We start from the raw sequence: 105,639 nt of genomic DNA, 5'->3' as shown, positions 1-105,639 counted from the left end.
ATTTAAACGTTAGAGACACAAATAGGACTTACCCCAAACGTTGGGGACAAAAACGATACTTTACTCTTAATAAAATATCTTTACTTTTTTACTTTCAATTTTTTTCTTTCTATTAATCTTCCTTGATCTATAAGCCATTCAGTACATGATCAAATCAAAATCGAACTATACTCCTGACGTGTACCCCGCTAAGCTCGGAATCAACATCAACAAACCGACCATAAATCCCGAAAACAAATAACCCAAACTGAAACAACCATTTGACCAAAAACACACATAAGTCAAACACTATCCCCTAGCCGTTACCAATAACAACGAAACTCATCATCTAATCCACTAATATTGGAACAACCAAGCAGCACACAACACTTCATCTCATCTATAAAACCAAACCTAAATAACCTAGAAAAGACAGGTTACACTATTCACTCTAGTTTTTTGCTCTCACTCTCTGATAATTATTATTTTAACTTGAGCGTCAGAGTGCTTTTTGCAGGTGCTCCCGCCGCCGTGTTTCAAGGTGTCGAGGTTCTCTTGTGACGCTATTCCCTTGACGGCTTATAGATCTTCCACAAATCCAGTAGTTGACTAGGCATCGTATACCTCGGCTTAGGGGTGCACAGACCCGGCCCGGCCCGAAGGCCCGGTCCCGGTCCCGAACACTTTAGAGGCTAATTTGGTGTGATTTCATTGGGTTTAGGGCCAGGTAAGGGTCTCAAAAGTAGACCCGGTCATTATTTCGGGTCGGGTCCCGGCCATAGCTCGGGTCACCCGAAGTCGGCCCGGTGGCCCGGTCATCATACACAATTAATATTTTGTGTTATTAGTGATGGATCATGACTATTCTTATGTGGAATTTAAGTATTGTAAACCTTAATATTTTGTGTTATTAGTCATTATAAGACTATAAGTTAATGTTTTATGTTTAGAATGCTTAAAACTTTAGACTAATGCATAATATTGTGTTATTTGTATTGATTCAAATATTTGGTATTATTAGACAATATTAGTATTGATTGTGGTTATGCTTTAATTTTAAAGAATGGTTGGTTCTTGTTATATTTTTCTAAGTGAATTTTACCATGTTAAATAATGGTTGGAGTCTTAGAAATTTGGATATTTTTACATGCTAGCTTACAAGAAGGTATCAACATATAGTAATGTTAACAGCCCAGTTTTCACCCGGTATAATTGTGGCCCGAAAGTGTATTAGTTTCATCGGGTCTAGGGTCGGGTTCGGGTCTAATAAATAGACCCGGTGTATATTTCGGGTCGGTCTGGGTCACATCAAACCCGACTTCACCCAGCCCATGTGTGCCCTCGGCTTATCTGAGACGGAACATTTGGCGCCCACCGTGGGGCCCAAAAATTACACTAACCCCACTCTTTTTATCATATAGTACCTTGTGTCTTCCTTTTACACAGGATTTCTCAAACCTTCAGACATGGCCGATAATGGAGTTCACCAACCCACTCAGGCCGAACTCATGGCCCAGATGGCCGAGCTACAAGCAGAAGTCAAGAGACTCGCTGAATTATCAACCCAGAACAACGCCAGTAAGAAAGAGGATAATTCCAAAGGACCAACCCAAGGAGGCGCAGACCTTTTGGGAGTCAATCCTCCAAAGGAGAGGCATATAAGGGGATTGGTGACCCCCGGGCTCATATTAAGAAATTTCAGTCTATGATGTTTTTTAACGGACCTAATAACGAACCTGTGCTTTGTAGAGCTTTCCCTACTTACCTTGACGGAGCTGTTCTACTTTGGTTTTCAAAATTACCTGCAGGATCAATCTCTTCTTTTGAAGAGCTGGCGAGGTCCTTCGTCGACTACTTTGTGGCAGCACGAATTTACGTACACGGATCGGACTACCTCAGCACCATCCGCCAAGGTCCCCAAGAAAGTCTGAAAGATTATATGACCAGATTTACAGAAGCAACCATGGAAATACAAGACCTGAACCCGGCCGTACACTTACACGCCCTAAAGGCCGGCCTACGACCCGGAAAGTTCAGAGAGACAATCGCAATCACAAAGCCAAAGACACTAGAAGAATTCCGGGAAAGAGCAGCCAGACAAATGGAGATTGAAGAACTCTATGAGGCCAACAGAACAGAAAAGAAACCTAGAAGGGAGGAAGACAAGATACCAAGGTCGGCAAGCAACAAAGAGCTCGGCAAACCATTTAAGCTCACCCCAAAATTCGACAACTACACCAGATTCAACACAAGGAGGGAAAAGATAATCAAAGAAATACTCAACGCTAAAATCATAAAGCCACCAGCAAGAGCTGGGAGCTACCAAGATCAGAGATTCGTTGACAAAAGCAAGCACTGTGCCTTCCACCAAAAGTACGGACACACAACTGACGAATGCGTGATAGCCAAAGATCTATTGGAAAGATTAGCTCGACAAGGCCTCCTAGATAAATACATCGAAGGAAGGAAACACAAAGAAGGCGATAGAGACAAAGAAGAACGCCAACAAACCTCGGCAAGCAAGGAAGCCAATAAATGGTCAAACAACACACCACCTAAAGGGTTCATAAACTGCATATCAGGAGGATTCGCCGGGGGAGACGAAACAAATTCGGCAAGAAAGCGTAGCTACCGCACAATGCTGGCAATAGAAGAAACAACACCACATAGCAACAAAGATGCATCCGACCTAGAAATCACTTTCAACCAGGGAGATATATGCTCGGCCGCACCACACTCAGACGATCCAGTGGTAATTTCTATCCAAACAGGCGAATTATTGGTAAGAAAAGTCCTTTTGGACCCAGATAGTAGTGCCGATGTTCTATTTTATACTACTTTTTTGAAAATGAAAATATCCGAAAAACTCATACAACCCTCCTCCGGAGAATTAGTCGGATTCTCTGGAGAAAGAGTGCCAATCAAGGGTTACATATGGTTGAGGACAATGATGGGAAACCACCCACTGTCACGGGTCATTGACATATAATATCTTATAGTTGACTGTCCTAGTCCTTATAATATTATCCTCGGAAGACCTGCCCTGAACATGTTCAGAAAAGTAGTTTCAACTTTTCATCTATGTGTCAAATTCCAGGCACAGGACGGAAAGATAGCAACACTCCATTCAGATCACCAACAAGCTCGGCAATGCTACAATGCAAGTCTAAAAAGGTCGGCTCCGAGAATAGAGTTCCAACAAGAGGTCAAAGCAATTCACAACACAAGTGAGGTACTGTCTCTAGCAGAGCTCGACCCTCGTGGGGACACCCAAGAAAGGCCTCAACCAGCAGACGAACTACAGGAAGTCCAACTGATGGCGAAACCAGAACAGGTCACATATATCGGTCAAGCACTACAAGGAAGAGAAAGATCCGAGCTCATAAAATTATTACAAGACAACACCGACCTATTTGCCTAGACTCCAGTAGACATGCCAGGAATAGATCCAAACATTATCTGCCATAAGCTCGCCACCGACAAAACAAGCCGACCTATAGCTCAGAAGAAGAGGAATCTCGGAGCAGAAAAATCAAAGGCAGCACTAGAGGAAACCAAAAATCTTCTTAAAGCTAACTTCATCAAAGAAATCAGATTCACCACATGGCTCTCGAACGTGGTAATGGTAAGAAAAAACTCAAGTAAATGGCGCATGTGCGTCGACTTTACAGATTTAAACAAGGCATACCCCAAAGATGCCTATCCTTTACCCTGTATCGATAAACTCGTAGACAGTGCATCAGGTTTCAAAAGCTTGAGCTTCATGGATGCATACTCTGGTTACAACCAGATATTCATGCATCGAGAAGACCAAAGCAAAACAGCATTTATAACTGAGCATGGAAATTTTTGTTATAGAGTAATGCCATTTGGTCTAAAGAATGCAGGCGCAACCTACCAGCGACTGATGGACAAAGTATTCCATCACCAAATAGGTCGGAACATGAAAATCTATGTCGATGATATGGTCGCCAAAACCACCCAGGAAAAGTCACACTACGACGACCTCAAAGAGATATTTGAACAGATACGAGCATACAAAATGAGACTCAACCCAGAAAAATGTGCCTTTGGGGTGCAAGGAGGCAAATTTCTCGGATTCATGCTAACTTCACGAGGAATTGAAGTAAACCCTGAAAAGTGTGAAGCAATACTCAACATGACGAGCTCTAAAACAATAAAAGAAGTACAACAATTGGCAGGAAAGGTAGCAGCACTATCTCGGTTCCTACCATCAGCATCAAGCCGATCATACCACTTTTTTCCAAACAATAACAAAGAATAAAAAGTTTCAATGGATAGAGGAATGCGAGAAAGCGTTCGCCGAGCTCAAAACCATTTTGTCATCACCACCAGTGCTGCAAAGACCAGAAGTCGGTAAACCTTTATACTTATATTTATCTATTTCTAATTATTCTATAAGTTCGGCTTTAGTTATTGAGACAGGAAAAACACAACAACCGGTATACTTCGTCAGTAGAGTCATGCAATCAACAGAAAAAAGGTACCTGAAGATAGAACAGCTAGCTCTAACACTTGTAACAACAACAAGAAGACTCGGACACTACTTCCAGAGCCACACAATAATAGTACGGATAAACCAACCATTAAGACAAATGCTAACAAAGCCAGAGCTGGCCGGACGACTAACCAAATGGTCCATCGAGCTCTCAGAATTTGATATCCAATTTCAACCAAGGTCGACATTAAAGGCACAGATCCTCGCCGATTTTGTATCAGAACTAACCTCGGACGAACACAAGAAATTCTAGGAACTACATGTCGACGGGGCATCCAGCCGAGGAGGAAGCGGAGCTGGGATAATTCTGAAAGAAGGGGACAACGTGGTGGCCAAGCAATCCCTCCAGTTCCACTTCCCAGCAAGCAACAATCAGGCCGAGTATGAGGCCCTCATAGCTGGACTCAAACTCGCCCTCAACTTCCAGGTACAAAGCCTGACAGCACACTGTGATTCTCTCTTGGTGGTTCAACAAGTCCGAGGAGAATATCAGGAAGGATCCCTTGCTAGAGCGATATTGGCTCGTAGCAAAGGACCTCATTTCAAAGTTCATTTCATTCATTATCCAACATGTGCATAGAGAAAAGAATATTAGAGCCGACATATTATCCAAACTTGCCGCCACTAGGGCGGACACACAAACATCGGCATTATCACAGCTCACACTTAAAAAGTCCAGCATTGAATTACTATCTATAACAAGCATTAACCACCTCCATGACTGGAGAACACCTTTTCTTGAGTACATCAATACAGGTACCATACCCAAAGATGAGCTCAACCCGCAACACTTCAGACGAAGAGCAAGTCTCTATACAAACATAGGTGGAGAACTATACAGACACGGCATCTCGCAACCACTACTAAAATGCCTAATCTCTGATGAGGCAAGGGAGGTGATGGACGAAGTTCATGAGGGCGTATGTGGGAACCACATCGGAGGACGAGCTTTCACCGCAAAGATCGTCCGAACAGGATACTATTGGCCGACCATGAAAAGAGATTGCATAACAAAAGTCAAGACATGTGACAAATGTCAAAAGCACGAAGCCATCTTTACAAAGCCAGCCGAGGTATTACACAGCATGGAGGTAAGCTGGCCTTTCCACAGATGGGGACTTGATATCCTCGGCTCATTTCCAATAGCTCCAGGTCAGGTAAAATTTCTTTTGGTTTCAATAGAGTACTTCTCAAAATGGATAGAAGCACAGCCCTTAGCAAAAATAACAGCCAAAAAGGTAAGATCTTTCATATGGAGAAACATAATATGCCGATTTGGAATACCAAAGGAAATAATATCAGACAATGGTAGACAATTTACAGATAATAAGCTCGGCTCATTTCTAAAAAATTTTAATATACAGCATCATTTTAGCTCGGTCGAACACCCACAGACTAATGGGCAGGCCGAGGCTGCTAACCGAGTTATATTGCAGGCAATAAAAAGAAAGCTTGACAATGCGAAGGGTGAATGGGCCGAGCTGATTCCAGAAATATTGTGGAGCTACAACACAACAATACAGACCACCACGGGTGAAACACCCTTCAAACTAGTGTACGGGTCAGAAGCGCTAATTCCAGTAGAGGTCGGGACTCCCACAATCAGAACCGAGCTATACGATGAACAATACAATACATACATAAGGAACGCCGAACTTGACCTCGTCGAAGAAGACAAAGATATCGCGGCGATCAAGCAGAGAGTTATGAAGCAATTGGCGGAAAGAAAACACAATAAAAAAGTCGTTCCAAGAACATTCACTAAGGACGACCTAGTCCTTAGACGAACCGAAGACGCAAGACGACCTCCTTCACACGGCAAGCTCGCCGCAAACTCGGAAGGACCTTTCCGAATAACAAAAGTACTTGGAATGGGGGCTTATCAACTCCAAACATTACAAGGTAACCCAGTGTCAGGGAACTGAAATATTTCATCATTAAAAATGTATAGATCATAAGTTGTACAATCAGCGGATGAAGGTACTCTTCCCCCCCCCCCTTTAGAGCTTTTTCCCAAAAAGGATTTTGCCTAAGGAAGGGTTTTAATGAGGCCGGACGCCCAATATATTCAAATCAACATGAGTGATTTTTTCCAAACAAATCCAACTCTAAACAAACAAAATACGAAAAACAATAAAGCATATGCTACAAAAATGACAACAAAGTGATACCATCAACTTGGCCTAAACCTCGGCCAAAACAAACACTATCCGAGTTCAAAATATCAACAAAACAAGATGACCAAACCTCGGTCAAACAAAAAGTAAAGAGTCATCAATACATATCCAAAATAAATAAAGCAAAACAAACTAAGAAGGAGGAGCGTTCTCATCATGCTCCTCCACAGTGCCATCCACAACCAATTTTCCACCAACCACTATCTTTGTCATGTCAAGCTGATTACTATCAAACTCTGGGGCCAATATTGAAATCTGACTCACGGCATGCTCAAAACCATAAGAAAACATCTCCATCCCGTTTTCCTCCAACTCATGAACACGGGAAGTAAGCCGACCCTTAGCAATATCATTCTCCTTAACCTCAGCCTGCAGCAGCCGAATCTGATCTCTCAAGCGAGTCACCTCCTCCTCTGATTCTTTTGCCTTAGCCACAATATTGACAACAGCATCATCTTTTTCCTTCGCAGCTTTCTCTAATTCAGCAATCCTCACGTTATATGACTTCTCCAAATCAGCAATTTTGTTCACAGCCTCCTGCTGTTCAGCGCCGATAAGCTCGGTGATACGGCCAACACACACCAGGCGAGAGGCAACAATCTACACAAGTTTGGAGCCGAAATAAAGATCAAAAAAGCAAATGAAAACATTTAAAGAGCTCGGACTATGATGAACATTACCTGAACAAACTTTCCAAGCGCTTCCATGCCAACCCGGCGAGTCATAAGCATGTCACCAGGATACTGAGACACTCTATCAGAGAGATCGGCAAAATCAAATTGATCACTCCACAGAGAATGCAGGCCAGTCCCTGGAATAAAACCATGGAGTTTCTTCTACCGATCAAAAGCAAACCTGCCACCTCCAACAACCTCCCTAGTTTCCTCCGAAATCACCTCCACAGATTTCTCGACATCATCCCTCTTCCTTTTGAAAGAAGACGCTGGATGAGCAACAGATTGGGCAGCATCACCACCCCCTTCATTCACGGCCACAGAAGCATCAATAAGCTTTTCTTTTTTCGTCTTAAGAAAAGACTGAAGACGTGAAGGATCAATGAGAGGAACTCACTTTTAAATCTTGATGACTAACTGTTGACTTTTTAGTATTTCTCTAAACTATAAATTATATATCTCATGTAAATGTTATGTAATAAAAAAAATTCTTTTAATTTCAAATTAAGATTTTATTTATTTTTCAATTTAATATCAATGTTTACAAAAATTCTATTTTAATCTATACTTTCTAAACTATAAAACAAAAGAAACACGTGGAACATGCGGATGCAAAAACCAGAAAATTAAGTAAAGAACAAATGGTATATCTAAAATAAACATCCACTTTAAAAAGAAAGGAACAATTCGTATAGACAGTAAAATGAATATCTACATTAGTTGATAAAAAATAAGTAAGCAATTGATCAAAAATACCACTCGTGCATCATGTTTAAATGGCATAACTAAAACTCGGCTTAAATTCAATCAAATTAAACTAAATCTAATTCAACCCATATAATAAAAAAACTTGCAGGCCATATGCAAACAAAACACAGGAAATCAAGTAAAAGACAAATAATATACCCAAAATAACTATCTACTTTAGAATGGAAAGAACCATCTGTAATTATAATAAAATAAATATCCGACTTAGTTTAAATAGCTAAAGAAAAATACAATTTATTATTTGTTTTACAAATCTAAATGTCACATATTGTTATAACTTAATCACTTATATATATCTAACTACAACAACTCCAAGCATACTTGAATTCAGTGAATGGTACACTAAATCCAATTCTACAATATGACCAAGTTCCGTCTCATCAGTTTCTAGCTCATTCACACCCGTCACTTCCACGACCTGCAATCAAACACAAACAAAAAAAACCAACCAAAGGAATTAAGTGACATATGGTACTATGACATAAATATCAGCAATATAAACCACCAAGAAAATGACTAACTTAAACAAGATTAAGCGTGTTAGTAAAATTTTAGTTTATAAGAGGCACTATGCTCACTATTTTTTAACAAATGCTTCTAATCAGGAAAAATTATATTAAATTCACTCCAAATCACGTAAACATCTAAATTAAAATGAAAATAATCCGGCCTATATTAAAACTACTTTACACTGAGAGTACATCAAAATTAAATTCTATAATATATATCTATGCTTCCCTTCATGAAAAAGAACCATTGGAGCTCCAAGCCATAGAAACAAAAACAGATAATGGATATATACAAAACACTTTTCTCTCTAGAATATACATTCTTTGCCGCCTATAACTTACATTTTCTGCATTTTATTTATGTCAATTTAGTTAGACCATAATATAAGATCTTATCTATGAGTTAAGACTTATTTAAAGACTATAACTCAAAGAAACCATCATAAAAATAAAATTCTAAATAGAAGAAACTAGAAAAGAAGCACTTGTACTACTTTTCCAAGAGTGAAAGCAAGGACTGCACAAACAACACCAGCACTTACAATGATGATGTCATCACATCCTTCTGAGATTTCTGATAGAGTTCATGTACCATTTACTGATGTCTTTATACTTTGTGTATGTGTTGTTGCACTTGGAACACTGAATTTTCTCTTGTTTGATGCAGAACCGTACAAACAAGCACAAGCACCAAACCAAAAGCTATGACACTTCCAAAAATGAACATATAATCCATTGCCAAGAATAAGAACAAGGGATTGGTGAAACTGCGAAACATAGTTTGGGAAATAATGAAGAAAGATTAATGAGAACTAAGAATGGTGATACAATTTTTTTGTTCTATTGTTCCTGTGAGTCTTAACGTGTTACACTCCTTTTTTTTAATATTTAAAAAACTTGCTTCAACAATAAATGTATACCAATGCCACATAATTAAACAACAAATAGAAACAACAACAATAAATTAACCACATTAATATAAACACTCACACTATTATGATTTAGTCCATCAACATCACAACTATGACTAGCTACAAAAAAATGTTATATATAATGATGATTGTAAAGTACAACCAGCATCATAGTGGTTGAAAATCAATTTTAATTCCTCAAAAACTTCAAAGAACGAGTCCTAAGCCTAATCTATATGCAGAAACCAAAATTAAAAGCAATAAAATAAATAAAATATAAAGAACCGGGGACAAGGAAAGGGATGGAACCTGCGTTGATGGAGGAGAGAAAGAAGAACGGGGCAGTGATAGTGTCGCAGCGGCACAGAACTTAGCCGCTGCTGGGTTGCACCGGGGTGTTGCTCGTCAGAGCTGGCAGGCGCGAACAGGGGCGTGGGGCAGCGAACACGACAGGGAGAAACGGAGAACGAGGAAAGAAAGAGAAGAGAGAGGGTGGGCACCGATGGTGGACGGTGGACTATGCGATCCGAGAAGACGGTGAAAACAGAACAACGGGACGTAGTGTTTGCCGGTGACCTGTGCTGTGCGGTTGAAACAGATGCAAACGGCAGTTCGTTGTTAATGGAAGTCACACCGTCTTGAAAGAGGGATTCGTAGGTTTGATTCTATAACTGAGGGTAATCCTAATTTAATTCAAATTTCAAATTAGAAAAAATTTAAAATTAAATAATGACCCATAATTTAATTTTAATTACAATTAACTCATTGTATGCATTGTACAATAAGACTATTGTCTCCTCATACTTTTTCATTTTTTATTTGTATTCATTTGAAGGGTAAATTGAGTGTTATGTTATTTTATTTGAAAAATGATTGACAAAAATTAACACCTTAAAAATTAGAATAATTCTCCACATACAAGCGTTTTTTTATACAAGTCTTTACAAGTCATTTATATTAACGCGCTTCGAACCATTTTTCTTCCTCTTCCTCTTCTTCTTCTTCTTCTTTTCTTTCTTTTTTTGCCTTCTTCTTCTTGCTGCACGTTCTTCTTCCTCTTACTCTTCTTCTTCTTCTTCTTTTCTTTCGTTTCTTGCCTTCTCTTTCTCCTTCTTCTTCTTCTTGCTGCACGTTCTTCTTCTTCTTCCTCTTCTTCTTCTTCTTTTCTTTCGTTTTTTGCCTTCTCTTTCTCCTTCTTCTTCTTCTTGCTGCACGTTATTCTTCCTCTTCCTCTTATTCTTCTTCATTTACGTGATTTTCTCTCTATTTTTTTTTTTGTTATTCTCGATTTCCATTGTTTTTTGACATGAAGCTCTGAAATCGTTTTTGAAGAAGAAGAAGCAGCAGAAGATGAGGAAGAGAAAGAGAAAGAGTTCTGAATTATGCATAAGATGTACTTCAACGAATTTTGAGTGTATTTCTTAAATCCTTTGGGTGTAGTTTTGTAATCCTTTGAGTGTATTTCTATAATCCTTTGGGTGTATTTCTATAATCGTTTGGGTGAATTTCTGTAACCGTTTGGGTGTATTTCTGTAATCCTTTGGGTGTATTTCTGTAATTGTTTGGGTGTATTTCTGAAGTTCCATTATCTTCAAATTTGGCAAAAAAATCGTTTTCATGGAGGAAGAAAAAGAAGAGTCGTTCATAATGCATGGTGAGTAGCGCGCTTTGGAAATAGGAAGTGGTTGAATAACGTGCATTTATTTACTCTTGAATGTGGAAGTGTAATGCGTGTGTTTTATTGGACTTGTGCCAACTTGTAAGACTTGTAAATCAAAAAGACTTGTATGTGTAGCAGACCTCTAAAAATTATGTTAATGGAGGGTGGATGATACTGACAGAATCTTTTTGTATATTTGAATTATGGATTAGATACATCACTATGTGTTTAAGTTGTTAACTACCTTAATAGTTTCTCATAACTCTTTTTGCAGCACCTTTAAATTAGTTTTGGACTTTTGCAGGATAAAGTTACTAGACTTTTTTTGTAAATATTTTTATCTATTTTTGAAAATGTGGCAGTGTCTTCCAATGCGCATGCTAATCATATGGAACTAATTGGAACTGAAATATATGTGAACCTAGTTGTTGCAAACAAATAAAATTTGAGAAAAATCAGATCATTGTAGTCATTTATGTAATTTTTGGAAGAAGCATATGTTGCTGGTAAGAGTGTTTTGTAAAATCTGTAATAAATTGTACAGTGATCTAAACTTAGTGGGATCAAAATCATTTGAAATGTTGTTACCTATAGTTCAAAACCACCTACCAAATGCCTCCATCAGGTAACTAATAATCAACAATGGAGGTAATCGCAGTTTATTTGGCCACGGATGAAGCTAGAAGAAGAGAGCAATTCCAAAAAATTCTAAGGACGAAGATGTAAATCGGAGTCTTCAATTGAGGATTTTAATGACTTTATTAATGGGGGAGAGCTTGCTGAATTTGGGGTTTGAGGGAGACAAATTCACATGGTGTGCTTAGGACTTAGGAGAGGATTAGTATTTACAAAAGGGCGTTAGCTAGTGTGCTTTTATAGAGTTAATTTTGATTAAAACTGACTTGATGTCAATGTGTTTTGTATTTGGATTTTTTTTAATTAAATATCATATTGATCGAAAAGAACATAATATGTATTATTGTTTTGATTTTACCTTATTTATTATTTAAACATATTTAGATAAAGTATATGAATATTTTAATTTTTTGAACCTTTCATATATTTATAACACCAAGTGCATGAATTATAGGAGGTTGTGCAATTCCTAGTTGAAGAAGCCAACATTAGACAGTAAGAGTTAACAGTGAATAAATTTATTTATTAAAAAATAATAAAATTAGAATTGTAAGCAGGAAGAAACAATAACAACATAATATTACAAGGAATAAATTTAAGAAGTGTATACAAGACTTTAATCACATACTTTGAAAGTTGAATGGAAAAAATGGACACCAAACCGAAGCAACATTTTCTTGCTTTTTAGGAACGGCCGTTTTAAAGTAACTCAATGTTGATAAGGAAGAGAGGAGAATGGGCCAAACATCTGAACTCGTCGTTGGAGAAAAAATAATCGGAGATTTGGATGATGAAACGTGGAACCAAACATGCACATAATCTTCCAATGCACATTGGCACATTGAAAGATTCATCATAGTTACTATTTCATCAAGTTCCATATGATAGTAACAAAATAGGCCCATAAGATGTTAAGCATAGGTACCACTTAGTATTTTGATATGCAACATAGTTTTGGAAATGGTATATGATGTTTGTGACACCCCAATGCCACAAATAACCAAACATGATACATAATCAGCAAATTGTGCAATTTAACGTCTGCAGACTTTTAATTGACGAGACAGTAGCACAGGAATTCGGTTAAAGAATAAAGACAGAATATTCTTATTCTTTATATATATATTTTTTTCTCTGTACATTCGTTCTACACTGGAAACCTATAGTCATAGGTTAGGTATGGTTGATGGTTGTGCATTATTGTCACTGAGATACTCAGCGGTGAAGGAATATTGCTGCCATGCCACTGGTGACAGAATCAGCAAGACGCCACACCACATTAATACTTTGAAATCGATTCATCACATTCAGAAAAAGAATCTAAGATTGTTCCTTCACAGCTACAAGCTCATGTCCTCTGGCAAGCTGATACTTAGAAAATATAGGCTGCACATTCAACAATGTTTACACTTTACACCATTAAGCAGATACAGAGAGAAAAGGCAGGTAGAAACATTAACCAAAGATTTTGTGATATAAGCTGATGTTAATTTTCACATTTCAATATGTACAGACAGACATGCATTAAACAGACCATAACAATCAAATAAGTTTACACGAAGACATGAAATAGGAAGCTCGAAAGCATCAAATCTTTCATCAGAATAACAGAAAAGAATAGAATGAACAAGGTAATCGGTGTCACCTTGCAGACATAAAAGCCATCCCAAAGAAGACAGCTTTAACAGATTGCTTCTGTCCCGCATAATCGAAAGCCAATGGCAGCATTTCATGAAGGGTCAGAAAGGCCATAACTCCACCAACTGGAATCATTATAAAACAAATATGCATGTAAAACATGGATGCTAAAAATCTAACTGGGGCATCTAGAAGACAAGAAGTTGTGTTAGGCGAACCTGATCCAAGCAAACCCTCCAAAATCTCAGGATCTAAGCTGCTAGGGAATAGATAGGCTACAGTGAAGGAAAAGAAATCATCACAGTAGGTTCACTTTAGTAAATTCACAATATCTAAAATTTCTAAGTGTTAACAAAATAACGAAATCACATTATTATAGCATAAAAGCCAAATTTCTAGTTGATTGAGAGATTCAATGTGCAGGATTGAAATAGGTGTAAACCACTTCATTTTGTTATAAAGTATAAACCGATAATACATATTACTGCTAATTCTTGCTTTCTGTTTGAAAATAAAATAAAGCTGTACTGTGTAAAGCAACATAAAATCATATGTCTTACCTACAATAATAACACCCAAGGGTTCAGCAAATCCAGAAAGTGATGCCAATTTGAATGCCTGCCATTTACTACAAAACATCCAGAATAAAAACCAAAACATTTTTTTTAAAAAAAATTACAGATCTAATTCAAGCTTACAGTAATTATTGACATAACTGCAGTCCACATGGTGACACGAGTTACCGATAACATACAAATTTGCAAATGTAGCATAATCAGATCCTAGAACTAGAATGCCATAAACTTCAATTGCATTTGTATAGATATTAGATACCAACATCAAAATCGAAAATGATGGTCAAGCTTCTTTTCTTCTATTTATTTGTTTGACTTTCTTAATAACTTCTCTACTGAAGCAAAGAAACAACAAAAACAGCCTCCATAGTTAACCAATAGCATTATGATCCTGAAAAGGATGTTCTTCAAGAACAACCATCAAAATCAGAACTATCCCATCATCTGCATTGCCTCCATCCCTGCCTTTAGCACCATTGGTATCATGGAAATCCATCAGATGGTAATTATATACATCAGCAAACTATTCAGATAATGATCCCAATATCAACTTCTCAGAGTCACTAAGAATAAATTTCCCAAATCTGACATCTTTACTCTATATATAGATCATTGATGAATTCACTATTTCAGATAACAGTGGCAAAGATCACTAATAAGCACTTTACAGTTGAATGCATATGTCATCTTCCAGTTGGTTCAAGAAACTAAAGCAACAGAAGCGCTAAAAACTTCTTACCTTTCTGTAGCAAAATAAACAGGAAGTGCAACAGCAACACCCTGGAAAGCAGAAGCTCATTATAGAACAATCACAGCTATGGCCTATGGGAGATTTGAAAACAAAACAGAAAAATACTGTATTTCTTCAGAAAATGTGTATCTAAACATAGTAAAAAAATTATTCAAATGAAACTTAAAATATTGGAAAAAAAGAAATCATCATAATGACCATTGCCCTTCATTCATTTCTAATTGCACCACTGAAATATATCTACCATGTCTACAGTAAACAGGTTCTCTCACAAGATCTATACCTCTGGGATATTGTGCAGAGCAATGGCCAATGCCAAGTTGAGGCCAACACGAAGGCCCTATGGAAAGGAATCATGAAACAAACATCAAATGGAAGCAACATTAACAAGCATATCAGCAATTATATAAGCATTAATTCAACAATTGTTGATAAAAGTTGCAGTCTTGCAGATGAATATGCACATGAATAGTTTGTTGGGTACCTTAATTGAACCAAGGAACACTGCCATTCCCTCTGGAAAATTGTGCAAACTTATACCTGGTAAATGAATTAAGTAAAAATTAAACTTTAAAAGACACTGAAAAATAAATTTATAGAGACAAGATGATCATACCTACTGCGGTAATAATTCCACTGAATAAAACTTGGCGGCGATGCTTTTTCATGATATCTTTGCCTCCTCCATCCCCATTTTTCTAATTTCAAGGACGCAATAATATTCATGAAAATTTGATATCTCTATGAAATATACAAGATGAGTGGTGCAATGGCAGTTTGCAAATTCAACAATAGAGCGGAAACAGTACAATCATTTGATATAAACCTTTCTACTCTTGTCACTGGAAGTGGGAGCAAGTGTCGGCTCAGGGATAAAATTGGCAACAACACCAAAGAATACTACGCCAGCAAAAAACTACAGGAGTGAGAAGATAAAAACAATTTAGTCAACTAAAATGAGAGAACATGATATGAATCACTCAAGTAGTTAAGTGCAGAGAAAGAAAAGGTTACCCACCCAGAGATTCCCTTTGAGGAAGCCAAGTGAGTTGAGAGCATTATGAGCAAGGTCAAAGAAGGAAATACTAAGCATCAAACCAGCTGCAAAACCCTTCATTGCAAGGAATGAAATGAAAGGCATTTTCAGTTAAGCAAATCAACAAACACCATACATGCATTCCAATTCCAAAATTTGAAGCGAAGAAAGGGGCACCTGTAATAACCCAAGCATCTTCAAATTAGGAGCTGGATTGATCACTACAACAAGGGCACCTGTAAAAGAAAAAGGAGCACGTGGGTGTGAAGCTGAAGCTGAAGACGAAGAACACTAGAGTTGTAAAAGTGATTAGAGAGAGAGAGAGAGAGTACCGAAGGAAGTACTGAGGCCACCAAGAAGGGAAAGAGCAAGAGCTACTGCAACCTGAGACTGAGAATCCATTGCCCTCTCTCTCTCTCTCTCTCTCTCTCTCTCTCTCTCTCTCTCTCTCCCTGAACGGAGGTTCACCGTGTCACCCCCAAACTTCGCAGCCGACGCTGAATCGCATTTGCTGGTCGCCGGTTTATTTATCTAATTGGATTTATTCCCAAAAATAATACTTTTTAATTATTTTTTTACTTTCTATTTTATTATGATGATGATGCTGGTGATGACTCTTGCATCCATTCCCATTTTTTTTTTATGTTAGATAATAGTAGTAGCACACTTTCACCTACCGAATACATTGGATATTTTATATTATCTATTTTATCCTTTATGATTATTAAATTATGATCTAATTTATAACCATATTTAATTGTTGGAGTACTGAATTAAAAAAAAAAAAAGAAGTTTATTGGAAAAGGTTTACTCCTTCTATAAGATTTATGTGGAGTTTTAGTCACAATGAATTTGTCATATACTCATATTTGATAATATTGGTAGTTTGATTAAAATAATAATAAATAAATAAAATTTTATTTACTGTTAATATAAAAAAAATTATACTAATAATTATTGAAAAAATCTAAGGGACTAGTAGTTTTATTAAAATATGATCAACACTTAATTAATAAAAAGAAAGTGAATAATTTTATACCATTAAAAGTAATCTCACATTATTAAAAATATTAATAATGATTAATTAATGGTTACAAATTATAAAATTTGTTGGTCTTCTAATACTCTTTATAATTATTTATATATTAATATATAAACAAAAAATTAATTCTTAAATTTATCTTTTAAAAAGTTATCTAAATGTTAAACTAATAAATAGTGCTTGTACTTGATATATTTTAATGGGCTTATAGCACTACTTATACTATGAGGCCTTTATACAGTTTCATTACATTGTTTAGACCCAATAATACAATGGCCCATAATACAATGTCATGATGAACATATTTTTGGAAGTATACTTTGGAGCAAACTCCTTGTCTTTTGTAATTAGTAGGTGGAAGTATATTTATTAGAATTTAGATGGTCTAAATTTTGAATTTTTATTTTAAAGAATAAAATGTGATATCTTATTTTTAAATGGTGTTTTTTATATTTTTTTTGTTCCATCTAAGGGTGTGTATGGCCCGGCCCGATCCGAAGATCCGGTCCGGTCCCAAACACTTTAGGGACTAATTTGATGTGATTTCATCGGGTCTAGGGTCGGGTATGGGTCTCAAAAGTAGACTCGATCATTATTTCGGGTCGGGACCGGGCCAAAGCTCGGGTCACCCGAAATCAGCCCGGTGGCCCGGTCATCATACACAATTAATATTTTGTGTTATTAGTGATGGATGATGGCTATTATTATGTGAAATTTAAGTATTGTAAACCTTAATATTTTGTGTTATTAGTCATTATATATAAGACTATAAGTTAATATTTTATGTTTAAAATGCATAAGACTTTAGACTAATGCATAATCTTGTGTTATTTGTATTGATTTAAATATTTGGTGTTATTAGGCAATAGTAGTATTGATTATGGTTATACTTTAATTTTAGAGAAGAGTTAGTTCTTATTATATTTTTCTAAGTGAATTTTACCATGTCAAATAATGGTTGGAGTTTTGGAAATTTGGATATTTTTACATGCTAACTTACAAGAAGGTATCAAGGTAATATAATGTTAACGGCCCGGTTTTCACCCGGTTTTTACCCGGTATAATCGTGGCCCGAAAGTGTATAGGTTTCATCGGGTCTAGGGGTCGGGTTCGGGTCTAACAAATAGGCCCGGTATATATTTCGGGCCGGGTATGGGTCACATCAAACTCGGTTTCACCCGGTCCATGCACATCCCTAGTTCCATCTATGAAATAAATGGTAAAAAATTACACTTTATTCTTTAAAATAAAATTCAAAATTTAGAGAATCCAAATCCGATTGATTAAATTTCTTCTAGGCAAAGTTAGTTAGAATGTTGCAAGTTTTTGAGAAAAAGATAAAGTGAAGGTGCTTGACTCAGGCTACTCCTCTTAATACTCACAAAGGAATATGATCCAAATATTAGCTTGGAGAAGTGTTTTTTTTTTTTTTTTTGAAAGTTAGGAGTGAAATTCGAATTTGAGATCTTTAGGTGAAGATGAGAGATTATGTCATTTGAGTTAGGGGTATGTATGGTCTGGTCTGATTAGATCCGATCTCGAATATTTTAGGGGTTAATTTGGTATGATTTTATTGGGTCTATGGTCGGATAAGGGTCTCAAAAATAGATCCGGTCATTATTTCGGGTTGGGTCCGGCACATATCTCGGGTCACCCGAATCCGGTCCAGTGGCCCGGTCATCATGCACAATTAATATTTTGTGTTATTAGTGATGGATGATGGCTATTCTTATGTGAAATTTAAGTATTATAAACCTTAATATTTTGTGTTATTAGTCATTATAAGACTATAAATTAATATTTTATATTTAAAATGCATAACACTTTAGACTAATGCATAATATTGTGTTATTACTTATTTGTATTGATTTAAATATTTGGTGTTATTAGACAATATTAGTATTAATTGTGGTTATGCATTAATTTTAGAGAATGGTTGGTTCTTGTTATATTTTTCTAAGTAAATTTTACCATGTCAAATAATGGTTGGAGTCTTGGAAATTTGGATATTTTTACATGCTATTTTACAAGAAGATATCAAAGTAATGTAATGTTAACGGCTTGGTTTTTACCCGGTATAATCGTGACCTGAAAGTATTTAGGTTTTATCGGGTCTAAGGCCTAATTCAAGTCTAACAAATAGGCTCGGTATATATTTTAGGTCGGATTTGAGTCACATTAAACATGGTTTCATCCGACTCATGTACACCCCTAATTTGAGTTATAGCTTAAAAAAGTGCATGTACAATGAAAATAAAAAAAGTTATTCTAATATGATTATATTATAGTGATTATCATTACTATAGTGTTTTTAAAAATGTGATTAAATTAAAGCAACACTTTTTATTATTAAACAATATTTTTTAAAAAGTGTTATTTAAAAAAAAGTTATTACTAAAATATAAAAAAAATACAATTTTAATTTTAACGACATTTGCATAATTACTATAATATGATACTAAAATTCATCAATATAAAATACGTGAGATTTGGCTTTCATGTAAATGTGTCTAAACCCAAAGTGTTGTGGTAGATTTAGGTGATTAAGTTGTTAAAATTTGGTTTCACATAGAAAGCAAAATAATGAAAATATGATTACATCTTAAGAATATAAAAACTAGAAAAACAAATACAGGTGTTATGGCCATGATTAACCTTCCACCTCACCAAATCTTTCAATTAACGTAATGCGCACTTCACAAAATAATAACTGGACAGTGCTGCCCTTGCGCATCAGAAACAGAAATTGTGCTGAAGGGGTAATATTCCAAAGCTGGTAAAACCGTCATTAGGAACATGGGAAAGGACAAATTGGGAAATATACGAGGAACACGCGCACCCAATAATAAGCTTCCACGTCACCTCCAATCATCGTTGGCAAAGCCCTTTTAAATGCCAAAACACAGAGAAAGAGAGAGACTCACTCTCTCGCTCTTCTCCGTCCATCGGGCTTTGCTGTCTCTCTCTCCTCGTCGATCCCAAATCTGCTAGGGTTAGGGTTCTGTTACCTTGTCTTTTGATTTCGGTTTTTTTTTCCTGTTATTCTGTTCTATTGTTCGAGTATTAAGTATTAATTTGTGCGTCTGTGTGTTTGTGTTTTTTTTTTTTTTTGTTATTCTTTTAATTTGCTTCTATTTCATTTACCCAGGATATTTATTCGTTGCAATTCTGAGGCTTATAGATCGGCCTGAAGCTTTTGTTTCCGGAATTTTTTAAAAAATTGTTTGTTTTTCCTGGCAATCAGGTTAGATTATTCACCTTCTGGATGTTTCTTCTTTTTTTTTTTTCGTTTCTGTTTTATATTATATCACCTTTTTTAAGGAATCTAAGTTTTTGCTGGGTGAATTTTGGAAACACTAATCTGTACATGCAAATTTGTAGAAAGGGTAGAGATTTAGGGCCGTGTTCTGACATGTTGGCAAATTTTGCAATTAATTTTATTAAATTTTCGGTGTTTTTTGAATTGCGAGCTATGTCCCCTGATTGCTGCTACTATAATTAATACTTTAATGCTTTTTGGGCCTGCTTATTGTTTTATGCTGTGTCTTTAAGGAATTTTGTCAAACCGAACTTTTTTTCCTTTTGATTCTTCCATCCTCTTCTTTCTTTTTATCTTTTCGTCAACCTTCCTTCCTTTCTTATTGAATAAGAGGAGATAGATTGATGTAGTTTTTGCATTTAGCAGAGATGAATACTTTTCAAATGGTTTTGAATATCTTAAGTGATGGTTAAGTTCGAATCAGCTATAGATACTGTCATTTTAAATTTGCTTGATCTGGTAAATTTTGTGATCGAATGTATATTAAAGAGAGATTTGAGCTGATGATTCATATATCACATCACAGAAAAACGTATTCATTTTTATTAACTCATGATTAATTATTAAATGGGTCAACATCCTTAAGCTTGCTTTGTTATATGCTTATTAAAATGGAGTTCTGTAAAACTATTTTCCTGCTGTTTGCTGACTGCTATGCTTTTGTGCTACCGATGATGTTGTTTGATTGAACCAACTACCCATTGTGCATGATGCTACGAGTTTGGTCTATTGTTTGTCCTGATGTAGAGTTATGTCTTTTGTGCAACCCGAGTGTTCAAATTTATAAATTCATTAGCATTTTCACTTGTCTAGGGGTCAGGATGGTGCAATTGTTGCAAACTTTCCTTTTGAGGTTTTAAGGAAGACCATCTGTATAATAGCTTGTCTAAGTCACATTAGTTTACGAACCGCTTTTAATACATTTCTTATTTGAAGTATACTGGTTGATCCCTTTTTTCTGATGTTAAATTGCTTTCTAGTATGCTTGGCAAGTAAATTCACTTTATTGAATGGGAATGATCATCTTTCCTGTTCCAGAATTGGTTTCAAGTAGAAAATGAATGTATATATGCATGCATTAAGAGATGAACAAAGAACTATCTCTCTGTTCTCTCCTTGTTTAAGTGAATGCTCATTAGCTCAGGAGCTTGTGTTGGAAAATTTACCCGTAATTAATGAGACTGAGCTTATATTTATGCTGTATATTAATTGGCCAATTTGCATGTTTTGAGTAATGTAGATGTTTGGAAGCTAGTCATGATTTGATCTTTAATGATGTAAACTAAAAAAAGGAAAATTTGGTGCAGGAAAGCTGAAAAAAGATGGACCATGACAAGACTGGATGCCAAGCTCCCCCAGAAGGTCCTATATTATGCATTAACAACTGTGGATTTTTCGGGAGTCCGGCTACCATGAACATGTGTTCCAAGTGCCACAAGGACATGATGCTGAAACAGGAGCAGGCCAAGCTTGCAGCATCTTCCATAGGAAATCTTATGAATGGGTCATCAAGTAGCAGTGGAAATGAACCTGTTATTGCTGCCAATGTGGATATTCCAGTCAATTCAACAGAACCAAAAGCTATTTCCACGCAACCTTTATCTGCTTCAGTCTCAGAGGAGAGTGGTGAGGCAAAGCCCAAGGACGGTCCAAAACGTTGCAGCAGCTGCAATAAGAGGGTGGGTTTGACAGGATTTAATTGTCGATGTGGTAACCTTTTCTGTGCCGTACATCGCTACTCAGACAAGCATGACTGCCCGTATGATTACCGTACTGCTGCACGGGATGCTATAGCGAAAGCGAACCCAGTTGTGAAGGCCGAGAAGCTTGATAAGATCTAGGTTTGGTGTGTTGAGGTTTCATGCCCTGCGATGCTGTTATGCTGAATTTCATGATGAGATGTTCCGAGTTTCCTGCATATTTTTAGTGGTGTTCTTATTATATTGTTATGTGAGGGGGGACTTGGAGTTATAGGACATCTCTGCAGTTTGAAGGACTCTATTTCATGTGATTGGCGAAAATATATGCCCGAGTGTTTTTAAGTTCTTTAAATGTCTGCTGGTTTTGGTGGGTGTTGGTGGTGTTAGTACTTAGTAACACTGTAATGCGTCTACTTTGTTCCCTATCTCTGTAGTAGTACATGTCAGAATGGTATGTGCAATTTACAGATGATTTAAGGAGCATCCATGGATGTTCGGCTAGATTGTAAATTATTATTATTATGGTTTCATGCCTATCTATGAATTTCACGGTAACAAATGTATCCAGCTTAGTTGGAACCGTACTTTTCAACACTTGAATTATCAGCGTTAGAAGTTCGATATACAATATCTGTTTTGAGAATCAATGTTAGAATTTCGAATCAGGTGTAGATTTAATTGTAGTGTTGTATACAAGTGCGATAAGAGTTAAGAAACAGAAGTAAACCGTAATGTTGACGAGTTAAGGCAATGATAGGATCGAAATTTAAGCCATAAACCATAACAAAAAGGTCAGAGTCATTTATTTATCATTTCACATTGCTTCTTTGCCATGTCAAAGAAAGAGAGAACAAATCAACGCCATCTCTTGAAGGAGAAGGAAATAATGTAACAAACATGAGCAGCAGAATGATGTCGCAAAGTGCTAAATGGCAAATATAGAATCACAAGGAAAATCCACTAGATTCTGCTTCAAGATATTTACAAATTCTCTCCATAACCTCCTTACTCTTGCCACTATTCTGAAGGAACCTCTCGGCGCATCGCTGCTCCACCTTCTCCGCCATGGATGCGAGTGCCGAAAAAGGCTTGATCCGGATGGAAGTCTCCTGGCGACAGAGCGTCCATCCCGCAGGGTTATCCGGATGCGGATCGTAGCGAGTCATCTCTTGAACCTCTATGAACCTCTGGAGGCTGATGTTCTTGGAAATCAGTTGCATCGAACGAGATCGCGCATCCACAACCGTTGATTCCACGCAATGGCACATATCCTGACCAACAATCTTCCGCACAAACCACGGCCCCGGACAGTGCACCGTTATCGCCCTCGTGGTTCGAAGAATTCCATTGGAAGAGTCCAGGCTATGATTCAGCATGTCAACCTCTAGAATGTGCGACAAAATTCGCTTGTTCTCAGCGTCCGCGAACTTGCGCCACGATGCAGATGTTACCCTTTCCCACGGGTGCTTGTACACATATTCTTGTTTGTAGCCTGTCACCATTCTTCTCCTAAACCCCAAATCCAATCAAATTCACAATTTCCTCTTCCGATTTACCTAATAATTGATTAAAGCTTAAAACCAGAGGGTTCAGAAGCGTACCGTACCGAGCAAGAGAAGCGAATTGGATCTTAACAACACAACAGATTGAATTTTATACAAGTTGACAAGAATGAGTGGAAATTTCAGTTTTCAGAGGCAGATGCAGATGCACTGTTACTCTTTGTTTTCCATCCTACCTTTCTCCGCCCACAGTTTTCTGTTTTCCACAACACAACAGAAGAGATCACCCGGTCTGAATGCTCCACTTGCTTAGTGGGCTCGGCCCAACTACACCTTAGAGAGCCTGGCCCAACTTGTTTCATATGGTGGCTCATTAATGATGTCTAATTTACTAAAATAGATAATTAATTAATATTTAATAAATTTTAAATATTTTTTATTTTAAAAAACAATTTAAACAATTTAGATATCAAAATAAAAAACATCGTAGAATTTACTTTTTGAGTTTTAGGTCCAGTTTGGGTAAACAATTTAAATAAACTCTTTTAAAAAAAGAATTTAGGACTTTTATTAATAGCAGCTCATAAATAAGTTATTTTGTATTTAGATTTTTAGTTATAGAAATACTTATTTTAAAGTTGTGGCGTTTGGATAAATAACTCAAAAAATACACATTTTTTCACAAAAAATGGATATTAAAACAACGATGATAACAAATACTTTTCAATGTTGAATGTTGATTTTCTATAACCTAATCACTAAGATTACAATTGTTTAGGCAATTAATTTTTTATTTGCTCTCTTATTAGTTCCATTTTTTAGGTAAAAACTGATTCTTCTACTTCATCTTCACCCATAATGGTGTTCTTGTATGTGGTAAATAATAATAAAATTTTAATTCACAATAATCTTGATGACAATGCCAAAGAAATTATTGTATAGTTAGTGTTTGCTATTTTATTATGTATAATATGATAGGTAAAAGTAAAATAAATGTGAAATGTGTGTCAATGTATATTTGTTCACTACAACAAAAGCGGTTTCTGGAGTCGTTTAGCGGCGAAACGTTTTCGCGGCGGTTTAATGAAACGCCGGAAGATAGGGCGCAGGTAAATAGATAGCAGCGGTTTTAACTAATCGCTGGAATAACCGCCGCTAAATGTCTATCAATTTTGCGGCGGTTCTAAACCGCCGCCAAATTTTGGAAGAAGGAAAAATTTTAACAATGTCATGTTACCACCAAGCCAAATGTCTCTTCAATGTATATAGCGCTAATAATTATATATATCATATGAACACAATTGATTGCCACACAATTTTTTGTTGTATACTTTATATCTGATCATAGTTATTACAAGCACCTTATATATTGAGTAAAAATGCACAATTAAATCAAATGGAGGACCAAATTACACAATTCTACCAAATTGAAAAACATGATCAGGATCTCCCAAAAGCACATTCTTATGTGATTCGAATCAGTCTCATTCCAATTAGACAAACCAACACTAATTCGAATTAGTCCTATTCGAATTAGTAGTACTGCTTGTAATTCGATTTTTGTCGAACTTGAATTATACTTGCATGTAGTTTTAGGGTAGTTCGAATTAGGGTGATTCGAATTATGCACGCTAGGACGTTCCTAGTAATTCGAATGGGTCTGCTTCGAATTAATTTTGGACCATAGTAGATCGAATTAATTTACATCTATTTATATATGATCCAAGTGTATATAAAGAGTACAATAAATAGTACATTTAATAATATCCATCATAATGAATTCAATAAAGAGTACATTCAATCATAAATAAAAAATAATAATTATAAATATTTTTTATAAATTATTAAAAATCAAATATTTTCTAAAAATATTTTTTAAGATTTAGAATTTATTCTTTAATATTTAAAATTAGTGAAATATTTGCCAAAAATATTATATTTTGTTGGTCAGTTAGCATTATTAAATCTATTAACCACGATAATATGCAGATGATTGATTGATTTTCATATAAAAAATTTTTTATTCTATTTAGTATTTAATTTTGATAAAATATTAATTAAGTTTAAATTTAGTTATTATGAATTTTTATATCTAAGAACACAAGTTAAGATTGTTATTAAACAAATTTAATTTTTTATTTTAATAAATGCTCAACAAATTATTAAAATAAAAAAATTATAATTTAAAATTATAATTTTGGTAAAATTATAAAATTATGAATTTTTAATGACTTGTAGAAAATATATTTAATTATTATTTTTAATATTTTATAAAAAATATTTATAATTATTATTTTTAGAAAATGTTTGATTTTTAATTAGTTTAGAGTATGATTTTATTTTTTTCTTTTACATCCATGTTTGAATGCAAATTTAAATGCCAATAAAGTAAACAAGAAAATCTTATTGGTAAATTTGTTCACATGAGTTAACATATATAGCTTATTTAACTTGTGAATTTTTTTTTACGTAAAACGAATGTAGAAAAAGTGATACGAGTTTAAGTAACAATGATTTAAACATATGTAGCTTAAGATAGTAGTGTTTACTTAACTAGATTATACCCAAATGGTTATTATTAAAGAAAACATTGCAATATGTGATAATACGCATTTTGCGGTGGTTTAAACAAAACCGCCGCAAAATGTAAAACAATAACTCACCCGACGGTACATATAGCGACGGTTTTCGAAAAGACGCCGCTAAATGCAAGCCTGATCGAAATATAGTGGCGGTTCGAGAAAAACCGCCGCTAAATATTGTCCCCAACCAATAATCGCCACTGTATGTGCCGCAGGTTGCTGTTTTGCGGTGATTTTATAAAACCGCCGCAAAATTTCCGCCGCTAGCTGCCGGAATTGTTGTAGTGGTTGCTGTATTTTTTTTCTTCTATTAGAATTTCCTCCTCTTTTATTGGGGTCAAGAACTTGCTATAACTAACTATAAAAATAATAACAGCTATATAAAAATAAAATCACATAGAAAAAATAAAATAAAAAACGGAGATTTTACCACACACAATGTTAAATACAAATTTAATAATAAAAATAGAGTGGTAAAATGATTAAAAAAAACTGGAAGGAATATATGCAATAGGTGGTTCAGATGGAACATTGTTTTAAAATAGTGGTAGATGGTCAATATTTTCAACAGATAAATCATTACGTGAAAATGATGGTGGAAGGCCAATGCTTCTAGCATATGGAACCTTGGGTGAAAATGGTGGTGAGGGCCAGTATTTCCAGTATTTTTGTACAGAGCCAAGAATGAAAGTAGATTTTTTTTGTTTTGAGGTCATTTTGTTTTACAAAAATAATAGAATGACTTATCATTGAGGAGGAGAAGTCATATATTTCTACTTTTTCAAAAAGTTATAAATTAACTTTTCGGAAATTAAAAGTTCTTTTTAAAATAGTACCAAATACGCGTATTGTAACTTTTCATAATTCAAAAGTCATAAAAAGTAACTTCTGCTACTTTCAAACGGGCTCTTAATATTTTAGATTTATATTTATAAAAATACAATAATATTACTATATATACCATTTTAAACAGATCTATTATTTATTCAAATATATAGCATATTTTTTCTAATTTTCAATAAAATAAAATAGGGTAATGTTTTACACTCTTCAAGAATCACGTTATAACATTACACATGTGACATGTCTATCATTTTCAAGATAATTATTATCCATAGTTAAATTAAAGATTTCGTGGCAGAATATTGGATATCACTCGCTCCTTATCATAAGAAAGCTAAGTAATCAAATACAAATATGGCTAACATCAGTTGTTGAAGTAATATATATTTAATTTACTGCAACTTTAACCATCTTAATTTTATCTTGTTCATATATGTTACTTTATATTTATTCTATTAGTTAGAATTTATTAATATAAACTATTATTTTTCTTCGTATAGAAAATTATTTGTAGTAGATTTGATTGCACATATTGGATTGTATAGTTAGTTAGAGCAGCTATAGTATTCTGTTAGAAGTAGTGTTTGTATAAATAGCAAATTATAGCTTTTTATTCTTTGAGTCTCATCATTATACAAGTTCAATTCTCAATTCCTTCTTGACTTCTCTGTTTTTATTCTTCTCCATGCTCACATACAAATTTAACATGGTGCGGTAAGCGTGGATGGAGGAACGTTGAGATCCTGATTGAAGGATGAGAAACTTGCTCTCTAATTCAGAATTCGTTGACGTGATTAGAGAAGGATGATGAGTCCAGCTTCACGGTTGAAGCGCTCGTTCGCTGTTCTTGGCTCGTGAATTTTTTTTCCCCTTTTCCTTCGTTTGATTTGAACTCACGCAATTTCTTCTCCCTTTTCTTCATACCTATTTGAAATCTCATCATCCGCTCTTCTTCTTCATCTATTTCTTTTCTTCTTCTTTCTTGAACTCACACCATAGAGTTTGATGAGAGCTTTGTTATCTAACTGTCTTCCCGTTAAGGAGAGATAACGAATTTCCGATCAACGAGATCAAGAGAGAAAGATTACAACCGCTTCTGGTATCTTCGCAGCAATGGAAGGAAAATCAAATTCAAGTGAAGGATCCACAGGAGGTGGTCCTACGATGGACATGCAGCAATTCACAGCGTTCTTTAGTCAAGTGGCACAGATCCAAAGCCATATCAACAAGACAAATTCGAATCAAGATATCTCAAGCCTCTATTACATACTTCCTTCTGAAAATCCAGGTATACCTATTACCAATGTAATCTTTACTGGTTCAAATTACAGTGCGTGGAGCAAAGCTATGACTAATGCTCTTACATCCAAAAATAAAATTGAATTTATTGATGGCACTATCCTGAAACCTGAGAAAATTGATCCTAATTTCAAGGCATGGCAACGATGCAATACCTATGTAGTTGCTTAGATTAACCTTTTCCTTAGTCCAGAAATTTATCAGAGTGTTCTTTGGAACAACATAGGTTACGAATTACGGAATGACCTTAAGCATCGCTACTATCAGGGTGATAGGTTTCGAGTAGCTGAATTGAATGAGGAGATTTATGAGTAAATACCCATAGTAGTCTCTGAGATTCACGCAATTACTCATAGTAATACCTAAGATCCCGATTTTCCTATTGTAGTCCTCCAGATAGAGCTCCGAGCACTCAAACTAGTCCCTGACCATATTTCAAGTGATGACTCATCATCGGAGCGCTGACGTGGCCTCGGATTGCCACGCTGGAGGGCTCCAAACGGCTAGCTGAGCTGGCTAAGTTCCAATTTTTATCCATATTGGTCCCTCCTAGTATTGGGACTGGATTTGCAAGAAGTATTGGGTACAACCTTAGGGATAGGAGCAACTATGAGTGCATGAGTCTGTGTAAGTGGGAGACTCACATCAGTATCTGTACCTGCATTACACCCCTCTCCACCATGATCATCCAAGTACACAAATGTGTTATCTCCCTTTAACACCTCCGGCATTGACACTGTATGCTCGAAATATATATCAATCAATCCCTCATTTGTCCTAGCACAATTCACCATCTCTCTTATCTCTTTGTCACTGTTTACATTTCTTAATCCATTATCCAAGCCTTTTCCAGGAACATGCCACCAGCACTGTTTTATGTCATTGTACCCAAGCTCCTTATGGTAGTTTCGTATATAGAAGACATCTAGAGTATCAGTGTCTAGATAACCTAAACAGGCCTTGTTGTCCGGAGAATATATCATAATCCCTTCTGTATTTTTTTGGAAGTCACCCCCATGATGAAACATGATATCTAACTTCTCCTCCATCTGCAAGAAATTTAAAATTTTTACAATATACAGGGAGAATTTGAAAGCTTACTCATGCATTAAAAAGGAAAAATAATCACCACAAGAAAACATACTTTTCCAAACATCCATACATCTCCCTGTTTCATCCCTGTTTCATTCGGGTATTACAGCAACCCCACAAATCCAGCCAAGATTCAAACTCTAGACACTACAATGCCACAAAAACTCCAGAACCTCACACTGATCAATGCTATCATCAACCAACACTGTATTCAAAATGCAAAGTAAAAAAAAAGAAGGTTACCTTGAATCCGATCACAACGTCAGAACCTCATGTTTGTGGTGAAGGAAGGGAAGGGAAGAGCGATAACAACTTCTGATCAGATGACTTCTTCTCTCAAATTTTCGTAAACCCAGCAAATATAACCCTACGGCTATGCCATTGATGGGGAGATGAAGAAGAAGTCAGAGGGTGGAAGAAGAAGAGACGAAGTGTTTGTGTTGGGGGAGAAAACTATTTTTCATAATAAGTAATAACTATACGGCGTTGTTTTTGGCTTTCAAGGGCGCCAAACCCAAAACGACGTCGTTTTGGACACGTCCCAAGTGGCAATCCGAGGCCACGTCAGTGCTCCGGTGATGAGTCAACACCTAAAATATGGCTAGGGACTAGTTTGAGTGCTCGGAGCTCTATTTGGAGGACTACAATAAGAAAATCGGGATCTTAGGGATTACTATGAGTAATTGCGTGAATCTCAGGGACTACTATGGGTATTTACTCTGAGATTTATGCATTAAAACAAGGGGATTTGTCTGTTACAGCTTATTTTGCCAAACTAAAAAATCTTTGGGAAGAGATTGATGATTTTAAAAGTATACCTGGTTGCGATTGTGTTAAATGTGAATGTGGCTTAGGCATTGTTAGGCAACACAGGGAAGAGGACAGAGTCACCAAGTTTTTGCGTAGTCTTGGAGAGCAACATTTTACTGTTAAGTCATAGGTTATGTTAATGGATGATTTGCCTAGTGTGAATAGAATTCTGTCAATGATCACTCAGCAAGAAAGGCAGCTGTTCAGCTTTGATAATGCCTTAGATGCTAAGATTCTGGTAGCCTCTTCTCAGCCTGACAACAAAGATAGAAATCCATCTAAAAAGGGGCAAAATCGCATCAAATTGCAGTGCACTCATTGTGGAAAATCAGGACACATTGTGGATAACTGCTATAAGAAGCATGGTTATCCACCTAACTTCAAACCCCAGTTTGAGAAAAAAGTCTCCTGTCCTCAATTGTATAACTGCAGCAGACAATCCTGAAGATGAAAATGACGACTTCAGTGTTCCACAATTGGTTAGAGGTGAACCAACCATTAATGAATTCACTCCAGAGCAACAAGAAGCTCTTTTAGCCCTGCTCAGCAAATAAGATGTGCCTCATTCTAATAGTATCAACCAGATTTCAGCCAAAGCAAATCCTTCTCCTTATACAGGTAGAATGGTAAACATTTTACAATTTGATTCTCATGTCAAAGCTCTAAATATTTCAATCAATAAACATAAGCCATGGGTACTTGACACTGGAGCTACTGACCATGTATCATACACCCTGGCAGATTTTCAAAATTACTTCAAAGTTGATCCAATTATTGTCAAATTACCTAATGGAGCACTCACTACTAGCTGCATCATGGGTACCATTATGTTTTCTGACAATCTTTTTCTCACTAAAGCATTGTTTATTCCCACTTTTAACTTCAAACTCATATTAGTTTCGAAATTTACTGCATCTTTACATTGCAAAATGAGTTTTACTGACAAGGCTTGTGAGATACAGGATCTGTACACTTTGAAGATGATTGGTGCAGTTAGCAATGTTGATGGTTTGTACATTCTGCACAAAGAAGTCAAAGCTCTCCCTCACATCACAGCAACTTCCCGCAGCCAATTTTCTCAGTCTTTATGGCATATTAGGTTAGGGCATCCATCTCATGATAGGCTTGTTTCATTGAAAAGAATTTTGAGTTTATTGATTGTACAAAACATACAGAACCGTGTCATTCTTGCCATCTTGGCAAACAAAAGCGATTACCCTTTTCTGTTAGTTCTAATACTGCAGCTAATGTACTTGACCTCATTCATGTTGATATTTGGGGACCTGTTTTTGTTCCCTCCTTTACTGGGAAGCGTTATTTTCTTACTATAGTGGATGATTGTTCTCGATTTACTTGGATTTTGTTCATGAAAACTAAAGCTGAGGCTTCTTCATTGGTTAAAGATTTTGTCATTTTTGCTAAAACCCAATTTGATGCAGTGGTTAAAACAATTCGCACAGATAATGGACCTGAGTTTTTAATGCCTGCTTTCTATAGCTCTAATGGCATATCTCACCAAAGAACTTGTGTGGAAACTCCACAGCAGAATGGCATTGTTGAGCGCAAGCATCAACACATTCTTGCTATGGCTAGAACTCTCTTGTTTCATGCTCATTTACCAAAATCTTTTTGGAATTACAGTGTTGGATATGCGGTCTATTTAATTAATCGACTGCCAACACCCTTTTTACAAAACAAGTCTCCATATCAAGTTCTTTATAAGACTTTGCCAAATCTTTCCCTTCTCAGAGTCTTTGGTTGTTTAGCATATGCTGGCAGCCTTGCACGATAACGAGGCAAGCTGGATCTAAGAGCAAGAAAGTGTTTACATCTTAGATTCAGGGAGGGCACAAAGGGATACCTGCTCTTTGACTTGCAAACTCGAGAGATTTTCTTATCTCGGGATGTCCAATTTTATGAGAATTGTTTTTATTACTGTCACTCCACTAATGCCAACAATGACAATTTTTCAGCTTCCTCTCATTCATCTCATGTTGCATCTCATCCTTTTGATTATGAATTTTTGGAAGGGAGTCAGATACAAGTTTTAAACACTGATGATGCAGCCACTCAACCAAGCTTGCATCACCCAAATCTCAGCCAGCAGGAAGATAATGCTTCCTCTGAATTAAATGAAACTGATGAAATTCTCCCATATCCTAAAATTCATGATCATTTGGAAACCACATCTGCATTACATAAAGGATTTTCAAATCATAATTATGCTGCTCTGCCTGAATCCTCCATTATGCCTGAAGTTGCTGATGTAAGGAGATCAACTAGGCAAACAAAACCACCTGCATACTTGCAGGACTATGAGTGTCAAACCATCAACACTGTTTCACCCTCATCGCAGCTTACTACTCAAAGGTATCCTCTCTCTAATGTCTTGTCTTATACTAGGATTTTTCCCATGCATTTTGCATTTTCTGTTGCTATTCAAAATTTAGAGCCTAAAACCTATGAGGATGCAATCACTCAAACTTGTTGCTGAAGTGACTGCCTTGGAAGAAAACAAAACATGGAAGCTAACTTCTTTACCAATTGGAAAGAGAGCAATTGGATGTAAATGGGTCTTTCGTACCAAATACCACCCAAATGGTACAGTGGAGAGGCACAAGGCAAGACTTGTTGCCAAAGGATTCACACAAGTGGCTGGTGTTGACTATCGAGATACCTTCAGTCCTGTAGTAAAGCTAGGGACTTTGAGAGTGGTACTTGCTGTTGCAGCAATAAAAGGGTGTCACCTTGAACAAATTGATGTCAACACAGCATTTTTACATGGTAAACTTGATGAGGAGGTCTATATGAAGGTGCCTCCAGGTTTAGAAGCCTCGCCTGGTCAAGTTTGCAAGCTTGAAAAGTCCTTGTATGGATTGAAACAAGCGAGTAGGCAGTGGAATTGCAAGCTCAAATCTGTTTTACTCGAGCTAAAATTCATTCAATGTAAATCAAATTACAGCCTCTTCACCAAGACTACTTCACTTGGATTCACAGCAATTCTCGTGTATGTCGATGATTTAGTATTGGCAGGTGATGATCTAAATGAAATTAACTCAGTTAAAGATGTTCTTCATGAGAGATTTCGGATCAAAGACATGGGAGACTTGAAGTACTTCCTTGGTCTAGAAGTGGCAAGATCCAAGACAGGAATTGCTTTGTACCAGAGAAAATATGTTCTTGATTTACCCAAGGAAACAGGATTTGAAGGGTGCAAACTTGCCACCACTCCCATTGATTATGGAGCAAAGCTCAGTAAAATTGATGGAAAATTGCTCACTGATTCTAGTCAGTATAGAAGAATTGTGGGTAAGCTCTTATATCTAGCAAATACTAGGCCTGATATAAGCTATGCCATTGGGAAGCTAAGCCAGTTTTTGGACTGCGCCACTACTGAGCATTTGAAGGCGGCACATAGAGTGCTGCGTTATGTAAAAGGTTCCCCTGCTGCAGGCCTTTTCTTCTCTGCAGAATATGATTTGTAACTTACTGGTTTCTCTGACTCTGACTGAGCTAGTTGTGTTGACTCTTGAAAATCCATCTCGGCATATTGTTTTTATTTGGGACCATCATTGGTTACTTGGAAGAGTAAGAAACAGCTTACAGTTGCAGCCTCCTCCTCAGAAGCAGAGTATAGAGCTTTAGCTTTGGCCACCAGAGAAGCCCAATGGCTGAGCTATGTTCTTCAAGATCTTGGTGTTCCAATCACAAAGCCTATTAATTTATACTGTGATAGCAATTCAACTATTTACATTGCAACTAATCCTGTGTTTCATGAACGTACCAAGCATATCGAAGTTGATTGCCATATAGTCCGTGACAAATTGTAAGAAAAGTTGATTCATCTTCTTCCCATTTCCACCAATAATCAAGCTGCCGATATTCTCACTAAACCTCTTGCTCATGGACCTTTCAATGCAGGTTATTCTAAGCTTGGATTGTTGGATCTCTTTTCTTCCAATGCTCCAAGCTTACAGGAGGGTGTTACTTGATATTTATTCTATTAGTTAGAATTTGTTAATATAAGCTATTATTTCTCTTTGTATAGAAAGTTGTTAGTAGTAAGTTTAATTGCACATGCTGAGTTGTATAGTTAGTTAGAGCACCTATAACATTCTGTTAGAAGTAGTGTTTGTATAAATAGCAAATTATAGCTTTGTATTCTGAGTCTTATCATTATACAAGTTCAATTCTCAATTCCTTCTTGACTTCTCTGATTTTGTTCTTCTCCATACTCACATGCAAATTTAACAATATATAACACGATTGTGTTGATCAATAAAAAGAAAAAAAAATTTGACGAAAATTATGTTCGAAATATAAAAACCAACTCATGTCAGATGATACTTAATTGAATTATTTATATCAGGAATGATCATAGAATCACTCCATATATGTGAGTATGGACATAACATGAGTAATCCATGCATATCCACAAAATAAACTAACATCCTATTCCTATGTATTAAAACCTCATGTGATCATAATGTTCTAAATGATATATGGAGGAGCTAAGCAGTTCTATTTTTCTTTTTTTTTTAAATAAAAACTAATGTGGGTTTGGCACCAGTCAAGAACTCATATTCAAGCCTAAAGGGATAGAAATAAAAAGCTTATAATAAGATATACATATATCAAGAACAGAAATAAAATATGAAAGAACCTAGAAAAAGGTAATACCTTAGCTTAGCTTAGCTTAATTAATCTCATTCAATCACATGCAAATAACATTGTCAAATAAAATAAAAGGTATTAGAAGTTGTAGATTTTGATAGATAACAAGAAAATTGAGCTGTCTGCATACAAAATTTGGGTTTAAATTACAGACCCATAATAAAGTTAAATATCGGTGAATATATATAAGCATAGAATAGGATAATAGGATATTATATGATCTGAGATATGATATATCATATCAGCATGCATGCATGATCATCGATCATCGATCATCAATCAGTAGCAGACAAAACTCCTCCTATTTGGCCTTTACCTTAATCCACTTGTCACCATAATACCATAATTAAAAAGAAGAAAAAAGACAATGAGAAAGATTACAAGAAAAATTAGAAAATTAATTAAAAGGTTAGGTAGCTAATAATAGGCTAGGGTGTGGTGTTTTGTGTTGTGTTGTGTTGAGTCCCTCTCTTTTTCCCTCAAAGGCTTCCACTCATTCATTCATTCATTCCACATTGTGAAGACACCACCGCCGTTTGAACCGTGCATGGTGTCTGCCGCCGGCGACCAGCCGCCGTATCCCGCGGAAGGCATGTCATAATCAACCTTCACAAGAGCAAGCTCCTCCGCTGATCCCACTGCTGTGGCATTGCTCGATGAGGAGTTATTATTAGAACCCATTCCAATCCCAATCATATTATTAGTGTTATGATGATGATGATGGTAACCTCCTCCGCCATTCCCATTGTTATGGTCCATGAATCCCTGAAGGTAGCTGCTGTAAAATTGAGCATTATTATTATTGTATGAAGACGAAGAAGAAGAAGAAGTAGTTTGATGCTGTTGATGATGGAGCTGAAGCTGCGTTTGGAGATAAGAATTAGTATGATGAAACGAAGAAGAAGCAGGATCAGTGTTGTAATGTTGTGATATGTCATGGTTCTGTAACGTTAACAATGGTTGATGATGATGATGATGATCGAAGTGGTGCTGCGGCATTAAAGGATAAGCTGTTGCTTGCTGCAAAAATCTGGTGGCGGTTGTGTTTGATGAAGAAGATCCGTATGGAAAGGTGGATCCCAATGCTATGATATCATCTCTATTAGTCTTTCTAGAAGATTCTAGAGCCTGAGCTTCCTTTAAGCGTTTTGCAGCACCTCCTCCAATGGGAAGTGTGTTGCTTTCAAGAATGGCTTTCACATCGTAGCGACTCATGTCGAAGTTTGTAACTGCATTTAGACCTCTGAACTTTATGGCTGCAATGTCATAAGCTTCTGCAGCTTCTTCTTCCGTACTGAAAGTTCCCAAGTACAGATCTTTGTTTCCCGCTACTCTTCCTATCCTTGCTTGCCATCTTCCATGTTGATGATGCCTTCATTATTATTAATTAACATTAACTCATTAAACTCATTCGTTATTTATTCATAGTTGAGAGTTGTTAAATGATTTGACAGTGTTCGTACCTTGTGACTCCACGATACATTGATGCTCCCCTTGAGAATCCACTGCTCTTCCTTCTAATGGCTGCTACGAATTCCTGTCTTGTCATGTGCTTCATGTCTTCCAACTCTTTCTCGTAGTTACTCATCTGAATGTAGGGTTATTATTATATATAAACAATAACAACACTATAATTAACCGCTTAATTAATCTTAATTGGAATAATTTCTTCAAATCTTACGGGAAAGTTGGTAGTGGTGGAAGTTCCCCAGTACTTAAGTGCGGCTAAATCATAAGCCCTTGCTGCTTTCTCTTCTTTGTCATATCCACCTACACTTCACTTTATCATTTCTCTATCTCCGGTAATGAAAAATAGATCGAAAGAAAATTGAAAACACAAGCAACGAACACACTTACCCAAATACACTGATGATCCATGATGTAATTAAATTAAGCATGACAACATAAAAAAAAAAAAGGAAAGAGGTGTTAGCAATGCAAGAGACCTAGATATATAGAAGAGAAGCTTTAATTAATTTAATTAATTAATTAATTAATTTAATTACCTTGGCGACCTTTTCTTGATTGACCCTCCCTTCTACAACTATTATCCCATAGATGAGCTTCATACCTTCCAGTCCACCTATGTCTAATATAATATAATAAATAAGTAACTAATTAGAAGTTAGAAATTAAAGTATTGTTTGAAAGTGATTATTGAATATTGATTATTGTGTAGCACCTTGTTACACCACGATAAATAGAAGTTCTCTGACCAAAGGTATCCAAAGCTCTTCTCGGGGCAGCAGCTGAAGCTTCAACGATGGCAGTGGCACAAGTGGTGTCGGAAGTAGTGGAGTCCTTGTTGGCAGTAGCCATGGAGAGTGTGAGTGACTGATGAAGATTACTACTACTGTTATTGTTGTTACTGTCTTCTTGTTGTTGGTAGTCATAGCTGCTATTATTAGAAAGAACTTGCAGAGGCAAAAGGGTTGTGTTTGCGTTGAACAAGTAATCCGAGTCATCATCCAAGCCTGCAAGATCTGACTCATTCTCAGACTTGTTACTCACACCAAGAAAATCTGCTACCTTCGGAACTTGACTACTGCTGCTGCTCTCATTGTTTATCAGATTCCAATCTGTATTTAGTGTATACAATCACATACATAATCATGTTTATATATATCATCACCTCACATAAAACAAAACAAAACAAAACAAAAAAATAGTACCATGATTTTGAAAGGAGTTATCGATGTTGTCATTCACCAATGTTCCCAGAGGTGGTAGTGATGAATGAGTTGGAGAGAGTGGGAATGATAGCCAGTTGTTTGAATTCATTGTTCAAAGATCAGAATAGAAGAATAGTTATAGGGTTATTACCAATAATATATAGTGTAAGAAAATAAATAAAACTGGGTAGGGTTTAAAGGAGTATATATAGTGAAGTGATGAGGATTGAAGTTTCAGGCTTTTAAGAGAGAAGAGGAAGGGGTGGTGAAGAGAAAAGGGAAAACATTAAGTGAGCCACACAATATATATTTAAAGTCACCATGGATACATTGCATTACATACATGATCTCTTCCGTTTTCTCTTATTTACATTAAATTTGAATTATTAGAACTATTAATAAATGAATGAACTTGGATGTGACCGTCTTACCCCTTTTGTAGAGACGCAACTCTTTCCAACACAAGAATACAAACTTATAATCTCCCTATAGCCTATAAATCATTATTAAATTATATTATCTACTCTACACGACACTAGTGAGTGTTATATTAGGAGCCTATATTTTTCATTTTCATTCTTCTAACCCACCATTCCATTTGCAAAAATCCAACCCAAGCCGGTATTTGATTCTATGGATAAGATAAAACAGAATAATAAGAATAAAAATTTTAAAAATAAACACATAAAAATTAATATTTTTATATTTTATTTATGATAAATTAAAATAAATGATAAAAATTTAATTTTTTTATATACAAAATTTTAAAAAATATAATTATAAAAATATAATAAAAATAATAAAAATTTATATTTTTTTGTCAATCTCTTAATTTTTTATTTTTTACTATTTTTATTGAACATAATGTATATATTTATATTTTATTTGTCAAACATAATTTTATATTTTAATGTCATTATTTTAGTGTCTCGTATTTATAAATAAAGAATTTTTTATTTAAACAAATAAAATAAATATTTTAATTAATGAAATAAATAATTATAAAATTTATTATCAAAATTCGTTCTCTAGTATTATTTCGTTTATAGTGTAAACGAAATAAATATATGTGTATTTTGTTTATATTTTAAACGAGATAAGGCACACACGTTTATCTCGTTTACAGTGTAAACAAGACACGTGCATGCTAGTATAAACGAGATAAGGCTAGGCAGACACTTATATATACATTTTGTGTATAGCGAGGTTTTGGGTCCCAATTCGAATCTTTCGACCAATTTCTTTTTTATTTTACCTTTTTCTGACCATATTATTGAGTAATATAAAGATTGCGCACAAATATACGTGATCGGAACATTATCAGGCGCAATGCGACATAGTACTATGCTGGGATAGATGCGGTTAATTATATTATCTTGAATTTTATGTAATTTCATACATGTACATTCATTATTATGGTAGTTGTCAAGAATTCCAATACAATTTGTATGATTAGGAATAGGTCATTCGTAGAAATTAGTAATTCTAGCCTAATGTCTATTTTTTTAAAAATTAAATAATTAATTTGTTTTATATTTATCTTGTAGGATAATAGGTGAGATGAGATTGAGAGTGAAAAATGAAGGTTGTGAAAGTGAAGGATAGACTTAAAATGTGAAATTTTAAATAAGACTCTTTGAGAAAAAAAATTATTAAAGTTTTAATTTCTGTCTCTAAAAAATTCAATATCACATGCCTTCATTTTTTAAAAATATTAAAAAAATTAAAATTTTGGTCCTAAACTATCAAATATAATAATAAATCATAATTTTAATATTCTAAAATAAACACTATCTTAAATTATCTTTTTGTGTGAGTGTTAAATCCTATCATTTTTTCATTTTTATCTAAAAAAATGGCTATAGTTACTCTTTACTATTGGAATACATACATTTAAAAATCTGTCAAAAACTTAACAAGTAATTAATAAAATAAGTATTAATATGTAAGCTAGAAGGCAAAAGTTTAGAGCATGTTTAATCAAAGAAATGTTATTTACTTTTACATAATTTCTAGAAAAAAAATAGAATGAAAATGATAAAATTAATTTTTAAGAATAAATTAAAAAAGAGAAAGCAAATAGTGAGTATGTATTAGATATTTATTTGAAAATGAATGTAGAGTGGGTGTGTGTCTTCCCACTTGGTTTATTGGAACTCACGTCCTCGTTCTACGAAATAAATGACTCCCGAAAGCCCAGCATTCCCACACTCTGCAAATCATCTCTTACTATCAAAATCGACGACTCTACGTAAAGTTAATTAACACTAACAACCGACCTTCTCTCTCTACCAACACTTTTGTTTTTTCTTTTAAATGAATAATAATAAACAACTCAAATAATGTGCAAATATATATAGAGATGAATTGAAGTAATGCATTAGGGTTAGTTGTATGTGAAGATTACGAAATAATATTTACCCAATTTGTGGATCCCCGAGTCCTGCATGTGTTGAAGATGCATGGGTACGGACATGCAATTTTATATTACAAAAATCCGACATATTAAATATTAAAAGTACTCTAACTAAGAGTAAAAATTACTCCTCCTTCAAAATATATAACACAAAGCTAAGCTGTGTTCCATATATCAATTTTTTTAAAAAAAATTAAAATTGTTAATAATAAGAATAATAATAAATTAATAACGATGTAATGTTAATAATTCGAATAATGAAGGATTTCGTTTGTTACGCCCAAGTAAAAATCTGTTGACCACCCACTCGGTTTTCGAACCGGTCAAAACCCCACTAAGCAAGAGATTAATTAATTAATTAATTAAATACTTATTATTAGGGTGCGTGGTCAGGTTTTGATGTCCCACAAGCACACGTTAGAAGAAGGTTGTATTCTATTCTGATTTGATTTGGGTTCATTATTTCAAATAATCTAGGACAGATCTTGTGATGATATGATCAATTAACCATATCTATCGTCTAATGTATGAACAGTAATAACATTAGCATATCTACTTCTGATCCTGATCTAATATATCTGAATGAAAAATGATTGTAGAACATGGCATATATATTACTAAATATTTTATTTTTATGGAATGTCTAATAATAGGTTTGCTTGCTATAGCTAGCTAAATTTTTTTATGTGGAATGTTCAAGTTGTAGACGTCTAGTGTGGGACAAGTTTCAACCTAGGCTTGGATCTCGTAACGCACGCAATTGGAGTACCACATACAAATATCTCACAGATATATCTCTCACCAATTTTTTTTATTTTTATTTTATTTTTATAATAAATTTCTAATAATATGAACTTTATATATAATTTTTTGTTTTTTTTTTCTTGTTTTAAGTTATTCTATAGGCTAAGCATAGTAGACATCTATGAAGCATAGGAAACATAGATACTTTGTTGAGTTATATTACTGTATACTGGACGCATTTTAGATACGATATTTATTGACATATTTTGTATAAATATTCGTCTGATACGCGTGTTTGCTGCTGTATTTTAATAAAAAATAAAAAATTCTTCTTCGGACATATTTGGACACACTTAAATACCATTACATGTCTGGTCTTATTCTTAACATATATTATTTAAATAAATTTAAATACAGTACATATTATTATTTATTAAACAAAAAAATATTTTAAATACTTGATATAATTAAAATAAGACATAAAAAATAATTTAAAAAATTAATTTATATTTTAATATAATAAAATATCAAAATATCATTACAATTTATATAAAAATACTTTATATTTTATATGTATGTATGTTCTCATGTCTTATAAAATTTTAAAATTCGCATGTCAGTACGTTCTATGTCGTGTCATGTCTCGTATCCATGTCAATGTTCGTACATCATAGCATAACATCTATCCCTTGAATAAATTGCAAAATGTTGTTCTTATTGTTATATTTATATCTATATAATTAAGTTATTTTTTATAAATTAAAGATTAATTTTATTAAATATTTTGTCCACTCTTTACTTATCTTTTTTCCAATGTGTTACTAATATTTTCGTTTGATAGGAGCCACAGGCCCAATATGTGTGACTAATATCTCACGCTTAGTGCAGTAGTAAAATTAATTTGGATTGAGTTAGTAATTAGTTTACTAATTTTCTACTCAAAGCAAGTTTCAAATTTGAATTTTACTTCGTATATGCAAAATTTATTGACTAATGACAAATAAAACTTTAATTTATAAATTAATTTTTAGTTTATTGGACCAAAAAATATCATAAAAGAATGCTGAGAGTAGTAAAATATTTAATAGAACTACTATCATCATCCTTCAATAAATGAAACTGCCACTTCTACTATTGTTAGTAGATTCTATAGATAAATTATATTCCCTCACTATGAAGAAAGATATGTATGTATAACTGTGATAAAAAAAAAAGTATTGTTAATAATTTAGGGATTCATAAGAGAAATTTCATTACTCATGAGAGAATCTCACATTTATGTCATGCGTGCATGCACCCTATAATTATAAAATGTATGTTTGACTGAGATCAGAAGACTTAGTGTAAAAATTATTAAGCGCCGCTATATATAGATAGACGAACGATTCCATTAGGTGTATATATGTGTGTGTTTGTCAGATTAACATTCAATCTATATAAATTAATAACTTATTATCATCAATAATTATATATCCTGCGTGCAGAGAAGCCATATGAATCCAAAAATTTAAGAGAGAAAAGATTATAACAAATAATTAATAAGATAAGTGAGAGTCTCAGTGACTGACAGAGAAGTCTATGTTAAACAATTGGGAATACCTGCCATTGTTGATGACACACGTTTCCCGCCAAATATATATATATATATATATATATATATATATATATATATATGCACATAAAGAAATGGCTAATTTGACCAGAGTGCAGCACAATAAGGGAGCATTTTACCACATCTCTCGCTTCAAGGTAACCCTTTTTCTATTTCTGCCATGGTAATAACTAAAATTGAAAAGATTGCAAAGTAGTTTTTTCTTAATTAATAGTTAGTTATCTTTTTTAATCTTAATTTTCTTTTTATATTAATGACTCAGATTTTCATGTGATTCTCTGTTATGTTAAGTGATTTTTTTTAGTAAAAAAAAAATGTTTTTTTTTTCTATCTCTTCTTCTTTCTTTTTTTTCTTTTAATTTATTATTTATTCTGTTTTTATCTTTTTTTTTCCTTCTTCTTCTTCTAATTCCTCTTATTCTTCTCCTTTTATCTGTGTAGTCTTTTTTCTTTTTCTTTTTTTTTTCTTTCTTTCCTCTTATTTATATTGCTTTAACATATTTTTTTCTGTTATTTTTGTAGAATTCTTGTAATTTATATATAATTTAATCTCTATGTCATTTATACATATTTTTGTATTATTATTTTTTGAAACTTTGTATATTTTTTTAAAAAAATTGTATGTTCTGTATTGCTTTAATTTGCTAAGAACAGACGAAAAAGGGAAAAAATAACTTTATTTGAAAAAAAAAACTAATTAAAAACTTAATCTGTTTACGTAATATTTTTATATAAAAAATTAATATTATTTATATATTAAAATTAACTATCAAAATCAGATATTATATATTTATATATATATTTTATTTAACTCATTTTTATTATATATTTTATATTTTAATATATATTTAAGATGATTAATTTTAGTGTATATGTATTATCGTTGACTAATTATAAATTTGACAATAAAAATAAATATGATATTCTATTCTAATTACAATTAAAATTAAAATATAACTATATTAGATTACAAATTTAACAACTAATAGAATTAAATGTGTCGCACAATATTTTTTTAATAAAATATAAATAAAATATTTTTCTCTAAAATTAATAAAGTCTCTTCTTTCATCTTCTTTTCTACCTCTCTTTCCATTTCTATTTCTCTCTACCATTTTCATTCTATATATAACTTATAATTGTATTTTATATTATTACTAAATTGACAAACCAAAATGTATCACGAGATATTAATTATTTTATTACCATTAAAATAAATATTTTTCTCCAAAATTAACAAACTTCCTCGTCTTCTTATTCTTTATCTTTCTCTCTCTTTTCTATCTCATTATCTATTTCTCTCTACTTTTTTATTCTACACAAAAAAAATTAATAAAATAATATCATTCAAATAAATTTATAAAATTATAAGGAATGTATTAAATTTGTAGTGAAATATAATTAAAAAATAATTTCATAACATTATTCATTAAACATATATTATTATTATATGCATACTTTTTTTATTTTTTTATTTAGTTTTTAATTTTTATCGCTTATATTTCTAATCTATATTTTTATTTCTCTTCTTTTTAAAATTAATTACATATAATTTAGAGAGAATACTAATATTGTAATTAATAATTAGAATCAAGATTTAATTATTTTAAGAAAAATAATTTTAAATTAATTTTATAAATATCAATATAAATTTATTTATACTAATATTTAATTATATTTTTATATATATAGAGAAAAAATATTATTTTTAAATAACAAACACAAAAAATAATTATTTTTATTTGTGTAATAGATTTAACAATTAATCAAATATAAAAATATATATATTAATTTTTTAAGTTTTAAATAATAAATTTAAGATTAATCATTATTAAAAAATTAAATTTTTTCACATAAAAATAATAATTATAAATTTATTATTTAATTTTTTAAAAATTTTAATTTTTTTAGTCAATAAAAATTTTTATCCTTTAGACTTATATGATCTTTTTATAAAAATAATTTAATTTTATAATTTTTTTATTATAATTTATAATATCAAGATAAAATTATTGTAATTTAAAAGATTTATATTTTTGTAATATTATTATGTGAAAAAATATTGGTTGTGATGAGACTAATTAAATGTTAGTAGTGCTATATTACTTAGTTAAGTAGATATATAATTGATTATGCACGTGCAAAACCCGTGTTTATAATTTTTATAGATGCTTATTGTTGTACTTATTAAGGATTAATATAAGGGAAAAAGATAGATAGGTTCTGACTTTTAAAATTTTTGACAAATATATTTTTGACAAAATTTAAATACAAAAAAGTTCCTGATTTTAATAAACGGAGGACAATTTAGTTTTTTCGTCTATTTGCCTCTCATACACCAAATGAAACTGGCTAACGTGGCTGAAACGGTGTCCAGGTGTCTGTTACGGTGCCACGCTGGAAGGGGAATAAAGTTCGAAGGACAAATAAGTCCTTGACGTCATTTTAAAAAATTCTCAAGGACCTATTTGTCCTTCGAACTTGTAAAATGACGTCAAGGACTTATTTGTCATTCGAACTTTATTCCCCTTTCAGCGTGACACCGTAACGAACATCTGGACACCGTTTCAGCCACGTCAGCCAGTTCCGTTTGGTGTATGAGAGACAAATAGACGGAAAGACTAAATTGTCCTCCGTTTATTAAAGTCAGGGACTTTTTTATATTTAAATTTTGTCAGGAATATATTTGTCAAAAATTTTAAAAGTCAGAACCTATCTGTCTTTTTTTCTTAATATAATATAATTCTTTTTTGAAAAAAGTTTAGCATATGCTATACACACAGTGATTAATAACGATTTGAGGTGATTATTATGATGTTTAAAAAATAATTTAACTAGTAAAAAATTTAAAAATTAATATTTAATTTAAAATATAAAATAAATCATTTTTAAATATTTAAAATTAAAAAATAAATAAACAAAAATTAAATACTAAATAATAGACACTATAAAATTAACCATGAATAATCAAAGGACTAATTGTAGTTGTAGACTGGTAGCTAGGTAATAATAATAAATTTGTCTTACAAGAGGTCTTAAACGTAAGTTGATCCATCTTAATTTTGAGTTGAAAATTTAGACATTGATATTTATTTTAACTATTCATCTGATCTTTTTCTTTATATGTGATCATTCTATAGATTCTAAAATACCTATGTTTTCCTTTTAAACTTTAAATTTTAGGGTACAAAAAAGAGAATATTTAGAACTCTTCAAAATTATTCGAAATTTCTGTTTGTGTTGAACTTGCACAGTTATTGTATTTGCAAATTACATAACAATTGGAGCAAGTCCTTCTGTCCCATACTTCATGAAATATCTTAGGTAGCGTTTGTTTTGAGGTATTGAGACAGAGATTGAGAGACTGAGACTCAATATCATATTTGTTGGTTCAGAGATTAATACTAAAATTTTTGTCTTTGTTCTTAAAATTTCAATATTTCACTACCTCCAAAAAATAAAGACACAGTGGACTAAAATTTTTAGAAATAAAAACTGAAACTTTAATAACATTTTATACCTAAAATATCCTCATTTCAATTAATTAATTCTAATTTTATTCTTTGTACAAATTAAATTAGAGTTTCATTATTGTTTCAATTTCTGTCTCCTACTTTGCACCAAATAGAATATTAAAATTTATTTCAATTTCTGTCTCTTAATCTCTGTCTCTCAGTCTCAATCTTTCGGTTTTTGTCTTTCCACCAAACGCTAGAATATGTCTCAAAATACATGTGTTATACTTATTCAGGTTAAATATTTTAGATGTTTATGTAGCTATGGTTTATTTTATTTCACTTCATCCTATCATAAAAGATTAAATGTTATGACTTATGAATAAATATTTGAATCAACATGTATGTGACTTGTCGCAGACGACCATGGCAACAGCAATTGAAGATGTTCGTAGAGAGGTGAAGCTATTAAAAGCTCTATCTGGCCATAAACATCTAGTCAAATTTTATGATTCTTACAAGGATGCCAACAATGTGTACATAGTTATCGAGTATATATGTATTATTATATCTTGTACAATCATCCTTCTTATGTTTTTTTTTTTTTTTTGTACTTTATTCTTGATTAATGGCTAAATTGAACTATAGAAAGAAAATTGGTGTTTTTTTTATTATTTGACTGTTAATATTTGCAATTAATTTCTGATTTTTCTGCTGATAACATTAATTAAAATTCTAAATTTTAAAAATGTCACTATTAAAACAGTTGTAATTGTTCTCTGATCTGGGAAATTTTAGACCTCAATATAATTTGTCATGTTGTAAGAGAAGAGACAGCTACTTGTTTAATAGTAATGTGAGAATTCATACATAATAAGTTTAGGTTTATTGTATCAAATAGTATGTATTTTGTAGTCTAATTACTATTGAGTTCCTTAATTTTTATTATTATTGAGTTCCTTAATTTTTATTATTTTATGTAAAATTTTAAAATATAAATAACAAATAAGTTTATAATAATTTAATTATTTTTACTATTTTATACAAAGAGAATATTGTTTATTAAGATCTAAAAATAATATTAAAATTAGTATTATAAAAAAAATTTAAATTTAATATTATGAAAAAAAAATTATATAAGAATTAATTTGATTAATTTTTTAAAATTTTAGGAATGAAAATGACTTACATTTGAATTTTTAAGAACTATAATTGAGTATAAATAACTTTTTTACATGTCAAGTGACACATGATGTGCTAGGTGTCACTGACTTGACACATCAACCAATCATCTTGTGACGCGTAGCATTAACCTAACATGTCATCATGTCACGTGGCACTTAATGTAACACGTCATCATCTAACTAACGAAATGATCAATTTGACTTACGTTTTTATCTTTCAAAAACTAATATGACTAAAAAAATTATTTGATGACTAATTTGAAAAATAGGTGATCTTTTAGGGACGAATTTAACTATTAACTCATTTTTGTATTTTGTTTGGTGATAAACTTAAACAAATTATAAAATTTTAATTTGCTCTTTTTTTTCATACAAAAAATTTGAGAAGAAAAATATAGCGATAAAAATATAATTATGAAAAATTGATGAGAATAATGAAAGAAAAAATAAAAAATAAGTTGTCTCTTATTAGTGTTTCTGTGTCTTTCCTGACAAGAAATACATAAATATTGTAGTTGTTAGAATCGGACCGATCCGTCGGTTGGATCGAAAAACTGGTAAATTGACCATGAGATAAGTCTGAATATATCAAGGGAGCGAATAAGAAAAAAACCTGACAAAAATCGACAGGCTTTTTCGGGTTTCGGCGGGACGGGACAACATTTTTTGTAATTAAAGATGATAATTGAAGATATTTTAAGTTATAATTTAGATTATATTCTATGTTTAATTGATTAGAGACTTAAAGATGTTTAATTATATGTTTTGGATAATGTTTTACTTTTTATAATGTTAGTTTTATTATTTTGTTTCAAAAAATTAGGTTGATGATTATATTTAGGTTTAATTACTCTATTGGTCCCTATAGTTTCGCAAAATTTTCAATTAGGTCCTTATACTTTTTTTCTTTTTAATTGGGTCCCTGTACCAATTTTTTTTCAATTGAGTCCTTGCATTTTTTTTCTTTTATTTGAATTCCTGTATCAATTTTTTTTTAGTTAAGTCCCTATATAATTAAGTCAATTATTATAAAGAGGGACCTAATTGAAAATAAGGAATGCTAGGGGCCAACAATTTTTGTGCTTTGTAGCCATCAAATAGCCATCAAGATGGTTTTAATGGTATGAGATTGGTGTAAGATTTCATCCAATGGCTCACTTTTTTTTGCTGGTTACATGCTGGCCAGAATTTAACAAAGTTGCTGGCCCCTAGACTTTCCCTTCATTTGGTGCAGGGACCCAATTAAAAGGAAAAAAAATATAAGGACCTAATTGAAAATTTTGCGAAACTATAGAGACCAACAAAGTAATTAAACCTTATATTTATTATATATTTAAAATTATAAAGACTTTAATAATTGTGAATTTAAAAATTATAATTTTTTTATATTTTAAAAAATTATAAATTTATTAAAATAATTAAAAAATTATATATTATTTAATATTTAATAATTTATTAATAAAAAATAAAAAATGGACAAACTTAATCCATCAATCTGCTATGAAAAAAAAAAAAAAAAAAATTCAAAATCGCCTCATTAAGCGAGGCGGGACGGATTAAAATTCTCCTCCGACTCGTCGTCCCTAGCGTGCTCATCGCCAGCGGTCTTGCTCCCTCTGCCTCCTATTCTGCTCGTCCGCCATCACTGCACCCAACGCCTGCTGTGCTCCAGTGCTCGCGTCTTGCCTCTCTTCCTGCAGCTGTACTTCCTGCCGCTGAGGCTGAAGCTAGGGTTCTCCCCCTCGAATCGGTGGAGAAAGACCTATTATGGTTGCCGATTAAATCCCTAATTCGGTTCAGGTGTGTCTCTAAACAATGATGCTACTGATGCCACACCCATCAATAGTTGATTCATTGATGTTATTTCTGTTAATTTTATTGTTGTTTGATTTATGAATCTGATTAGAATATGGCAGAGGTTCAACTTGGAATGCTGAAATGGTCAAAAAGTCGTCGTTGTTAATTTTATTGTTGAATTGGTTTATGAATGGGTTTGCTGATTATGAATGATTTTGCTGAGTGTTGAATTAGTTTATGAATTGGTTTTGCTGATTATGAATACGAGGTGGTTTTGTTGATTGTTGATTGTTGCTGCTGTAATGATGTCGAAATTTTTTAGATGCTCAGACTTTGAAATTGATTGCGTGGAACCTAGCCAACTCCTCACCCTTTTGCATCACTCCGAGCCCACTTCCCATGGCGAGCTGATAAATTTTACTCATTCCCCTAGTAGTGATTTCCATGAGGTAAATTTTCGGATTTTTTCTTTTATTAAATTTCTCCTGCCTTCTTTACTTAATTAATTTAGATGCTTAGACTTTGAAAATAATGTTCTGAAAACTGGTTCTGAAAATAATGCTTAGACTTTGCAAGCTTCCTCCCCTTCCATCGCGCAGCCACCACCGTGGGAACGTCGAAGCCTCCGTCGTGCAGCCACGCCGCCGCCGTCCCTAGCTCTGTTGGTCACTCGGTTCGAAGGTGCTCCACCACTGCTCCTTGTCTTGGTCACTCGGTGTCTCTGTCTCCCTCTTGCATGCTCTGTTGAAGGCGTCTTCGAGCTTCCAGGTAATTTTTGAACTGTGAACTGAAGGCGTCTTGGTCACTCTGCTTCTTGTCTCTGTCCCTTGTTACAATGATTGTTTGATTGAATAACTGTTGCGTGTCTCTGTCTCCCTAATGAGTATGATTGAATAATTGTTTGAATCTATGAAGCCAGTCTGAATTCTGATATACTGATAATTAGTGATACTGAACTGTGAAGAGTGAAGTCTGTGAAGCTCTGTGAACTGAACTGTGAACTTTGTTTAATAATTGTTTACTGAGCTGATTTTTCTTTTACAGAACTGAATTTTGTTGTTTGTTGTGAACTTGAGATTATTGGGTTGGAGTGGGTTGTGATATTGTAAATTGTAATTGGAAAAAATCATTTTGGATTGCTGGTAATGTTTAGGTATGGATGAGAGTATCAACCAAGAACCTAGGAATAATAATGCTGAGAATAACTCGGCTTCGAATGAACCTTCTCTTCCTCCCGGATCTAACGAAAGTCAATCACATACTTCTAATGTTCAAGGAAAAACTGATCTTGCTTGGAGATATGTTGCTTTACAAAATATAAATGAAAAACCGCATTACCAATGCTTATTTTGTCTGAGTACTTTTGGGGATGGGGGAATTTGTCTGAGTACTTTTGGGGGTGGGGGAATTAATAGAATGAAAAAGCATTTGGCGAAGATAGGTGGAGATATTAAGAAATGTTCTAATGATTATTTTATTATAAAACGGTTTTTCGGTTCAACTACGGTCGAACCGGTTGAACCTATGAACCAGTGAACCAGTAACTAGAGCAGTTCGATGACCAGTTCGGTTTTCAGAACCTTAAATTACTCATTGGATATAGTTTATGGATTGTTATTCATTCATATTTCATGTACTTCATGCTATCGTATCACTGTTATTTTGTATTTTTGGGCATAATTATCTTCAGATTGGCATTATAGAAATGTGGTTGCTTGGTGGGTTGGTTTGCATTTTATTTTAAACTTTTATTCGAGACTGTTGTTTTTTTTACCCCACTTCACTTGGGTGAATGATTTGCAATACATGTCATGAAATTCCTTGTCCTAATAGGCAGAGATACGTGAGTGGTTGAACTGTTATATCTTATGGTAGGTCTTTGTTGCCTTTGAAGATTATCTGTGTTTACACTTGGCTTTCTATGAATCTAGCTGCTGTGTGATGTCCTGTTATATTTTGCCATTTGGTTCTGTTTCGTGGAATCTCTTTGTTTATGGGTTTTACTTTGTAATTTGGTTTATTGGATGCAGATGAGTGGTGCACCAGACTCTCCGATACATTCATCCAGTAGTGATGACTTCATTGCCTATCTTGATGAAGCATTAGCTGCAAGTTTGCCAGATGCGTCATCCGATAAAGAAGTTGAAAATCAAGATGAGCTGGAAAGTGTCAGGTAATCATTATTATAGCTGTTACAATTTATATGTTAATTTCACAAATTAATTGCTGTGGATTAGGTATATGTTCCGTAAGACATATTCATATATCAGGTCATGATTCATTAGAGGGCTAAATACTCTGATGTTCAAGTAAATATCTTTAATCAATGAATTTTAAAGCAGAATAAAAAGGCGCAAGTTTGAAAGTGACGAGGAAACTGAGGAGTCTACTTCAGAAGGAAGTGTGAAACAGAATTTAGGTAATTTTAAATGTTTAGTCACTATCTTTTCTTGGAAGTGCTGTAGCTTTTGCTTTTTTTTTTTTTTTGTTATTGCAGAAGAATCTGTAGAAGATGTGTGTACACATCCTGGTTCATTTGGAGACATGTGTATACGTTGTGGGAAAAAGTTGGATGGTGAATCTGGTGTGACATTTGGCTACATACACAAGGTATGCACATCTCAGAAGGAATGATGCACAATAGTTTGTAGATTTACAAATTTGGCTAGTGTATTTGAAATAATTGTCCCTAATATAAATAAAACATAATATGCTAGTGTATTCAATAAGTTTACAAACAATGAATCAGGTCCAAGTTAGATTGTTGAGGCTCCATGTTAATTCCTTCTTTATGATTTATAGGTATTTACATTTATTAAGTTAGTGGATTTTGAACTGCACATACATTTCGTAGTCTTAGGATATCTGAAATCCTATATTCCTTTTCATGGTTTTTATCAGCCATGTGGTTGAGTTGGTTCACAAAAACTTAGTGATGGAAATTTTCTGTATTTGCAGGGACTGAGACTTCATGATCAGGAGATATCTAGACTGCGCAGTACAGATGCGAATAATCTGCGTAGTCGTAGAAAGCTCTATTTGATCCTCGATTTAGATCACACTCTGTTAAATTCCACTCATCTTGCTCATTTAAACTCTGAAGAGTTGCATTTAATTCCCCAGGCAGATTCTGTTGGAGGTATCTGTCATTCGATGTGCTTTGCTGTTGATATGTATTTTTTATATCAAAGACCCTGATGTTCAATGTGAATGCTAGATGCATGCTATAGTTCTGCTGTGTTCTGATCAGAATATCTGTTTGTCAAATATTGTTATGCTGGCATGATATACTTTTTGGATTTTGTTTGGTAATTTCTGGACATATGAATGATTTCTTCATGTTTAGTGTGTCACTATGTTGATAAACACAAAGATGTCTTGTTATTTTGCAATTGCAAGGACTATGGTGCATATATAATCATCTTTGGAATAGCGTGTCACTATAAAACTAAAGTCATGTCCTAAAACTGGCATTTCTTAAATTGTTGAATAGTTTGGCATGTTGCTAACTTGATTTCTTGTATTTTGTTAAATTTGGGTCATCTAGACTCACATGCAGTCTTCATTTTATGATGTGTGTATTTTCTAACAACTATTAGTTGATTACTTTATTTGACGCTATGTGCTTGGCCTCGTGGGTTTTCATGGCTCTTCATTTATGTTGCATTTCTGAACTTATATGTAATAACTCAACTAGGTGTTTCCAAGAGTAGCCTTTTCAAATTGGACAAAATGCATATGATGACCAAGTTGAGGCCTTTTGTCCGCACATTTCTAAGAGAAGCAAGTGAAATGTTTGAGATGTACATATACACCATGGGTGATCGACCCTATGCATTAGAGATGGCTAAGCTGCTTGATCCTCAAGGAGAATACTTCAATGCAAAGGTGATTTCTCGAGATGATGGCACTCAAAAGCATCAGAAGGGTCTTGATATTGTGTTGGGGCAAGAAAGTGCTGTTGTGATTCTTGATGATACAGAACACGTAAGTGCATCGACACTTGTCAAGTAATGCTGAATTACTTAATTCAAGTGCTTCTTTGACATATGTGTGCTAAGATCTTTCCATTTTAATGTCGGTGCTAATGATGTAGGCATGGGTGAAGCATAAAGATAATCTGATTCTGATGGAAAGATACCACTTTTTTGGTTCAAGTTGCCGGCAGTTTGGTTTCAATTGCAAATCTTTAGCTGAATTGAAGAGTGACGAAGATGAAGCTGAAGGAGCACTTGCTAAAATCCTTCAAGTTCTTAAACAAATTCATTACAAATTCTTTTATGTATGTCATTTTTCACTTTGTCAATCTGAAAAAAAAAAAAAATAGTTTGATATCTCTAATATAAAGCTAAAATTGTGTGGTGGTGAATCTTTTGCAGGAACTTGAAGATATTGCTGAACGAGATGTAAGGCAGGTAGTTATGATGGTCATATATCCTTTTTCATTGCAAATTTGTAATTCTAATGTAAAACTTTAGTCAATTAGTTTAGTTTTTACAATCAATTCATTTTCCCCAGGTTTTGAAATCCCTTCGAAGGGAAGTCTTGAGCGGATGCGTGATTGTTTTCAGCCGTATCTTCCATGGAGCATTACCATCACTCCGGAAGATGGCTGAGCAGTTGGGAGCCATTTGTTTAACGGAACTTGACCCCTCCGTGACACACGTGGTTGCTACTGATGCCGGAACTGAGAAGGCCCGGTGGGCAGTGAAAGAGAAGAGGTTTTTGGTTCATCCGCGATGGATAGAGGCTGCAAATTATTTTTGGGAAAAGCAACCTGAGGAGAACTTCGTCCTCAAGAAAAAGCAGTAACTTATCTTGTAGCATCACACACTTTGCTGTGTTCATAGTCTGTTTAGATGTTATATTCTTCGACTCATATATATATATATATATACAAGTCCATTGTGTGCATATTACATATTTTATAGTTCTTACTTTTGATGCGATTTACATTTTAATTGTTTAATTCTTTACTATATCTTTAAATTGTAGTGTATTGTCTGTGAATACTGAATACTAAATTTTAGGCGTTAGAAATTTTATTAAAAAGATTTAAAATTTTTATTATTAGTAACTTTAATATATATTCTCAGAATACAAATCAGTTAAATCCATTAACTATTAATTGGAAGTTTCTTTTAAGTCTATATTATACTAATGATAATGATGTAAGTAGACCTAAATATAGAGGTGTTTTAAGTAATTTTACTTTAGATAGATATACCAGGAGAATCTATCTTTTATTCTTTTCATTTAAGAATATCATAATCTTGTTATTTGTCTCACTTCCACCAAATTTTTATACTTATTATTTTAAATTTTATAATTATGTTCTAATACTAAATAAAATTTTTAAAATGATTCTTATTGATAGTTAGTTTTCAGAAAAAAAAATAATAAACCTAAAATGTTCTCTTTTAAAATATTTCAAAATTCATTCTATATAAAATATAAAAATAAATATTCTAAAAATATTTTGTATTTTTTTGAACAAAAGTAATTATTAAGGATCTAATTTAAATTTTTTATTTACTATAAAGAATCTAATATTGCACAAATCTATATATTCTTAATAAATAAAACTAAAAAAGATAAGTTTATCCACATTACTTTTAAGATATTTTTCTCTTCCTATTAATGTCATGTCAGCAGCAATATTGCTTATTTCACAAAACTTTAGAATCGGCCACTCAATTTTTGTCAAATCAACTATTATTTCCAAATCAGCAATATATATATATACAAAAAAATCTACAAGTAATAGAAATATATACAAATTAGAGTGAAAAATTACCAATGACAATGATTAGAAATTAATAGTACTTAACCAAATTTGTAACCTACAAAGATATTGAATCCTATCCTTATATTAATGATGCTCAATGGAACATCATTCTTTGGACAATATCACCAAACAAACAGACAATAGGTTTATCAAAGTTCGCGAATGAAGATGAGCCTCTTTACTTAGAAATGATTATATTAGATGAAAAGGTACAAAACAAACATATTTATCATATTTTTAAATTGAATTTACAAAAAATACTTTAATTATTTTTTCTTTTTATACTTTTTATATTATTTTATAATACTTTATATATAATTGTATTTTAATATGTTAAAATTATACTTCTTTCAATATGCTATTCATTGTTTCTTTTCTTAAAAAAAATAAATGTAATCATTTTTTTAACTAATTATTAATTATGATTTACTAACACTGCGGGGAACACCTCTTCATGTAATTAGGAAAAGAAATATGATGAACAAATTTAAACATTTGTTACAAGAAGGAAAAGTCAAAAGTTTGAAAATAGAAGATGCAAATGATTTGTATAGCCTAATTAAAGGTACAATGAAAGCAAACTTTTTACTCACAACTGTTGTGAAAGAAATTAAAGATCCAATTTTAAACATTTCCTAACATTATTTTGAATTTGTATCACTTGAGACATTGTGATAGAGTAGGTCAAAGAAAAATATTAACAGGTAATTTCACTTTATACTATTTCAATTATTCAAAAAAAAATCTACACATCTTTGTTCTTTTTATTGTAGATGTCATTGGAAAACTGCATGCATATATATCAAAAGATTAAAGAAAAAAATCATACAAATTCAAGACACATTTTCGAAAGAAGAATATACATGTAAAGATGAAACAAATAATACAATAAAAAGTGCATACAACTCAATAATTCATAAAGAACATGCATTCACAAGCACCTACGACAGAAAGAAGAAAACAATAACTCTAACAACAACCAATAAAGAAAAAGGAGGACGAGCGCCATATAAGAAGACTAAGTTCATCAACTAAAATAAATGTAAAAATCAAACTACCAAATAAAAATGTCACTTTATATAACTCTAACATCCAAATTTTTTGTACTACAAATTATTCTAACTAAAACACCTTTCAAATTTAACATTAGTTTACGCATATTTAATTTAATTCTACAAAACATAGCAATTTTTAATATTTATTATATACTATCATTAATTTACCACCATGCGTATCGCGCAGGTCTCATTTTAGTATTTTGTTAAATCAGAAATACTAGACATTCAAGTATTTTTAAACTAAGTTTTTAACTAAGTCCTCCCACGTTCTTCTTTCTTCTCCTCTTTCTCCTTCTTTATTATGTTGATCATCTTTGCTTCCACCGCTCCTCTTCCTCCTCCTTCGTTATTGTTATTATTATCATTATCTTCTTTTTGCGTACTTTTTTTTTTCAATGTCATTATCGTCATCTCGTCACTGTCTCTTCTTCTTGTTTTTGTTGATGTTATTGTTGTTTAATTTTCTTTCAATTTTTTCCTCCACAACCTCCTTTATTATCATCATTATGGTCCTGGTCGTCTTCATCTTTTTCTTTGGAGGACTATATACCTAGAATATTAACTCATCTAACTAATAAAATAGTAACAAAAATTTGTGTGCTAATGCAAAAAATTGTGTGCTATATGCAAATATGTATGTATTATATGCAAAAATTTGCATACTATACTAATGAAATACACATAATACATCAATTTTGGTGTACAATACAAAAATCTTGATGCATAACACAAAAATTTTGATGTGCATTACATAAATTTTTAGACAATTATTACATAATCAGAACATTAACTTATCCAACTAACAAACAATACGACTATATATCCTTTAAAAATGATCCTTTATTCAGCCTTTTTATTATACTAGATTAACTAAAATTAAAATTCAAAATTTTAAATTTAAATATTATAAACCTTAACAAATCCCAAATAAAATCTTAAATATTCCAAATCAGATTTTCACAAGTAAAACCTTCTCTCCGTAAAGATTCAAAGCTGCAGTGCCTCTCCCTCCTCATCTGTGGCTGCTTTCGTCTTCTTTCGCGCCGCGCACTTCCGCGACGATCTCCTCTTTCAGCGACGCGCACACACCTTCGTGCCTCCTCCATCGATGCGCACTTCCCCATCCCTGGTCTCCTCCATCGCGCCACACACAACCGCCCCTCCTCCCGCACCTCTTCCGTCGATGCTCGTCTTCCCCTGTCTTCTTCCTCGCGTCGTACTCTTTTTCTATCTCTGGTTATTCCTTTTTGTTCGTTTAATAAAATGTTCTATTTTTTTATTTATGCATAATATTAAAAGTGTCTATGTTTTTTTTGTTCTTTTAAATGTTTGCGACTATAATTTTTTTTTGCACTCATGTTTAATTTGGAAGTTGTAATGTTAATGTAATTTAGATATGTCAATACTTAATTTTGGATGTGTTTATGTTGTTCATTATGTTTTCATGTCCATGTATACGTTTTTATTACATGAATTTTACATGTGTTGATAAAATATTTAAAATGCATTCTTATAATTTTGGATGTGGATTTAAATCTAATTTTTTTTTGTCTAATATGCAATTTAGAACCACAATGTCAATAATTTAGAGGTGTCAATATATAATTTTAGATATATTTATGTTGTTTATTTACTTTTAGATGTGTTTTTGACATGAGTTGTGAATATTTTGAATAAAAAAAATTGAAGTGAGTTTAATTTATTTTGAAAAATTCACTAATTTAATGCACAAAAAATTGTTACAAATTTTATAATTTAGTTTGTGAAAAATCAATACATTGTAAGTGGTTACAAATTTTACTGGTAACAAGTATAATAATAAATTAAATAAAAAAAGTGGTTCCTTAGAAATCAGAAACATGATTAATTAAAAAATTAAAATAATAAATTTAAAGATTGAATAAAACAACAACAAAGCCTTGTCCCACTAAATGGGATCGGCTACATAAATCAAACGATGCCATTGTGCTCTGTCATGTATCATGTCTACAGAGAGACCGTTTACATGTAGGTCTCGTTTGACCACCTCATAGATGGACTTCTTAGGTCTTCTTCTGTCTTTCGCCCCTTATCCATCTTCCATCTCATCCACCCTCCTGACTGGATGTTCTATCGGTCTTCTTCTCACATGTCTAAACCACCTGAGACGCGATTCAACCATCTTTTCTACAATGGGTGCTACTCCAACTCTCTCCCTTATATCTTCGTTCCTTATTTTATCCAATTGCGTATGTAGGGATGGCAACTCCACCCGAATCCGCGGGTACCCACCCTGCCCCTACCCGCTCAGGGCGGGTAATTACCCGCCTCGCACCGGGGCGGGTTTTTAGCGGGGCAGGTTCTTGGGCGGGGCGGGACGGGGCCGGGTTTAGGTACTACCCGCCCCGGTATATATATAATATATAATTTTAATATATAATATGTGTAATATATGAAAAATAATTAGTAAAATGATTGATAATATTGTATCATATTTAAAAATTTACTTTAATTTATGTTATGAATGTGATGACGGTTAAATAAATTTTGAAATTTAATTTTATTTATTAGATTTTAATAATTATAAGGGCGGGTAGGGGCGGGGCGGGTTAGGGTTCAACCATTTACTACCCGCGGGTAGGAGTGGGGTGGGTTTTATGCGGGTTATTGTAAGGTGGGGCGGGGTCGGGTAGAGCAAAAACCCGCCCCTACCCGCCCCGTTGCCACCCCTATGCGTATGACCACTCATCCATCTCAACATCTTCATCTCTGCTACACTCAACTTATATTCGTGCTCCCCTTTAGCCGCCCAACACTCCGTACCATAAAGCATAGCCGGTCTTATAGCGGTGCGATAGAATTTACTTTTAAGTTTTAAAGACACTTTTTTGTCGCATATAAAACCAGATGCACTCCGCCATTTTGACCAACCTGCTTGGATCCTATAATTTACATCCTGTTCAATCTCTTCATTATCCTGTATGATGCACCCAAGATACTTAAAATTTTTAATTTTTTGTAGGTTATTTTCTCCAATCTTCACCTCTATATTAGAGTTTTCTCTTCTCAGACTGAACTTACATTTCATATATTCCGTCTTGCTACGGCTTATGCGTAGACCATACACTTCTAGAGCTTTTCTCCATAACTCCAACTTCTTATTTAGGTCTTCCCTTGACTCTCCCATAAGGACGATATCATCGGCAAAAAGCATGCACCATGGCACAGGCTCTTGGATGTGCTCTGTGAGTACTTCCAAGACTAATGTGAAAAGGTATGGACTTAAGGATGATCCCTGATGTAATCATATACCAATAGAAAATTCCTCTGTCACACCACCTTGAGTCTTCACACTAGTTGTGGCCCCATCATACATGTCTTTAATTGCGCGAATATATGAGATCCTTACTCTCCTCTTTTCTAAAACCTTTCATAAGACCTCCCTTGGTACTCTATCATACGCTTTTTCCAAATCAATAAACACCATATGTAGATCCTTTTTATTACTACGATACATTTTCATTATCCTTTTTAAAAGGTATATCGCTTCAGTGGTAGATATGCTTGGCATAAATCCAAATTGGTTCTCTGTTACTTGTGTCTCTTTTCTCAACCTCCGTTCTATCACCCGTTCCCATAACTTCATGGTATGACTCATAAGCTTGATTCCTATATAGTTTCCGCAACTTTGTATATCCCCCTTATTCTTGTAGATAGGTACCAAGGTGCTCTTTCTCCACTCATCAGGCATCTTCGTTGACCTTAAAATCTCATTAAAAAGCTTGGTTAACTAGTTGATGCATTTTTCTCCAAGATCCTTCCAAACCTCAATCGGGATATTATCAGGTCCTACTGCCCTGCCATTTTTCATCTGCTTTAGAGCCTCTTTTACCTCGAAGTCTCGGATCCTCCGATAGTAGTCAAAGTTTTGATCTTCTTCTCTTGTGCATAACCGACCAAGACTCAGAAGAGTCTTCTATCCCTCATTAAATAACTCGTAGAAGTAACTCTTCCACCTTTCATTAATCTTCTCCTCTTGAGCCAACACATCTCCATCCTTATCCTTTATGCACTTAACCTGATCCAAATCTCTCGTTCTTCTTTCACGACTCTTTGCGATTATATATATACCTTTTTCTACTTCTTTTGTGCCCAAAGATTGGTAGAAACCCTCGTATGCTCTTATTCTTGCTTCACTTATAGCCACTTTTGTCTCTTTCTTAGCCACCTTATATTTTTCCCAATTATCTGCGTTGCGGCATAGAGACCACTCTTTAAAGCATTCCCTTTTTATCTTTATCTTATCTTGTACACTCGCATTCCACCACCAGGACTCCTTGTCTCTTGGTCCTATTCCTTTAGATTCATCAAAACTTTCTTTTGCTGTTCTTCTAATAACTTCTGCTATCTCCCTCCACATCTCTTCCGCGCTTCCATTCCCATCCCACTTTGCCTCTTCTTCTACCCTTCTTAAGAAGCTCCTTTGTTCCTCACCTTTCATCTGCCACCACCTTATTCTTGGGTTCTTTGTATGATGTCTTTTCCTAAACTTTTGCTCAACGCGAAAATCCATGACGAGCACCCTATGTTGTGTTGTCAAACTCTCTCCCGGAATAATTTTACAATTAATGCAAAATTTTCGGTCGACTCTCCTCAACAAGAAGAAGTCAATTTGAGAGCTTGTCATGCCACTCTTATAGGTTATAAGATGTTCGTCTCTCTTTTTAAAACATGTATTTGCGATTAGAAGATCAAAGGTTGAGGAAAAGTCCAAAATAGTTTTATCCTCGGCATTGATCCCCCCAAGACCATGGCCTCCGTGAATATTCCCATATCCAGTCACTTCTCTCCCAACATGGCCATTTAAATCTCCTCCTAAGAAAATCTTATCTCCCAAAGGTATGTCTTGAACCAAACTCTCTAGGTCCTCCCAAAATCTTATCTTGTGTTGTTCGTCCGAACTCACTTGCGGTGCATAGGCGCTAATCACATGGAAAGCACCTCCCTCCACCACAAGTTTGATAGAGATGATCCGATCTCCCACTCTCTTAACATCCACTACGTCCTTCTTCCACTGCTTATCCACAATTATTCCAACCCCATTCCTATTCTTCACCTTTCCTGTATACCAAAGTTTGAAACCAGAAGTATCTAACTCCCTAGCCTTCGCAGCAACCCATTTTGTTTCTTGTAGGCACATAATGTTAATCTTCCTCCTTGTCATGGTGTCCACCACCTCCATGGACTTTCCTGTTAGAGTGCCTATGTTCCATGTCCCAAATCTCAACCTTCTGTCGCTCTGACCTTTACCTTTTACTTTGTGAACTAACTTATTTACCCTCGTCCGTTCACGAAAACGCGAGAACCCTTGCTCATTTAACACTACATCCGGGCACCGATGCAGCGGCTCTTGCTCATTTGACACCGTACTCGATCCATACAGCGCGTTGCTTCCGAGCAACGACTTAACTTTAGTGCAATAATGTCTTTGATTCATGTCATAGGGGTTCGACTATATTTTTATGTTGGTTGTCGAAGACCTAACACAACCCTCTTCCTTTATCCGAACTTGGGACCGGCTATGTACCGCAAGTGTAATATAGGCGAAGTTAAAAGATTGAATAAAGAACAATATTTAAAAGATGAGTAGCATTTTTTACTAATAAAATACTTATACAGTAAAAATTTTTGTATCATATGCAAAAATTTATATACTATGTATAAAAATTTGTGTACTATATTTATTAAATTTATGTTATGTGTAAAATTTTATATAGGGTAAAATATATTTTTTGTCCTTAAAGTTTGATAAAAATTTTAAAAATATCTTTAAATTTTATTTTGTTTTAATTTTGTCCCAAAAGTTTTTTATTTGCATCAAATATACCCCTGACGGCTAATTTTTCAAAAAATTTAAGATCGATTAAACAACAATTTCATAAGAACAACCTCTCAACACAAGCAAATCAAGCATAATTTTCATGCATTATTGTTATATTGGTCTTAATTTTTTTGAAAATTTAGCATCCGAGGGTATATTTGATACAAATCAAAAATTTTTGGGATAAAATTAAAACAAAATAAAACTTAAGGATATTTTTAAAACTTTTGCCAAACTTTAAGGACAAAAAATATACTTTACCTTTTTATATATTATATTTCGAAAATTTTATAGGAAGCGCAAAAAGGAGAAGCAGTGACGTAGACACCTAGACACGTAGTGCGCATATTTTTTTTGCTAGACTTACATCAGCTTAGTTGGACTTAGCTACAATAATCCTTGTACATATGACATATGTTTTTGCTAAATTATCTACTTAGACAAATTTTAAATATGACACCTTTTTAACTATTTGTCTATCAAGTATCAACTATATCTTAATAAAAAAAAGAAATTATTTTAAAATAGAAATAATTTGAAAATAATATATAATTAATTATTAATAAAAAATATTTAAAATATTTTAATTAAACTCCGCCTATGTTACACGTGTGGTACATAGCCGGTCCCAAGCCCGGATAAAGGAGAAGGGTTGTGTTAGGTTTTCGGCAACCAACATAAAATTATAGCCGAACCCCCATGACATGAATCAAATACATTATTGCGCTAAAACTAGGTCGTTGTCCGGAAGCAACGCGCCGTATGACTCGAGTACGGTGTCAAAGCAAGAGCCGCTGCATCGGTACCCGGATGTAGTGTTAAATGAGCAAGGATTCTCGCGTTTTCGTGAACGGACGAGGGTAAATAAGCTAGTTCACAAAGTAAAAGGTAAAGGTCGAAGTGACAGAAAGTTGAGATTTGGGACATGGAACATAGGCACTCTAACAGGAAAATCATGGAGGTGGTGGACACCATGACAAGGAGGAAGATTAACATTATGTGCCTACAAGAAACGAAATGGGTTGGTGCAAAGGCTAGGGAGTTGGATACTTCTGGTTTCAAACTTTGGTATACAGGAAAGGTGAAGAATAGGAATGGGGTTGGAATAATTGTGGATAAGCAGTGGAAGAATGACGTAGTGGATGTCAAGAGGGTGGGAGATCGGATCATCTCTATCAAACTTGTGGTGGAGGGAGGTTCTTTCCATGTGATTAGCGCCTATGCACCGCAGGTGGGTTCGGACGAACAACACAAGATAATGTTTTGGGAGGATCTAGAGAGTTTGGTTCAAGGCATACCTTTGGGAGATAAGATTTTCTTAGGAGGAGATTTAAATGGCCATGTTGGGAGAGAAGTAACTGGATACGGGAGTATTCACGGAGGCCATGATTTCGGGGTGATCAATGCCGAGGGTAAAACTATTTTGGACTTTTCCTCAACCTTTGATCTTCTCATCGCAAATACATGTTTTAAAAAAAGAGACGAACATCTTATAACCTATAAGAGTGGCATGACAAGCTCTCAAATCGACTTCTTCTTGTTGAGGAGAGTCGACCAGAAATTTTGCATTAACTGTAAAATTATCCCGGGAGAGAGTTTGACAAGACAACATAGGGTGCTCGTCATGGATTTTCGCGTTGAGCAAAAGTTGAGGAAAAGACATCATACGAAGAACCCAAGGACGAGGTGGTGGCGGATGAAAGGTGAGGAACAAAGAAGCTTCCTAAGACGGGTAGGAGAAGAGGAAAAGTGGGATGGGAATGGAAGCGCGGAAGAGATGTGGAGGGAGATGGCAGAAGTTATTAGAAGAACAGCAAAAGAAAGTTTTGGTGAAGTTAAAGGAATAGGACCAAGAGACAAGGAGTCCTGGTGGTAGAATGCGAGTATACAAGAAAAGATAAAGATAAAAAGGGAATGCTTTAAAGAGTGGTCTTTATGCCGCAATGCAAATAATTAGGAAAAATATAAGGCGGCTAAGAAAAAGACAAAAGTGGCTGTAAGTGAAGCAAGAACAAGAGCATATAAGGGTCTCTACCAGTCTTTGGGCACGAAAGAAGGAGAAAAAGATATATATAGAATCGCAAAGAGCCGGGAAAGAAGAACGAGAGATTTGGATCAGGTTAAGTGCATAAAGGATAAGGATGGAGATGTATTGGCTCAAGAGGAGAAGATTAATGAAAGGTGGAAGAGCTACTTTTACGAGTTATTTAATGAGGGACAGAAGACTCTTCCGAGCCTTGGTCGATTATGCACAAGGGAAGAAGATCAAAACTTTGACTATTATCGAAGGATTCGAGACTTCGAAGTAAAAGAGGCTCTAAAGCAGATGAAAAATGGCAGGGCAGTAGGACCTGATAATATCCCGATTGAGGTTTGGAAGGGTCTTAGAGAAAAAGGCATCAACTGGTTAACCAAGCTTTTTAATGAGATTTTAAGGTCAAAGAAGATGCCTGATGAGTGGAGAAAGAGCACCTTGGTACCTATCTACAAGAATAAGGGGAATATACAAAGTTGCGGAAACTATAGAGGGATTAAGCTTATGAGTCATACTATGAAGTTATGGGAAATGGTGATAGAACGGAGGTTGAGAAAAGAGACACAAGTAACAGAGAACCAATTTGGATTTATGCCAGGAAGATCTACCACTGAAGCGATATACCTATTAAGAAGGATGATGGAGACGTATCGTAGTAATAAAAGGGATCTACATATGGTGTTTATTGATTTGGAAAAAGCGTATGATAGGGTACCAAGGGAGGTCTTATGGAAGGTTTTAGAAAAGAGGAGAGTAAGGATCGCATATATTCGGGCAATTAAAGACATGTATGATGGGGGCACAACTAGTGTGAAGACTCAAGGTGGTGTGACAGAAGAATTCCCTATTGGTATAGGATTACACCAGGGATCATCCTTAAGTCCATACCTTTTCACATTAGTCTTGGAAGTACTCACAGAGCACATCCAAGAGCCTGTGCCATGGTGCATGCTTTTTGCTGATGATATCGTCCTTATGGGGGAGTCAAGGGAAGACCTAAATAAGAAGTTGGAGTTATGGAGAGAAGCTCTAGAAGTGTATGGTCTGCGCATAAGCCGTAGCAAGACGGAATATATGGAATGTAAGTTCAGTTTGAGAAGGGAAAACCCCAATATAGAGGTGAAGATCGGAGAAAACACCCTACGAAAAGTTAAAAGTTTTAAGTATCTTGGGTGCATCATACAGGATAATGGAGAGATTGAACAAGATGTAAATCATAGGATCCAAGCAGGTTGGTCAAAATGGCGGAGTGCATCTGGTTTTATATGCGACAAAAAAGTACCTTTAAAACTTAAAGGTAAATTCTATCGCACCGCTATAAGACCGGCTATGCTGTATGGTAGGAGTGTTGGGCGGCTAAAGGGGAGCACGAACATAAGCTGAGTGTGGCAGAGATAAAGATGTTGAGATGGATGAGTGGTCATACGCGATTGGATAAAATAAGGAATGAAGATATAAGGGAGAGAGTTGGAGTAGCACCCATTATGGAAAAGATGGTTGAATCGCATCTCATGTGGTTTGGACATGTGAGAAGAAGACCGATAGAATATCCAGTCAGGAGGGTGGATGAGATGGAAGATAGACAAAGGACGAAAAGCAGAGGAAGACCTAAGAAGACCATCCATGAGGTGGTCAAACGAGACCTACATGTAAACGGTCTCTCTGTAGACATGATACATGACAGAGCACAATAACGTTGTTTGATTCATGTAGCCGACCCCACTTAGTGGGACAAGGCTTTGTTGTTGTTGTTGTTTGTTGTTGTATTTAAAATAGTTTAATTAACTAAAAAGACATTAAAACTATTTTTTAAGTAATTTTATACTTTAATATCTACGAATTATTAAGATATCAATATAATTGTTCAACAAAATTTGAAACCAATGGTGTATATGTGTTTCATATTCGTGTCGTTAGTGTCTCTTGTATGGATAAATACTTAATTATAAACTTTTATAATTGTAAATTTAGTAAAAATATAGAAATTGATAATAATTAAATTAATAATGTTAAGTGTATATTAAAATTAATTATTAATATAGAATATACATTAAAATATAAGACATATTAAAAATAAATTAAATTATACATGTATTTATAGATAAATATATAGTGTGTGTTTAGATATCGTTTGTAAATGAAAATTTGTATAAAATTGATTTTTTAAAATTGATTTTGATGAAAAATAAGTTTGTGTTAATGTAATTTATGTTTGGCAATTTTTATATCAAAATGGATTATAATAAAAAAAATATTATTTAGATTATACAACTTAAAATCACTTTTAGATGAAAAATTACTAAAAAAGACATCAATTTAAATAATTTTTTTTATATATATACAATATCAGAACATTAACAAAAATAATATAAAAAATATTTATGATATAAATAAAATAAATACAATAAAAAATAAAAATATAAAAGAGAGTACTATAAATTTTATAATGTCAACAAAAAAATATTCTATAATTTTGCTAGTACTGTCCATCCTCTTTAATTTAGTATTATTTTAGATTTTAAATTTTCATTATTTATTACTCTATTGTTATTTATAATTAATTTTTTATTTATTTTGTCTTTTTGTATAGGATCATAATTTATATTATACAAAATTTTGATAATAAACGTAGTATATAATAATTACAATTACAAATTTTACAATATCAGAATAAAAAATAAAAAAATTAATATAAAACAAAAATAGAGTACATTAAAAAATAGAAAAAAAATCATACAAATAAGAAATAATAAAAGGTAAATAAAATTTATATGAATAAAATCAAATAAAAAAATAAAAAAATTTCATACATAACATAAATATAATGCAGTAAAGGATAAAAAAAATTCCTATGGACAAATAATAATATGAAGATAATAGTTATTGGTATCCTTTTTACAGAAGAAAACGAAGGATATGTTTGGGGGTGCACATGGGCTGGGTTTGATGTGACCCAGACCCAGTCCGAAATATACACCGGGTCTATTTATTTGACTCGAACCCGGCCCTAAACCCGATGAAACCAATACACTTTCGGGCCACAATTATACCGGGTAAAAACCGGGTCATTAACATTACATTACGTTGATACCTTCTTGTAAGCTAGCATGTAAAAATATCCAAATTTTTAAGACTCCAACCATTAGTTAACATAGTAAAATTCACTTAAAAAAATATAACAAGAACCAACCCTTCTTCAAAATTAAAGCATAACCACAATCAATATTAAAGCATAACCACAATCAATACTAATATTGTCTAATAATACCAAATATTTAAACGAATACAAATAATACAATTTTATGTATTAGTCTAAAGTCTTATGCATTCTAAACATAAAACATTAACTTATAGTCTTATAATGACTAATAACACAAAATATTAAGGTTTACAATACTTAAATTCCACATAAGAATAGTCATGATCCATCACTAATAACACAAAATATTAATTGTGTATGATGACCGGGCCACCGGGCCGACTTCGGGTGACCCGAGCTATGGCCCGGACCCGACCCGAAATAATGACCGGGTCTATTTTTGAGACCCGTACCCGACCCTAAACCCGATGAAATCACACCAATTTAGTCCCTAAAGTGTTCGGGACCGGGCCGGACCTTCGGGCCGGACCGGATCTGTGCACCCCTATGCTTGGTAAAAAAGAAATAAATTTCTTACATAATTTTCCAAGAATAATCAATCACCATGAACGTGAATTTTAGTAATATATGCCAAATACATCCATAATAGTTAATTTTAGTAACTAATTTTGGTACACAAGTAACATTGTTGTAATTAAACTATTTTATTAGTAATATATATTAAAAAAATTAAATTTATTTATAGTGATAATATAAAAATTTTACATAAATATTTAATTAATGAATGTTATATATACAAAATTTTTGTAATCAAATCTAATCAAATTGGCACAACATTTTGTTTTTAAATGTTTTTTTTTTTTAAAAAAAGGTTAACGCAATAAAGGGTCTTTCTTTTGGGTAACTAGTGGGGCCAAAGGCCCAGACAGCAGAAAAGAAAACTAACATGAGTCTTATTATGGGCTCTAGAACAATGTGAGCCCTAGAACAATGTGGGCCTTAACAAAAAACTCCATAGCCATAAAAAGTCCTACATATCTAACACAGCTGAGATCGTGTGGCTGTGCCGCCGCCAATCCCCTTATCCTTGATAGCGGCGTTGGCAAGGGTGGCCGAATCTCTGAAGTTTTGGAAGTAGGGTTCTCTGTATCTCCAAGGTTTGGGGTAAAATAGATTTTTGAATTTGTAAAATTAAGTTTAAATATGTGCTGCTTTTAGATTGTGTAGCACATGTTAATAAAGACTATAAAATGTATAAAAAATATACAAATAGTACATGAAGAGTACATAAAAAATACACAGAGTATATATATACAAAAAACGTTGCATTTTTTTATACATGTATATACCATTTTTTTATCTATGTCTCGATCCTGAATATTGAAACATTTTAATTCATAAAATTAAAAAATTTAATTAATTTTTTGATCATAGACACTACATATCTATAGTAGTTAATTTTAGTAGCTAATTTTAGTGTGCAAGTAACATTGTTGTAATTAAACTATTTTATTAGTAATATATATTAAAAAAATTAAATTTACTTGTAGTGATAATATAAAAAATTTATATAAATATTTAATTAGCAAATGTTATATATACAAACATTTTTGTAACTAAATCTAATCAAAATTAGTACAAACGTTTTGTTTTTAAATGTTTTGTTTTTTTTAAAAGTTAACGCAACAAAGGTTTTTCTTTTGGCTAACTAGTGGGGCTAAAGCCCTACATATCTAGCACACCTGCTGGGCCTTGCCAGGGCTGGCGTCGACAAGCATTGCGAATCTGAAATGTTCCAAGGTGGATTCTCTGGTATCTGCAAAGCTCGCGGTAAAATAGACTTTTAATTTTGTAAAATTAAGTTTAAATATGTGCTGTTTTTAGATTGTGTAACACATGTTAATAAAATTAAAAGATTATACGAAGAGTGTATAAAGAGTACATAAATAATACATAAAAAGTACATAAAAAATACTATATATATATATAATATTATATTCTTTTATATATGTATATACCATTTTTTTTATGGAAAAAATTTGGAAACCAAACTTAGGAACCAAAATCAACCAAAATTTTTTATTTTTAACTTTATTTAATGTGATGAGCAAAATTTAATTGTTATCCTTTTACGCGCCTATTTTTTCTTTATTGCAATATTTAATGTATATAAAAACATTAATTACATATATTAAATAGCATATTATAAGTAATATACATAATTTATATTTATAGTATTTAATTTATATTGTAATAACAAAAGTACATTTTTTATTTATTATGTAATATTTATATATTCATATATATAATTTTTATAATTAATATATTTTTACAATTAATATTATTTAATTTTAAATTATATTTTATTATATATTTCAAATTATTTTATATATACACTAATAAATCATGATTCAAAATATTTTAATATTTTTTTTGAAAACATCATACATTTAAATCAATGTATAATTTTTTAAATCACCGTCTTTGATAATTTAAAAATTTATTTCATGTTTTTCAGAGTGAAAATCATTTATTCTGATTCACATATATTTTTAAATTTTACTATAATTAAATTTGAAAAAGAAAATGTCAAGTATCTAAATTAATTTATTCATAACATCCACAAGTTCATATATACACATAACATTCATAGTTAGGTAAGATACACATAACATTCAAAATTTTATATTAATAACATCCATAATTTCATACTCATAACATTTATAATTTTATACATATAATATTTATAATTAACAAATTTTTATAATTAGTATTACCAAATTTTAAACTAGGTGTCTTGTTATATATTTTAAATTATCTTACATGTACACCAAAGGGTTATAATTTAATATTTTTTATTTAGTATTCATATGTATGTTTATTTATTGATTTTAATATGATGAGTTAATAATTATTTTTAAAATTTTATTTTTTAATTTTTTTTATATTTTACTTTTTAATTTTATAATAGTCTATATGTAAAATATAAGTTATATAACAGAAGTTGTTAAATTCTCAAATTTAACATCCATATTTTTATATGTATAATATTAATAATTATATATATAATATCTATAATCAATAAATTGGTATTAATTTATTATTATTTATTATTTTATTTTACAAGTCATGAACCAACAATTTTGCATGTTTTTAATTTTCAATAAATAGAAATTGATCAAATTTAAAATTTTTTTATTTTTTATAAAATGTGTTGAGGAGATTTGAGATTTTTATTTGAGAGAAAAAATTATAAAATTATAAATGCATGTTGTAATAATAAGGGAGAAATTTTTGGAATCTGATCCACATTAAATTTAGAATTAACTTTTAATATAATTAAATAAAGAAAGATAATTAATTATAAAAAAAATTAATTTCATTAATTAAATTAGGAGAGTAATTTGTACTCTCTTATAAACACAAATATTATTAATCATATATCTTTATTTATTATTTATAATATTTTGGCTACGTAGCATTATTTTTTTTATCTGCGTCTCAATCCCAAATATTGGAATAGTTAATTCATAAAATTAAAAGAATTTAATTAATTTTTTTTTATCATAGACACTACACATCTATACACTACAAGAAAACAAGCTTTTTGCTACGCTTTTAAAGCGTAGCGAAAAGTCCAAAAAAGCGTAGCGATAGCTTTTCGCCACGCTTTTTGAACTATCGGCACGCTTTTGAAAGGGTCACAACTGCAAGGTTGCCGGTTGCTCTATCGCTACGCTTTTGGTGATCTATCGCCACGCTTTTTTTTTGCCACGCTTTTAAAGATCGCCACGCTTTAAAAGCGTAGCCATATGTGCCAGATATGGCTACGCTTTTAAAGTGTGCCAATAGCAAGATATGGCTACGCTTTTTAAACGTGCCAATAGAGAGACATATGGCTACGCTTTTAAAGCGTGCCAATAGAGAGACATATGGCTACGCTTTTAAAACGTGCCAATAGAGATATATGGCCACGCTTTTAAAGCGTGCCAATAGCCTTGTCAAATTTGAAAAAAAAATCCTGTTTAGCATAGAAAACTTGGAGCTCAATTAACAATGATCAATGTAACTAACGAATTTCCCCAATAAAATTAGCACTTAAACTTGAATATAATTTAGAAAAAGGAGAAGGAAATATCTGTACACATTAAGGCAATGATATCAATAACTAATAATGCAACTATACAATGGAAGTACAACAGCACCATGATTTTGCCAGAAATCAACATAAGGACCATTGGGGCATTGACTAAGAAATTAAAAGCACGTTTATAAAGTACATATTAACATAAAATTTCAATGGCCGAGGCACAAACATCAGTACAAGCTCATTAGTAATCAATAATGAAGAACATTTACAGATAAGAATAGTGCAAGAAATCATGCTTCTTTAGTTCTACTTTGCCATCATGCTGCTACAGCTGGCCCAGTCTTTCCTGCAGAACAAAAGAAACCAATTTGAATGTTGATAAATAATTTTGGTTTAATTGCATTCTGCTCTCATCATTATAGATTGTGTGTAATCAATTATAATACCAAAATATAAAGTGCTGCCTGGCAAAAGCACTTACTTGCTTATATCGTCAAGATGATCATCGAAATCTACAATACCCTTCTATTTCTCGGTTGAAGTATAGTCCAGCAAGATCAGATTTTCTGATGGCTCTCAGAGAGAATCGACTATTCCCTTCCGACTGAACCAACTTCCAGTTCTTAGATGCATCCCTAACATAAAGCTAAATCATAAGAAAAAAGTAATCTTGGTTAATGTAACCACCAACAAGATAAGATCTGCAATTGAAGAGAGAATATTAAAAGTAAAAGGGACATTGGATAGGGAAGCTATAGAGCTACACAATATATATGCAAAGTTACAACAACTCTAGCAGCAAAATATGAAAATAAATGACTATTTCAAATAATGGGTACGAAAAAAATTTCCAAACCTGTATATTGAAATAATGCCAGACTGGATCAGACTCTGGTTCACTAAAAGTAGTCAGTCCGGTAGCTATGACCTGATGAACATGAGAATTGAAAACTGGTAATGACTTATGATAATTGTATCTCTTTTGATATTTACACGAACAATTAGTATCTAATTAATATTTGGCTTATTCTTTTTGCAGGTCTTAACTAGAATTCGACCAAGGGAACTCTTCCGACTAGTTAGAAGCAGTTTCATTCCCTGTCAATTACAAGAGGCAAATTCCATGCTAAGATCAACAAAGTATTAATTAGAGGAAACTGGATTTTAGTTTCAACATCTAGCAACCACGTTATACACTCTTAAGTTAGATATATCATCTTTTATAATCTATGCTCTAGCATCATATTCAACAAAAATTCATCCCAAACTACTCAGACTGATTTAAACTAAAAAATAAATTACAGCCCAATGAATTATGGGATGCAATTTCATATAAAGTATAAAGCCCTTACTATTGTCCCTGTAATAATATCATAATCCAAGAAATTGCAAAATCATATCTAATAACCGGCAAAGTGTAGTTCTCCAACCTTTCCCTCATTGCCAGCATGGCATTTCCAATTAGCAAAGTTGATTTCTTAATATTCATGTGTCTTATAGGATTAGAGCCAGCTCAATTGTCATCTAATTTTTATGCCACAAAATGTCCGAATACACTTTCAACAATTAAGTCAACAATGAACTCTGCTGTGAGCAAAGAAGCTCGCATGGGAGCTTCCCTTCTTCGCCTTCATTTCCATGATTGCTTTGTTCAAGCAAGTCTACTTTCAGCTTCTATTAGTTCTAATTTTTTTTTAAATGTTACTTTGTGATTCATTCTATACAATCATATATCATCAAGTGGACGTAAATTCAATTAAGTGGGATCCACATTATATAAAGACAATAAAAAGGACTTAAACTAGAAATAATTATATATAGTATCATGGAATTCACTCACCTCCCATTGGTTGGTCTCAGCAATATAACTCTCTCCACTGTTGGGATACAGAATTATAGGCTTACTTGTACCCTGCCATTAAATTTCTTTTGACATTTAATACTTATACACAAGTAAAACACATAAAAGAGGAGTTCAATTAATTAAATTGAAGTGTCACCTTTTTAATAGATGAAATCAAACCATCAATAAATTTAGGAGCTGTACAGTTGACTCCAACTACAATGACTTGTGAGCATGAGTCAGCAATAGAAGCACAGTCCTGAATGGGATCACCATTAACCACATGGGTCTCGTCTTTGCAGCTAAAAGAGAACCATGCAGGGATGCGTATGTCTTCTTCCACAAGAAGCTCAGCATAAACCTGTGCCTCCAATTTATTAGGGATAGTCTCAAAGGCAATCAAGTCAGCACCTGCGTCAACAAGACTCTTCACTCTTTCCCTGTGGAAATCTTTTAGTGTCTCCAGTTACTTCGTCTCCATAGTCCCCTTTGTCACACACAACATATAAAAGAATTCAAAACTACACTAATCTAGCTTAACTTAATTATGATAGTACTCACACAGGAACTCAAACTAGTTGGGCTTTCAGGTTAACCCAACCAATCGCTAAATTGAATTAAACAAGAAAAAAAGGACTTGAAAGAATGAATTTGACCCAAACCTTTCAGATCCACTGCACAATTCAAATATTCTTTGATTAAGGCCTTAGAACAAAACAACAAAACAAGTTACATTGCGTGTTAAATTCTGTGTTGAAACTTGAATTCAGATTACTTGTTTAATATTGGCAAACTCATTTTTAAAATAAACACACATAAATTACCATTTACCAACATGTCATGTCATGTGATCTAATCCAACAACTGTGTGAAGCAAAGAAAGTGACAGTGAAATCATTAGAACCTCTAGCTACTAACCTTGTAAACATTAATTAATGTGAGATATATATATATTTAATTTTCATAGCCACATAACCAATTTCCTCTACTCATAAATTGAAGACCAAATTGCACATAGAGTACAGCAAAATCAGAATTCTGAAAGGAAATTAACCTGTTGCATTTTCAAATTGGCATCACTTACCCTCAAAGAAGAAGGAAATTCATTCCAAAAGATCTACCTAGATTGCAAGCATGCTACATTTAACTTTCTAAAACCATTTTAAAAAAATCTCTCACAGTCAATAAGCTTTTGATGATAATCGATTTGTCAGACAAAAATATGCTTATCCTAATCCGCACACATACATAATCTCCAAACTGCTATCAGATTTATATCTTCATATTCATGTTAACTGTAGAAATACAAAGGCTTACCCTCTCGAAATTATATTTGGGGTCCCCAAAAACCTAGCAAGCATCGAATAACTGCTAAAATACATCGAATAACTGCAAAAATTATCACGCATTTTCAACATACCCAATTTCCAGTGCGGTGCATTCTTCATAAATTAAAGTTAAAACTAGCAAGCACGAATCAGAAATTGCTAGTCTCAACCAATAGAATTCTCTTCGTTTCACATTTTCTCACCAATATTACACACTAAATTATCAACCAATTCAGGAAAAAAATCACGAACACAAACTACAAAATAGATAAATAAATGAAGGGATAAATAACAAAAATCAGTTACCTTCTCTTTTCTTCTTCGTCTTTTTTGAGCTTCTGATGGTTCGCAACAACACTGGGACTGCGCGATTTAGGAGGAGGAGGAGAGGGCGACGAAGTGCTTCTGCTTCTGTGCCTTGTGCGGCGCCTCGGCGGTGACCGCGTTCTGCTTCTGCGGCGCCTGTGGCTAAGGGAATTTCACAGAAAAATTGCTCTTTTTCCCAAACCCAATTCTGAACTCGAAGTTCTGAAACGTTCCGAACCTGAACCTGTTCCCAACAGATTCCGAATTAAGAACCCGCAAATCGTTCAAATCCCAGTTCTGCTTCAACGAGATTGCCTTCAATACATCCTGATTTCAACAAATCAGGTAATTAAAAGTAAAAGATAATTAAAAGTAAAAAATAAATGAACAGAAAGGTGGGAGGGAGTGAGAGGGGGTAAGGTGAAATAGGAAAAGAAATAAAAGAAGAGGACTTATAAAGAAGCAAGAAGCAGGAAGGGAGTGGCGCGGGAGGGTTAGGGGGTTAGGGTTTTGCAGCGAAGTAATGGAACAGCGGCAAAGGGGAGCATCCACGGTGAGTGAGGGCGAGGCACAATGAAGGAGGAGGAGTTAGGGCAGTGAGTGTCTCGTCGCGTTGGGGCTTTTGATGGAGGATTTAGGGCAGAGCACGAACAAGAACGGGTTAGGGCAGAGCACAATGAACCTTTTTCTCTAAGTGAACCGAGTCTTTAAACGAAGAAGGGGTTTTTTAATTTATCCCTATCTTTTTTTTTTTTTCCGAGGGAACCTTTTGGCTACGCTTTTAAAGCGTGCCAAAAGGCTTCTAAGAAATGGCTACGCTTTTCGAACGCCGCAATAACAAAACTCGGTTGCTACGCCTTAAAAGCGTGCCGGTTTCTCTCTACGGCTACGCTTTTTAAGCGTGGCAAATAAAAGCGTGGCCAAATCTTGCATCAATTGCCACTCTCATAAAAGCGTGGCCATTGACACTTTTCGCCACGCTTTTAAAGCGTAGCAAAAAAAACGTGGCCAAATCTTTATTTTATCGCCACCCTCATAAAAGCGTGGCCATAGACCACTTTTGGCTACGCTTTTAAAGCGTAGCAAAAAAAAAGCGTAGCCATAGACCTTTTTTCTTGTAGTGATAGATTTAGGATACTTACCATAAAAGTTTTTTGTATACACTATGATTTAATCTGTGAGTTTTTCTTTTTCAAAGAAAATGAGAGTTCTTCGTTTGTTTATTTTTTTTTATATTATTATATATAGATTCATTCTTTTGACAAATTTATTATTTTTTTTGCATGGATTGAATTATAATTATTGATTTTAGTTTTAAGAGATTAAGAATTTTGTTGGCACATGAATTTGTTTCAGAGTTATAATTATGTTTTTTTTTTAAGGTTTAAAAAGACACCATTAATATAAAAATTTATTGATATAATGCAAAAAATTTTGTACCTTGCACGTATAAATGACAATTTAATATCTATGATAGTCAAATAATAGTTAAAGAGAAAAATATTGAAAACCAATGATTTTAGTATACAAAATGTGCAATGGGATTAAAAAAAATATTTTAAAAATTAAAAATCAGATTTACTTGTACACCATGTCCATATATATGGGATAGCTTTGGAGGAAAACCTACTCTTATTTTATACAACTTATTATGAATCAACACTAAGTTACCATGATTATTGAGTACTCTCTAATATCTTCAAGTACATTTCTTTTAAGGGCTAAAGTATATATATTGCATATAATTTTTTAAGAAAAGTGAAAACTAACCTACATGTAGCCCAGCCACATCACATGCATGCACTTTGATTTGTCCATTTACAATGCCCCTCAACAACTTCTAATGATAGTACACTTTGAATTCATTTATGACACATCAGTCTCCAAAACCATAATATTATTATTCATGAAGAAGAAATTAAATATGACTAGAATACAAGAATCGGAAAGCAAAGATTCAACCATTTGCGGTAGTGCAAATGGAACCATAAAGGCAGCAAAAAGCAGATATTTCAGTTGTTTTTTGTTCATCTTCTACTTCATCATCATATACAATCCATTGCAAATTCAGCTGAGCCTTCCAGGTGGATTCAACCATACTCAAAAAAATCAAACATGTATATATAATCTAATTGAAGATAAAATAGAGGAAAAAAAGGACATGGCCTAATTAAAGTTTCTTTCAACAATATTACTCCTTGTGTGGAAGGATAGTTCTTATAAAATTATGAACTTAGCCTCATTATTGTAATAATACAGCCTATACATGAGAGAAAAATGGACTACTCGATCCTGGTTTATTAGACTTTTATTTGGTATATAACTATATATAAAAATAAAAGTGTTTATAAGTTTCATAAGAATGATACATAATTTTTATTCATTGACCTAACTATAAATTAGGTCAATAATATTCAAATCATGTTTAGACGAATATGTAAATTACACAATAAAACTATGTAATTAAGTTTTTTTTTTTAACTAAGTCCAACCAAATTTCTTTAGTATATATATAAATTTTTTAACGACGTTTTTTTATTCAAAAAATTTAAACACAAAAATTTTGTATCTAACACATAAATTTTTGAAGAATCACATGTTCAAAATATTAACACTCAACTAATAAAATACACACAGTACATAAATTTTAATATATAACATAAAAATTTTAATGTATAATATAAAAATTTTGGTATCCAATACATAAAAATTTTTCAGAACCACATACCTAGAACATTGACTCATCCAACTAAAAAAATACAGTTGCAAGCAAAACTTTATGTGCTATGTGCAAACATTTTCATACTATATAAGATAAATTTGTGTTATAGATATTGCGATAACCTTTATCGGTAGTTTTACTATCGGATTTTGCAACGATTAGCGTGGCAGTTTTCTCAAGCTGTTAGATTTACTGTCGAATTGAATAATCTATCGAAAAATTCGACGGTAACAAATGACGTGAATTCAAATTAAAATGACGCGCATTTTATCGTTGAATTTTGTGTTAAAGAAATTTGCCTAGTGAAACCTTTTCGAAACTCTTGTTTATTGAAAAATTGTGGGATAATAAGGGAATGCACATTACAATTATTAGAATTTCATGTTTACCTGAATATTTGTTTGTTTTAATATATGCTTGCAATTGTTAAAATTGTAAAAACTAAGAAAATCTTTAGTGTAGGTCTCTGAATTAAAGAAAAATTCTGCCAAATTTTTGTTAAAATTGTTTAAAGACATGGTAGGTTTGTAAAAGATGTGTTGGTTGTTTGTTTTACTATATGCTTGTAATTGTTTAAACTATAAAAACAGAATTTTTTTGATGGAGGTCTTTGAATTAAGGAGAAATTCTAACGAATTTTCGTTAAAATTATTTAAAGACATGTTTGTCTTATAAAAATTGAAAATTACATTTGGTGTAGGTCGCTGATTATAGCCGAAACTTTGTTGAAATTTCTAAAAAACTTAATAATTAAGTTGTAGTGTTGGTTAAACTCTAGGTTGTTTGTGGCAAATTGATTCTTAATCATCATTTGTGGATGTACGAGATGGATAATAGGCAATAGGAAAGAATAAAACTTGAGTTTTTTGAGGGGTTGATCAGTTTGTTGCGTATGTGTTTAACATAGAAATTAATAGGTCTCAAAGGGTATCTAGGTGTCCATGTTATAAATATCGACTGATTAAGTAGTTAGGAGTTTCGAATATAGCCCTGCACCTTTATCATAATGGGTTTAAGGATGGATATTGAGTGTAGACTATATAAACACGAAAAAATTGATGAGCAAGTAATCAATCAGTTTGCACCTATTGCCAATAATAGTGAGGGTTGGTCAAGGAGAATTAACTTGATTAGAAAAGTAAATATGGAAGACATAAATTGAGAAAGTAACCATGAGAGATACAATAAGACGGTCTTTGATGCAGTTGGAATTCAAGCTACAAAAAGTGTCGAAGAAGATCCTAATAACCCGGATGTAGCTAAATTTTATCACCTTTAGGGCTTCTTTCACCTCGGCTATCAGCCCTGCAGATCCGTAGGACGTAGATTTGTGTGAGCAGATCCATATATAACCTGACCCAAAGCCTGCAGGATCATGGTCACCAGCGGTCACTAGCTCCATTAGTTGAGGAGAGGTACAATGAGTTCCTTGCATGTATGACGGAAAAGGATGCTCAAGATGAGGAGACAGAGCTCTTGAGACAAGAGCTCAGACAGGAGTTGGAGCAGATACAATGCATATGACAGTAGATGGCTACCTACTATCAGCAAGTGTGCGTGGGGACAGTGGTGCATGAGGCAACTCCTCCTCATCTGCACTTGTGCCTGCAAACACCGACACTCACAGTACTGCCGAATTAGGACCAGCAGTGAGATCATCAGGAGGAGGAAGACGACGATGATTATGACGACTCATAAATTTTATGGTTTTCTTTTGTGTAATTTGACGTTAATATCATTTATTTTATTGACAAGATTACTTTATTATGTTTTTGACCGTTGTTATTTCAGATTATATCGTAGTTTTTTATTTTTAATTATTATAATATTATTTAGTTTTCATCAGGTTATAGTTATGATAATTATAGTTAAAAAATATTAAATAAAAATTATTTTTAAAACATAATATTACGTAGAATTTTGTATGGAATAAATCTAACGATATCATTTAGTTTTTTTTATTTACTTTATTAAATAATATGATTCCAACCATAATCAGAGCGCTAAAAAATTAAAATGGCGCCAAAATTATAGTCAGATTATTTTTTTCGATGATAATCACAAATTAAAATATCTATTTTAGAAGTAATTATTGTTATAAAATTTTAACAGTAATTAACATCATATTTCTAAAATCCACCTGTTACCAATGACATTTATACCATTAGATTTATTCTAATAATAATATTATTATTATCGGATTTTTTTAAGAATTTTATCGATAAATTTGACGGTTTATATGTCTGTATTTTTTAATAAATTTTTGTGTCATAAAAGCTTAAAAAAGTAGAAGCAATAATGTATAGATGCATTTTTTTTATTAAACTTATGACAACTTGATTAAAAAAAATACTTGTACAAATATTCATCACTAAAAATTAAAATAAGTTAATTAATTAAATGCGTAACCCTCACTTTAATTTAATTAATCACTTTCAGAAGACATAAGCTAGTAGCCATCTGATGTATATGTATCTCACGTAAAAAAGACTAATAATAATATCCATTTAATTAATAATTATGTTACACTAATATAAAAAAACATGTCATTTAATTAATTATATGTATAAGAATTATGTTATGTGTATATTAAAATTAGTTATTAAAGTTAATTATCAGTATAAAATATATATTAGAATATAAATATATATTAAAAATAAATTAAACTACATATATATTTATATATAAATATATTAGTGGCTAATTTTAGTGACTGATTTTAACGTACAAATAGTATTTTTATATATATAAAATATATGTTAAAACTTAAAAGATAAAATATACGCTGAATATAAATTAAATAATATATATAATATTTATATATAAATATATTATGGCTGAATTAGTAACCGATTTTATTGTGGGTACAATGCCAATAAGTCAATAACTAAGCAATCGAATTGGGCTTCCATTTTTTATTGATAAAAAATTATTATTAGTTCGTTCAATGCCAATTACACTGCTTTATATAGGGGAAAAAATACAGTAAGGGCATAGTACAAACTGCACATTGGTTGATTCTGAGAATCTTTAACAGTATTTATTAATTTGAGTCTAATAACTAGCTATGGCCTTAGTTACTTCACATTTTTTGGCGATAACGTAACAATAATATATGAAAATTTATTACAGCAACATCATATATACGTTTTAATTATTCTTATAACTTTTAAATGAAAATATGTGCACCGTGGAACACATGCTTGATGCTTTGATTATTCTACTTTCAATACTCCTCTCATATCTTTTATTTATCTTTCTTTCTCATTTCCATTTTTACATAATACTTTATTAATTTACGAAATCCAAAATGAATATTTTTTTGAAGATATTATTATAAATAAAAGGCAAGGGTTTGAGTGTAAATTAAAGTCCTAAGAAATAAAGAAATAAAGCATCTAAGAATTATGCACGAAAGGTTGTGATTACCCGCTCCACAATAATCATAATAATCCCCACCACATATCACATGGAACAGAATAAAGAATATATAATATTATTATATTATCTCTTAGCTTTCTACACCCTTTTGCAATTGGTAGGTAATGCTATAATAATAAAGCGTTTCATCCAAAATAATTAGAGAGTTATCTTCTTTTTCTTTTATATAGTATAATAATGTAATCAAAGAAAAGAAACTAGAAAGTTAAAAAGACTAAGAAAGATCATCTAATATACATTTGTTAGGGAAAATATAGCTTTCTATTTCATTAAATTCAATATGTTCGAAGTAGAAGATTTGCAAATAAAAAAAAAAGCTTTAATTTAACATATTTGTCAATTCATAGTGTGTTATATAAAGGAAGCATAATCATTCTGTCTTCCACTCTTGTCTACCCTCTAGAATGATAACATAGGTGTGTTTTAATTAAACCATAGGCTTTGTTCTAATTTATATGTTATCTTTGATCTTTTTTATGTCACAAGTCACAACAGTACTGTTGCCATAAAGCCCACACTTTCGACAATGAATTGAAGCCAATTACTTCTAATTCACCATCACTACTTATTAATGGATTACCACAATAATGTTAGGGCGACAAAAAATAATAGACCCAAAAAGCTTAAATTTATTATATTTAGTTGTATTTATTTATTACATGGTGTATTAAATAAAATCCAAAATAATAATTTTTTAACAGTTTTTTATTAAAATTTTATAATTATCAAACATTTTTTAATTGATTAATTGACTAATTTTGGCACGGCATATAAATAAGGGGAGTAGATCCTTTCCAGTGAAAAAAAGATCCTTTCCAGTGAAAAAAAACTGGATGGTGTGAAGTGTTTAATCAACTATTCATTACTCTCTCTCTTATTTATTTATGGTCCCACTTATAGAATCAAAAATGAGAGATCACTAGATTCTGTTAAGTGTTAAAAAAACTGAAGAAAATCCATTTCCATAAATAGGACCTAGTTGTAAAATTGCACATTCAAGGGTCTTAACCATACCTAATTAAATTAATTACAACAACTAAGGAACATTGAAGATGCATGTGAAACTCCATTAATTGCTTTGTCCTTTGTTGACAACAGAATGATAAATATATATTCTATGGCTACCCTTTGCTCATAGTCATGTTCAGCATTTACGAATGAACATATATATACAACAGTGTTGATGATTGAAGCACCCTATTTTTCTTTAAAAAATTATGATAATGATTAGCATTATATTCCAAGACAAAAACATTTCCCGAGTTAAATATTGAAGATGAAGATTAATATAGAAAAGGACATTGTACATCAACAATATTACTAATGCTGAATATACAACATAATTGTATGTACTATGTAGCAAACAAAATACGAGAAAAGCATCTATTCATACCCTAATCGAATACTAAGGCTCAAGTCAAAAATAAAGGCTTAACCTAAAAGATTGTCTCCCACTCGACACCGACTTTTCTTCTAGAAGTCAGATCTAACCACGACTTGGCATAAAAAAGTCGGGAGTAAAGAGTAGCTGACAGATAACACCAATTTAAATGAGTAACTGCCCTCTAAAATCTCTCACTCACTTCTAGGAGCCATATCTCAACTTTCCTAAAATAAAGAGATAGTTATCCTCCTTAAAAGGTGGAGCTACTCTAACGGTGGTTATTGGATCACCATTATAAATACACTGACACCCTTAGGTATCTCTAAGTGCCAATACTCTCTAAAACTTGCTTAGACCTTTGCTGACTTAGGCATCGGAGTGTCTTTGCAGGTATCACCCCCATTCTCTCTCGCACACAAGTCGGAAAGAGGCTTCCAAGCGTGAACTTGCTCGAAGGCTTCCTCCATTAGACGATTGGGCCAACCTATCGAGTCCAACCCATTAATCTCTGATTACCAGGCTTCCTCCATTAGACAATTAGGCCAACCTATCGAGTCTAACCCATTAATCTCCGGTTACCCAACGTAACAGCATCTAATATATAGGTAAATCTAAATTTCATAAATAATGAGTTTAATAATATATTATTCTACGTGAGTGCAACACACATGGCAGATCATATAATTGATGAAAGAACACATTATTTTCTGATTTGATTATACGAATTAAAAATAGTGATGAAGATATAGGTGAATTATGCCCTATTTAAATAACATAACGAGATCCATAGCAGCGAAGAACATAATTATATAAACATTTTTCACTTTTTATCTTCATTATTCTTTCAAAGCATGCATATTTTGTTTTAGCATCTCTTGTATCTCCGCTGTCTTATAAAAAAGACAATAATTAAATACTACCTAAAATAAGATATTGCCATATCAAACATGGTGACAATGCAAGGTTTCAACATGAAGCAAGAACATATAATTATATACGGTGCACATTCACGTTCTCCTTAGAATAGGGGGTGCCCCATGTGATAACCATATGATCAAATTCATTTTTGTCATTTTGTTTGGCACTACATATACTACAAATAAAGAATAGTGTAGTATCATATTAGTCTTTGATTATCTATGTCTATCTCACACGTGTGACCCTCTCATTTCTATCCTTTCTCATCTCTTCTGCAATATAATCAAGCTGCCTCCTTCCTTTCATGCAACCATGGGTCTTATTGAACTTCATATGATTATATTTGTAGCTAAGGACACACTAGTACTAGTTTTATGTATGAAAAATGTTAGTTTTTATTATTTTTCTTTTATATTTAAATTAGTCAATTTTTCACCTTTTATACTAAAAGTATTGATTTCTTAATTATTTTAGAATTTAATTTTAATGTACTATTAGTATAAATTAAAATATTTTATACAATTATCTAATTATTATTTATACAATTAATATAAAAGAGTTATATATTTTGCCAGGCAGTATTATGTAATTAGATGTGTATTAAAATTAATTTTTTTCTTATGTATTATAATCGATCAGGTTTTAATGATAATTGATCAACTAAGATATGGATATATTGCTTTTAAAAATAAAAAATTATTAAATACCGTTTAGAAAATACCAAAAATATACTAAAATGATAGAAATACATAATAAAATAAAATAATTAAATACCGTTTAAAAATGATGGAAAACATTGTCTTTCTATAAAATTATTAGTTAAAAACTATTAGATAATTTAATATATCTAACTAAATGATTATGATACGAATATACAAAAATTAATTATCAAAATCAATTATTAATATAAAATATATATTAAAATATAAATACATGTTAAAAATAAATTAAACTATACATATATTTATATATAAATATATTAGTAACTATTAATGTACAAATAACATTTTTATTAATTAATTTATTATTTAATAATTTTTAACTATCAAATTCGCATAAAAACAAGTATATATACATGATGAGTATGCATCTTAAAAATTACCAAATGTATAGAACCTCTATAATTTCTTCATTCATATTTTTTTTTTTTTGTTTCCCACGGTATCCCCCAACCCGGCAGGTCAAGGACTAATCCGTCGCGGTACTGAGCTCCATTTAAGGGTTTGCCGCTGGCCAATGGGTTGCTGCATTCTTCATTCATATTTGAATTAAGTCAATTGTATGGTATCTGTTACTTAGTGTTTAATTTATTTTTTATAATAAATTTTAAATATTTAAAAATTATTTATTTTTAATTCTTTTTAATAAATTAAAGATATTTTTTAAGCACTATAGCAATCCCTCTTGAATTATTATCACCAATCAATCTTTTAACTTTTTTTTTTCTACATTACACCTAACATTTTTCCATGGATATAAAAACCAAATCTGAACAATGAAATGATATGCACCTCTTCCCACTCCCACTCAGGTCACTCTCTCGTCAAACACAAACAACATAACATAACATGACGTGTCCAGCCTCGCCGGAATTCGATCTCGACAACCTCAAAGCACTCAAAATTCTAGGCAGAGGCGCCATGGGCACCGTCTTCCTCGTCCAACACACAACCACCGCCACCTATCTTGCTCTCAAGGTGGTCGACAAGTCCTCCGTTGACGCAAAGCCAGACTCCGACCGCCGTGCCCGCTGGGAAACCCAAGTGCTGTCCCGCCTCTCCCACCCCTTCCTCCCTTCGCTCCTCGGCACCTTCGAAACAGACCACTTGCTTGGCTGGGGCGTCCCTTACTGCCCCGGCGGCGACCTCAACGTCCTCCGCCACCGCCAAGTGGACCGCGTCTTCTCCCCCGCCGTCATCCGCTTCTACGTGGCCGAGATCCTCTGCGCTCTCGACCACCTCCACTCCATCGGCATCGCCTACCGCGACCTCAAACCTGAAAACGTCCTCATCCAACAAACCGGCCACGTCACCCTAACTGATTTCGACCTCTCACGCAACCTCACTCTTCCCAAACCGAAAACGGTTACAATAACAAATCTCATAACTGATCCCAAGGCCTCTAACAGAAAACATGACACGTGTCACCACCAGAGCCAAAAAGGACTGAAGAAGCCTAAGTCCGCGCGAGTCAGTCCTGTTAGTCGCCGCAGGCCGAGTTTTTCCGCCGGAGAAAGGTCGAACTCCTTCGTCGGTACGGAGGAGTACGTGGCTCCGGAGGTGGTTCACGGGGATGGTCACGAGTTCGCCGTTGATTGGTGGGCCCTAGGGGTGCTGACGTACGAGATGCTGTACGGAAGGACGCCGTTTAAGGGGAAGAACAGAAAGGAGACGTTTCGGAACGTGTTGATGAAGAAGCCTGAGTTCATCGGGAAGCAGACGGTGTTGACGGATTTGATCTCGCGGTTGCTGGAGAAGGAACCTTCTAGAAGGTTGGGTTCCGTACGTGGAGCCGATGAGATCAAAGACCATGAGTTTTTCAGAGGTCTCAAGTGGGACCTCCTGACGGCGGAGGTGGTCATGAGGCCGCCGTTTATTCCATCCAGAGATGATGAAGCCCACTTCACGGAGAAACTGACTGGTGGCGGTGCCGCTGGCGGAGTGGACGTAAGGGATTACTTCCAGAGGTTGAAGGCTCCGCAGTCGCCTTCTTGCGAGCTTCACCGGAAGAATGTTTCGTGGGGAGAATTCTGATTTCTGAGTGGTGGTGGCGCGTCATAGATAGGGGTAGTTAATAGTTATTCTTTTTTAAATCTGTAAATCTCAAATCTCTGTATATAGAAAATAACGTAACGGGGGAAACGTGAAAAACGGCGTTACAATGCAAAATTATGACCCATAGAAAAAATATAGATAGATAATGAAAATATTAAACAATGTGAACAATTGATATATCAGATGTTCAATTTATTAAGTGTGTGGATGGTTATCCTAATATTAAAATTTAGGTAAATAATTTGGGAGGTAGATAATCTGTTTTTATTTTATTAGACCAATTTTAGAATTTATTGTTCACATTGTTCACAAAAACAATTGTCTACTTAACAAAGTATATAGTAATTAAGTAGTATACAGTATATAATGCAATTAGAGTTATATAATATTAATTAATTCAATTTTCTTCGTCATGTACATAGAGACAATTTGGAAATGTTGTCTCTTTTATGGTATAAGATTAATATCAACGAATCAAATCTTATTATCATGCATGATATGGTTAATTAACAAGTGCAAATTAAACAATTTGAACTTCAAGTACGTTCTATACAGATTAACCCCAATTTAAGAAACTGATATGATGACAAAATAGGTTTGATCTTCATTTATAAAGTCGGGTTGTTATTAATATATATGGAATAGAATTTTAAGACAACTGGAAAAAGCATACACTATATATTAAAGGACTAAAGGCATCTCTCTTTTCTTCTTCTTTTCAAAGTAGGCATCTCTCTTTTCAGAAGAAAGTATTATTATCAGGATCCACTTATTTTAATTCTAAAAGCATGTGCTCAAGCATGTTCTCTCTAGAAGCTTATGATGTGCAATAATCCCTCTTCTTAAGGTGCTTCTATCTTTATGTTAAGTTGGTTGATTAACATACTTATCAAAATAATAATGAACATATTATATGGCAGCTGGTGTAACATTAAAAATTGAGAGATAGATTTGTAGTATCATTTCAATTCAAGCAGAGAGCCAATTATGGAGAAATCAAGGTTGAGTTCGTGGATTATTATTGTCCTCTCTTATTTATACACGGTTTTTATATATTTTGAGGGGAAAAAACAAAAAAATAATCGGAGGAAACGTGCAGTTATGATAAGAGGACAAATTACTACAAAATTGCGAAAATAAAAAAAAAGTGGTACGGTGGTATAGAAAATAAAAAATCTCAATCATTCATTATTTTTTTTTGTCAAAGTGTGGAATTTTCTTTATTTGAATGTATGAAAAAATATGTGGAGTCTTAGTTGTGGTGCTAACTGCTAAGGTAGTGACAAATGCTATATATAGTGTCACCTTCACTCCCTTGTCTATTATGCGGAGATTAAGGTCTTCAGTGGAAAATTGAAAGCAATTATATTACATCACAAATTTCGTCATATTATAAAATATATATTAAAAATATATAAATATATGATAATTATCTTTTAATATACAGGTAATAATATTTTTGAATTGCAAGAGACAACAACGTGAACGAGTATTCTTTGTGTCGGCCAATTTGATTTTAGCGTTTGATGATATGAGGTGTAATTAATTAGTACATGAAGAAAAATAGACCACTTGTATAAGGATTAATAAGGACCTTCTCTAAAGTAATTAATTGTTTCACGTAGCTGTTTGTCTTCTTCCAATTGATGCCTCAATCAAGCTATAAAGATTTATTGTACGTATTCGGTTGCACAATGGATTTTCACTTTCACTTAATAGCAATAAGCACATGCATGCTCCTTCATGTGTTTTATTTTGGATTGAATAGCAACAATAATAACAAGACATGCCTCCTGGTGTGGCCCTTAGTGCCTTTATGACATTTCCCTACTTAACCAATGTCGCTTTTAAACTCATGTGCAGTTATTTTCATATAAATTTGACGGTCGATAACAGTTAGAAGTTAAATTAGTTAAATTTATTAAATTATTTAATAATTTTTTATTACTAATTTTATAAAAAAATAACTGCAAATAAATTTTCAGCTTATTAAATTGTTTTCATTCTCATATCTTCTTTTCTACTGTCTCCGATCTCTATTGTCACACCTAAATAGTTTTATTGTGTCTTTATTTGGAATACTATTAAGGTTGCACATAATAGTGTAATACATACATACACGTCTTTCGTTTAATTTAAAATTTTCCACTAACAAATTCTTATCCTTCAATAGTGACAGTTATTGTCTTATTCCAAGTTTGGGCTTTAATCTAATTCCTTTAATTTTGAGTGTGTAAAGTGTAAGTTGCCGAAAGATATAGGTGTAATTATGACAAGGAAGAATTTAGTCCAAGCTTTATATAAGAAACACTACCTTTAAGCATTGGATTATACATAAGTAATTTCTCATATAAGTTTATGCCTTTTAGGCTTTTACCGTCAAAGCGAGGAAACGCAAATCAAACTATGATTGGTCCAAATAAAAGTGATATTATTATTGGACCTCGATGCATTATATTCATCGCACGGCCACATCCTATCATGAGTTTTGTGCTGCTTTTTTTGACCATACGTTTGAGAATAGAGACATTCCATTACAGAATCGGTACTTGCATTAATAATTCGAGTGGCATCTTTCTCAACAATCAAGAACGCACCCTACCCTAAGTACACATTTTGGATAATAATCCACACTAAAACTTAATTATTTGTATAAAATATATATTAAAATAAATTAATTAATATATATTTATATATAAATAAATAATAACTAATTTGATGAGTAATTTTTAATACGTATGTAATATTTTTTAATTCACGATAATCTATTAGCTACATGCCGGAAAGACCGTAAACTATATCAGTGATCTCTTATTGGGCTTATAAATTTGGATTTACGCAAAAAGAAATCTTAGTTTGGGCCATGATCCATCTTCATTTCTGTCTCCTATGTTCTATGGGCTTTGGGACTTGGGCCATGTGTTTGGAAGCTCTTAGAGACAAAATGGTTTAGAGACCAGTTAAATTATACCAATTTTGGCTAATAATAAACTCCATTTTTTTTTTACCAAAGATATGAGACTCGAACCCGTAACCTCTTAATTGAGTATGAGGAGACTATGTCATTTGAGCTATTACTCATTGGCTTTAAAAATTTGGAAAGATAGGAGACTTGAATCCGCAACCTCTTAATTGAATATGTGGAGTCTATGTCATTTGAGCTATTACTCATTGGCGGCTAATAATAAACTCTTAAACGAAGCTAAGACCTGCGATGGATATATCTTCGAAGGATTTGGATCCTCTAAATTTTGAATTTCACTTTAGAGAGGATCCAAATCCATCCTCCAAAACTAAAATAAATTACCGCTAAAAGACTAAACAGATAAAAATCTTTGACAAAAGAAAAAATATGATAAAAATAATAAAATATATATCTTTTTATAAATAACAAATAATTTATATACTTGATCTTGGGGGTATTATAGGAATCTAGACTAACAAGTAACATCACATGTGGAGCTTTGACCTTCCAACGTAGTTATAACATAAACATCTACATTGAATATTTACATACAAACACTAAAGCTTACATATATAATTACATACAAACACTAAAGCTTACATATATAAACATTACATGAATGACAGGATATGAGTTGGGGTAGTATTTTTTTTCCCTTATAATCTACTCTATGATCATGAAATCGAAAGCTTCCCCGGACAAAAAGAACTTACCTTGTGAGGCAACCATTTTGCACTTTATCCTAATTCCTATAACTCTCCGAATCTGTAGAAACAAGACAAGCAAGGGTATCCATCGAAACACGGATAGCTACAACAAGCAAGAAACAACATATGCTTTCTCATTCAGCATAACTAATAATAAACACTAACCAATTTAGTTTTAGATGATGCTTCAATCCAAACATAGCTTTCTAAAGCAGATTCCTAGCATCTACTCACTCACATGCATGCCAATGCCATCATCACCTTCTCAAAACACCATATACATCCTCCATGTCCTCTCTCAACTCTATACTATAATACATTTATCTTTCCAAAAAACAAAAAAAACAACAAGTGTTGACTTTTTTGAGTGTTTTATTAAATTGATTTCTTATGTCTTCTTTCGGGTGGTGTAAGCAAGCTGTTGTTATTCGCTTTAGAAAAGTCTAGGGGACAACAACTTTTGTATTTTCTGGCCAGCACTTAACCATTAAAACAAAAGTGAGTAATTTCCTACTATTAGATGTAATCTCACACCATTAAAAACACTATTGATGACCAATTGATAATTATAAAACACCAAAATTACTGGCCCTAACATTCCTCGTTGGCTTTTTCCCAAGATTCTTCCGCATGCTGCTGTAAGTTGCACACTTGCACTTGAGTAAGAAATATTCACACTTTAATTTAAGGTCCTTTTTTTTTACCCAACCAGCTCTGGCAATTACATATATATCCCAAACTGTAACCTTGCTTTTTAAGCTTTTAGACTTAGAATTTAGAAAGACTTTCTATGTTGGTTGTTTAGTTTTTAAATGTGACTACTTCCAATGGCTGCAAACTCAAAGCTACAATTTTTTTTAACTGTATATATCAGTAGTACATAGCCACTCACATGTCTCTCTTAAGCTCTGTACTCTCTGCTCTTATTTCTCTCTAGTTTCACTTGGGAAAACCAAAAGCAACATTTTTTTTTCTCTGTTTTTCTACTAGTTGAACTTCAACTCATGCATGATAATGGTTTTGGGGAGCTTAAAATTGTTTAGTTGAATTATTGAGGAGGAAGATGGGTTTTGTGTTAGTGTTAGTTAGCATGGTTTTGGTGTTGGGTTGTGGTGATGGTGAGGGTAAAGAGTGCACAAACCAGCCTACACAATCACACACATTTCGTTACCATTTGTTAACATCTAAAAACCAAACACGGAAACAAGAGGTAATGTCACATTCGCGCTATCATTTGACTCCAATAAGGAACATGTCCTTGAATGAGGAACAAGAAGAAGAAGAAGAAGGGCAAGATGATGATTGGACAATGCTGTATGGGAGAATGAAGATGAAGAAGGAACCAGAGGGTTTACTGAAAGAAGTTTCGTTGCATGATGTGAGGTTGCATGGAGGTTCAATCCATGGTCAAGCACAGAACACAAACTTGAAGTATCTGTTAATGTTGGATGTTGACAGGTTGATTTGGAGCTTCAGGAAGACTTGTGGTCTCCCTACTCCTGGAACACCATATGGAGGCTGGGAAGATCCAACCATAGAAGTCCGGGGTCATTTTGTTGGTTAGTCTTTCCTATTTCGAACAACAAAAATGCTACGTGAACACCAAAATCAGCCACCGTGTATTTGTGGATGCGGGTTACTGATTTGGTGGGTGATTTTTTGTGTACAAGTATTTCATTTCATTTAATTGATGGTGTGTGGAAGCATTTTTGTTCAGGGCATTATTTGAGTGCATCAGCTCTAATGTGGGCTAGCACACACAATGAAGAATTGAAGAAGAAAATGTCAGCACTTGTTGCAAATCTCTCTATCTGTCAGCAGAAGATTGGGACAGGATACCTTTCTGCATTTCCATCTGAGTTCTTTGATCGTTTTGAAGCAATTCAATATGTTTGGGCTCCCTATTATACCATTCACAAGGTACTATAACTACTACAACAACCATGTGTGACTTTGACATGATGAAAATTGGAGTAATAACTTATGCAGATCATGGCTGGCCTTTTGGATCAACATTCCATAGCTGAGAACCCTCAAGCTCTGAAAATGGTGACATGGATGGTTGATTATTTTTACAAGAGAGTGAGGAATGTGATAAGAAAGTACAGCATAGATTGGCATTATCAAACCCTGAATGAGGAAACTGGAGGAATGAATGATGTCCTTTACAGACTATATTCCATCACAGTATAGCTTAAATTAATACTCAATCTGCTTTCTTTAACAATCTGTTAGTAATGGTGTATATACTTAGAATTGTGAATACTTCAATGTATGCAGGGAGATCCAAAGCATCTATTACTTGCTCATCTTTTTGACAAGCCATGCTTTTTGGGGTTGCTTGCTGTAAAGGTAAGGGGTTAAAATGTTAAATTGATTCTTTTACTATATTATATGAAGTATGAACCAATTATCAACAATACTAGATATTTAAGGGACTAATGGTTCTAGAATTATGTTTTTTCATATATGTAGGCTAATGATATAGCTCAATTTCATGCTAATACACATATCCCAGTTGTTGTTGGATCTCAAATGCGATATGAAGTCACCGGTGATCCGCTTTATAAGGTGAATTGCTTTCTGTCTGTCTGTATGTTCATTACATTGTTGATTTAAATTCCAAAGGCTTGATATTTATATATTTGTGTTTTATTTGGTGTTAGGAAATTGGAACATTCTTTATGGATATTGTTAACTCTTCACACAGCTATGCAACTGGAGGAACATCAGTGAATGAGTTATGGTATCATTGCTTTCAAAATAACTCCATATATGCTACAAAGTTTTTTGTTTCTACTTTGATACTTTTTCTGCATAGGTCTGATCCAAATAGAATGATAGAGACCCTAAAAGAAACAAACAATGAAGAATCATGCACAACTTATAACATGTTGAAGGTACACTATTCAATCATGCATCAGTTTCTTGAAAATGTGAACCTCAAAATGTAACACTTGATATTAGTAATGTTGGTGAATGTCAGGTTTCGCGCAACCTGTTTAGATGGACTAAGGAGATATCATATGCTGATTATTATGAACGTGCATTGACAAATGGAGTATTAAGCATTCAAAGAGGAACAGAACCTGGAGTTATGTTATACTATCTTCCACAAGGTCCTGGGGCCTCCAAGGCTATATCAAAATTCGGTTGGGGAACTCAGTTTAACTCTTTCTGGTGCTGCTATGGAACCGGTGCGCGCATATATACATATATACATGCTTTGTTTGTTCTATCATATCTTACAAATAGTTGAGTATAACAAACTAGGCTATGTCATGTTTCAATAGGAATTGAATCATTCTCAAAGCTTGGAGATTCCATCTACTTTGAAGAGGAAGGGAAAAATCCTAGTCTCTACATCATTCAATACATATCAAGCTCATTAAACTGGAAATCTGCTCAAATCATGCTTAACCAGACAGTTGTTCCTCCATCTTCAATGGATTCTTTTCTCAGAATCTCACTCACTTTTTCTCCTACTAAGGTTGTCTTATTTTTATGCTGCAGATACATACAATCAAGCCATTAAGATTCTCCAAATTTCTCTTCTTATTTCATTATTCTTCTTCTAATGCCTATGTTGCAGAAAACTAGTAGTACTTCATCTACTCTTAACCTTCGGTTACCAACTTGGACACATATCCATGGTGCTAAACTCACATTAAATTCTGATACTTTACCTTTGCCTTCTCCAGGTGTGGATAATCTACCTTGTGCTTATGTCTTATGCATAGTAAAAAAAATGAATAAATATATAACAAATAACAATAAAATTTAATTTTAATGCACTGCCTGTAACCGATTGTGCAGGAAACTTTGTGTCAATCACGCGGAAATGGAGTGGTAGTGACAAGTTGACCCTTCAATTTCCCATTCCCCTAAGAACAGAGGCCATCAAAGGTACCTTCACAAAGTTATTATTCGTTTCCATCTCTAAAATTTATCAAATTATTCTTATGTCACAGTGTGAATGTTACTGATGGTGATACCTTGTGTATTGTATTGAATTAAATTCAGATGACAGGCCTGAATATGCCTCCATTAGAGCAATTCTCTATGGTCCCTACCTTCTTGCTGGACATAGCACTGCTGATTGGGACATTAAAACTGCTTCCAATGCTTCTATTACAGATTGGATTACTCCAATTCCAGCCATTTACAATACTCAGTTATTTTCATTCTACCAACACTTTTCAGGATCATCTTTTATCTTAACAAGTTTAAAAAATTCACTGACAATGAAAAAATCACCAAAGCCTGGGACTAGTTTGGCTCTTCATGCAACCTTTAGAATCATTAATATCCAAGCAAAACATTCCTCAAGGATTTCAACTACACTGAGAGATTTTATTGGCAAATCAGTGATGTTAGAACCGTTTGATCTTCCTGGAACACAAGTAGGTTCTGTTTTTGTTCTGGTATCAGGATTGGATGGAAGAAATGAAAGCATATCCTTAGAATCCAAAAGCCATAAAGGGTGCTTTGTGCATAGTGGCATGAGTTCTGGTAAAGAAGTAAAAATAAGATGCAAGTCTAATTCTGATGCTGATGCTTCTAGTTTCAACAAAGATGCAAGCTTTATTGCTAGAAGAGGACTCAGAAAATATGATCCTATAAGCTTTGTGGCTAAGGGAGCAAATAGGAATTTTCTACTGGAGCCATTATTGGCCTTCAGAGATGAGCATTATACTGTTTATTTCAACATTCAAGAGTGAAATAAAAGGGTGTAACTTTGTTCAAGTATCAAACAAAATAATAGTTGGTGCTTTGTCTTCAATTGAAGAGCTAATAAATGCAGAGTGAATCTGTGAATAGTATGTATCTGATCTGCTGCAGTTAGTAACACATGAATTCCTGACATAGGTAGAGAAAATAATTGAATATACTTTGATGATTGAATCATTAATCATTGCAACTTTGTTACACAATGAATCTACATCAATCATTTCATGGTAGCCCATATTGGCTTATCTACCACCCCTTTGGTTCACCTTTATCTGTGGTCTATCATCCATGGATTAATGTATAATAATAATGACATGAAAAAATGAAAAGCAAAAAGTGATTTAGCTTAAACATAACTGCATGCATTCATCACATGTAGGCACCGCCAACAAATATGTCACTCAATTCCTGTTATAGCTATGAAGAAAGAGCATGAATTGGATGAGTACATGTGAAAATGGAATTAATTTGAAGTAGTGATGAGAGTGATTAACCAAATCATATTTGGCACTTTGGTTTGGTCCATGTCACAAGCAAGTGGAAAAAGAATGAAACATTAGCCACTGAGAATTAATTAACAACACATGTTTCATTTCATTTCAGACAAACGTTACAAATTGATGACCTTTAATGCATCATCAACTATGTTTTTTTGGTGATTCTCTCACCCACGTGTGTTGTCTATCATCCCATTGCTCTTATCCACTCATTTGTTTACTTTTTCTAATATCTCAGATATTTATTATCGTCCTAGAAAGTTTTTCAGATTATTTAAATTTTTAAAAAGGTTTATTTATCTTGTATTTTAAGAATGTGGGTTAATATTATAAATTGAAAAAAAAATATTAAAAATATAAAAAATTTAAATTTTTAATACATTTATTTTGTATTTATTTTAAAAAAATTTAAAACTTTTCACTAATAATAATAATCTTATCATAGACACATATTAATTAAAGGAAAAGTCTAAGGACAGCAACTTTTGTGTTTTTTTGCCAGCACTTAACCATCAAAACAAAAGTGGATGATCTTCCACCATTAAATGTAATCTCACACCAATAAAAATACTATTGATGGCCAATTGATGGTTACAAAACACTAAAATTACTGGCCCCTAGCATTCCTCTTAATTAAATTCTTTTTGACTCAATTATTTTGTTATGTATAACTTTTTACTATTTAATATTTGATCTTTTTCATATATTTTTTCTTGATTCTATCTAAAGAGTATATAATAAAAAATTACATCTAAAATATAATTGAAAAAAAATTGAAAGAATCCGAAGAAAACAATCTCGCCAAGTCTCAGCTTCAATTTTAATGTTAATTGTAACTTTAACCCCTGCAATAAAAAATAGAAGAACAAAAAACAAAGTAAGTGATGAAACTGAAAGCAACGTATGATTTGATTCCGAGATAGGAGTAAGGTAGCTAGGAACAAAAAATATCCATTTTCTTTCACACATCAAGGTACGACCTCAAATAGCCAGTTATGGTGAGTATGCAAAAGTCATTAACACATAATGCATTAAGATCGTACACCAAGATGGTCCTCTAAAAAGTAGAAAACGATAAATGCACAATAAAAGGCAAAGGAGAAAGTGACTTGCAACTTTGGAACCACATTTTATTCAGGTAATCATCACTTTCAAAGCTTAAATTCGTTTTGGTCTGCATTCACATTCATGCAAAAATAAAGAACCAACGTGCATGGGTCATATCCAATTAAGCTTAGTACTTTATTCAGCGTACACAATTAATAACTAATAATAAACACATGTAATGTCTTCTTAAATTCCTATTACAAAATTACAAAAGCAACCATCATTAATTAAAATATTACAGTACCTTTTATGAGAGGGTGAGAGTTGTTTTAATTTAATTATATGGTAGAGCTAATAATACAAGTTACAACACAACATTAACATTAACATTAACATTAACAAGGCTTGTTGAGGGGCTTTCCGCAGAGGCAATCGTTGAACACAAACGACGACGCTTCGAGGTGATCGAACGGTGAGCCCGTCGGAATTGGGCCGCAGAGATGGTTGTGACTTAAATCCAAGTGGCCCACATAGGAAGCTGAAGTTATGGATTTCGGAATGGGCCCACTAAGCTTATTGTAAGACAAATCAAGAACGGTGAAGTAAGACCTAACACCGAAGGCGTCTGGGATTTTACCATCTAAGCTGTTACGACTTATGTTTAAGTCACTTATTCCAGAACTAAACAGGCTCACGGGTATGGCCCCCGAAAGCCTGTTCATATCCAAGTTTAATGTGGAGAGAACCGCCATTTTACCCAGCGATGAGGGTATGGGCCCGGAAATTAGGTTTCGTGATAGATCTAGATCCGCTAAGCGGTAAATTCGAGTGAGTGATTCAGGAATGGGCCCGCTGATCTGGTTTCCACTTAGTAAGGCCCGGCTAAGCATTTGAAGGTTTCCGAAGGCCCGTGGGATAGGCCCGGAGATCTTGTTGTTACGGAGGTCGAGATGCATGAGGCTTGTGACGTTCGTTAGCGACGGAGGGATCCAGCCGGAGATTGCGTTGTCGGCGACGTTGAGGACGGTGAGGCGGTGGAGTCTGCCAATGTCGGAGGGGATTGTGCCGGAGATTTGGTTTCCGATTAGGTCGACGATGCGGAGGAACGGTAAAGAGGTGATGCAGCGAGGAATCTCGCCGGAGATTCCCTTCCAGTCGGCGATGGTGATGCTGGAGAGACGCTTGAGCTTGCAGATCTTCGGAGAGATGTATCCGGTCATGTAGCCAGTTCGGTGTGCTCTCTCGAATATCGGCTCCTCCGACTCGCCGCGGAGGTTGATGTCGGCGACGCGGCGGGTCTCCTGGTCGCAGCTGACGCCGTACCACTTGTTACAGCAGTCGGCGCCGGTCCACGAGTTAAAGATTCCAAGGTGAGGCTCGTGGAGAGCGGCCTTGAAAGCCAGCAGCGCCGCCCTGTCCGACGGCGGACACGAACTGACGGTGGAGCACATGACGAGCAGTACTACAGCTAATGCTGCAGCTGCTGGCGTAGTCTGTCGTGTACAAGAAACGCCGCCCATTGCGGTGGAAATTTTATTAGTTTTGGCGGAAGAAAACGCTGTTTAAGAAGTTATCAAGTGAAATGAAAAAAATGTGCATGGCAGTATGGGGCATCTCTGACAACGTAATTTATACTGTTGCCTTTTGTTTTATTACGATTTTGCCCCCCTACCTCAGCTTCTATCCAGGGAAGTCTTTGCCTGTTTAGTCAACTATTATCATTAGTTTCAACCACATTATTTAACTTTAAATATTCATTATATGCATGTTTATCTATATATAAAAATTATTAAATAATTTAATATATTTAACTAAATTATTTAATTTAATATCTTTGGTATTTTTTATATAAAGATATAACTAGTTGAATTCCACATCTACATTATTAAAATATATTAACTACAATAAGCATTACTTGTATACAAATAACTTCTTTTGAATTATTATTGTTTATCGCTATTATATGATAAAATGCATAGTTAGTGAGAACATAGGAACATGGGACATGGGAGTGAGGATTGGTTTGGGGTAGCTGTGTGTCTAACCAAGGCAAAGGAACATGGGAGTGAGGATAAGTTTGGGCACCTGTGTCTAATATAAGGGTGTGACAGGTACACAGATTATTGAGGGTTTTGAATTGGATACATTCATTCACATGCAATTAGATGAAATTTCCAGACCTAAATATAAATAAATATTATCAACTTATTGTCTTCTAGTTATTACATGTATGCGTAGGTATTATTATTACTATTAGATTAAGATCCTTCAAATTGACCAATGTCTCATTTAACTATGGAGTAGTTAATTATATATTGTTCGTTCTTATATAGCAATCACATTTCCAATTCCTGTAGGGCGTGCTTAAATAATAGAGATAGAGAAGATGTCACATACATGTGAGTTGGGAAAGGGTTCATGAAATTTTGTGGTTTCGGGTTCTTGCTATTAAGGTAGTAATGAAGTTAGGACCATGTCATACTCCAATATGGATTCATGAGTATTAATAGTATATAGTATGGTACAATCAAAACTAACCCCACAAATACCTAAATCTTTGTCCCCCCCAACTTTAATTTGGATCGGAGTTAAGTTTAATTCCATAGTAATCAATTAAATGTACTTGATTCAAGTCTTTATTAGCCGTAGCCAGTAGGATAAGTACCGTGCCAGAATAATCTGGATATGCATAAACTAAAATGGAGGACCCTTGTTAATGAATTCAATTGCTTCATTGTGGTTGTGGTCACAATGAGAAATGACCCACTTGTTTTTGCATTGCATTGCATGAAGATCTTGCATATGGGTCATGTTGATATATATGATCAAGCTGTCCGAAAAGGACAATAATATATATCCGATCATATCGTATCTTTTTTCTTCATCCCATTATATTTTATCATCACTCTCTCTATCATTTGTATTTTTCCTTCTTAATATAAATCAATAAGAAAGATAGAATATCTATAATACTATTTTTTTTTTGTAAAATAAATAAATAAGGAAGAGATAACAAATATAAAATAAAAGGTATAATTATATAACCCTAATAGTAATATCTATCACAATTATTATCGCAATATAATTGATGTATTTACTAATACTGTAGTAAAGAATATAAGAGAGTGAAGAATGCTTTATTATTATTAGTTGTGTGTAATATGTCTTAGATTTTACTACTATTTATACACGTACAAATAATTCCTTTTCAAAGGCTTCATAAATATTAGTCTTCCTTAAAGAACTGAACTTTTCTATTGGAAAAGCTTAGCCACCCAACATTGTGAAGAAAGTCACAATGCATTAAATAGGCATCCACCCATGTTTATCATAACACTCTCCCTTAGATGACCATTTAGGATTATTGCCTCGTTAAAACTTTACTAAAGAAAAACCCACTGGAAAAAAATCTTGGTGAAGGAAAAAGAGTACAATATCCTTTGGTGATGGAGACTGCCTCATTAAAAACCTTGTCAAGAAAAACCCAATAGAAAAAAACCTGATCAAGGGAAAAAGAGTACAGTCTCCCCTTGTTGTCGACATCATTTAATATCTCGAAATCGGCGCATCCCAATCTCATGTACAAATCTTTCAAAGGAGGATTTTGCGAGTGACTTTGTAAATAAATCTGCTAGATTGTCACTTGAGCGAATCTGTTGGACATCAATTGTCCCTTGATTTTGAAGATCGTGAATAAAGAAAAATTTGGGAAAAATATGCTTTGTTCTATCACCTTTGATATATCCGCCTTTAAGTTGAGCAATCCATGCTGTATTATCTTCAAACAGGATAGTTGGAGCTATCTTATGATCAATCAGTCCACATGATGACAGAATATATTGGATCAAACTCCTCAGCCAAAAACACTCGCGACTAGCTTCATGTATCGCTAGTATTTCAGCATGATTAGAGGATGTTGCTGCAATCGTCTATTTCGTGGATCTCCATGATATAGATGTACCACCATATGTGAATAGGTATCCTGTTTAAGATCTCCCTTTATGTAGATCAGACAAGTATCCAGCATCTGCATAGCCAACTAATTGTGACTTGGATCCATAGGAATAAAACAATCTCATATCAACCGTTCCATGAAGATATTGAAAGATTTGTTTGACTCCACTCCAATGTCTTCTGGTTGGAGAGGAACTATATCTTGCTAGTAAATTCACAACAAATGATATATCGGGTCGTGTATTATTAGCAAGATATATTAGCGCTCCAATGGCACTAAGATATGGTACTTCAAGACCAAGGATATCTTCAGTTTCTTCTTTAGGACGGAATTGATCTTTTTCCACATCCAAAGATCTTACGATTATTGGCGTACTCAAGGGATGTGACTTATCCATATAAAATCTTTTCAAAATTTTGGACAACTGCAGGTGTCTTTACTATGTCTTTTTCAACAGGAATAATATTTACCTCTTTTTTCTTTCGAGGATTTTTGTCTTTGGAACCGACAGGTCTACCACGCTTCTGGCGTGTATTTGCTTCTGTGGCAATTTGTCCAACTGAGACATCAAATCAAATTGGGGCATTTTTCGCTGGTATATAAGATTTGGTTATCCTCTTTGTATCGGAAAATGTATCAGCCAATTCATTTGCTATTCTTTGCAAATGTATAATCTTTTGAACTTCTAGTTCACATTGCCCTGATCAAGGATCTAAATGCATCAAGGATGATGCATTCCAATTAAGTTCCTTTTTAGGAAGCTTATTCTCTCCCCCTAATGTTGGAAATTTTGATTCATTAAAATGACAATCCGCAAATCGGACTTTAAATACATCTCCAGTTTGTATCTCAAGATACCTCACTATAGAGGGAGAATCATATCCAACATATATCCCCAATTTTATTTGGGGTCCCATTTTGGTGCGATTAGATGGTGCAATGGGAACATATATCGCACACCCAAATATTCTTAAATGGAAAACATTTGGCTGCTAGCCAAAAGCTAATTGCATAGGAGAGAACTGATGGTAACTCGTTGGCCTCAATCGAATAAGTGCTGCGGCATGTAAAATAGCATGCCCCAAACCGAGGTTGGAAGATTTGTTCTCATAAGTAAGGGTCTAGCAATTAATTGGAGGCGCTTAATAAGTGATTCTGCTAATCCATTTTGTGTGTGAACATAAGCTACTGGATGTTCAACACTTATTCCATTAGCCATACAATAAGCATCAAAAGCTTGGGAAGTAAATTCACCAGCATTATCAAGACGAATTGCTTTGATTGGATTTTCTGGAAATTGTGCTTTTAATCAAATAATTTGAGCCAATAATCTCGCAAACGCCAGGTTGCGAGAAGATAATAAGCACACATGTGACCATCTCGAAGAGACGTCTATCAGGACCATAAAATATCTAAAAGATCCATATGGTGGATGAATAGGTCCACATATATCACCTTGAATTCTTTCTAAGAATTTAGGGGACTCAAATCCAATCTTTACTAGTGATGGCCTTAAAATTAACTTCCATTGAGAACATGCAGCACAACAAAATTCACTAGTTTTAAGAGTCTTCTGGTTCTTTAGTAAATGTCGATGGGAGTTTTTAATAATTCTCCTCATCATAGTTGTTCCCAGATAACCCAATCTATCATGCCAAGTTATGAATTCATTTGGGTTAGTAAACTTCTGATTTACAATGACATGTGATTCAATTGCACTAATTTTGGTATAATACAATTCAAATGAAAGTGAGGGTAATTTTTCTAATATAACTTTTTTATTTGAATCATGAGTTGTGATACATAAATACTCATGATTTCTCTCATTCATTGTCTCAACATGATATCCATTTCGGCGAATATCTTTGAAACTCAACAAGTTCCTCAGGAACTTGGTAGATAATAGTGTATTATTTATTATAAATTTTGTTCCTCCAGGAAACAAAATTATAGCTCTTCCGGAGCCTTCTATCACATTGCCTGAGCCAATAATAGTATTAACATATTCCTCTTTTGGCACAAGATGGGTAAAATATATATCACTTTTGAGAATGGTGTGCAAACTTGCACTATCCGCAAGGCATACATCTTCATTATATATCCTTGCCATTTTTTTCAAAGACAAATAATAATAATAAAATGAGTAGTAATACATGCACAGTCAAATTGAATTCTTAATTGAAATTATTTTTTTAAGAAACACTGTACATAAAAATAATGTCATATACTAAATTTTTATTTTAAAACTTGACACATTTAATGATTTCAAAATTTATAAACATTAATATTTCATTATTTATATACATCATATTTGAAACTTAAATACATATAAAATAAAACTTAACAATAAGTTTTTTACATTATTTATTTACATGGATACTTAACAATCTCATATATTAAACTATTCCATCATTAATCAAATGACTAATATTTCTTTCAGGATCCTCAAAGAAATCTGACACATCATAATGAGTAGTGGAATTTTCAGCATCATTTGAAACAAAATTCGTTTCCTTTCCTTTATCGTCTTTTTTCAAAGATGCTTGATAAAGATCAACTAGGTGCCTTGGGGTACGACATGTACGTGACCAATGGTCCTTTCCACCACAACGAAAACACTTATCCTCTGTTGATTTATTTTGCCCAAAATTTCTTTCTTTATCCCACTTCCGGTGAGATCCTCTCTTTTGAACATAATTCTTTTTCCTTCCATAATTTTTCTTGTTACTAAAACCTTGCCATCTACCTCTTCTGGGGTAATGATTTGCCACATTTACTTCAGGAAATGGGGCGGCGCCAGCTGGGCGCGCTTCGTGATTCTTTAAGAGCACCTCATTGTTGCGTTCAGCAACAAGAAGATAAGAAATTAACTCAGAATATTTTTTAAACCATTTTTCTCGATACTGCTGCTGTAGGAGCACATTCGAGGCATGGAAGGTTGAGAAAGTTTTCTCCAACATATCATGATCAGTTATCTTTTTTCCACATAATTTCATTCGTGAGGTGATTCGAAACATTGCAAAATTATATTCATTTATGGATTTAAAATCCTGCAGACATAAGTGCGTCCATTCATATCGAGCTTGAGGAAGTATTACTGTTTTTTTATGATTATACCTTTCTTCAAGCTCTTTCCAAAGATCTGCAGGATCTTTTAATGTGAGATATTCATTTTTCAATCCTTCGTCAAGATGACGACGAAGAAAAATCATGGCTTTGGCTTTATTCTTTCTGATAACGTGTTGTAAAATAAATAAATAAAGAAGAGATAACAAATATAAAATAAAAGGTATAATTATATAACCCTAATAATAATATCTACCACAATTATTATCACAATATAATTGATGTATTTACTAATATTATAGTAAAGAATATAAGAGAAAGAGAATAGTATAATAGAGAGAGTGAAGAATGTTTTATTATTATTAGTTGTGTGTAATATGTCTCAAATCTTACTACTATTTATACACGTACAAAGAATTCTTTTTCAAGACTTCATAAAGTTTAGTATTCCTTAAAGAACTGAACTTTTCTATTGAAAAAGCTTAGCCTCCCAACATTGTGAAAAAAGTCACAATGCATTAAATGGACATCCATCTATACTTATCACAATATTTTTTTTATGATTACTCCCGTCAAAATGTAACGAAAAAAATAGTTAAAATATGAATATGTGTTGTATTAAATAATTTAGCCTAATTTATTAAATTATATAATAATTTTTAATTATTATATCTTCAGAAAAACAGTCATTTTTTTTATAAAAAAAAAATCTATTTGTTTGTTTATACAGTATACCGTATTTGGAGAGGGAAAATTGAATAGTGTTAAGTGCTAACTGTTTATTTTTTTTTTCAAATTCTCCAATAATTTGAAGAAGCGAAGCCAAATATGAATCAAATAGCTAAGATGTAAATATATATTATGTTAAGTAATTTAATTAAATATGTTAAATTATTTAATGATTTTTAATTATTATATTTATATTTTTTAATTTCTAATTGTTCTTTTATACATACGGGATATTATATTTGTTGAGAGAAAATTAAATAGTATTAATTAATATTTTATTTTTCTTCAATAATTTGAAGCAAGCATAAGGCCAAATATGAATTCAATAAGTACATGACTAGACGTCTAAATTATTGGGGCGCATGTGTAGATTTTTCAATTATTGTATTTTTTTTGTTTTACATTCAAATGAAATAAGAATCCGAATCAGCCAGTGAAAGCCAGTAATATTCCAGAAAAAACTTATCCGCAAGATTCTAAGCTTCCTTTTGGGATAGATAAACAAGTTTTATTATATTGTTTTGTTTATATATACTAAGATTTCGAACAAGACCTGACAATTAGGTCGGCATATGCGTGCATTCTAAATATTTTACAAGACCCCTTCAGAATATTTATGAATGTTGATTGACTAAATCAATAGCCAATAATCGTGCCATATCTTAATTAAGGTAATTAAATATATTAAGAGTGAGATGATTGCTAAGAAGCATGTGTGTACATGTGCAAAATGATCTTCATCACCCAGATGGTTGGTCATGGAATTATAGGGCCTCAGACCCTATATATGTCTTGGTCAAATTAAATATATGCCACATATTTAATTTATATATATGTTACATACAAGAGTTTAATTTATATATACGGTCAAACAAAGTGTATATATATAGATATGCTGGCAAGAATCCATTATCTCTTTTGTATTTATAATAAACAAATAGATAAAGTATTAAATTGGTCCTCTACGTATGAGCGTAATTCTGTTTTGGTCTTTAAGATTTAAATCCAAAAAAGTTTCATTTAGCTTTAATTTAGTTCCATCGGAGGACAAAGATAAATAATTAACGAAATGTTCTAGATGACAACAGTATAAGAACAAGGTCGATAATCTAGAGAATAAGTACAAGCTCCAAAGGCATAAAATCAACTGTGGATGCATCAATACATTTATTTATCATTTTTCTTATAATTAAAATGAAATATTTTCTATAAAACTAAAACAAATGTTAAATACATGTATTGATGCATCCACGGTTGATTTTGTGCCTCTGGAGCTTGTAATTATTTTCCAAATTATTTGCTGTCATGCAGAACATTTTGTTAATTATTTATCTTTGACCTCACAGTGGAACTAAATTGAAACTAAATGAAACTTTTTTATATTCAAATAGGATACTTTAAACCTTAAGGACCAAAACAGGATTACGCCCCAAATGTAGAGGACTAATTTAGTACTTTACCCTAAACAAATTAAAAGGAAACAAGGTGACAACTTCTATTTTTTTTTTTCTCACAGTATTTTTTAGCTTGACAGGTTAAAAACTAATTCGTCGTGGATTTGAATTCCATTTAAGCGGACAAATAAACTAATCACTCGACTAACACGAATTGGTTGATAAATTAATGTTTAGGGTTAAGCATATTAGGCGCGAGAAACATGGCTTTCGACAAGGACGATTACGCGTTTGATAGTTAATTAGTTATGATTTATTTCCTATAGTATCTAATATATAATTTACAAAAAAAATGAACACAATATATTCTGTATTTCTGTATAAATAGTGGTGACAGTTGATTTTTTATTTTAAGTAATAAACAACCTTGAGTCACGCAATGTTGAAGTTAGATTAATAATAAACAATGTGCTTGGAACTTGGTGGGTATCCCGACAAGGAAGAGATATATGTGGAGGAAATTTAGATCCTTAAATGAAATTCGAAGTTATTTCTAGACCGACACTTGCTTAAACTTAGGAGATAAACTCCTAAAGTCCTCCTAAGTAATAATTGTTGAATGTTTTCTGAATTCATCCAACAGGGTAGAGGACTAAGTAGTAGTTTGAGCATTTGTTTATTGAAAGAGGTGAGGAAGTTTCCAATAGCTGAAACAAGTGGTCAAGACCCACGTTTCGTTCGTATATATATATTATGCTTTAAAATGACCTCGTAGTTTATACATTGTATTTATTCAATGCAGCATTGCAGCCCCTTAAATGCACTAAAGGAACATTTATCCTTTAGCTAAAAAAGATATCATATAGGATATGATTGATCCACTTTAGAGGACAATGGATAATGTGCAAAGTGGGGGCCAAGACATCACATGAAATTGCAGGAAAAAGGAGGGAAGGGAGCTGCTGAAAGGGAATCAAAATAATAAGGTCAAATTTATGCTTAAGGATTAATAACGCTCGGAAAGAAAACTAACTACAAACTAAATGGGGCAAGATATCCTTATTTATTATCAGCTAAGATACTCACTACCTATTTAAGAGGGTGTCCCAAAAGTAAAATCCTATATCTAAATCTAAGCTTTTACGCAATAGGCGATCAGCACAAATTTCATTTTGCTACAGAGTTTCTAAGTTGCAATTTTTCTTTTTCCGTTTCAAATTAAGAACCAATGTTTTCTGCGGCAACAAGCTAAACCGAAGACAAAGGCCACCCAGCCCAAATATCGAACATGCAAAGCCCAAATATAGTACACTATTATACCTAAA

General features: G+C 33.2%; 8 protein-coding genes and 1 long non-coding RNA gene across 20 annotated transcripts; 4 read left to right on the top strand and 5 right to left on the bottom strand.

The window, feature by feature from the left end:
* Nucleotides 1-12,744: 12,744 nt before the first annotated feature.
* On the bottom strand, nt 12,745-16,501 carry LOC112771652 (zinc transporter ZTP29). Its single transcript, XM_025816443.3, has 12 exons — nt 16,166-16,501; nt 16,011-16,069; nt 15,816-15,908; nt 15,624-15,713; nt 15,414-15,495; nt 15,282-15,337; nt 15,081-15,137; nt 14,786-14,826; nt 14,032-14,099; nt 13,690-13,746; nt 13,479-13,596; nt 12,745-13,219 (listed from the first exon to the last, which is right to left on the bottom strand). Exons 1-12 carry the CDS (start codon nt 16,233-16,235, stop codon nt 13,174-13,176), a joined length of 837 nt encoding a protein of 278 aa, XP_025672228.1. The 5' UTR covers nt 16,236-16,501; the 3' UTR covers nt 12,745-13,173.
* A 3,214-nt stretch (nt 16,502-19,715) lies between these two features.
* LOC112771625 (zinc finger A20 and AN1 domain-containing stress-associated protein 8) lies at nt 19,716-22,453 on the top strand. 4 transcript variants are annotated; one of them, XM_025816410.3, is made up of 3 exons: nt 19,742-19,867; nt 20,024-20,119; nt 21,507-22,453. In XM_025816410.3, the coding sequence occupies exon 3, from the start codon at nt 21,517-21,519 to the stop codon at nt 22,033-22,035; it is 519 nt and encodes a 172-aa protein (XP_025672195.1). In that variant the 5' UTR covers nt 19,742-19,867; nt 20,024-20,119; nt 21,507-21,516; the 3' UTR covers nt 22,036-22,453. The 4 variants fall into 4 exon arrangements, with proteins under 4 accessions (XP_025672193.1, XP_025672196.1, XP_025672195.1 ...); XM_025816409.3 differs by having other exon boundaries at nt 21,502-22,453; XM_025816408.3 differs by lacking the exon at nt 20,024-20,119 and having other exon boundaries at nt 19,716-19,867; nt 21,502-22,453.
* A 220-nt stretch (nt 22,454-22,673) lies between these two features.
* Nucleotides 22,674-23,653, bottom strand: LOC112771624 (uncharacterized). Of its 2 annotated transcripts, none has more exons than XM_025816406.3 (2): nt 23,496-23,653; nt 22,674-23,403 (listed from the first exon to the last, which is right to left on the bottom strand). In XM_025816406.3, the coding sequence occupies exon 2, from the start codon at nt 23,394-23,396 to the stop codon at nt 22,839-22,841; it is 558 nt and encodes a 185-aa protein (XP_025672191.1). In that variant the 5' UTR covers nt 23,397-23,403; nt 23,496-23,653; the 3' UTR covers nt 22,674-22,838. The 2 variants fall into 2 exon arrangements, with proteins under 2 accessions (XP_025672191.1, XP_025672192.1); XM_025816407.3 differs by having other exon boundaries at nt 23,501-23,653.
* An 11,164-nt stretch (nt 23,654-34,817) lies between these two features.
* On the bottom strand, nt 34,818-37,480 carry LOC112771623 (AP2-like ethylene-responsive transcription factor PLT2). Its single transcript, XM_025816405.3, has 7 exons — nt 37,369-37,480; nt 36,879-37,275; nt 36,703-36,785; nt 36,554-36,562; nt 36,378-36,466; nt 36,160-36,284; nt 34,818-36,068 (listed from the first exon to the last, which is right to left on the bottom strand). Exons 1-7 carry the CDS (start codon nt 37,475-37,477, stop codon nt 35,198-35,200), a joined length of 1,683 nt encoding a protein of 560 aa, XP_025672190.1. The 5' UTR covers nt 37,478-37,480; the 3' UTR covers nt 34,818-35,197.
* Nucleotides 37,481-48,251: 10,771 nt separating this feature from the next.
* Nucleotides 48,252-53,490, top strand: LOC112771840 (RNA polymerase II C-terminal domain phosphatase-like 4). Of its 8 annotated transcripts, none has more exons than XM_072225739.1 (11): nt 48,252-48,579; nt 48,899-49,025; nt 49,143-49,344; nt 50,607-50,749; nt 50,919-50,995; nt 51,074-51,186; nt 51,535-51,715; nt 52,274-52,563; nt 52,673-52,858; nt 52,956-52,991; nt 53,095-53,490. In XM_072225739.1, exons 4-11 carry the CDS (start codon nt 50,607-50,609, stop codon nt 53,386-53,388), a joined length of 1,320 nt encoding a protein of 439 aa, XP_072081840.1. In that variant the 5' UTR covers nt 48,252-48,579; nt 48,899-49,025; nt 49,143-49,344; the 3' UTR covers nt 53,389-53,490. The 8 variants fall into 8 exon arrangements, with proteins under 8 accessions (XP_072081840.1, XP_029151022.1, XP_072081837.1 ...); XM_029295189.2 differs by having other exon boundaries at nt 50,916-50,995; XM_072225740.1 differs by having other exon boundaries at nt 48,312-48,579; nt 48,907-49,025.
* A 17,071-nt stretch (nt 53,491-70,561) lies between these two features.
* Nucleotides 70,562-74,691, bottom strand: LOC140181626 (uncharacterized). Its single transcript, XR_011876606.1, has 6 exons — nt 73,985-74,691; nt 72,508-72,837; nt 72,348-72,419; nt 71,364-71,435; nt 70,989-71,153; nt 70,562-70,853 (listed from the first exon to the last, which is right to left on the bottom strand). It is a non-coding gene; the product is annotated as an uncharacterized lncRNA (long non-coding RNA).
* An 8,906-nt stretch (nt 74,692-83,597) lies between these two features.
* On the top strand, nt 83,598-85,418 carry LOC112771987 (serine/threonine-protein kinase UCNL). Its single transcript, XM_025816855.3, has one exon. It carries the CDS (start codon nt 84,018-84,020, stop codon nt 85,200-85,202), a length of 1,185 nt encoding a protein of 394 aa, XP_025672640.1. The 5' UTR covers nt 83,598-84,017; the 3' UTR covers nt 85,203-85,418.
* Nucleotides 85,419-89,079: 3,661 nt separating this feature from the next.
* LOC112771994 (uncharacterized) lies at nt 89,080-93,722 on the top strand. Its single transcript, XM_025816867.3, has 12 exons — nt 89,080-90,454; nt 90,613-90,815; nt 90,885-91,082; nt 91,176-91,247; nt 91,371-91,466; nt 91,562-91,641; nt 91,717-91,795; nt 91,882-92,092; nt 92,189-92,385; nt 92,488-92,596; nt 92,712-92,801; nt 92,919-93,722. The coding sequence occupies exons 1-12, from the start codon at nt 89,959-89,961 to the stop codon at nt 93,614-93,616; spliced, it is 2,529 nt and encodes an 842-aa protein (XP_025672652.1). The 5' UTR covers nt 89,080-89,958; the 3' UTR covers nt 93,617-93,722.
* Nucleotides 93,723-95,228: 1,506 nt separating this feature from the next.
* On the bottom strand, nt 95,229-96,950 carry LOC112771809 (uncharacterized). Its single transcript, XM_025816625.3, has one exon. The coding sequence runs from the start codon at nt 96,688-96,690 to the stop codon at nt 95,566-95,568; it is 1,125 nt and encodes a 374-aa protein (XP_025672410.1). The 5' UTR covers nt 96,691-96,950; the 3' UTR covers nt 95,229-95,565.
* Nucleotides 96,951-105,639: the final 8,689 nt, after the last annotated feature.

The sequence above is a fragment of the Arachis hypogaea genome, chromosome 18 (assembly GCF_003086295.3).
Source record: "Arachis hypogaea cultivar Tifrunner chromosome 18, arahy.Tifrunner.gnm2.J5K5, whole genome shotgun sequence".
NCBI lineage: Eukaryota > Viridiplantae > Streptophyta > Magnoliopsida > Fabales > Fabaceae > Arachis > Arachis hypogaea.
Note: the sequence above shows the minus strand (reverse complement) of the source record. Positions and strands in the feature narration are given on the sequence as shown.

Bases quoted from the DNA above. Each gene is read 5' to 3' on its own strand.
- LOC112771652 (XM_025816443.3), bottom strand. From the start codon at position 16,235: ATGGATTCTCAGTCTCAGGTTGCAGTAGCTCTTGCTCTTTCCCTTCTT. The intron at 13,597-13,689 runs GTTCGCCTAACA...TAATGATTCCAG, and splicing joins GGAGGGTTTGCTTGGATCAG to TTGGTGGAGTTATGGCCTTT. The intron at 13,220-13,478 runs GTGACACCGATT...TTGAATGTGCAG, and splicing joins ATGGCTTTTATGTCTGCAAG to CCTATATTTTCTAAGTATCA.
- LOC112771625 (XM_025816408.3), top strand. From the start codon at position 21,517: ATGGACCATGACAAGACTGGATGCCAAGCTCCCCCAGAAGGTCCTATA.
- LOC112771624 (XM_025816406.3), bottom strand. From the start codon at position 23,396: ATGGTGACAGGCTACAAACAAGAATATGTGTACAAGCACCCGTGGGAA.
- LOC112771623 (XM_025816405.3), bottom strand. From the start codon at position 37,477: ATGAATTCAAACAACTGGCTATCATTCCCACTCTCTCCAACTCATTCA. The intron at 36,786-36,878 runs GTGCTACACAAT...ATATTATATTAG, and splicing joins ATTTATCGTGGTGTAACAAG to ACATAGGTGGACTGGAAGGT. The intron at 36,285-36,377 runs GTAAGATTTGAA...CCCTACATTCAG, and splicing joins CCACCACTACCAACTTTCCC to ATGAGTAACTACGAGAAAGA.
- LOC112771840 (XM_072225734.1), top strand. From the start codon at position 50,607: ATGAGTGGTGCACCAGACTCTCCGATACATTCATCCAGTAGTGATGAC. The intron at 51,187-51,534 runs GTATGCACATCT...CTGTATTTGCAG, and splicing joins CATTTGGCTACATACACAAG to GGACTGAGACTTCATGATCA. The intron at 52,859-52,955 runs GTATGTCATTTT...AATCTTTTGCAG, and splicing joins TTCATTACAAATTCTTTTAT to GAACTTGAAGATATTGCTGA.
- LOC112771987 (XM_025816855.3), top strand. From the start codon at position 84,018: ATGACGTGTCCAGCCTCGCCGGAATTCGATCTCGACAACCTCAAAGCA.
- LOC112771994 (XM_025816867.3), top strand. From the start codon at position 89,959: ATGGGTTTTGTGTTAGTGTTAGTTAGCATGGTTTTGGTGTTGGGTTGT. The intron at 92,597-92,711 runs GTGTGGATAATC...CCGATTGTGCAG, and splicing joins TTTACCTTTGCCTTCTCCAG to GAAACTTTGTGTCAATCACG. The intron at 92,802-92,918 runs GTACCTTCACAA...AATTAAATTCAG, and splicing joins AAGAACAGAGGCCATCAAAG to ATGACAGGCCTGAATATGCC.
- LOC112771809 (XM_025816625.3), bottom strand. From the start codon at position 96,690: ATGGGCGGCGTTTCTTGTACACGACAGACTACGCCAGCAGCTGCAGCA.